This window comes from Sipha flava, unplaced genomic scaffold (genome assembly GCF_003268045.1).
Source record: "Sipha flava isolate LNK unplaced genomic scaffold, YSA_version1 111_pilon_pilon, whole genome shotgun sequence".
In the NCBI taxonomy this organism is placed as follows: Eukaryota; Metazoa; Arthropoda; class Insecta; order Hemiptera; family Aphididae; genus Sipha; species Sipha flava.
Window position 1 is genome coordinate 849,087 of NW_020271729.1, and position 144,179 is coordinate 993,265.

Here is a 144,179-nt window from a genome sequence, read left to right on the forward strand (position 1 = left end):
TTTTTACAATTGACGCAAGTATTCTATTTTGCAAATTGTGTGAATGTAAAGTTAATAGTGACAAAAAGTTTAACGTTACTCAACACTTATAAACGAAGAAACAATTACACACAAACGATGATGATTCAAAACAGGTTAGGTACACAAAACAAGACGTACATATAAGTTTTTTGAAATTGTTAACAGAAGATGGTAATTTTAGTTTTTTTATTAATGTATTACTTCATAAAATAATATAATGGATTTAATAAAATTTTGACTTACATTTTTTTTTTTTTTTTTGTCATATTATAGCGGATATTTTAGTATTTTCGGTGCTATTAAATCCTAACCCTGGTTATAAGTATTGTCTTTGCACATAGGTGAACCAAGAGTTTTACATTTGAGTGTGCCCTGTCATTTTTTTAAGTTATTTTATTTAAATATAAAGGCGAGGTTATAAACAAGTTCAAATTATTATTGATCATAAAGTTAACGATAATAATATAATTTTACCTAGTGTCTGTGAGTTGCTTGATTCACATCTCGTTGAATGAAGTCAGAAATATCAAAATTATTATTTTGTTAATCGTCATTATCAGCGTTGTGTCTTTTTCCAAGAAAATCTAATTTTTAACTAAAAATAGTTAACTACCATCACTATTAAACCACTATTAGAACGAGATTTTAATGTCGATGACAGTAATATTGAATATAATTTAACAATAATAATAAGCAAGTACGTGTAGACCGTGTAATATTTAAATTCTAAAAATAAAGGCTTTGTTAATTATGTAAAATAACGATTGATAAAAAATACTTGTAATTATTATTTCAGACTTATTCTGAACACTTGCAGTATGACTTACAAAAAACTAAAATTTAATTAATGTGTATATATATTCTTAATTGTTATAATTCAATTTTTGTATTCACATTATTTACATTAGGGTGCCAAGGTACACCCGGCACATCCCGTATATCCACCTATGTCCTTGCATATTGCTGGCCCATCAGTTGTTCAGTTATTAATGCCTTCTAATTGCAAGGTTTGAACAACTAAATTAACAAACGATTGGCCAGTTGAAATAGTAATTAAATTCAAAATGTAAGAATGCAATGTACTCGTATATTTTAAATTAATAATAATAATAATAATAATATTTTTCATTATAATGAGTGTATCGGCCCACCGAGAAAGTCTCAGTATCCTGGTGGGGTTATCGGCTCCTGAATCGTATTATTATTGATTTTTAACGGTGCATCCGAATTGCATGCCAAAAAAATAAACATAAATTGGAATGTCCAAATGACATTTCGTGTACCCCAAAATTTATTTATCATGCACTTATATATACAACTAAAACTATATTTATTACTTTAATTATTTTTTAAAAACGGATGAATAGAAACTGATTAGTTTATAGTTAAAAATATTTTTATATCCTAGTAAACATTTTAACAAATTGGAAAAGGTGACATTGTGAATATTAACATTAAATAAAACGATTGTAGTAAAGGGTAATCAAGTGAATGTATTTTACATTTTTACTTGGCATTTTAAAATGTAAAATGTTTACTAAGATATAAAAAATATTTCAACCTAGAAACTAATCAGTTGTAACAACCATATCATATAGATTTTAAGTCAAAATAAAGTTTAAGTTGTGCACATTAGACTTAAACATAGACAATAAACTTAGGGGCATACGACATGTAATTCGAACATTTTTTTTTACATGCAATTCGGATGCAGCCATTTATAAAAAATATGACAGAAGTGAAAAAATAAACATTGTTTTTAACAATTAAAACGAATTTAGTATTAAAAACTACGCCACACATACGCTGGAAACTGTGTTGTAAACAATGTGAAAAGCAGGCTAACGTAGGAGCAGTACTGCATGCCCTATCCAGTTACTCAATTTAGGCTTGTCAGTTCAAACCAGTAGATTATAAAAACCTGTGCTTGCGCTACGCTGTGTGCGGCGCGCCGTCTGCGTCGCAATTTGCGCCCGATCTAAAAGTGGTATTTGGATTATATAAGTATGAAAATGTACAATCTAACCCTCCTTCAAAAAGTAACCTACATATATTATAAACTAAATTACCCAAACTTAAATTATAGCAATCAAAAAATGCTCATTAAAAATTAATATTATACACCTGTAATTATAAAAAAAGCTTTTAATTTCAAACAATTTTAAATACGCGTTATATTATATTTTCAGGAATAATATGTATTGAATGAAGTATGTATCTTTTTAATTTTTTAAATATGTTTTTTGTAAAAAAATTTTGAAATAAAATATGTTCTTTAATATTTTAATTAAAAGTTTTACATTTTAATATAAGAAATTTCTAAGTTACATGTTACATTAGGCACCTAATTAATTACTATAATAATTACTACTATTTATCTTATATGAGATGATTTATGTTTATATTAATTATGTGTATTTTACTTTATGCGTTGACCTTCGTTGGGAATGGAATTTTGAATACATTAATACTTTTATTTTTTATTAGATATACAAATAATAAAATAAACATATTTCATACCAAAATACTAAGAATAAGATAATGATTGACAATTACGTAAAATTACAAACATTTTTAAAAGTTGGAATCGTTAAAAAAAAATGCTAAGGAAAAGAAAAAAATAGTTGCAAAATATATAATTTATTAATTATTTATTTGATTGACCTTCTAGCAGAATAGTTTTTTTTTATACAAAAACAATGGCCGACGATTCATCAATATATTTAAATATTATTACAATCAGTATGATGAATATACAAATAAAATGACTATTCATGCAAAGAACAACTAATACAAGGTTCAAAATATGATTCACATTGACCAAAATCCTCCTCTGCAGTGGCATAATTGTGGAGAACATCAAGAGAGAACTTGGTCTTTGGCATCTTATTGAAGATAAGAACTAGAAGATACATATAATTTCACACATAGATGATAATAAGTAGTTAGTAGTTAGATAACCAATAAATAATATCTCCAGATTTTAAAAATTCATAACTAATTTAATTTAAAATCATTTTAATATAAATTGAAATTACAAAACCAGTAACGTATTTACAGGACTCCTCTCTAACCTTCTTTCCTTGAACTGAAATAAAAATTTACAATATACCAAAAATAAAGTAATAATATTTATACACTTTTGTAGGACTTCATTGTTTTCAGAAAAAAATGAGAATACGCCACTGGACAAAGCATATACATTGACTATTTTTTAATGACAAAACTAAGACTAACATCCTGTTCTTAACACTTTTTTTATCACTCAGGCAGTTTCAGTAACAGGGTATTACCTAAAATTGTTACATACAGTTGTTATTGACCTCTACTTAGATTTCATCGTTATTAAGAAATCAAACTGCTTTTTGAATAAATCATTTGTAAGATAAAAAAAAAAATGAAAGGTAAGAGTTGCTTGGAGCTAAATTTAGACTGAATGATGAAAATAACTGTACAATGTTTCAACCAAAATAATTGCTGCGGTCGACACATAAACAATGAAGGCATATTAAAAAAAAAAATAATGAAAATAATAGGGGCTGGAACCGAACCCAAAAGAATCGGTTTTGGAACCCAAGAACCCTTAAAATATTGAGAACCGGGATCGAACCGGAACCGAATTTTTACATACTGAAAGAACCATAATCAAACCGGAACCCTCATTATAAAATGAAAAATGTCGAATTTAACAAACATTATTAATTATATTTTTATTGTTAAAATTTCAAAGCACAAATAAATTTCTGAGATATAATTTTTTAAAAATTTTATTATTAATATTATGTGCTGACATACGGATGACTAAAAACTTAACCGGTTAATACTCCAATTTTACCAATACGAGGGCTATTTCAGTGGTGAATAAGGCAACATGTCCTATTATGTATAGTTAAAACTTAATTTACCTAATTTATACATATTACTGTTCTTCAATATGTACAAACTGTTTTTGGCCAAATAAATTATTATTATTATTTATCAGTGTATTTTTTAACTAAGCGATACAAATGTCGCCCAGTGATTATATTCTGTCGATAGTATTTTGAAAGATTGGGCGAAATTATGCGAAGCGAACGTGAAATATCATCATATACATATATCGCACTATCATCATACTGTGGTATTATACGTTGAGTGCTTTGAGTTTTAACATTTTTTTGTTGCTCAGTGAAAATCTCTTAAAAAATTTACTGTTATTTATTATTATAGATATAAATTTGAATCACAACATAAGTTCAAAAATGAAATTTTATTTTGTATATTTTTTCATATTATTAAATACTATTTTTATTATATAATTTATATAAATAAATATATATATATATATAATATAAAATAGTTGAATAGTGACATTTGGAGAAATTTATTTTCATATATTTTATGTTATATTGCCTAGTTTAATGCCATAATACCGCTAACATGATAAATAATATGTAATTTTTAAGTATCTCAAAAAATGTTACGGAATAAATTTAAAAAAATTTTATTTAGAACTTTATAACACCGGAACTCGAACCCGAACCTTTTAATAAAATAATTGAGAACCGGAACCGGAACCGTAAAAACTAAAAAAAGGTAAAATAATAATTAAAATAATCCCTTGAAAATAATAACGACTAATATTGAAAAACGGCATGGCGTAGAACATTAAGCAAATTTAAGGTAAAGGCAAAATAAAAAAAAAGACAGCAAATTGAGTCAATAATTCGCATAAGAATAAAATAATGATAATAATTATTATGACAGTCGTTCGTAAATATAAATTTTATCATAATCAACATAAAAGCACGTTGTCAACTATAAGCAAGAGTGTTGGTGTCGTAATATTTAGTAACAGAAGAAGAAACCAGTTTTAGTCTTAAGAATAGTCGCGATCATATTCAAATTTTTGGCTGTAAGCTACATTAATGTCACGTTCTGCGAGACAAAGGTTGATTAACCTTTTAATTATGATTACGATTAATAACATCAAAATTAATTGCGGCACTAGATCTTTTTATAGGAGGAGGACGAACTTCATACATATATTCACATTTATGTATTTTCCTAGTGTGATATAAATAATAAATAACAAAAATTAGGGAGTGTCTGCCCTATTAGCCCCCCTTGAGAACGGATCTGATCAAAACTATATTTATTTTGGTAGCATAAATAACATGACCATCAAAAATATTTTTTCGTAGTTAATTTTTTAAATTTATTACTTATTTATCAAAAATAAATGTTACCGATAATTCAATAATTTTTGGTCATTAGTTTATTGTTATAAAATAATATAATTTAATATTTTAATCGTTTAACTATTAAGGTTATTATTTACAGTACTTAAAAAATATCTTCATTTATAAGCGGTATTAGAGGAGGGGAAGGCACGAGGAAACAGTTGCCATCCCAGAAAAAATATTTAGAGGGCAAACTTATAATTTTTCCCCTCTCTTAATTTAAATATTTAAACAATTTTTAATTTTTATAAAATATTTATGTTAAAATTATGTTTGTACAATTAATTATAAATTAAAGTATAATTACAATTATATAATAATTTATTCCCTATGTTAAGTCAGATCAATACTATCAATATTACTATTAATTAATATAAACTAATGTACATTGATTAAATAAACTATATAGTATTAATGCTTTAATCAATACTTTTAAAACATAACATATTACATTGATATTAATTTATGTATTTATCGCCTTATCGGTTATCATACACACATACACATAGTAAGTAAAAATGTGTAATATATAATTAAGTTGAATGTGAGAAGATTTTAAAATCGGTCAGTAAATTGTGATTAATCCCCCCCCCTCTGAAAATAAGATCCAAGTGCCGCCTATGTCTTCAACTCAAAAAAATAGTTATGATTATACAAAAACATAATAGAAATTTAACTTGTTTTGTCTTTAGTTTTTAATAGTACTTTCTAGTAATCAGACTGTTGTGGCATTGAATTATTGATTTTTTATATTATTTTAAGAAACATGTGATTATAGTTAAGTTAATTAAAAAAAAAATTCACACATAAAAAATTTCTATTCTAAAAATAGAGTATGGTCAGTATAATATTATTTATTTAATTAAAAAATATTCCCCGTTATAAGCCAACTATAAATTATTAATGATAGCTACTTATTTAACTCTTGAAGCTAAAATAAAGTGATAAATAAAGGTTATCATTTATTTCGGTAATTTTTTTGTTTTAATCGATTATAATTTATGTTAAATTGAGATTAAAATGAATTGTAAATATATTACGTAACATTCTAACATGAGAATTTATAATTATTCCTCTCTTAAAAGAATTTCCGAAAACATGTTTCCAGATGTGAACGAGTAGTGGAGGTAAAATAAACTGTTCGCGTTGCCATCAAAACTCATAGACACAACGCGGAGGTACGTCCTACTATTAACATCTCATATTGATATCAACCGGCGTTCGTTAACCTCTTAATGTTTTATTATAGCTTATTAAGAATAGTGCGGTAAAAGTTTTAAATTCGTGCAAATAGTGTATTTGTATACGTGTATGTTTTTCTATTTGGTTTGAATCGATTTTTTTTAATTCGGTTGTATGGCTTTTGGAAGAAAAAACGAAGAATCTATTGGATTATTAAAAGGATCTTCCATCAAACAAGATGAGAAAACTAAATCTCACACAAAATACGGGTAATTTATTACTAATTGAAACGAATTTGACTCATACGTTATAAATAATACATATCGAATACTAAATTTAGTCGCCGTATAAGCTAAAGAATGATTAAATGATTAAATTAATTTTTCTGTGTTTTAATCAATTAATGAATTGAGAATATAAGAAAACAACAATTTATATATTTTATATATTTAAGTACGTATTTAGTGCCTATGCTTTAGTAAAGTTGCTGAATATTTTTAATTTTTTTCAAAATTAAAATCCGTCAAACCTTTAAGCTCCACCGTTTTGTCTAGCTTGTTTTAGATTGTCATTATTTGTAAGGTATGCAGCCCTCTTAATAGTATTGTTAATACTATTATTTTTGTATGTAAATACGTTGTTTCAATATTTTCAATGGGTACTTCATTTGCCTGAATGAACGACATTACAGGCATTTAAAAGAGGCGGTATTTTTTAATAAACTATGAAATAATACAGAATTCGATAAATTTCAAATCTAAAAAATATTTATTTCACAATTTAACTCAAACACATTTTCCATCGATTCGTTTAAGAATACAAACCCCTAATTATTTTCTAGTTATTTTTAGTAGATATATAATAATCAGTGGCATCTTTAGAATTTAATTTTCAGAGGAGGGATATATTTACTTAACAAACCCATTTGTAATGATTTATATCCTCATATTTACACATCACAACAGTTATAATATCGGGATATATTTTTATTTATATTCTTAATTACCATTTAGGTAATTTTTTTATTTATTTAAATTAATTAGTTATTGCAAAAATTATGCCTCAAAAAACTGGTCGTGATTGGAGAAATACGAAACGCAATGCTCTCCTTCACAATTCATACACAACTGAAATCATGCCCCTGTAAATAATAATTGATTTCATATTCTCAGAATACTCAAAATAACAGTTTAGATTTTTCTGCTGTGTCTTTTTGAATTCAAAGGTAGGTACACAAACAAACATTTTCTTTGGAGAAAAGAAAAATACAATTTTAAAATGCGGTTGACTCTATATAGTGCCATGGTATTTTGTTTTGTATTCAAATTTGATCTTTTTTTTCCACTTTAACCGAGATACATGGAAGGATTTGTTTAGTAAAATGTGATCTATTTTCTAACATATGTTAGAAAATAAAATAATAATAATAAAATTAAAATCGCTATAACACTAACGTAATTTTATCTATTCTTGAATCGTTTATTTAAAGAGATTAATTTATAAATAGATAAAAATTTCAAAAGTATGAATAAAAATATATAAAATAGTCCGGATGAGTTTTCACTGATGTTCATGGTGTGTGTTTGAAAAATAAATATATTATTTTGTTAATATAATTATGATTAGAGAATTTTATTTAAAAATTCTTAATATTTTCAAATGTCATCCTCATCTACACAATTTATGAATAGATAAGAAGTATTCTAAATTATTATTAGTCTAAATTCCAATTAAAATTAACTTAACTTACTGATTAATGATTATATAATAGTTAAGCATTTATAAGCTCATAATTCTACTTTATAAAATTAAGCAGATTTATAATTTGGAGTGTATATTTACATAAAAAAATATTTTTGGTTTCTGTTATTGGATATTATATTTCAAGTTGAATATTTTATAAGATCCGTTTTAGAAATTAATAAAAATAGACGGTGGGGTTTTAGAATTTAATATTTCTGCTTAACTGTCCCTTATAACTGATGATTTAAATAATATGTATTAAAATGTAATGTGGAAACGGGTTAGTTATAATTATAATTACTAACAAAGCTTCATTTCAAAAATGTAGAATGTATAATGTAATTAAGTACATACTCGTAATTCAGTTGCTTCTAATTTTCATCTTGATATTTGTTGTGTTTATAAATGAGGTTATTTTTAAAATCATTTATTGCGATAAAAATTATGTAATAAATGTTTGATCATGGAATTATGGAAGATAGCTTACATAACCTTTTAAAGTTATAAGATGATTTCTATATTTTTCATAGTGATTAGATAAATATAACAACTAAATTTTACATTTAATATCAACAATTAACAAATACATACATCAGTTATTACTGTAACTAGTGTTATCTTACATCATCGTTTAGAATTAAAACATTAAAACTGTAATTTTAAAATTTAATTATTTATAGTACTCATTATTAATTGTTGAAAAATTGTTAAAATTTTGGAAAGTTTTAAATACTTTTAACTACATATAATGAGATTGTTAGAAAAATTTAGATTTTAACCTTGAATTTACAAATAAAGTTTTTTTTTAATTTAACAAGTCTGGAGTAGGTACATTGTATTTTTTCACTTATGTCATACCATCGATCAGCGACCGATTATACTTAAATTGTAAATGTTACAATTTATGTATAATAAATATAAATGTACTAATTCAGTACTTTCCCAAGACCTTTTTATAGGGGAAAGGGTGAACTTTATGCATGTATTCACATTTATGTATTTTCTTAGTGTGTTATAAATAATAAATAACAAACAATTTGAAGAAAAAAAGGTCATGGGGCACAACTTCCCTATTTGCTCCTTCTTGTGGACGCCCCTGCCCTAATGCCTAACCTAAAAAATATATGGGACTATTCTCCACCATCTTGGTTTCTAAATTTACTTGTAATATGATGAAAATAATATTATACTATCTACGTATTAGATATGTAAATATTTGGCAATTTTTAAGTAATCATTATAATAAGTATCTGAATTTTAAATTAAAACCATTGTGCGAGTACAATAAAATATACATAAAATTTACTTTCTATAAAAGTGTCCATAGTTGAAAAAAATAGCACCACTCTTGAAAAGTTCACTCAACTGCACCAAAATTGAACCTTCTGTTCGCCAATGCCATCAATTAAATATAGCAATAATATATTAATATAGTAATATAATAATATATTTAAGGTATTTTTATTTTTAATGTTTTCAGCATTGTATTTAAACATTCATATTTAAATTTGTTTCAGAACTGTACGAAAAAATGAAGTCAAAAAATCTTCCATTGGTAGTCTGGTAATTTTTTAATATTTAAAATATGTACTTTCCATTGTATCTGCTACAATTATTAACCAATTTACATTAAACGAAAAAAAAAAATTACTAACCAAAAAAAAAGTACATTTCAACAACAATAATTATACATTCTGTATTGTAGTTTAAGTAGTACACAATGCTAAAAAAAGGTTCTTAAAATTATTATAAATATTAATGTATAGTGATCAGTAAGAAACATTTTATTTTAAGAAATCTAGGTTGGTGCTAATGGCGATACCAGCGGACATGAAATTCAAATATTTTTAAAATACCATTGCCAATATACAAGGCCGGATTAAGAGGGGGGGGGGTTTAGCCGGGGTGGTAGCTCCGGGGCCCAAATAATTTTAAGCCGATACATGTATTTTTATCTTACTAAAATTAGTAGTTTTATGGACACACATTTTACATACCTATTAATTTTATAATGCAATTGACAATTTGTGAAATAATTAAAAAAAATGTATTGCTCTGCGAGCGTAGCGAGCGACTTTGTAAAGCATGTTTTGTCAAAAGAGCCCATATAAAATTTCAGCCCTGGGACCTAATAGGTGTTTAATCCGGCCTTGCCAATATAGGTTACAGCCATACATTTTCACAGAACTTAAAGATAGTTTGTTACATAAAAATATGATAGATTAAAACATTGCTTTATTTCAAATAAACGTTACTTCTACATTTGTTTGAAATCAAACATCTTATTTTAAATAAATATGTGTATGAAGTATTTTCAAACTTGTCCGTACGCCACCCACTGTATCCACTGTTTTTTACCTAACTCTAACCATCACGATCAGCATCTTTAAATATATCCACCAATCCGACAGAGTAGACGAAGAACAGGTTTTACTAAAATGGTTTAGACGTACAGAGTGGTTCTCTCAACAGTTAAGTGGTTACTGAAGAAAATTTTCAACGAAGATCTTCTTTCTTTTATTGCGTAAACTTTGAATTTTTCAATGGTTAGCCTGTAGACATTTTTTCTCAAAACTTACATGAATAATTTTAAAAAACATTGTGTTCAGAGAAGAGTAATTTATTAAAATAGTGAATTTTATTTATATCTCTTTTGGCTCTTATAGTCTTATTCCAATTCTGAATACTTATTATAAATAATTAAATTGGTAATAAAACAATTTGCAAATATTCGATATACGAGATACTGAATGATAGATAGATATGATAGATACTGGATGTGTATTAAAACAGTTTAAAAAACAAATAGGTACATAATTATAATTATAATTATAATTTAAAATTACACAAATAACTAACAAGTCTCTCAGGGAATGATTAGTTATGAAAATTATATCAGAATCCTCGTTGGTTCAATTACGGTTACAAATAATAATAAATAGTATAAAAAATAAATTTTAGATTATATTATTATATTATAAATAATATAATTAAATTAGTGTTTGTATTTTTTCTGAATCGCTCTGTACAGTATACACTAGGAATACATGCAGACATATGATTATATAACTACGACCGCAACGGATATTTCAAAATTAATGTGTTTTCCTTGACCTCCCTTATTATAGTCGCAACGTCTTAAGAACGGGCCACACTATTGGCTGCTACTCGCCAGTTTTACTAGCAAACAGCAGCTGATAATGCGGTCACATGGTTTCTTGCTATTCAATAGCTTGGTATTCTACATTCAGCAAACATGTAGTCTGTGGTTCCATGTAAAAAATAACTAGTTAAACGATTGTCAAGGAAGATAAATATATCTATAATACTAATATATTTATATTTATTTTATAGCTAACTAGCTATATTTTCTTTTATTAGTATGTATATTATTAGAGTTTAGGACTTATTGCACACAAATTGTGTGAATGAAATATGCTTGTACATATGCACTTAAAATAACTGAAATATAAGCAAAAATAATCAAATTAATGTTTTTATAATAGAAATTATTTTATTTATTTTATTTTTTTATTGTAAAATTATTAAATTTTTTTACTTAGAAAATTTTTGGCAATAATAACTTTTTAAGTCAAAAACCATAATATTACTCTGTATAATCCATTTCATTTCATTCATTGTCTTCTCCTACAATTAAAAAAAGGTTTAGAAATATAAAAATGTAAAAAAATGACATGTTTATCTATAAAGTTGGATTAGACATTTTTTTTTTAAATTACCTATCAAATTTAAATGCACGGCATTAATTGGTCAACATATTTGTATTAATTAAAAACCAATGTTCCACATTTTCTGATGTTATTGGCACATATTTAAAATATACCAAGTCATTTAATTTTAAATCTTCAGGTAATCCTTGGAAACTTTCTTGGACTCCAAACAAAATTTTGGAAATTCTAACCCTTCTTTTTCTCCAACAGTTTCAATTTTTGTTTTTACCGTTTTTCCTTGTACGCCATAACGGCGTCAACAAAAGTTTTGAAATTTTTTAATGCCTATACTAGTTTTTAAGAAAAATTATTAATTTATTATTGAAAAATATTAATAAAAATTATATAATATTATAATATTATATATATATATTATAATTATAATAGTTATTTTATATTATGTTAAACCGCTGAGTTTTTTCGTCTGTGGGCGTTTAACATATTAAGGGTAAAACCATATTACTATTATTTAGCACTCGGACCTATGCATTTTTATTTTCGTTACATTGACATCAAATTGTGTTCGTTGCATTTCTTATATATCTCTGTGTGTATTATAATTTATAACCATCAGATTATTAAATTTGATATTAATAGTTTCAAATAATTTATTTACACACTACCAAGCAATTGTTTTTGTTATCTCTCTCTCTCTCTCTCTCTCTCTTTCTCGTCTCGTGGTCATAGTTGTCGTCGTTGCCGAGTTCGATTCACGAATCACGATTGACTGAAAAATAAACGTGCCCAATATTTTATTTTCAATCAATATGAGTGAAAAGTGCATACAAATGCATATATAGAAATAAATGAGTTGTTTGGGTTTATTTTTATATGAAGAAGGAATGGACGATAACATTTTACGAGAAAAATCAAAGCAATTAGTAAATATTTATAGTGTTTATAACGGAAACTTGAGAATGAGATTATACAATGAATAATAATGAAGTATTTTTCAGGAGATTAAAAATTATGTATGCACTGTTTTCTTCAATATTAACAGTATCGAAGTTAATCAATTCATTGCCTATTGTGGAAATAGCTTTAAAACTTTTTATATTTATACCATGTTTAAACTCTAGCGGAGAGAGATCCTTCTCAGTTTTAAAAAGAGTCAAAAACTACCAGAAACATAATTATCTAATGAAAATATATCATAGTTATCTCTTATATCTATAGTAAATATTTTCCTTAAAAGTATAGGTTGGAATGATATTATTAAAGAGTTTGCTGCACAGATAGCTAAAAAATAGTTGTAAATAATTTATATTGAAAAAATTTGTATTAAAATATTTATATTTAGTAACTACTAAAGTCTGTAAATTTAAAAACTACCGGTGTTACTATATGTTTATAAATATAAATTAATTAAACAATCTTAACAATGTTATTACTTGTTGTATACATAGTTATATATATACATGTACTATACATATATATACATATATATTTTGATTTGTGAAGGAGGTTGAAGGGTGAAATTTTAAAATCTGCCTCCATGCGGCAAATTTGTTAATCCGGCACTGTTTACAATAAATCCTTGCAATATTTTTATGTTTCCTTATAATTTCCTTACATTAAGAACACTATTTTATACAATTTTAAAAAGGCCTATGAAGGGGGGATCTGACTACAGATATAAATTATGAATACCCGGCCTTACCGTGGTTTAAATTGTTAAATTTATTAGCTGTTTGAGTATTGTTGTTTTTTTATGTTTTAAAAAAATCTGGCCGAGAAATAACGTTTGAGATTTTTAACACCTATAACCTTAAAAATTTAGGAAAATGAGTTACTGATTATGTACGCTTTACCCATGTGCAATTTTTTTAGTGTTAACCTATAAACTTAAAAGATATATAATAAAAAAATAATAATTTATGACAACAATTTTATTATAAAACCTGTATTTACTGTTGGTGCAAAAATAACTAAACCTATGGGTGTACTGACTCTGGAGCAGTCACATAAAATTGTCCATGTGAAAAATAATCTTATATAATAATCTCTTATATCGATCCCTGCAATTTTCAATCTTTGACCTTGAATTTTATTTATTATCATACCAAAACATACTTTGATAAAATACTGCATTCTCTTGAATTGGAATGGGTAATTTGATGATACCATTAATATTTAAGGAATAAAACGGATTCATATTTTGCAAACCCAGTTATAATATCAGCTTCCATTAGATTTTTTTAAAAACTAGTAGTACATAAACGTACTCTTATACATTATTTTGGTGAGCTAAGATTTCTTAGAATAATTACAGGAGTACTAATTTTGAATGTTAATAAATGTGGTGGAAATTCAGAAAAGTTGAGCGAATTGAGAAATTCAACTGGATAATTAACTGCATCATCTATTACAGTGCCTACTGAATTCACTGATCTGTATTTCATATTTTTTGCTTGGAAAGAGTCCAATAGTATTTTGTTTATTTACCTAACCTGCTGTATTATTTTTTTATGTCAAAATGGCCCTCTCGCATAACCAGTCAATTAATATTTCTTTAAGATATTCGATGCCAAGATATATTTTTTCTGTAAGTTCTTTTAAAGTTTATACAACTCTACTTAATCCTGTCGGTATAGTAATTTTTTCTTCACATTGTGGATATTATCCATCTCTTTTTTTTAAGAGTAGCTCAGAAAACTGCTCAGCAATCCTATTTCCTTTTAAATGTACTCACATATTTTTGGTTAAAGAAAAAAATTTCTATTTGAGGCTACAAATATGAAGACTTGATGCATACTGCAATTTTATTAACTTGAATTCTTCTAAGTACGACTGATAGAATTTGTTGAAAGTTTCAAACTAACAGTACTGTGATTCCTCCCATAAATAAATTTGAATTCTTCAGATCCTTCAGACAGTTGTATAAAGCCTCAAATAATTTCTTGCATATAAAAAATTATTTGAGGTTTTATACATCTTATAAGACATTGGACTTTTATCCAAAACAATGATCTTGCATTTTTTCAGAACTTTCGCCATATTAGATTGTTTATTAATATTTTACGTTGGAGTATCGATGGTAGATATTAAGATTGAGTAGTAACTTGAAAGTAGAATGAACTTCTGCATATAAAAGTGTAGCAGCAAATCCTGATGATGCAAGTGCAATTGCAAATTATTAATTTTTATATAATTATTAAGTGATTTCCATCTAGATTCAAAACAAAGTTGACAACTGACTGCTATTATTATTAATAAAAATTTATTTTTGTCGATTTCAACCCCTTAAATTCTAAATTTTGAAAAATCCTTTCTTAGTGCACGGTGAAATTATAATATTAATGTATACTAAAAATGTCAAGTCGGTAACTAATAGATTCTTAATTTAAAGCAGTGGTGGAGCGTATACGCGAGTACACGGTATATAACGACTTCTCCGTTTTTTAGTTGATGCAAATACTTATTGAATAATTTGTGATACGCAGGACAAGCAGGTTAGGCAGGTTTACGGGTATACTAGCTATAATAAAAACTTTAGTGCTTTAAACTATATTAACAAATTTTGACATTTTATATATACAAAAATCAAAAATACCAAACATATTTTGTAGCTATCATTTTTATTAGGAATGGTTATTATTTTTACATTTTACTATTTTTAATTTTATTGCAGAAAAATATAGTGTAAAAAGCCGTTACACTGCCAACAATAATGACGCTACAATAGTTTTAAATTGCATTTTATTTATTTAAAATAATTTGGATCTTTATGTTGTTAGTTAATATTAATCATTATGATCGAAAAAATGGGGAATGAGTAGAAATCAGGGGCGGCTCCAGGGGGAGGGGGCTAAGGACCGCCCCACAAGTCTGTACCATATTTATAAAAAAATATATATTGTTAACAAAAAATGCATATTATAATATGGACTATTATACGACACGCACAAGTATGTAGATAAAGCCATAGGCGTGCGCAGACTTTGTCCTTAGGGGGCCAAAGATTCTTGTACTAAAGACTACTAGTATAATTAAATATTTACATTTTATAAATTATTTATTTAATTCAATATGCAAATATAAAAATAAATACTATTTATACTTACACAATTTATGTCTAAGAAATCCTTAGTTACATATTATTATACTATTTACAACTCCATCCTTCTGTCCACGGGAATAAGGTTTTTGAATGCATCAATTACATCTTTAATTTTTATATTATATGCAAGTTCTGATTAGTCTGATTAATAACTAATAACTTTATTACATTTATTCACAGATATCAATTTTATACTATAAGATTAAAACTGGCTTTACTTTATTCATGTAAAAATGTTCGCTATAATATAGATATACATTTATTAAAGAAAAAGTCAGAGTTCGCAAGGGGGGCCGTGTCCACCCGGCCACCACGTGTGCACGTCTATGAATAAAGCCATAAAGGTATGACGGTGTAATACACCTATACACCGAGTGTATACGATGTACCTACTATCTATAATATGAAGAACTAATAAGGCTATAAATAAACTATATCTATTAATATAAAATATACTATGGTATGATACTATGATATTATTATTTTATAATCGAAACATGAATTGCGTAGTACACATTTCTGTACGGAATAAATTGTTGAATTCTTTTTGTTATAAGATTTTGTAAAATTATAACTTGCCTAACTAGGGGGGGGGGCTAACCAAGGCTCTGGAGCCGCTCCTGGTAGACATTTACTCCATTCACCCTTTTTACATATAATTAACATACACTCAAGACTTTTGTTAGGACTACATTATTGATTTTAAATATATTTCAATTTTAAAGTACCTATTTTAGAAATAATGAGTAGCATATCTTGCTTTATTTTTATTAATTCATTATATAAAATTAATTGACTTCGTACTTATTATAACTAAAATATCTCTAGTATTTTTAATATGATGTTTTCAAAATCATAGAATAGAGTTTTTAATTTTAATTTATATATACACATAAGTATATATTGATATACAATATACAATGTAATGTTAAATATTAAATTATTTTTACTGTTGAATAAAAATTAAAATAGAAAAGAAAACTATACATGTAAATTTCTGTATTTCACCAAAGAATATCTCTAATATTAACTATTAATGATAATAATTTGAAATTTTCTAGTTTCGATATGCAAGCAAAGGTGATGTGGCACTTATGTGCATTGGTATTATATGCTCTGCTCTACATGGATCAAGTTTTCCAGTGTTGGCATTGGTATTTGGTCAAATGACCAATACTTTCATCAAACAAGCATCAGTAAGTATATTAATTCAGTGTAGTAAAAATTAAATAATGAATAATTTAATAGTATAATTAGTATATTATTATGGTTGTACATTTTATTTTACCTACTTATATACAACTAAACAGTTATATTTGTGTTACTTCAGCGTTTAAGGATGTAAGGGTGTAAAAATATTATATAAATTCTACTTTTCTTGTACAAAAAAACCAATATCTTCCTTATTATATGTCTATCTATGATGTCTAATATATTATAACAAATTTCAAAAAATTTGACAATTTAATTCATATTTATTATTTTTATTAATACTTACAGGTTTCTTCAAGCGGGTCATCAACTTTAGTGTCTTCTACTTATAATATTCCCGAATTATTAACTCAGAATGACTCACAGGTTAATATTCCACTAACAACTGTTGGGGACGCATCAGACCTCGTTCATAGTAATCCATTTAATTCGCCATCTAGTTATGTAGACATTCTAAGCTCAACTAATGCAATAACTCAATCACCTTTAAACGGTGAAAGTTCTACTCTTGGAGCATTTTTTATGTCAGAAATGGAAAGACTTAGCACAGTTAAATCTATTACAGGATTAAATTTTGAGTAGGTCATGAAGGAAAATCTGATTAAATATGTATTTAAATTGTTTTATAATTATAGACATACAACAATGAGTCTTAATAAAACAAGTGGATCTTCCAGCGATAGTGCATTAAGCCCTGAAGAATTTTATGATTACATGACAACATTTTCATTATATTACTTATACATTGGATTAGGAGTATTAGTTGCTGCATTCATTCAAGTACAGTTTTTAAAGTATAGTTGAAATCTCAGATGAAGCTAGTTATTTTGTTTTCAGACTTTGTGTTGGGAAATTGCTTGTGAAAGACAAGTTCACCGGTTGCGAAAAATCTTCTATCGCCAAATACTTAGACAAGAAATTAGTTGGTATGACTTAAGTGATGATGGAGATTTAACAACAAAACTATCAGAGTATGAATTTATTTAAAAATGTATATTAATTAATATATTACTAAGAAAATATCTACTATGTATTTTACTTCATTAGTGACTTGGAAAGAGTTCGTGAGGGAATCGGTAGTAAATTTAGTATGGTTACACAATACTCGAGTACTTTTTTTACTGGTCTTATAATTGGATTTTGTGTCAATTGGAGATTGACTTTAATTATAATTTGTGTTGCACCATTTTTAATTGCTGTTTCTGGAGCCCTCGCTATAGTAAAGTATTATGTTAAAAATCATTTGTAGTAATTAATCTTGTTTTATTTTAGATTTCATCAGGTACAGCAGCTAGAGAACAAGCTAAATATGCTTTAGCCGGAGCCATAGCTGAAGAAGTTTTATCAAATATTCGGACAATAGCAGCATTTGGAGGAGAACTTAGGGAATCTAAAAGGTAATTTGTTTAAATTGGTAAAAACTTATATTATTCTTACAAAATGTAACTATAAACTAATTTTTTAGATATGAGCTAGCTATTGAAGAAGGTCGAAAATTAGCCATGAAAAAATACTTTATATTTGCAATATTATTGGGTTCTGTATTTGTAATAATGTATACAGCATATGGCATAGCATTCTGGTATGGTTCAAACTTAATTGTTGAAGGAATTTCAACACCTGGAAGCATATTTACAGTAAATTCTTATTATAATTATGAAAAAACATTTGTTATTATTTTAATTGATGTACATAGGTTTTCTTCAGTGTAATGGCTGGAGCATTTTCTGTGGGCAATGCTTTGCCATTTATAAACTCAGTAAGCATAGCTATTGGTGCTGCATCAACTATATTCAATATAATCGATAGCAAACCTAATATCGATCCTTATTCGTCTAAAGGTAAAAAGATTAATAAAATTCAAGGAAAAGTTGAATTTAAAGATGTAAGCTTTACTTATCCAACAAGAAATACTGTATCTGTAAGTAATATATACAATTATTTAAGAAATAATAATAATTAATAAATAATTAACTAAAATTCATTTATAATAAAGGTTTTGAATAAATTATCATTAACAATAGAACCTGGCCAAACTATTGCATTGGTTGGTTCGAGTGGAGGTGGTAAAAGTACAGTTGGAAGTTTGTTATTACGTTTTTATGATCCCACAGAAGGCCAAGTCAGTACAACTTAATGAATTTATTTTAAAACTTAAGTACATAATCATTTTATACTATAGGTTTTACTAGATGACATCGATTTAAAATCGTTAAATCTACATTGGCTTCGTACAAATATTGGAATTGTATCTCAAGAACCAGTTTTATTTGGTGTTTCCATTGCTGATAACATTCGTTATGGCCAATCAGATTGTACTAGACAAGATATTATAGCTGCTGCAATGACAGCGAATGCACATAGTTTTATCATTAAATTACCTAAGGTTAATAAGTGTTATTATCTTATATAATATTATCTTATTTCTGTACTAACTTTTAAAAATGTATAGGGATATGATACATTAGTAGGTGACAAGGGTTCACAACTTTCTGGTGGTCAAAAACAAAGAATTGCCATTGCAAGAGCTTTGGTCAAAGATCCAAAATTATTGTTGTTGGATGAAGCTACTTCAGCATTAGATGCACAAAGTGAAGGGATTGTACAAGAAGCTTTAGAGAAAGCACAAAAAGATAGAAGCACTATTATAATTGCTCATAGATTATCCACAATAAGAAATGTTGATGTTATTTATGTTTTACAAGTATTCTATATACATTTTTTATATTATTATATCCATACAGGCTATTTTATTATGAACATAATTATATAGAATGGAAGTGTCGTGGAATCTGGAACTCATGATATTTTGATGGAGAAAAATGGTATATATTCAAATTTAGTAAATGCACAAATGAAACAAGAATATGATCAAGAAAATAAAGAAGACTGTGATTTAGAATCTGATGACGAATTGGAAAATTTTGAATTAGATGGTAAAAATATAAATATAAAATCTACTACGCCGTCACCAGCAAGACAAAATAAAAAACGACAAATCAGTTTAAAAGTATAGTAATATATTTTAATCATGCCTCATACCTTCATTATTTTTAATATTTTTTTTTTTTTTTAATTTTTTGTTAGAGTCCAGAACTTGAACCTCATTATGAAGATGATAATGTTGAAACTGACGAAAATACTGAGTAAGTAATAAATAATGAATGTAGTATATAGTATAATGTAGTAATAATGTAATGGTAGTTTCCATTAATTTTATAATGTATGTATCAGGTGTGGCTTTGGTTCTTTGCCTGGGGGAAGGCAATATTTTTTGGTAGGTATATGCAGGGATGTATTTTAGGGCGGGAGAGGGGTACCACCACACATTTTTTTGTATTTAAGAAGATGTAGCATTTTTTTGTAACCATCCATTTTCATTCGTCAATCAAAACATTTTAATATTTTAAGATTTTGTATAGTGATCACAAGGCAATTTTTATTTTCATGATAATATTATCATAAGTTGACCGTGTAAAATCCATAGATAATTAATATTATCTTTCTTGAAAAATTGTACAAAACGTGTGTAGAGGTGGTAATAAAACTTTACCTGGGGCGTCAAAACTCTAAATACGTCTCTGGGTATATGTATTTATACTATAATAAAATTAGTCAGCATTATACAAATAAATATTACATGCACACATATACAATATATATATAAATTTTACATAATTCATCAATGAAAATATTGAACATATAAATATTAAGATGTCTTGAGGGGACATGGCCCCATTTTCCCACCCCTATAAAATACCACTAAATGTCTATTAAATAATTTACAACACCTATAATGATATATCATATTACTATTATAATTTCATATATAGATATAGGTTTATCAACTCAAGTTAAATTATTTTTTGTTAGAGTCCAAACTGAAACTGACAAAGAAACAGAAACAAAACCAAAAAATATATCAGTTATAGAAAAATGTATTGAACCCGAAAAGTTATTCTCAGATAGTTTTATCACTGAAGATACTGATGGCCGTAAAGTGAATGTTACTAGAAAAATATCTTCACGTAAAATGAAACGAATTACCTACTCAGATCTAGTAATTTTTATTGTTGAGGAAAATTAATTATTATAATTTATTATTTTTAAAATGGTTTTTTTATTTATAGGATAGTACAGATAGTGAGCTAGATAAATCATCTGGTTATCTTCCAAGCAGAGGAAGTATTTTAATAAGACAAATTAGTCAACCTGACGATTATTCTCAGTTAGTTTGTATTATTCACAGTTTTTAAGTTAATATAATTATTAACTATAGCATTTTATTGTGTTAGATGGGAGACGTCCGACCTAGATAACCTAATAGATTATAATCAACCTGCAGATTTTGCTATGTCTTCTAGAAAAGGTTATCAGTATATTAAGGGACAAAAAGTAAGACATATAACATTATAAAATATCACAGTCTTAAAACTTATAAGTTGAAAGTAATAAAATCTTATAACTATCTTGATAAAATAAATATTTACTATTATTTTAGAATGAATTTGATGAGATTGGAATGAAAGAATTACTTAAATTTAATAGCAAAGAATGGCCATGGTTAGTAATTGGTTTTACTGGTTGTGCTCTAACTGGTGCTATTATGCCAGTGTTTGCTGTTTTTTATGGCCAAGTGTTTGCTGTAAGTTCACCAAAATAAAACTAAAATAACATATGATTTTATCTTTTATGTTTAGACTTTCACTCTCAAAGGAGATGCATTATTACAAGAAGCATCTTTTTGGTCTAAAATGTTTGTTGTATTGGCTTTGCTATCAGGATTAGCATGGTGGATGCAAGTAAGTCAAGTTAACTAAGTTCCGAAAATTTCAATTTATTAATATATTTACTTTTAGACTATTGGACTAACTACTGCAAGTGAAAAACTTATTATGCGCATGAGAGTACAAGCATTTGAAAATATATTGCGACAACCAGTATATTGGTTTGATTTGAAAAGTTCATCGCCTGGTAATCTTATCACTAGATTAGCTAGAGATGCTCCACTAGTAAAATCTGTAAGTATAATTTTAAATAAAACCAATAAAATTATAAAAAAATCTTATTTTAGTATGATTTTTATTCTAGGCTGCTGGCTTAAGAGCTGGCCAAGTGATATCAGCCCTTGTAACATTGTCGGCTGCATTAGTAATTGCATTTGCTTTTGGTTGGAAATTAGCTATAGTTTTAGTTTTTGGCGTTCCAATCATTGCCGGAGCTGCTTATAAACAGTTGATGCTTGTACGAAAAAGTCAAAAACGAGATTCTGAATGTATGGATGAAGCTGGTCGGGTTAGTAAATCAACTGTTAAATACATAATATATTATAAATATATTAATAGATTCAATAATTCTTGTCAATTCTTGTCTGGTAGTATTTAATTAATATTCTTATGAAGGATTACTTTTTCAAATTTTAAATATAAATATTTTCTAGATTGCATCTGAAACTGTTTCAAGTATAAAAACAGTTCAAGGCTTAGCACAAGAACTTATGTTTGTGGCTTTGTATGAAAATAGTTTAGAAGAGCCATTTGTAACTGCTAAAAAACAAGCAGTTTCATATTCAGTTATGTATGCTGTTTCCCAGGCAGTTATATATGGTATGTATTCAGTTGCTTTTAGATATGGAGCATATTTAGTGGAAATTGGAGAGATGACAGCCACAGATATATATAGGTAAGCCAAATTATATTTTGTTATTCAATTACATTGTTAAAATTAATTTGTTTAGAGTATTCTTTGCTTTGGCCTTTTGTGCTGCATCGGTTGGTCAGTCATCAGCTTATCTTCAAGATTATGCCAGAGCTAAAAATGCAACAATTCTTATTTTTCAACTTATTTGGAAAAAATCAGAAATAGATCCTTTATCAATTTCTGGATCAAAACCTGTAAAGCTATATTTACATTATAATATAACATGCTATATTCATTAAAGAATGTAAAATTATAGGAAATAAAAGGAAAAGTGCATTTCAAAGATGTAAGGTTCAAATATCCATCTCGACCTAATGCACGTGTTCTACGAGGTCTCAGTTTTACAGTTGAGCCAGGAAAAACATTAGCAATAGTTGGCGAATCTGGATGTGGTAAAAGCACTGTTGTATCTTTGCTTGAACGTTTCTATGACCCATCTAAAGGAGTAATTGTAGGTTTTTGCAATATTGTATTTATTAATTTAATACAAATTAAATCAGTAAAAGTATCATAGAAAAATATTTAAAATTTAATTTATTTTTAGGAAGTAGACGATCATGATATACGTGCGATGAATTTATGTCATTTAAGGAAAAATATTGGAATCGTTACTCAAGAGCCAATACTGTTTAACTGTTCCATAAAAGATAACATATTATATGGCGTAGGTGATAGAGAAGTCACCATGGATGAAATTATTGATGTTGCTAAAAAAGCAAATATTCATAATTTTATAACATCAACTCTTGCTCAAGTAAACAATAATAATTAAGTCAAGGCTTTGCACCCGAATAATTTTTTCGGGTTTCAGGTTTCGGGTGTAGAATATATTCGGGTGTTCAAACATCGCAATACAACATTTAAACAAACGTTTGGGTGTTAATAACCGTTATTATTCGGGTTATTATTAGTTAATACGGGTGTTAAGTAGTCATGGAAAAATATTATTTTTCATTGGTGAAGGGCAGTGGGGAGGCTGAGCCCCCCTCCACTAATGAAATATTTATATTTTTTTACCTGCCTATGTAATAAAATATCAATTTGTTATACAACTGTGCAACAGTTTTTTAGACCAAACTCTCATTATGTTAATTTCAAGCAATGGTGAAACTACGATTTATTTTCGGGGAAGAGGGGGTTATTTTATATGTGTATGAAGCTTATAAATTATAATATCTATTAAAATTAAAAATACTAACACTATGTCCTACTCCTAGTTAGTGCGGGCATATAGTAAGCGACAAAAAACAAACTATTTTGTATTCTGCATTTGTGTTTGTGGAATAGGCGGAAATCGGGAGGAAGGTATTGAGGGGACTAAGCCCCCCAGAAATATAAAGTACAAGTCTTAGCCCCCTAGCTCTAAAAAATTTTAAGTGACTAAAAATACAATAATTATTATAATTGTAAAATGCATTTTTAATAACCGAATTAAAAAAAATATTCTGTGATAAAAATAAAATCCTATTCGTAAGATTTTACAAACTTCTTGTCATGACTTGGAACGATCGCAATTAATGTAATATTAATAATACGTAATAATACCCGTATAGGTTGTTTAATTTAATTAATTTAATTTAATTTAATTTCTGTTTAGAATACCTACTCCAAAAATGTTTAAGATAAGGCACCTAATTGTTTTTTGTTTAAATTGTTGATTAAAAATGTCAAATTATCAAAGTTCGTAAATTGACTTGTTGAAATAAATAATTGCGCACAGTGGTCTCTATAGGTGTAATAAGCAAATAATGCTCAGTCCCCCCCCCCCCACAAATTTCACCAAATTTTCGCTTTAGGTTTGTGGTGCGTGCACATGCTAAAAATGCACTAGCTAGAACATAGCGTAATACAAAAATAATAATAATTTGTACTTATGAATGTTACGCTGAAATTATTACACCAAAAAAATTGACAATTCACGCCATAAACATAAACGATGTACTAAACGCCATACACTGAACAAATACGAATAACCCGAACAACAATTTAGGTAATCATATGCTAGGTATCAATTATATTTCAGACTTACAGTATTGCAATAAATAACGTCTCTGTGATTCATAGAAGACCCTATTACCTATTAAATTATAATAATACGAAGTATCCGCTTGAGATAATTTTAAAAATAGTATCCCAGTTGCTTACACTTGAACATTCAACATACCATACCATTCATGCACACCTGTCAATATGATATATTGCTATTGTCTTTATTTAGATAAATTTAGATTAACAATTTCATATATTATTTGTGAAATTATTCCTGTGAATAATAACTAATTACAAAATTGAAATAACCACAAAAAATACATACAAAATGATATGTTACATAAAGATTGTAAAATAAAAAATTATTCGGGTTTCGGGTTAAAACCAATATTTTATTCGGGTTTTGGTTAATTCGGATATTTAAAAAAAAAAAAATCATTCGTGTTATATGGGTTTTGGGTATTTGATTTTTTAAGGGTTTTTAGGGGTGTTACGGGTTCGGGTTAATTTGGGCGCAAAGCCCTGAATTAAGTATTTTAAAACAACACGTTTCAACAGCATCAATAATAATTTTCAGAGGTATGATACGCTGGCTGGAGATCGCGGTAGTCAACTATCTGGTGGACAAAAACAACGAATAGCTATTGCACGTGCATTAATAAGAAATCCCAAAATCCTCTTATTAGATGAAGCTACATCAGCTTTAGACACTGAAAGTGAAACAGTAGGTTAAATTTCATTTGAATTAGGTTCATTAATTTAAATTATGTTAATTGTATAATAAAGGTTGTGCAAGAAGCATTGGATGCAGCTCGTAAAGGTCGTACATGCATTGTCATTGCCCATCGACTTTCTACAATACAGTCAGCTGATTCTATAGCTGTAGTTCATAATGGTAAAATTGTTGAACAAGGTAATCACGAAGAACTGAAGTCCTTAAAAGGATATTATTATGAATTAATCAAACGTCAAGAAGAATCATCTGAATAACCTTTGCCCCAAGCATAATTTATAAAAAATTAAACAAATAAATTAAGATGATCTGGTAATTATATAGTTGAATTATTTTGTTCAAGTTGATTTAATCGTGGTAAATGAAGAATTTATTTTACTCTGTTTTATAAATTGTAATTTTTAATGCATAAAAATATTTTTGAATTTAATATTAATACATTTTTTTTTTTGCTTTTTGATTTATAAATTATACTAAAGTATAATAATTGAATACATTTATTAAAATATTAAATTGTCTAATTAAAAATTCTATAAATGTAGGTACTTATATATTTACTTTCGCAGTGATTCACTATAAATTATTGTCATATTTTTTCTATCTACTAAATGTAAATATAATTTAATATAGCCATTATAACTCGATACAGCATAATGAATATATATTACATAGATAGTATAAATAAGGACTGAAATATAGTTTATATAACATTTTATCAGTAAAGATAATTTATTTAATAAATAAACTAATAATTTAAGTAATTTATTGAAAATATTTAATTATAAATAAAATCAATTATAAGTACATTATTTTACTAACTTGTGATTTTCAATGTATTTATATTTTTTATTTGTTCTAAAAATGTATTAAGAAAATATTAAATATCAAGTGTATTTTAAATTACTCAACTGTGTTCAATTTTATAATTTTCAATAAGTGTTTATTGTAATTATATTTTAACAAAATATATTACTGTTTTAAATTATTTTACCAAAGAAATAACCTTAAGTTTTATAAATTTGAAGTTTGATTTTAAAAATTGAGCTAATTTATTTTAATTTGAAACTTTTGGCATTAGCAATAGTATAAAAAAATTATTAATCTATTATAATTGATAATTAAGTTAATTTAGTGTTGGAAAATATCTATATGAAGCCAATTGTAAATTTACTATATTATTTAATAATTATTAAATTATCATTTGGTGGGTACAAACATTTAGAGAAAATATTACTGCTTTCTACCTCTGTTGATGTTATGAAACGACCTACGTCCTATAAAGCAGAAAAAGCGCCCTGTAAACTCATAATGTTAAAATAAAATAAAAATTTAAAAAGTTTTTTATAGTATCCGAACAATTCATAGAATTATATAATTCAAACATCTTCAAATCAGCAACAATCAAACATTTGATCTATGAACACAATAATCAATGAACTATAAATATATAGTTGTTTGATTATATTTATTGTGGCTAAATACTTCAATAAAAGTGAATAATACGAGTATACGTTTCATAATGATAAAAATGTTATGCATTTTGACATTTTGGCGTATTTTTTCTCTTATAAAAATTAGATTACTACATAATCCGAATTATTTTAACATTAATCAATAGCGGTTAATGTTAAATATTGTACATTGAAATGTATGTAAAATTGTTGTTAACATTCTGTATGCATTCTTGTAAAGCACTCGAATAAAAAGTATTTGAATAAAAGTATTCAAATACTTTTAAAGTAAGCAAATACACATTTTAAATAGTTTTGAAAAAATACTTAGACATAATAAATTAAATATTTTATAAGTATATCTGTATTTAAAATCAAATACTAATTTCAGGGGCGTCCACACGGTGCGGCATGTATTTCCTGATTTGTTTTAAAGCTATAATAATAATAATATATTATTCATAAATACTATAGAGTTGTGTCATTTTTGATGGGCAACGAAATACACGAGATCAGCAGGTGATCTATATTTTTGAATCTTAAAAAACATAAAATTAAAGATTTTTGAAAAATCATTATTGATCTTTGTATTTTTAAAAACAAAGAATCTTCAGTATCGACATTTTGATAGAATAAAAATTGTGTCTTCTGGAGATTACTACAAAAATCAGTTTTATCTCAATGAAAAAAGTTTGTTCTGTTACCTAATTACTTAAAAAATAATTTAAATACCTACTTAAAAAATAAGTACTGATGCCGCGTGGCTTTGCCGAAAATACGTCCACATACATGCGGCATAGGCGAGGGCACAAGCCACGTGGCTTTCCTTTGATGTAGACCGCCTACTAGGCCGATCAGAAATTATACCGCGCGGCATCAAAAAAACCACGGAAAATGTATTCATGTATTCACACTCATGCCACGCAACAAAAGCTGCTCCGTCTGAACGCGACTTTCAAATTCTTTTTATATAAATGTTATTTCAATTCTATCACATTAAAATAATAAATTAATTTACCAATTATACATTTATTTTATATTAATAAGATTTATCAACCATTTGTTTGTGCTGTATAAGTAAAATCAATATTTATATAAGGCATTATATACAGTTTATAAATTTAACGAAATTTGTTAATTTATATTTAATATAAAACGACTTTAAAAAAATTTAGATAACTTGGACTTTAAACCATCCATACATTTTAACAATTTTATCAATTTTAATATTTTTACTAATTATTGAATAATTACACTTGAATTTGTATTTAGCTTAAAAGGCTTAATCAGCGGCGGACGCAGGGAGGGGTTTGGGGGTTCAACCCACCCTCCACGAAATTAATAGATGATTAATTTCAAACGTAGTTATCCTACCTTATGTACCTTAAAAAAATGAATTGTTTAAAATACGATTAAAATATGCTAGAAAAAAAATGTTTTGTTAAGAAAAGTGAATTTGTAATAATTTGTAATTTTCCAAACGTTCTAAAAGGTACTTAAAACTCAAATTTTTGAAATTCCACGATGGCAATACTTCGTAAAAATAATTCGTGTTTGTAAGTCGTTTATTATCAGTAAGTAAAAATAAGTAAATATACGTAATCGATATAATATTATTTAAAATTTTACATTATGATTGACAGGTTTCCCTAAATTTTGTATTGTATGGTTATGTGATAACGATCGACAATCGTCAATTTATAGTTAATAGTCAATAATTCCAAATAACGGTAATCAGGTCCGTATTTAAAGGGAGCACGGGTAGGCACATGTCCGAGTGCGTCAAGTCTCAGGGGCAGCAAAATATTTTAGCAATATTAATTTTAAAAATGATGTATTTAATGAAAAAATAAATAAAACAATGAAAAAAAGAAAATAGTATGTTTTATAATGTTATAATTTGTTTAATTTGTTAATTAAAAAAAGTATTAAATGATTTTCATTTATAAGTTCTAGGTATTTTGATATTAAAGAATCTCGATTATGGACGAAATAATGTGTTATATTATTATTATTATTATTTTTTTTTTTTTGGAGGGCTAATAAAATAATATGTCCGGGGCGCCAAATTTTTAAATACGGGCCTGACGGTAATTATTCTTATTTTTTCAAAACCCCCCGAAATTTTTTTCTGCCTCCACCCCTTGGCTTAATCTATTATATCATTTACCTGAAAAATAAATGATTTAATATAAAAATTCTTCAATAGGCGTAGGATAAACGTTTGATGAGTATAGAAATATATCGTCAAAAATTAGAACATAAATATTTACATATTTTGACTTTTTTACTATATAAAAATCCATTCCCTAATAACGTAATAATGTTAAAGATTGTATTAAATTAAATGTATTATAATTGCTAGAAAAATTATTCAAAACCAAAATTTGAAAATTATTAATTATTATTTAATAATTATCAATAATAATCTATTTAGACTTTACAAAGTGAAACACTGATCCACCTCCGTCAACATCGTCGATTCAGTCCAATTTTGAAATGACTGCCCCATCGCCACCTCAAGAAAATCCAAAGAAATTTAGTACACCAAACAGAACCAATGCTACCAAAAAAAGACCTATTACGGACCACTATTTAGATGAAGCTCAAAAAAAAAATGAATGAAAGTTTTGATACTTTGAACTATGTGTTAAAGGTAAAGAAGGTAGATGAAGATGAGTGCGATGTATATGCAAAACTGTTAGCAAAAAAGTTAAGAAAATATCCGGGAAGAATGCGAGACCAAATCATGTACAAAATCGACGGCTTTGAATTGAAAAAGCTATCCATACTATTTCTGTAAAATTAAAAATAATTACGATCAACTTTTTTTCAATTCTGAACGAAATTGTTGTGGGTGAGTTGCTTAATTATATTTTTCTTTTCTTCTCCATAATTTTTTTCTATTTTAACAAGTTAAAAAATTAACAATATTAAAACAAGTATTTACAGTGTTCTATTATGATGAATTGATATCATCCACCATCTCCTCTGACCACGACGGCGTCTATTTTCAATGTTTTTTCTTTTTAAAATACTCCCATAATTATTTAAACTTAGCAGACAGAGAGCCGAGGCAGCAATTATTTCAGTATCCTTCATCTCTCAATATCGCTAGTAAATGAAAGTAAAAAGGTCGTTCTTATACGCACGATTAGTTTGTTGTTTTTTAGTTAATGATATAATGCTGATAATGCAAAGGCTGTAACCGATTAAGCAGAATATAAACACACAATCACATGTGTTGTCGGTTAACCTGCTGCTCGCACTGCTCGATTTACCGCTTTTGACGGGAACGACGGGCAGCGTTAATGCGAGGAGCAAGGTTAGCGCGATTGACGTGCTTACATACTCGTGCTGCTGAGCACGTGAAAGTGACTTTCATGCTCACTTCCCTGTTCACTGCCACAAAAGTGAGCTGAATGTAAACGAGACTTTAGAAATAATCGCAATAATTATCTCTCACAATTTTCGCATCAATACTTTTAGTTCGAATAGGAGTTCCCTTCAATGGAGTTAACAAATTTTCAGTTATTTCATCACCAACTCGAAGTTTGCATATTTCCAAATTTTCTTCTATAAGTACACTTTTCGAACAATAAAGATGTTTATTGGTTTTAGTTAAGAAATTATGTAAATATCAGCAGGCTAACGTGATTTTTGTCGCTTTTTCTGGTCCGAGATTTATAGGTTTTTGAAATACTCTAAATCGACTGGCTAGGATTCCGAAGGCGTTTTCTACCACACGGCGGGCTCGCGAAAGGCGGTAATTAAAAATATGACGCTTATTATTAGTTAAATCATATTGACTGGTTTCATCAAGTTAGTCTGCAATGAAAATGCTTCATTGCCGATATATACATTAGGGTATTTTTCAACAGTATTTGCTAAACACGACGGTGGTGGAATATTTAATGTTTGATTTTGAAATTTTTCCTAAAATTTGGTATAATACAGTATTCCTCCATCCGAAATTCTGCCATTTGCCCCAACGTCAACCATTATAAATTCATATTTTGCATTAACTATTGCCATTAATATTATACTAAAAGTACCTTTATAATTATAATACATAGAACCAGAATTTGGAGGTTTTTTAATGTTAATGTGTTTACCACCTATAGATCCAATACAGTTTTCAAAATTCCATTTATTTCCAAATTTATTTGCTATAGTTTTCTATTGTTCGATAGTTTGCGGTAGCTGAAATATATGATTGTAAATATAAATACAATTTCATATTTTAAAAACTTTTTTTAAAAACAATTGAAATGTAGAACATAAATAATTAATTGCACTATTTTATTTGACACATATTTGTTTAATTTTTGAATATTATTTTATTTAGAGAGCTGATAGTAATTTTAGTGAAGCAGTTGAGACACTCAATAATTCATCTTTCCTTCCACCTAAATCAAAAAAACCTAAATCTTCATCAAGTATAGTGCAGCAAAATGAATTACTATCCCTGATATGTAATTATTTATCTAAAGAAAATCATGTACAAGATAATGATTTAGACTTGGCGAAAGTGTGGGCCAGTAAACTGAAAACATTGAATTCACATCAAAGAATATTTGCAGAAAAAGCTGTAAATGATATTTTATTTGAAGCTCAACTTGGAACATTAAACAGAAATTCTGTTCAAATTAACTCACAAACTAAATTTGAAAATTACAGTTATCCATTGTCATCATCAACAAGTTTTAGTCGTTCATCAACACCACAAACATTGAATAGTTTGATATCGGAACAATTTATAACTACATCGGAAGAAAATAAACTATTAAAAACAGTTTACACACGTATTTTACATGTTTTAATGAAGACAACTATCAATAATAATAATATATCCATATATGCTAAAATATTATAAAACTTAAAATAATGATATTGTAAATATTATCAAAAGTGTTGTTTGTATAATTACAATTATTATTTATCATAAGTATCGTATAGATTATTTTATTTAGGTACCTGAATGCGATCCTTGAGAACAGTAACTATAGCTTCACAGGTTTCCATCACGATTTGACTTATGGTAATTTGAGCAATGACTGTAGAATATTTTAAGTCTTCAAACGTTCACCCAGTTGCAAGATACCTTAAAATTAGAGCAAGCCTTTCATTTAGAGAAATACTTTCTCTCATATTAGTATCGATTTTAATAATCAATGGTTTTACCATACTTAATAGTTTATTATAGATATTAATATTCATTTGAAAATAATTATTATAGTCATTTAGGTTTGAAAGCTGGACTTCTTTTAAAATGTTTAAATGATTATATTTTTTACGTTTAGCAATCCATTATTTTACCCATCTCTTTCTATTCGTAATTCGTTTATTGGAAATAGAAAACGCTAAAATAATTGCTATGCACGCTTTACGTTTTTCGTCCATTTAAATTTTTTAAATAAATAAAGACGAATTTACAAAAAAAAATAAAGGATTTTACAAACTTTGACAACCGACACTTTAATAACTGTTCACTAGTTAAATGACAAACAGAGTATTGATATTAATCCGTACTGACGGTTTGAGGACTATACTATCAATAACGTAAATACTCTCAGTAAAACTGCCCGTGTGAGAGCCGCTTTATAGATATGGTACACCAAAATGATTTTTTCATCAGTCATCAGTATTGTTTTTTCATACTGACAGTACATCAGTACTTACCTCACACGATCAATAATACTGTCAGTATCTGAAATACTGTCAGTATTACTGATCGTATGAGGCCCGCTGAACGTGAATATAACTAGAAATTTCTAAAATTCTCGAATTTTCTTGGATAATAAGCTCAAGGGGGGGGGGCGGTATTTACCCTATTACCCACCCCTTGGATCCACCACTGCTCGGAAAATTTTTACAGATCTAACCGGCGTATATCGAAAGCCGAACGGCGGACCCGGCAGATGCACGCGCGAAAGACAACATGAAAATTAATTTCCATCCGAGTTGATAATATTATCTACTGACACTAACGGTGTCAACGTGACGGACCAAAGAAATATGTCTCAGAAAAATGAGATAACTTGGATAAATGATACGCAACGGAGTTTTGTAACTGCTTCAGTGATAACTACTGTAGATCAGAACATTTGAAACATAATTAAAAATTGAATGTATGTAACTATTGACTACCGACAACAGTTACCAGCGTATTTAATTTCAATATTTCAGCAGCGTATGTATGAAGGTGAACAGATCGCCCATATATTTTTCGATGATTAAATAAATCCGCAGTCTCACCGTAATATTATACATACTTTTAATATAAATTCTAACGTTACATATTTATATGTAATATTTCGAAATTTAGTCAAAGGTTGTAAAACGGTAACTATTAATTTATTTGATATTATATTTGATATTCACCAGCTACAACAAAAAATGTCAATGATTATTATTATATTAAGATATTATTATTGAAATTGTTCGCTGCAACTGGTGAAAATCAAAAATCATAATTATTATTTTAAAACTTTTGGTTAAATTTCGAATACGAAAAAATATGTTAAATATTATTAGTCAAATTTCGAAAGTAAATATTTAAATCCAGAACTATTTATAGTTTAATTATTCTAAAACATTATTCCGTGACTAAAAATAAATTCAAACGTTTATAACTTATTCGTAATGATATTTTTATAATTTCTAAAGTTTTGATTGAAAATTATGCGAGGTGTTTTAATTTTCTGTATAAATTATACTCCTCAATTCTCCGACCATTTTTCAAAAATTGTTTTACTGTTAAACCATTTGTCTGGTATTATATATATATATGTTTATTTATATTAATATATATTTATTATATTTATTTTATTATTTATTATATTTTTATTTTTATTTAATTTATATTTTATATTCATAAACGCAATTAAAGTTTTGAGAAAACATTTTTAGATTTATATTTTAATAAGTTGTAAATCAATGATTGTTTACCGTTTTACAATCAATAAATGGTAAATTCGTTAGGGTCGCCGCGTCCACGTAGGACATAGTGTTGTAATAAAATAATATAACCCACTACCACTGGTATATTACATTCACCCTTAACAACGAAAAGTCACAACAAATATTTTTATCAATGTAAATAAGTGATTGAAGTAAAATAAATTAGCGTATTGTAATAGTGAGTTAATTTATAATACATGTATTGGACTTGCATTTAAAAAACTATGTCATACAGAGATTTATTTAGTAAGTAATTTCAGCATCCAGATTCTAATAAAAATTACAATAGGTCTAATAGTAACTATTATTATAGTTATAATTAATAATCACAATGCTTATCTAGAAATTATTAATATCTATAACACATTTTTTAGAGTTCACTGAATCCATGAGATCATTGGGGTTCCATCAACAAATATCTATGGATAGTTTCCATAGCCCAAATTTCGCTTTAGTGTCTGAAGTTTTACTTTGGTTAGCTTTACGTTTCGAACCAGATATTAATTTACCACATGAAATTGAAACTTCTGAACAAAGAGTATACTTTATTCGTTCAATAGTGGAATTTTTTGTAAGTAATTCCAAGCCAAACTTAATACCAACATTTTATAATATTTTTTTTTAATAGGTTCTTAAAACTAACATTAAATTAAATGTAAAAAAAATATATCAAGCTGATCGAAATGCAGTTGGCGAATTATTAAAAATAACAGATTTACTTAATGATGCATTAAACGCCAAAATAGCATATGAAAATGAAAGTGTTTCCAAATTAGATATTAACTTAACTTATAAAGTATTTTGTAATACATATGTAAGTATATAGAAGTTTATTACTCATCAGTCTTATTATTCTAGGCAAACGAACTAAAAACGACCAGAGAATTAGCATCAAAAATTACTCAAAAAGGTGCTACTTTATTTCGTTCTCTAGAAGAAGAATCAGAACTACGACCAATCAGAGATAATCGAGTAAATGGTGCTTTAGACATAAATGAAGTTGAACAAAGCCTTAAAACATTAATCGAGAAAACAAAAAGAGAAACAAGCCATATAAAAGATTTGATAAAAAATGTATCAGCGACCGAAGCAAATCTTGACGCAAAAATTGCAAAAAGAAGAGAAGATTTAGAAAGAAATTCAAAGAGACTTAATACATTAAAACAAGTTAGGTAAATACTTTGGAAATGTATGCAAATATTTTTATTACAGTGAATTAAGATTAAACATAATCTGAACTTTATTCAATGTAATTTTACCATGGTGTTTATTTGTTTCTGTCCGTGTATACCAATAATTTAAAGTAAAGTTAGGAAATTAATTCTATTGGGTACTTTGAGGAGATAATTTTATGAATTTATCAATAGTTTTCTGTATTGAAAAGAATTTATAAAAAAATCTTAAATTCAACTAAGATTTGGACCTTCACAGATTTTGATGATATTCACTATTTTTTTTTATGTACTCGATTTTGATCAGAGAGATTGTTTTGATCATCTTGATAGGAAATTATAGTTAGTTGGTATTTTGAAAAAAACTATTGAACAAATTTCCCAATAATTACGAAAAAATATAAAAAACAATAAAATTTAAGATGAATTTTCGTTTTCACTGAAATTCAAAAAATAATCAAAGAGAATTGAAGTTTTTACAAATGTTTGTTTGTTTTTTTTTATCACCATTCGCTATAGATAATATTATTTTTAAAAGATTTTTTTGAAACCGTTTAAACATATATGAAAATTAAGGTTTCTTAGTATATTTTCAAAAAGATCAAAAAAATAATTTTGGTTTGATAAAATTTTGGTCTTGAAAATATTATAAAGTTTCTAATACATTAAATGTTTAACTTACCATAGAAAAAAATTGGTTCTTGTAGTATATTAATCATTTTTAGAAATATTAACTGATCCACCTAACATCTTTTATTCAGTATCGTTATTTTGATAGCAATGGTATATTGTTTTTAAGTTCAAAAAACCAATACTATATCAATACCATTCACCCATTTCTGTAACAACCCTGTATATGGAATTTCACTTTTTGTAATTTTCTATTCCATAAGTATTGACAATAAAGGTTATAATATTTTATTCACAATTTAAAATCAATTATATTGATTAAACACAAATATTTTGTTTTCAGGCCAGCATTCTTAGAGGAATTTGAGGATCTTGAATCTGAACTCAGAAATTTATACCAAGAGTATATTACAAGGCAAAGATGCATTAGTTATTTAGAACATCAACAGGAACAGGTTGCTCAAGCAGAACTAATGCATATGCAAGAACAACAAGTAATTTATTTTTATTGGTAAGATACTAAAATATAACTGATATTTTTTTCCAAATAAGGAGATGACAAAGAAAATAATTGAGAATAATAAACAAGATGATGATTTAAAACTATTGGAAGGAGTTAATAACGAATCATTTAATAATCAATTTTTGGAAAATACGCCAGATATAAGTATTAAAGGAAGAGGTAAATTAGACAGTTATTCAGTATTATATTAAGTAGGGTTAGGAATATTATAGAATCATTATAAAATATATATATTTAAAATTAAATATTTTTTTTTTTTTTTACTTTTTAGTAAGTAGTGCAGCTACAAGTAGAAATCGAAGCATGTTTGACCATTTAACAGACAGTGAAACAGATTCTGATTTAATGTTGGATGATGAAGATTCAAATATAATGGCATCTGATGGAGAACTATCAACTTCAAAAGCTGAAAAACTAGGAAGCATTCATAGTGATAGTGATAATTGATAAAATACATTTTTATACACAAAATAATATATTTTATTATTTTAAAATTTAAAATATGAGTTAGATATATTTATATTTTTTTCACAATTTGTACAACATCTTCATCATTCAATTCATGATCTTTACCAACTTTTTGTGGCATATGTTTGACAGATGATCCCCAAACTAAAGCACTACACAAAAATATATTCATATGTGTTAAAATAATATAATAGTGAAATGAAAAATAACTTTTAATACTTACTATTTAAATTCTTTAGCAATGGTCCGATGAAGCTTATTACAAAAGTCTTCAATACTTTTCCTTTCATTATGCAAAACAATTGGTGAACCATAGTCTGGTAATTGTCCTTTAGGCTTAGTATAACTATTAAAATATTTGTTAAAAATTACTGATAATTTTTAAGATAAATATTTCTGTAGAAAGTTTACAATTCGTAACATTGATAATTTTATAATACTAAATTTGAAAATATTATTAAGTTGTAATCAAATAATTAGGATTATATTATTTATTTTTTTTTGTAATATTATTGATTGAAAGTTGTGCACTACTTACATTCGAACTAATTTCAAGTATTCCCACATTTTTTCTAATAAGTCATCAAAATTCCATTTATGATGAGCACTTATAGGTACTGTATGTGGTATTTTGTAAATTATATCCAATTCTTCTATACTTATTTGATCTAGAACAAACAAAAATAAAATTATACATTAGGTTACATTAATAATATTAAATCAAATAAAATAAATGATAAATCAAATTATTATTAATTCTTAGTTAAAAAATAAATTAACTTTAAATATATATAGGATAAAAATATATATAAACCCTGTATATACTATATATACTAACCAATTTTGTTCAATATGTAAATACAAGGTAAATAAATACGATTTCCTTCTACTACATCAATAAGATCATCAGAATTGGCATCATATCTAAGAGTGATATCAGCATTATGAATTCGATACTCTGATAATATGGTTTTAACAGTATCTAAATCTAATTCACTTTGTGGAACCTGAAAACAGAAGTACAATATATTTATGTAAAAAATATATAACAATATAAAAAAATAGTTATAAATTATAACCATAGTCTGTAGATTAATTCCACCCTTATCCTTACGGCGAAACACAATATTTGGTGGAGATTTGTTTAATCTTAATCCGAATCCTTCTAATTCATGTTCGATTAACTTTTTGTGTTTTAATGGTTTAAGAACATCCAAGACAATAAAAATTAACGAACATGTACGAGCAACAGCAATTACTTGACGTCCACGACCTTTACCATCCTTGGCGCCTTCAATAATACCGGGTAAATCCAAAAGCTATATTTAATGTAATATATTTAAAATTAATAATTATAAAATAATAATAATAATAATAAAATACATTATAAAAATAGATTTAAATTTTAAAGTAAAATAAATTAAAAAATTATTAAATTACTTGGATTTTTGCTCCTTTATACTTAATACATCCAGGAACGGTAGTTAAAGTTGTAAACTCATAAGCAGCAACTTCTGAATAAACACCAGCCAAATTACTTAATAGCGTCGATTTACCAACAGAAGGAAAACCTAAAAAAAAAAAAAAAACCAGTGATCAAACCTAAATATGTAGTAAAATAGTTGATCATCTTACCGACAAAACCAATTCTAGCATCTCCTGTTTTGGCCACATCAAAACCTTCTCCAGTACCACCACCACCACCTTTTGGCGTGATAAGTTCTCGTCGAAGTTTAGCAATACGAGCTTTTAGCAAACCCAAATGTCCAGCTGTTGCTTTGTTCTTCTGCGTTCTAGCCATCTACAGAAAAATATACTTAATTTTATAACAATTTATTTAATCAATTTAATCGCACTTACTTCGGCCTCGATGGCCGAAATTCTTTCAAGTATAGTAGACATATTTCAAAATTATTTCAACTTTAAAAGAAAAAAGTTCTCAAAATCCAGAGAAACGTCGTTTTAAATCAGGATTTGGACTTTTAGCATTTATTGACGGTAGTACCCAACTATGGAAACATAATATTTTTCCCGAGTTCGTACCATAACCTTAATACAACACACATATTACATGGCACAGTAACACAATTGCTGGTTAAAGTGGTTAAACAGTGAACTTGATGAAATTCAATATATTTTTTTTCAAATTCAACGATAATTTAAAATTAACGACAGCACGGACGGTATTGAATCGGTATTTAATTTGTTCGTTCTAATTCCATATTGTTCGACTTGCGTACGGAATAATTTTCAATTTCCGTATTCATCTTACCCGTTTGGTTATGGTTTATTATGTTAATAACAATGGAAATGAAAATGATATAAGCCAAAATAAAATACCTATTGATCTTACTTATCATCTATATGTACCTATCACAATAACAAACTGGTAAATAGTTAATTATAAAAAATCAGACTTACAAATTTATTCTAGTTGCGACAAACAGTCTACTACTTTGCTACCACCATCTTAAACGAGTAGATTTCGTCAATTTTACGCTGTTCGCACTCACGTTGCATTGATTTTTATTCAGTTTCTTTTATATCGTCTTACCTGTTCAGCAGTGCTATTTCGTGAATATTGTTTGAAAACTACAAAATGGTATTGGATTAAATAATTCGTTAAGTTAGTATAACATGAGAAATTATAAAACAGAACATTTTATTTGTTTACAGTCGCACACAATATTGTTGATTCAACCAGGTAACAAACCAGAAACAAGAACATATTCCGATTACGAATCTGTTAATGATTGCATGGAAGGTATTTAATATTTGTATGCTGTTATTATAATTTTTTCATGCATTTATGTTAATGTTATATTGTTTCAGGTGTTTGTAAAATTTATGAGGAACATCTGAAGAAATTAAATCCTAAGTCCGTGTCTATAACATATGACATAACTCAATTGTTTGAGTTCATTGACCATTTAGCTGATCTTTCATGTCTTGTGTATGTAGACAAACTTAAAAAGTATGACTTTATATGCTTTTATTTATAAAATTATAAATTCTGTTTAGATATCAAAAAAGTACAATGACATATGCTCCTTATAACAAAGATTGGATAAAAGAAAAAATATATGTCTTATTAAGATGTCAAGCAAATCAACGTCAATAAAGCTATGAATTGAACGAACATTTTTTTAATAATTATTATGAGGCTGTTTTTTTATTCATATATAATAATTTTGAGTAGTTATAAAATATGTTACATTATAGATATCTACTACAAATCAATTGTAAGTTGACTTCAAGTCATTGATGACATACATTTTAATTATAATTTAATGTCTTAAAGATATCTTTTATCATGAAAAGTTTCATTTCATTACACAGTTATAAATTTAAAAATGTAGTTAAATTATATTATTTGTGACCATTTGTAATTAACAACTTGATTTAATGTAATTATTATGGAGTTGTGAATTTTTTTGTGTACCTAAGTTTCTATTATACAGGAGTTCAATCAATTATACCAAATATTTCATATTATAATAAAACAGGAGAATTATACAAAATAAAAGTAGGTGTTATTAAAATTTATATTTTGTCTTTGCTACCTTCATATTTGATATAGTATTTTTACTTCTGCATCTTAAAACTTAAAATCATAATATTATCTTGAGTATATAATTTTCATAAAACAGTTGTATGTATTAAAATTCTGATCTGAGTATATATTATAAAAATACAAAATTCTTAAGTATTACTAAAAAAATACTGTATTTTTTCTTATTAAATTTTACTGTAGTATTTTAATCAAGGCAAAAATGTAACGAGTAATGTGTAATTGGTTTAGTTTGGAAAAATTAATATGGTCATGGTATGTTCCTACATTTATTTAAATATTCAAAATAAAGGTGAACCATGTGTTTTATGTCTAATTGCAAAATATATTTTTATTCTTTTTTAAATAAAAATTGTGTGATTTGTATAACAATGTCAATAATTATTTTACAATGCTGTATCATTATAAAAATAAAACGTAGGAAAACTTGCATAGAAATGTAATTTTTAAATATCTGATACAACAAATTAAATAAATTTTTTAGTAGAAGTCTTTAAACTCTGATAGTCTATGTAATTGCATGATCATTGTGTACAAAAATTGAATTGTAGATCTAATTACATAAAATATGATTTTTATAATTATATTGTATAAAGTGTATGTATATCTATTTGTACCAAATTACCCAATACTTAATTACTGACCTTATATATTTAAATGTTTTTTTTATTATTATTTTTGGTATATTTATCACATAATGTGATTGCTTACATAACAGATTAAATAATAGAATATTTATTTAGTTAAATATTTAAGTAAAAGATAATATAAGTTATAAAGTATACAATCAAATTGTATATGAATTTTTGTTCTCATTTGCATGACTAAAATATAATTATTTATTATGCTATTGAAAATTATTCAGGTAAAAGACTTAAGTTAACAACAGATTTTGTATGTGATACAATTTTACTTTCATCATTTACTAAAATAAAATATGAAACTATTATTTATTAATAAATATTGAAAAAATTATCATAATATTTATTTTAAATAATACATTTTTAGATATTGGACCCAATAAATCGATCCAAAAAAAATACAGTGTATTTGTTGATTGTAAATTGTCATACGAGTAATTAAAATTGTTCCATTGAGCTCTTCTGACTCAGCTGGATGTCTAATACCCTAACATTTTGAATGGAGAAATTTTTTCCATGAGTCATTGGTCAAGTGTTTTTTATATGTTTTATGTCAGGGGTGGATTCAAGGGGGCAAGTGTCACCTTCATTGGAAAAAAATTAAGTATATTTCTTCTTTAGCTTTTATAGGCCATTAAGGCCCATCACTGCTCCACATAGCCTCCTCTATTTCTCTCTATCATTTACTAATTCTTCCGGATTCGGTATCAACCCAAGTATTTTGAAATTCTGGTTTTACTTGTATAACCATCTTTTCTTCGGTCTGAAGTATATTTAAAAAAACTAAATAATAGATAAGAAAAATAAATGTTAACAGTTTTAGTACAATGTTGTTTTATTATTTTTGGGATGTCTAAACCCCCCTCATAAAGACTCCCTACGTAAGCTTATGTTCAACTATATTATGTAATTTCTTCTATAAAGTGCCCTAACCGTAAGTTGATACTGGATCCGCCCTTGCTCTATGTTGCATCCTGGTCCTAAATTCAGTTTTTTTAAGTATTCTCTTCACAAAGGAATAAGAATATTATTCTATTATATTATATTCCTATTACTCTATGATTCTCATTACAATATTCAATTAGGTATTAGTGTTGATAATTGATAGGTACAATTTAAATGATATTACTATTTATTATTATCAACTTGTAGATAATAATAATCTATTATTCTTTATAAGCTTACCTAAATTATTTGTATTTTATGTTATATGTACCTATGTGTTTCATCAACGTTATATGAACAATAAAAGTAAGTGATATAAGTCATTATAATTAATTTAAAATATAACTAAAATAAAGTATTCTTTTTTATATTAATAATAATAATTAAGAAATAACTAAAATAAATTACTTCTTTTCTTTTGATTTTTAAATTTACATAAATGTGCCTTCTCTACATTTTAATATACATTTTCAAATGTAATTTTAATCTTGTTTATTATTGTAAATAATATTTTTTCATTATCTATATCAAATATCCTACGAATGTTCGGGACAACATATTGTGGATTAAAGTTTATCCTGACCTAAGGCTGTTCGATTGTCATAAAATATAATCGATTATCCAAATATTAAATAATCGAAAAATTCGATTAATCGAAGATTTTCATCAAGAAGTGCTCGATTGTTCAATAGTCAAGGATTAATCGATTAAAAAAAAATATAGATAAAGGTTTAACGGTTTAAATGGTTTAAGTATAGCTCTATTGTATTTCCTGCCAGGTGCCCAGGTTTAAGGTTTTTGGTTAACTCATTTAAGAAAAATGCAAAAATTTATCCTTAGATTAACATTTAATCAGTGCTCGACTTGGCAAAATTAAAGAAAGGGACTCTATTTACTTTAAAGAAAAGAACGTCCCCAAAACTGGCTGAGTGTTATGATTATAGCGTAATAATAGTAGGGGGACGCTAAAATTTCTGAAAATTAGTTGGGGTACTCCGTCCCCCTTCAAGTTGAGCACTGCATTTAATATACTTTTGAAATACTAAGAACTAATAAGTGTAAAGAGTATTCTGTTTGATGATTAGAATGATGATGGATAACAATTTGTCACTGTGTGTGCTGTCCGAGGGCAGTGCAAACTGGTCACTTGTCCAGGCCCCAGGACTTCACGTATATTTAATAATTGATACCTATAGGCAGGGGCAGACCCACAGGAATTTAAATGTGGAGCTAAGAATATGACTAACTAAGGATCTGTAGTGACGTACATTTTAAGATCTAAAGTGGTGCCAAAAACTGAAATTGTAATCTTGTGTAGATAGGTTAACAATTTTGATAAAATAGCTTTAATTTTTAGTTATGACTTATGTTACTATTATAGGTGTGGTATTTAAGTAATAAAAATCACTCACAATTTAATTTAATTAAAATAGACACTATATTATATAAATATGTATGTACAAATATCGATGAGCATTACAATTGCGGAGGAATTGCCGAATATATCGCGAAGTGTAATGAACGGTGTATCGCGCATTGTACTCACGGACTGACTGAATGAGTGGCTGACCAGCCGGTATATATATATCGGCGTCGATTGTCTAGAACATTCTCGAAATTACCTTAACGAAATAATTATCGCATATTCTAGAACATGGGATTTCCCTTATCCACTGACAATATTGTAAACAACTTGGACGATTCGTGGTGCGTTGTTCACGTCACCACATAGAAAATGTATTTAAAATTTTAAAGACTAAAACTAGTAAAACTCACAGCGCTTGTATTAAAATTAAAATAAATCCTTACCTATCTATTTAGCAAATATAATAGTTAGTTATAGACTTATAGTTAGTAAGTTATTATATAATAACTGCTAATAAATTCCAGACTATCTTGATTAATATTTTTGCTTTAATTAATATAAATGTCCCCCCCCAAAAAAAAAAACGTTAAGATCCATGTCTATATTAATTTATATCCCTACCTACAAGCGTAACTATTGTCTCTTTGCACCAGATAACTAAATGTTAACTTAAGCAGTTTAGCCTTTAGGTAATAAAATTAATAATATTGTTTTTTTTATTTATTGCATTTCGATGTATCGATCAATCGATGTTTCGATTAATCGGTGATGAATACTTTTAAAATTAATAATAGATTAATCGATGCTGCAGTCGATTAATCAAAACAATCGAACAGCCCTATCCTGACCATATGATAAAGAAAATAATCTTCCTAAACTCTATGCGCATATTGTTCAATTTATCACTCAGTAAATTCTTTCTTTTTTCTAATGAATTTCTTCGTAATCGCACCAACAAATGTATACAATGAACAGGGACGTAAGTATAGATTATTAATGGAGCGTGTTTTGACTTTTAATTATTAGTAATAAACTGACATGAAAAAAAAAATAATACAAATATAGGTATATTAATAAAATACTTTTAATATTATTTTTAATAATTAAATATTATACAAGTAAATTTAATCGTTGCCTAAGCTGTATTAGTTTGTAAAGTATCAGCAATTACATATCTATAAATATTTAGAAGAACTAGTCCAGTAAGTCGCTTTTAACCAATGGTGTTTTGTAAATATGTCTTTGAGCTCTTTAATGTAGAAAAGAGATGTTTCTCACTTGCAGTAGACACAAAAAGAGTGAGCAAACATTTTCATCACCATCACACACTGTTTTCCCGAAAAAAAAAATGAAAAGAGAGTTTTTTAAATTTCTACAACTTATAATTTCTTAAATACACTTATTTGTGATTTGGGACTTTTAAAATTGTTAGATATTACAAAAGTTTAGTAAAACTAATGTTAATATCTGTTTTATTAAAAATGTAGGTTTCTAAAAAATAATAATAATAATTTAATATTGTTGTTGATATTCGAATTTCAATTTGGGAATCTCTTTTGTTCTTTGATTAGTATTACAGTTGCAGGATTTTTACCTTCTTACATTGGGTGCAGTGGCGGATTAATCCACTGGAACACCGGGGAAGTTCCCGGTGAGCCGGTAGTCGTATTATAACACTAGGCCGATGTACTTTGATTAAAAATTATTTTATAAAAATAATGTTTTAAAATGTAAGATTGTGATAAAAATCTAGTATATCTGTATAAATATGATGTAAGCGATTCTACGAGCATTTAATCCATGAATACAGGAGACTTTTATGGAAAATTATTATTATTGGATGGTGGGCCGGTTATACGGTAATTACCCGGCCGAAGTTTTTAGCCAATCCGCCGCTGATTTGATGTCATGGATTTTTTAATTTTTTTTTCATTCAAGGAGAATTGCGTTATCATCATGCGTAACCGAAACTACTAAGGTTTATAGATAATAGAATGGACTATGACTATGATGGTCTAAATAAGTAAAATAGTATAATTTTTATGCCACCACGAGCCGTGTTTACTTCTAGCGACGTCACTGATAGGGAAACGAAGGGAGAAGAGATTTATTTAGTATACACGACAATGTTTTTAAGGAGCAGCCGCTCTATCAATATTTTGGGGGTAGGTGATTAATAATTAGGTGGGTATTCTTTTGCTTTCATGAAGAATAAAATTGTTATTTTATAATCGTCAAACATCAATAGACTAGGTACATATTATCTAAATTTCACTACATAGAATAGTATAATAATATATAGGTACTGTATAATACGTAGTAGTATAGTACGTACTACGTAATACGTTTAGTATGTTGTTTATACACTTATACGTTACCTGAATCGCTAAATGCAGAAAGGGCACATGTCCAATATTTTACAAAAATCACTTTATTGCATAATCCAATTTAATATTGATAAATACATGATTTTGTGCAGACAAGGCACATATCCTATTAAATAGATCCCCGTTAAAAATAATTTAAAATTTCGTTAATTGCAGAAAAGGCACATGTCCTGGACATGTAACCTTTTTGCATCAAAATTATACTTTAGTAATATTATCAGGCCTAAACTTCGTGAAATTACTTTATTGTATGACATGAAATATTGTTCTATTTATAAATTTAATTTTTTATAATTGTTTATCAGTAAATAAAGATTATAATGGGAAAACGTTGCTTTACCTAATTATAAAATAAAATGATTATCAGTGAATAAAATAAATATTGTACTGGTACGATCTTGTACGATCATAACGTGTATAACTTTAAAATATGAGTTCAGGCGACGAATGTATTAGTCCTCTCAAAAGAAAAAAAGGTGTTTCTAACAGTGATAAATATAAAAGAAATATTATTAAGCAAGCAAAAATCGAAGGGAAAAAACATACAAACTGGATTGGAAAAATAGTTGCTACAAAGAATGATCCTTCATTAATACTTAAAGAATGGTAATTATATAATATTTAGTTTGTTTTATTCGTTATTAATAAGTAGTAGCTTTTATATTTTTACAATAATATTTTCGATTTAAAGTTGTTCAAAAAAATGTCTCAAAGACATTCAACAAGAAAAACTTGAAAATACTATGAAAATGTTTTATGAAATGCATTCTAAAAATGAACAAGACCTTCATCTTCAACGAACAATAGAAATAAAAGAAATTACAAGAAAACGAAAACGAATAGAAACAGAAGAAGGAAAAGAAAAACCGAAATCCAAAAGTGTTCAGTATTTTTTAATAGTAGATGGACAGCGTATTCAAGTATGTAAGAAAGCTTTCATTAACGTTTATAATATTTCTATTAAAAAAATTAGACGGCTGGTCGATTTGTTAGAAAATATTATTACCCCAGTTGATATGAGAAGCAAAAATATTAGTGCTAATACTATGCCATATGAGTATTGTCAAAAAATACATGAACATATACTGAGTTTTCCAACTAAAGATACTCATTACACAACACGATTGAAAAATTATTTGAACCCTAAATTAAATGTTAAAACTATGCACACAATGTTTTTAGAAAAGTATCCAGAATTAGAAGGGAAAATAAAATATCAATATTATTGGGAGTATTTTAAGAATAATTTTTCATTAAACTTTGGTGCTCCAGTCAAAGATGCTTGTTCAAAATGCGAAGAATTAAATACAAAAATAATGAGTAAAGATTTAAATGATGTTGCAAAAAGAGTTGCTGCTGCGGAATTACTAGTTCATAAACGTAGAAGCAAAAAATTTTATAATAATATTAAAAAAACAATAGAGATTTCTCAACAGAATAAAAAAGTGTTAGGTCTTTGCTTTGATTTTATGGCTGTAGTTGACTTACCTAAAATACCGGTGCAGGAAGTATATTATTATCGTCAATTATCTGTCAATACTTTTGGTATTCATAATTTAAATACGAATAATTTATTTTGTTATGTTTATCATGAGGCAACAGCAAGAAAAACGCCAAATGATGTATGCTCTTTTTTGGTTCACTATATTAATAATTTTGTTGATGATAATGTTGAGGAATTGCATTTGTTTTATGACAATTGTGCTGGGCAAAACAAAAACCATGCATTACTCAGAATGATTATGGCTCTAGTTGAAATTAAAAAATTAAAAAAAGTTCAGGTGTTTTTTCCACAAAGAGGATACTCGTTTTTGCCGTGTGATCGTGACTTTGCATTGATAAAAAAACAACTGAACAGAGTGGATCGTCTATACACTTTAGAAGACTGTATAGAACTTATTTTAAAATCATCAAGAAACCCAGAAAAATTTTCAGTGTTTCTAGTTGATAAAAGTATGATTTATGACTATCAAATGTGGTTTCCACAATCTTATAATAAAAATACTAACGCATTAGAATGTTTAAGCCGTAATAAAACATTGAAACAACGTCGTACAATAGAAAAATTTTTAATTTCTAAGTACCATTATTTTGAATGTGTATCGGAAAAATGTGGAATAATTGAGGCAAGTGAATTTATTGACGGAATAATATCAAACCATTTCAAATTGAGAAAAAACAATGCAATGCCCATACAACTCCCAAAAACACTAGTTTATACTTCAAGCTTACCAATTCTTGAAAGCAAAATGAAAGATTTGAAGCAACTAGCGAAATATATTCCGGAGCCAGCATTGCAATCATTTTGGAATTATATATTTTCGTTACAAACTAAGACTGTTACTAACCTCAAGCAAGGCAAAATAGAACATAAGATATTTATATAATTAAATTTCTAATTATTAAAAATATATCAAATATTTTTGACTCAATATTAGTATATAATCTACTGTATATTATTTAATCATGTCAATTTAACTTTTATGCATATTAAAGCTACTTATTTATAAGAAAACGGTTATTTTCGAAATATAAATGGTAATTTGAAGCATAAACGGCACATGTCCACAACCTTAAAGTCCTTCAGATACCTACAGTTAGATTATATTTCTTTAAGTGATTGTAGAAATATGTATACCATGTCTTTAACTATATTATTCTATAACATACAATTTGTAATTCAATTTTTTTCAAATATATTAAGTTTTTTGTGTTTCCTGAAAAAATGTAAAACTTGGACATGTGTCCTTTCTGCATTTAGCGATTCACCTATAATATATAATTACCAGGTGTTTAAAAATAAAGTTGTATTTAGCCAATAGTTTATTTTAATTGATGTTAAAAAATGATGGGACTTGATCAAATTACATACATCAGTAACATTAATCAAAACATTATTTCAATATGTTTTTTATAGTGACAATGCGACCGAAACGAGCGGTTTTGGTATATAGGAGTGTTTAAAAAACTGGTGGGTATGTGGTTTGTAAAAATCTTCGCTCCTTACGTAAAAGGAGTTCAACACGCCACTGCTCTATGCTATGATTCAACCATAAAATATAGTTTATTATATTCATTAATTTTCTGAGATGCAACCTTTGCAAACCTTGGAATCAGAGTTAGTTTACTTATCTATGGCATAGACTATATAAATCACACACACACACACAAATATATGTATATGTTCGTGGCATGAAGACTAGAGTTCTCTAGTCTAACTCTAGTCTTCATGGTTAGCAACAATGCGACAACATGGACACCCGCAGAAAATTTATCAGGTGGGGGCATAATGAAATCAAACACAAAAAAAAATACATTAAAAAAAGTTTATTTCTTGTAAATTACAAATTGTGTTGGAATTATATGAAATCCAACACAAAAAAGAACATTAAAAAATATATTCCTTACAACCTAAAAAATTAGTTAAATAAAAACTGAAGTCTTCGTGGTTGTTCTATTGCAAACCTTGTTATTAACTGTTCAATTAATTTCTCTTTTCTTGTATCAACTCTTTCACGATGGACACTTAACATACATAGGCCATTTAATCGGTCTTCACCCGACGTAGACCGAAGCCAAGTTTTAACCCTTCGTAAAGTGCTAAATGATCTTTCAGCTGCACAACTTGTAACTGGCAAAGACAGAAAAATTTCTAATGCAATTGTAATGCCAGGGAAAAATATTTTGCTGTGTTCTAGTAAATTTAGAATGAACATACTATACTTTGGCAGTCTTTTTTTTTTTGCCATAAACTATACCAACTTTCACTTTCAGCTAACAAATTTTCAATTTTATAAAAATTATAAATATTAGTTATGCTGTTAGTGTACTCTTGTTTTTTCATTTTTATAAATAATGCTGGATGAAGGTGTTGTAGTAAAAAAGCAACACTATTACTTTTTTAAAATCTTTCTTTAATACACTGAATTATAGAATCTAGATAAAGTAGAAAAATTGATACTCGATAATAGTCTTTGGGAGATTCATAAGAATAATTGTTTCTATGTGATTGTTTTCCAGTTATTCTGGGATAAGTAATAGTGATTTTAAAATCATCTGCTATAGATTTGGCATCAGTAAATTATAAATTAAAGATTTCATTTGCATTTGTTCTATTGTCTTCAAACATTTTTATCAATTCCTCTACATGTTCCCGAACTTTATAAAGCTCCATTGATACACCTTGCAAAATATTTGTAACCGGTTCTAAGATAGCGCTGTATTTTGCGATTATTTTCATAGTAATTATAAATGAAAAATTGAGGTTGAAGAGTATAGACATAGAGCACGTTGTCTTGTATTCGAATTTATAAGACCATTAATAGACAAAGATTGAAGACTTTGAATTACAGCAATAAAATTTTCAGAAAATAGCCTAATACTCTTATACTTTGAAGACCAGCGTGTTTCGCAAAAAAGTGGTATATTAGGTATAAGATTTCTTCGAAGAGTACTTTCGCGATAAAATTTTATAATTTCTTTTATTGTGCAAATAGTATTACAAATAATCATGATTTTTTTTAGATCGTTAATTACTAAATTTAATCGGTGACTAGCACAATGGAAATATAAAGCTTTATTATATCGGTCACGAATTAATTTAGCAATGCTGCGGCTACTTTTCCAGCCATCGTAGCACTACCGTCATAACCTTGTCCACAAAACTTACTTAAACTAAAGCCACTATCTTCCATAAATGATAACATTTTAGTAGTAACTGATTCTGCGTCTAATTTATCTAACGATAAAGAGCCAAGGAATTCTTCTCGAATCTTTGACTGTTTGTCTAAAAATCTAATTACAATTGTTAGCTGTTCAACACCAGAAATATCTGCTGATTCGTCAGCAATAATGGAAAACGCATTTGCGGCATTAGCTTCACATACTATTTCTTCTTTTAATATTTTTCCACACAATGTAATTAATTCATTTTGAGTTCTATGGAATAAATATTTAGCATTTCCCACATTAGTTAAAAAATGATCTTTCAATATCTCATCGCCAGATTCAATACGAAAATTCAAAAGATCATGAAAAATACCAGAATCTGATTTTTTCCCTCGTAAGTGAAGGTCGTGAGTTCCGCAAAACGAAATAGTTGATATAATAGGTTTTAATTTTAGCCTATTAGTTTCTATTTCTTTATGCAATCCAGAATTTACTTGTTCAATAACACTAATTTTTTTACAATTCATAATATCCATAAAATCTTTTGCTCTTGACATTGATTCAGTGTGCCAATTTGAAGACAAATGTATTTTAGAAGATGCATGTAAGAATTTTCATGCATCTTCTAAAATACAGTAAAAGGTTTTATTATAAATCCACCTTGTACACCTCTATGAATTGATGGCTTGAACAACACACATATTCTACAAAAAGCTCCTTTCACACCCTCAAGAGCTGAATATGTCAACCATGAACCATTTTCGTACAACCATTGATGTCTAAATGCTCGAGTTCTTCCTGATTTCAAATCACTTTTAAAGTCATAAGTAGTATTCGGTACCCAAGGATTACGTAAAAGTTCATGTAAACAATCGTCAATATTTTCGACGTTCAAATAATTTCCAATATCTTTTTCATAGGTTAAGATTATATGACTACGGTTATTTTTTGTATTCATGGTAACCGAAGCACTTTCAACTACACACAATTCCGATGACTCCATATTGACTGTACTATTATTTATTTCAATGAAGTAGAGCCAATAGAGGCTTCATTAAAAGAATCACAAAGCTATGTGTGCGTGGTGCGTCGATCGTCATAAGTGGTTTACACACTAGGCGATTAATATCAATTCACAGAATTGAAACGTATTTAATTCTGCGCGATTAATGTAATACGCATTATTTTGTAGGTACGCCTTATAATATATTGTTATTACGATCAACAACACCACACGGCATACACTAAAGTAAAAATATCGATTAAATGTTGATAAATCAAAATAAAAGTTAAAATATTCAACATTCTATTGAATTGCAGGGGGGGGGGCAAATGCCCCATCTTCCCCCCCCCCCTCCGGGTGCCAATGTGCGACAATTATGGCATTTTGTATAATGATTAGGAATTCCAAACATAACGGCAATCTATAAAATTATTTAAACGATCTAGGCATTATATGAAGTGCCAAACAATGTATAGGTAATATGTTGAATGCATTTCATATTCATATTCATAATGTATCGAAAAGTTATGATAGGTTCCTACTGATCGACAATTACAGCCGCACACTTTTTATTTGTAATTTTCACATTCCAGTCTTCCATAAAATGTAAAATATCGTGCATGGATAATCGAGTGCGTGATATGAAATATCATTTCAATACTGAGTTATTAAAACGATAATATGATATAAAAAACAGAGTAACCGATGAACCATATCATCAGTTATTGAAAGATGTTGCTAATGATTAATTGAAAATGAAAATAAAGAGCCACGTGATTACTGGTTACTTAAAAATATGTTTTGTTCGTTAACAATAATGATAGGTATTTATCCTCTTAAAATAAAAAATATCTCCTTTTGCAATAATAAAATACTTTGAATATTTACTTTGTCTCATCAACATCTTTTTTTTCTTTTTTAAGCATTTATTAGAATATATACAATGTGTGATAATATTTACAATAAGCATATGAGCGGTTAGATATTTTATAAGACATGAGGGTATGAAGAGAGAAGCTACCCAGCAGCACACTCAGACGCGAATATTTATAACATCTAAAATAAATAAAAGCAATTAAAATATCTATACTAACATAACATTTAAATTACTAATTTTTATGTGTGCATATATTTTGTAATAATTGATATTCTGTAATACTATTAGGTACATAAAACCAGTAGCGCACACAGGATTTTTTTTCGGGGGAGGTCAAGGTAAAAATATAACACATTTTACAATTAACAAAATTATGCAAATCCTTAATATATTTTGACTTAAATAATAGAATAATAGATAATAGAATAGACTATTCTATAATCAATGATACTAGGTATCCAATACTAGTTTTTTATATTTTAAACTTGTAAAATTTGTAAATTTTAACCTAGACATCGGAGAAAATTTCGTGGGGGTTTACAACCCCTTAACCCCCCCTGCGTGCGTCACTGCATAAAACTCATATTTATTATACATATTGCCGTTAATATACAATATATATGCTCATACCTACATACATAGGCGCCGACTTTTATATTTTAGCACGGGGGCAAATAAAATACTTATACTACTGTTCATGAATATTATTCCAATTCTTTTTATTGGGTTCAGATAAATGAAAATAAAAACAAAAATAAAAATTACATGAAAATACAATTTTTTTTCTAACTTAATTACAATAGGTACATTACATTTTATGATGAAAATATTATTGTTTAAAATTAGATTTATTTCAATTTAAAAGTATTTCTTCTTGTCATGCACTTATTTATGAACATATTTCCTATTTTGCTTAGGTCTAAAGATTCTGCTACTGTGTTATGACAATTTAGAAGTACCAGATCATTTAACTTGGTCTGCGTCATGGCACTTCTGGTATAAGTTTTTAACCTCCTCAACATAGAAAAGGATCGTTCAGTAGTACATGTAGTAATTGGTACTGTTAATATCAATTGTATGCATTTCCTGAGCTCTGAATGACTAAATACGATTTAATTTTAAAAATATTTAATATATCTGCGAATAATGAAACAATTAATCCTTGGCCTTTAATTATATCATGAAATATATCTCTGTGAAATTTTAGCTTATCAATATTTTTATCATCCCTGTAAAATGTACATATTATTTGGGGTGATATTTTTGGATCAATTAAAAACATTTCTATAAAATCTATATTTCAATAAAAACAATCTGCGAATAAAGCACGTATGTTTCGTATGGACAGCGACAGTAAAATGATCAACAACATAGTGTAATACTCACTACTCAGTATTCAATAATCATTACTGTATAAATGTAGAATAAGTCAATATAATTTAGAAGAAATGATAATACCATAGTACAGGTTATAAATAATTCCAACTAAAAATATTGTTATGAAGTATCAGTTTATGCGTGTGTATACCAGTGGCGTAGCTAGAATTTTCTGAAGAGGAGTGTTGATTATAATTATTAAATAGCCGTAACTAGACTACTCAATGCCCGTGTGCGAATCAAAACCTTGAGGCCCCTAATCATCAAACGTTTTTGAACATTTGACCTTTTGAGGCCTAATGATATACAGTTCGAGGCCCAGGTTCTGTGTGCAATGCACCCTCTGTACATCCGGTTTTTACAGCACTACCTGGCAATAATGTCAGTGCATGCTTATGCAAATGACCAAAACATTTTTATAAAAAATTCTTTAAATTAAAAACTTATTTATTTAAAAAATATTTATATTATTTGTTTCTTATGGTGTTGTAGCAGTGATTTTAGACCAGCGAAACATAATCAAAACTAACCATCCACGGTAAAAATGGCGTTTGATCACAAAATAGATTCTTGCCGGGTTGCATAAATATCATTCATTAAATAACTATAACAAATGATTAGCTAAAGGCATATTTTAAATAGGTTATTTATGATTTTATAAGCTCATTAAATTATGTAATGACAATAAATATATAACCATATATAATCTTATTTATAATGAAGGTGTATTGATATTTATTTATTTATTTATTATTATATAATTATATACACTTACTTATTTATATGTATAAATAATACTGGTTATTTGTTTATAATAGAAGTTTTAACAGCAGACTTCTTATCATAAACTTATTATTGTAAATTCGTATTGATAACATTTCAGTAATAAGAAATATTCAAAATTAGAATTGTATTATTTATTTTTTTTAGTGCTTCTATTTTTTTTTTTTTTTTTTGAACTTTGTATCTAATTAAGTTTAATTTAAATTGTTGTTAGTTTTACAGGTTAGGTTATTAACATTTTTTGGATTAAGAGTGATTGATTAAGAATTAAGTAAATAAATAAAAAACAAATGGCTCAAGTAAGAATAATCATTTAAAGAAATAGTAATTTATAAATTTTTATTGATTTAATTATATTGTACCATTGTACATTGCAGTTAGATAAAATTGTGACAGCTTTTCGTCTAACTACACAATTTCCAGCATTAATATCTGCTAGAATACTCAGTTGCTCAAGCAATAATATTAGTATTCAATCCGTTTGGAGTCAAAGAGTTTTAGAGCGGCTAACATCAACTAAATTTCGACAAACAACTGTGTCTGATTATAAAACTTTTACTATAGTTTCACCTCCATCTGACATTACAAACGAGTATGTATCAAATAATTAAAGACATCACAAAGCATAGACATATTATATTATATGTCTATGTCACAAAGTGTATAGATTACAAATATTAAAATTTAATAATTTACTTTTAGGGTGATAAGTTCTTACTCTAAATCATTAAAATATTTTTGCGTTGTCAGAGAAGTAAACTCTGTAAATGAAAAAAAACAATACTTAGAAGTGTGGGCTGATGGTGCACTAGTAAACAATTTTGACTTAAGTGCTTTAGATGTACATGGTAAAATTTATGATGATGGTTAGTAATGTTTTATTTGTATAATTGTATATTCTAATTCCTTATATTGATAAGTTTATTTTTTTTTTTTAAGCTGAATTTGCAACTTTACAATGGTCACCTGATGAGACTAAAATTATTTACATTGCTGAAAAAAAAATTCCTAAATCAGAACCATTTTATAAACAAAAACCAAAAAATTCTGCTGACAAAGATGGTGTGGATAATAATCCTGTGCCGGTATATTTTTTATTTACATAAATAACTATGAAATTAATTATTATACTAATGAGGAATTAATATGTAGGGGAAAGAATATGAATGGAGCCAAGATTGGGGTGAACAGTTAGTTGGAAAAATTACTCCGGTTTTAGTTATTTGTGATATAAAAGCTGATACTATTAATGTTCTTCCTAATATTCCAAATTATATTAATCCTGCATCAGTTATATGGAATCCTGATGGAAGTGGAGTTGTTGGAATTGGATATATAATTACACCACGGAAACTTGGTTTAATTTACTGTACTAACCGTCCTAGTCATATATTTTCTCTTACATTAGATGGTCAATACAGTAAGTATGTTTTATATTGTTATATATGAATTAATATACTGATATTGGGTTCAAATTATAATAACCATATGGTAGTACTTTTATAGATCTGTTAAATCACTTTCATTGTAGTTAATCATTTTTCTTTGTGCAATTGTTACTGACTGTTAAACAAATGATTGTACTTTATAAGTATTTTAATTATATTTTTAGATTCAATATAATACTAGTTAAATTCCAATACTTTTTCCATTTTATTTGTGGAGTAATTTCAATTTATGATTGGTATAATTGGTTTTGCAACCTGTGATAAATTACTATCACCTCGACAGTTATTCAAGGATTAGATAGTTTAATAGTAATTAAGATAATTATACCAGAGTATATAAAGTGACTATAATTTAGTAGTGCAAGTTAACAAGTAAACAATTTTGTAAGAATTATTCTTTTACTATAAAAAAAAATAATTTATTCTATTTTTGTATGTAGCACATAAATAAATTATATATATTTATAAACTAAATAATACATATACTTAGTGATAATTAACTAATGTATTAAGCAATACCAATAATTATACTGCTAAGAATTTAAAAATTATTGTTCCATTAATTTTAAAGTTTAAATATATATGTATATTATGTCTGCTATTTGTATAATTTATTGGTGATGTATAAATATGAAAATTTTTAATTTAGTACATTTATTGATCTAAGACTGATAATACTTATTACTTATTTGTAGTGGAATATTCAATAAATATTTTATTTTAATAGTTATTATTAAATTATTTATGTATAAAATTTAGTTTAATACAATTTTTTTTTCTTAATAGCTGTATTGAGTTCAAATTCAGAACAATTGTCTGTAAAATCTCCCAGGTTTAATATGAATGGCACAAAGCTTGTATGGTTAGAACATTTAGCTGGAGGACCACATCATTCATGTTTTAAATTAATGTCATGTAATTGGTACACTAAAGAGGTAGCTTTTTGTTTACATTTTACTTTTTAGTGATGTCACAGATTATATGAATTAATAAATAAATAAATAATAATAAAAAAATAAAATTATATTATATTTTATTAATATATATTATTTATTATATTTTCATAAAATAAATAATAATTATATATTCATATAATCTGTGATGATGTGTTTTGTTTTATAATTAATGTGATTTTATCTAGATTAGTACAGTAATTGATATAATTAAAGATTCCTTTAATCTCAAAGTCAACAATGATATAATGCCATTCTATGGCTTATATAATCAAAAATTAGAAATAAGATGTTGGTTGAATGATGATAAAACTCTTTTGTTGAGCACACCTCAAGGTGGTTCAATACATTCATTTGCTATTGATACTGGTAATGATTTTACTTCTTTAAAATATATTGTAATCTTAACATAATAATGAAATAATTTTGTAGAATCAAAACAAATCCATTATCTTCCAATTACAAAACCATTTCATGAAAGTGTTAGTGTAATAGATGTGTATGATGATAGTGTACTGTTTTATAAATCTTCTCTCAATAAACCTGGACAACTAATCACTGTCAAATTGCATTCTCTGAAAGGTGATTATGACTTTAATAATATTTCTATTTATGAAATATCTCCATCTCGTAGTCTTCCAAATAGTGAGAAATTTATTGTTGAACATGGCTGTACTTTATATGGTAAGATTTAAAAAGCTACATAAAAGTACATAGAAATCTATATAACATTTTCAATTTAATTTTTAGATAAACCCACTACAATTTTTTACGGCCCAAAAAATAACAAATGTCCCTTGATTGTATTACCTCATGGAGGACCACATTCATCATCTGTAGATTCATATGCAGGAATCATTGCTTTCTTTGTTCAGATTGGTAATGTGAATTTATAATAATTAATTATTAATTTCGAACCTATATAACATTTTATTTTATAATAATGATAAATTATTGCATCAAAATAATATACAAGTGTACAACCAGGGATGTGCAAGATACCTAAAAAAAAGTATTTAAATACAAGATACAAGATAATTTGATATTTTTAAAGATACTAGATACAAGATACAGGTAGTTGAGATACATATAAGATACATCACAAACACACAGTCTAAAATAAATGTTTAGCGTGATAAAATTAAGAAAACATTCTGCCGATAAACTGGATTTATGTAACTTATGATTATGAAATTTGCTCATAATAAAGATTTTATTTAACTTTATTATGAGCAAATATTGTATATATTATTAATTTATCAAGTGAATGCCTTTGACGTGAAAAACTTTAATCTAAATTATTAATGATTATAATGATTATTATTATATAACAATATACTCAGGGCTGGGCAGTATCTTAGAGACTAGTATTTAAGATATGTGAGATACAATTGTATCTTATATCTTGTATCGAGATACATTATTTTAATGTATCTGATATCATGGATTTAAATACTTTTTTAACTTGTATCTAGTATATTTTTATGATTAAAGATACTTGATATAATATATTGTTATGTAATAATAATTATTAATAATATAGATTAAAGTTTTTCACGTCGAAGGCATTCACTTGGTAAATGAATAATGTATACAATATTTGCTCATAATAAAGTTAAATATAATTTTTATTATGAGCAAATTTTGTGATCAAAAGTTACATAAATCCAGTTTATCAGCAGAATGTTTTCTTAATTTTATCGCGCTAAACATTTATTTTAGACTGTGTGATTGTGCGATGATCGGTTCATATTTTCTGTCTACGCAGTGTTTGTGTAGTGTTGTCCAATTTTAAGTATCTATTACTAAAAACATGGATAATAATGTAATTGTTAATATTCCAAAATCCTTAGATGGAACATTCTATACAATATTCAATTTTAATGAAATAATGAATGTGAATTGAAAATTGAAATTATTTATTATTAATTATATATATAATTATTTATTATTATTCATTGAAATTAGTATTTTTAAAAGGTAACTGAGAATTTATTTTAAAACATGGGATATAACATATAAAAAACTATTACTATAATACTACATATCATTTTTTTAAATTTAAACATTAATTAGTTAATAAATAAACAATGTAATTTATAAATATATTTATATTATTTTTTATTGTACCTAAAAAAATAATGAAAATGAATGAACAAATAAATAAATATTAATAAATGTATAAAGTATCTTGTATCTTATATGTATCTCAGCTACCTGTATCTTGTATCTAGTATCTTTAAAAATATTGAAGTATCTTGTACCTTGTATTTAAATACTTTTTTTTAGGTATCTTGCCCAGCCCTGAATATATTGTATCTAGTATCTTTAATCATAAAAAGATACTAGATACAAGATATAATTGTATCTCAGATATGTATCTTAAATACTAGTATTTACGATACTGCCCAGCCCTGTATACAACTTATATGTATATTGTAAGTTAGTAAGATTACCTTATCAAATATAATCAATGTTAGATTGTGAATGAGTTGTTAATTAAAGTGTTTTCTAAAGTGACATTTTATAGAGCTTGTTTTCTTTTAAAATGGAACATTAGTATAATATAGTATAGTATACCTACTATACTCATTAAAATTAACAATATAAGATGAATTAATATTAATTTTTATATTATTAAGGTATTAAGTTATTACTTGGACTAAAAAAAATTTTATATGTAAAATATTTTTTAAAATTGTAATTTTACCAAGTTTTTTTACTGTTTTTAATTTTATTAGGTTTTGCTGTATTACTCATCAATTTTAGAGGATCAACAGGACTAGGCAACAATTATCTTGAATCTTTACTTGGTAATATAGGTGATGCTGATGTCAAAGATATATACAATGCAATTCAATCTAACTCTTTGTGGTCTGATAGGAAATTAGTACTATTTGGTGGTTCACATGGTGGTTTTTTGGTTACACATCTAAGTGGACAGTATCCAGTAAGTATTCTTTATTGTACCAAGTACACTTACTTAGTAAATATTGGGAAAATCTGTTTGGTCTATGTATTAAAATTTACAAAGTCTGAGTATGTATGCATTTGATTTTTTAATAACAGTTTAAAGTTATATGCATATATCCAAAGTAAAAAATATAATATGAACATATATTAAGTTGATAGTGTATGTAACTAAGCGCACTGATCCTTAAGTACACAGATTTTATTAAAAAATACATGGATTTGTATACATATGCTAAGATGTTTTTAAGTACATGTGTAACAAAGGGCCAAGTAAATGTCACTTCCTTATAGAGTAAGATTGTTTAGTAAAACTAGTTATGTTTTAATAGTAATATACAATAATCGTTAACAATTTTTTCAGAGTATTGGTTTTTTGATAAATAATTGAAAAATTGGGGTTAAACTAGAATTCAAGATGTTAGTTTCCACAAAACACAAACCATTTCTTAAGCATTTGATGGTGCTAAAAGTTTGTAAACCGCTGACTTTCATGATACTTCTCATTTCCACCCTATTGATAAATATTTCTGGTTCCATGTGTGCTTTAGGAAATGAATAGAACACTGTTTTATTCTGCACATGGATGAAATTATAAAAAATTAAATATTTTATTTACTTATACCGAAATCAAATAAATAAAGATATATTTTTTTTATTTATGAGTTTATAAAATTATAATTAATATAATTAATTTTATTCTTGGTGCCTGAATAAATTCATATATCAAAGTAAAATGTTGTTCTACAAGCCAAAAATATTGCTGACTATTGGTCTTATTGTTTTATTTATTAGTTTTTAAAATGTATAAAAAATTTTTAGTCTTGCCTGTCTGTAAATAAATTATTTAATTAATGTTGTTTTATTGATTCATTCATTTTCAGTCTATATTTAAAGCAGTAACAGCATTGAATCCTGTGACTGATTTGCTTTCTATGTTTGGAACAACAGATATTACTGAATGGTATGTTATTTAAAGCACATAATTTATACATAGTTATGTTATTTTTGATTAAATTAGTAGAGTAACTAAAATAGTAGGTAAATAATCGAATTCTAATTTCTAATCGAAATCTGGTGGTTTAGATTTTAATATTGTTTTTTACTTTTGACTTCTCAAATTGGCAAGGTTCTCTATTTATCTTATCTTCTATTATATATATAATTTTTTAAAATTTTTATTTTGCAATTAATTTTTTGCAGGCCTGTAACTGAAGTAGGTTTTAATTATTCTGATTTGAATACCTTGGTCAATTCCAAAGATGTGATGATGAAACTAGCTGATTGTTCACCATGTAAATATGCCCATAAGGTTCAAGCTCCTACATTGTTATTGCTTGGTGAAAAAGATCTGCGTGTTCCTCCATCACAGGGTCTTTCTTATTACCATCTTCTTAAGAAGCATGGCGTCACGACCAAGTAAAATTAATTTACTGTGGTTGAATAAAAAAAACTGATGTACATTTTTATTTCAGAGTATTGATGTACAATGATTGTCATCCATTAAACACTGATGCTGCATATATGGATTCTGCAATAAATACTGCATTATGGTTTATCAAGTATACCAGCGAAGACTCAGAATAATGTTAAATCCTTTTTTTCTAGTGTTCAATTTTAGAATAATTTTTATTAAAAAAATCTTTCATTTATATTTCAAATCAAATTTTTTAATAATTTATATTTATACATAAATAAAGAGCTTTGAAAATTCTTAAAAATATATATTTTCAATTATGTATCAACTATATGTTTGTGTGTGTATGTTTTGTGATATACCTACTGTGGAGAATAATTAATTGACATTGTCTATGACAACTTGAACCCCAAATATAAAATATTATTTGTATTTGGATGTATTTCGCTAATAATTAAGTATTAAATACATTTAAATTTTAAATAATCATGGTTAAATTCTTTACACAAAATATGTATACTAAAATGAATTAATCAATTATCAAATGAGCAATAATATATATACACTTATTGGTAATACTTGGTTACAGTAATTGATGACAACGGTCACTTCAAATAAATAATTATTCAATTAATATAATAATAAGTCATGACGTAATTAAAGAAATAGTTAACCACCGACGGTGCATTCAAATAATTATAAATTTCAAATGAGCACATGAGTAAATGAAATCTGGCGAAAATATTGAACAAAATTAACAATTATGGTTGGGAAATTGGCTGCAAATTCGTTGCTGTTTACTATCTATCTGAGCATTTTCCCTTGCTGGGACCTATACACGATGCGTGCGACATGATCAAGGGCAACACGTTTTGTTCGAAACTCCCGACAAACAAGTGGGCCCACGGACCTCGAGCCCACACTGCTACGTCCTCGCCGCCGTGCGTTTCCAATGACATCGGCACTAGAGCCGGATAAAGTGCGAACTTTTCACCTGTGACGAAAAGATAACGTCAAAACTATTACTATCCAGAAAAATATTGGATCACTCATTCGATATCCGTGATTATTGACTTACCGTACTCCGACGGTTCTTTCTCGTACTTGTGTTCTTTGGCCGACGGTCCGTTAGCGTAACTTAAAATCGAATACGTTTCGCCACCACGATTTACGTGCCCGACAACGCGATCCTCTCTGGACGGATACCCGTTGATGGTCATTGTGTGCGAGTGGTCCGACGTGACGACAATTAGCGTGTTCTTCGGGTTCGTCATAGTGTCGGCCACATTTACGGCTCGAGAAAAAGCTATCGTCTCGCTCAGGGCCATGTGTGCCTGCAGTATACGGAAAAAACGGATGGGCATACACCGATAAATATTAACGGACGTGCACAAGCTATAATTATGTTGCAAGTGTTCGCAGGTCCAGGCGGACGGTGATTAAAAGGAACGTTCCTTCAAATTCCCAACGGTTACTGCCCCTTAATTGATTTTAATTACCTATTATATTGTCCTAAATATACATATATCTCAACTTGGTATACAATTGTATAAATTTTTAATGATGGTGCGTGTAATTTAAATAAATGATTAGTGATATATTTTATTATCTTACGTCACATAGAATCAGAACTTAAGTAATTATGGTTTGCGTTTGTCTTTCAACCCCTTTGGCTCTCTACAAGTTGAACAGTGGATCCATCGTAAAAGACGGCTGCACAATTCAGTCATATCGCAACTTGCATTTACTTACAGTGAAAACTATCGGAGAAGAAATCTCAAATGACCGAAGAAATAAATCGTTTTAGGTTTAATTTACTACAGGGCTTAGATTCTTCCGCTCAGGGGCAACAACATTTTGCTGCCCATATTGCCTGAAGCTGAAAATAAGTGTCTCCAACTATTCGTTAAAAAGCTGCTCGCAATTCGTTTTCCCCATTTTGGAACACTATTATACAATATTTGTAATTAATATCAAATCCAAAATAATAACTGGGTTATAATTATATAAATAAATTTATATAAAGTTGTCTTTTATAAGACTGATGATGGTGTCTTTAAATAATTTAACACCTTTCGGTCAAATGCCTCATTTCCATAAAAATCAAGATTAAACCAATGCCTATATCTCGAATAAAATACGCTTAAATGTACATACATTTTGTACGCTACTAAATAATATAAATTATTTTATAGTATACCATTTATTTTTTATATAATTTTATTTATTCAAAAACTATTTTCCATTGAGAATACAAAAAAATCGATTTGGAATTATTTAGAATCACTGTAAAAATATTGCCACCCCCTTAAGTATTTCAAATCCGAACCACCCCTTAAATACGTCCCTGGGTAGGTATGTCCAGGTCAGATGTTCGTAGCCTTTACATTCACAATATAACTATTGTAGGAGTACAGAATCGTGTACCTACATAATTTCCAACTAGAAGAAGTTTCCGTACCATATTGATCTTCCATCTGGACCCATATCACTGCATTATTATACATTCATTCACCATTATACGTGTGCTTACCAGATTCTGATGGTGCGCGTGATCGATCCGACCACCCTCAACGAACAACACGTATCCGTTCTCGTTCTTCTGCAACACTTCTATAGCGGCCACGGTCATTTCACTAAGAGAAGGCTCGTCCTTTTCTATTTCCTTGGTGCCTGTGTAGGACATATGACTCATGGAAAACAAACCTAAAATCGGTTTACGCACAAAACTTATTATTTATTTAATTTCTAAACGGGTCATACCCAAATTACGAGTACATATTATCATTATTATTATTGTTCAGTTTACATTACATGATATACGTTGATTTCGACGTTTGAAAATTCATGAAAAATTAATGAAATCATGTTTTGCAATATATGAGATATGTATACAACTTGTTCGGTGACGATTCAAAATCAATTGTAGTCTCTACCCAAATTTAGCCCTAATGTCTTCGTCTAATAATTTTTTTTGAGTAAAATACTATATTAATTAATTTATTTTGATCTTTAGTTTAAACGCTGTAGATATTTAAATACGAGTATAATCATATTCACCTGGTATTATTTGGGCTTTTAAAATCAACTTCTAAATTTTTCCATCACCACATAATATATACTATATACATATAATGTTATATTATTTATATATTAATTACTATGTACAAATTCACCTAAAAGTTTATCCACGTCTTTCAGATCCACATTTGATAATTCGGTTTTGTTCCTCACATAATCGTACTTTTGATGGGTTTTCATCATGTGAACCTTCCATTCAGCGATCAGATCCCGACCGTCCTCTCGATTGCCGTTCATTTTTTTCGGTAGGAACTCTTGTCGGCCTCCACCCAGGATTACCTGAAAACCGTAATCCATAATACACATCCGAAAACGCCGAAAGTCTCTTCCGACGACAAAACCGTTTTGTATTTATTGTACATCTAACTCAATCCCGGGCGATCGAGTCACCAGCTGTTGAGCAATATCCAAACAGTCACCCGGAGCGCTGCTTTCCCAACTTCTGTCAGCCGAATGAGCATAGCCGCCGGCCGGTGATGCGTGCGTTACTCTGTGGACGGTATCACATGAAGGTATGAATTTATGTGCAGGCTGTGGTAATAATATTATACTCATGAAATAAGATATATTATTTAATTGTGTTTTTTGCTTTGTAACTTCGACAAATAAGGAGAGACCGTCAATTTTATTTGAAATCCGTTTTTTGCCTCTCCAACCTTAACGAGTTAATTGAATAAGACCAACTATACTTGCAAAACCAGATTCTTGTAATTATTGTGTTGGATTACGGAGTGTATAATAACCGTAATATGTTGTAATGTTGCTACACCTTATATTAAACTAGAGACTTGTGTAGGTCAGTTATAAAAATGTTTTACCTTATTAATGGTCTGTTAATAGAAAATTATTATTGTTTTGAGTAATAATAGCAAGGGTAGTGCAATTAGTATGTAGTAAATATTATATTTTACGCTTTACCCGGTGGGTGGTCCTTTTGTTGGGTTGTAATCAAAAAACATCTATCTCACCTTTACTCAAAATACTACGAAACCGGTCTACATGATTGTACCTGTCTCGAGATGACAATAAAAATACTGTGCCTACATACGATTAATTATTTTAACTTTCAGCTTTCTTAGCATCAAAAACAAATTAAATTATGAAATTAAATATATACTCGTATGATAGAACTGTATTGTACAATTGTAAGGGGCGTGCCTAGACATATTTTCATGAGGGGGGAGGGTTCTTTATATTTTGACTATCACTTATTTCAAATGTATTTATTTTACAAATTTTAATGTCATTAATAAAATCACAGACGTATGGTACTCGTATTTAATTACTTATCTAAGTACAAAAGTGGTGAACAATTCTGAACTGACTGGTCTGTAATATGATTTCTATGTTAATCTCACATAAATATACATGTATATACTCGTATATACACACACACACATATATAATTGTATATTTACAGTTTTCTTCTCGTATACGTTTAGGATTTCAATTACACACAGACAGGTATTTATCAGATACACTGTATAGGTATTTACTGTCGGAAATTTACCTCGTGGTGGTGACGATGCCGGTAGATTTTCCAGCCATCTGAGCCCACCGTAATATTGAGTCTACTTGGTTTTTAGAATCCAAAGACGCCTTACAGTCATTCTTCTGAACGGCGCCAGTCACACCCAATGTTCCCGAGTTCGCCTTCACACCAGTCATGTAGGCAGTCGACGAACAAGCCGAATCGGCCACTTGTTTGTCCACGCAATATGTCTATATGGATAGAAAAAACATATGAAATTTATAAGTATGAAATATAATATATTAGTAGGGTATACATCGTCTCGGAAACGAAATATATCAGTACTATGTACCATTACGGTTGTACCCACCCTGACCAATCCGGTGTACGGAAAGTTTTCGAACGTTAGTGAAGTATTTCCGTCTGAAAACGGCTTGCCGGAAGTCTGTTCCATGTGTACTCTGGCCGCAGTCACTGTGGCTAAGGACATACCGTCGCCCAGGAAAAACACGACGTTCTTTGCCCGTCCAATGATTGGTTTTTCTAGCGTTTTGACCCGACGTCTTAGGTCGGACATGCCACGGTTCATCCAAAAGTTACCATCTATATTTGAATTTAGTTCGTTGATATATTAGGTTTTACGCAATTTCACTGTGAACTCAACAGTGTAATTGTGCGTGTGTGAATTTCAAAAATTACCGTACGATCGATGATTTGTTAATTGAATGTTTCTAAAGTGTACATTGTGATTTTATACGAAAAAAAAGTGCTCATTAAAGAACGTATACTAAATAATATTATTTGAAGACGTATATAATGTATGGTATGTATGTATGTAAGCTAGTTCAGCGATGTGCATTAAATTATTGGTCTGGCACCAGGGGCGGATCTAGGGGGGTTCAGGGGGTCAGCTGACCCACAGTTAATATTTGTTGACAAAATTGGCCTCTTGAAAATTTTTTTCTCTTTTTAGACCTTTATTTGGACTCTTGAACAGTTTACCCATCGGAGTTACTTGAAAAATGAATGCCATGTATATTCAAAATTTAAAATTTTTCAATTCATAATTTATATTTTAAATTATATCGGCTTAGTAGAAAGTTAGGTAAATCATATTTTATTCCGTATGGTTGTTGTGCTGATAAAATTAGATTATATTAATTAATCGTAAATATGTCATTATCGGTGGTATCGCTAATTCTAAAATGTAATATAAATATACTTATACACTTTTATGAGCATATTGTGTTTTTTTTTTACAAGGTATTCATTTCTAATTCAGTTTCATCCCTAATAAATGGCTTGACCCACAGTTCCCCGACTCTGGATCCGCCCCTGTCTGCACTCTTAATTCTATTTAATTATATTTATGTATTCATAATATTATGTAATACTACATACGTAGTATTATGCATCTCCAGATAACTGTGTACGAGGAAGAATAGATTAATGAAATACATGTTAATACACATGGGATTTTATTGCGGATAGTTATTATATAGGTGCTATATTGAATACGTTTACCGTAAAAATCTCGGAACGGATCATCGGGACGTATTCGCACTTACCGTATTCTCTTGATCGCTGATTTAGAGGTCGTCCCTTGTCCGCGAAATAATTGTCTGGAAAATCAAATAGAACCAATTGATGTGAAACGTCCATCAATGTTGCAGTCGCAGTAGGTAGTTAAGTTTGTGTCGTAATCGCATGCCAATCGACATGTAACGATTGACCCCTAATGCAGTCATGGGTGCAAAATCATGGACGATGTAGGACCGTATCAAGAAATGCAAATGACTGAGAGATTCCGATTCTGATGACCTTGCATGCAGTCGAAATGTGATAATCAAACAGAGAATGAAATTATTGGAAACCCATTGATCACTGAGTTTGTCTCGAGTGCAAGGAACTCAGATCAATTAACACAGTTACTTAAATTTGTGCATGAATAAGAATTATAAATCCATATGTGTGCTCTAGCGTTTTCTTTAAAAATAAAAAATGTATTTTACCTTATCAAAATATTATGTATTTATAATATAAGTACTAAACTGATATTTTTTTCATTGGTCGATTGATAACTTATGTAACTATTAGTTCTTATTTTACTTATTAAATCACCAAACAAATTTACGAGCATGTGTGTACAACTGTCAATCGTAAATGTACACCATTGCCGCTCCTAGCCTCAGTGGTAACTTTATTTCGCCACCTTTGTAAACTATTTATTATTTATGAGTAATACGTATTTTTCTTAAAGTATTTATCAAGCCAACCTATTACTTTTTTTTCCTTAAATTAATTAAAGGCATCTAAACTGATACTGAATAATAATGTAAATAATAATATAAACTGTTAAAATTGTATAGATGTATATCAATACAATATATTTAGTAAATGAAAATCTATCACAATGATTTAGAATAAATATGTTCACACACACGTAAAAAAGTTACAACATTAATTGATGGATAAATAAATAAAATTTTACAAAAAAAAAACGCATTATGTAAAAAATACATAAATATAATTTATAATAAATTATTTCTTCTTGAGTTCTTACACATATTGTATTATCAGTTATAATATAAATTGAATTCGTTGAATACATTTAGCCAATATTGATTTATAAAATAATTTTGTGGAATATAAAAATGTTTGATTTTTACCATAATAAATTAAAAAATTTTAAAATAGAATCTTAAAACAAAATCGTCACTTCTTGAAAATGTCTACCTTTGGCAACTGCTTATTTTATCTGATGAATAACTGACAGTTATTTTTTTGATTATATAAATAAAGAATTACTAGCAAAATTTAGGAAAAAAAATTTTAACTTTTTATAAATTATATTTATTCTTTTCATACTTTTGCAGTAAAAAAAATTATAATTTGAATAAGAATAATAAAGATTATTTACATGTTTTGCTGACATAATTTAATGAAATGTATAGGGTTATTACGTTTTATATTATTACATTGGATGTGGTATACATTATAAGATTAATTGTAGATCGGTATATTTTGATTTTTTGGCTCAAACCTGATCACAAACAACTTGGTTTTTTGTGATTTACATTTTGAAGCATTGTTTTGTCCATGTTTTGGCATCTTTTGAATATAATAAGAGATCATAAATATATTTCGTTAATATTTAGTATCATTGGGTATATGAAATACCCATTATGCATTATATGTGAATCAGTATATTATATAATAATGTTTAACATATTCACTGAGTTTATGTACCATAGTCACGAATGTATAGATAATTTAAATGTCAACTGGGCTATTGGGTTTCATATTGAACATATTATCACGTCTTATTTGAATACTTAAATATTTATCTATGCATTATTTAACAAGATCCATTTCTTACAATGATATTGTCGTTTTTCGAGGAATACGTATAAACACAACTTGGGATTTATATATGATACTTGGTTAGAAATTTAAACTTTTTACATTTAAAGTAATTTTTATTAATATTTATTATCAATGTACCAAAAATGTAATTAAAAGTAATATACATAATTTTTAAAATTTTAGTGGTTTAAAAAAAAATTAATAATTTCTAAATAAAAATGCCCTGAAGGACAATAAAACAATGAAATAGATACTGAGTATAGTGTACTATTATTACACTATTTAATATAAATTAAAGTATAACATATTGTAGTTAATATTTAAATATACTTTTAATTTTTTGGTATTATATTATTGATTTTTCAATTGTTTATACATTTTGTGTAAATATCACATTTCAAGTCTGCTCATTCTTCTTTCGTTTATTTCATAGTTTCATTTATTTTTTGTAATAATTAAAATATTTTAAACCCTACATTTAAGTTAGATAAACCTCACATCATTATAATAATAAATATTCTATCGTCAAACAAAATCAATAATTAATACAAATTGTGAAGAAATCGGAATTTGTATCATCATTTGCATCAAATGTGGGCTATTCTTATTTTATTATATACCATTATAATTCAAAAACTTTGTTGAAATAAATCAATATAACAATATTACTAAGCATCAACTGATAATGGTGCCTGAATTGGATATAAATTATGTCATGTTTATAAAATTATAAAAATTATTCTTTGAGATATTAATGAATAAAGCAGTGTTGTCGTTCTAACCATAATTTTTGCTAGTCTTAATAATCTAAAAATACGTTTTAAAAATACGTACCAATGGAAGGTTTGGACTTAAAATGAGATTTTGATGCAGCTATAGTGTTTTTGATACAAAACAGAAATATTATTAACATGAGGTAAGAAACCATGTTGACGTCTCTAATGTAGAGACTTCCTAATGAGAGTTTCTCGTAACTAATCCGTCTGGCGTGTCCGGCGTAAACCAAATGACTGAAAAACAGCAGTTACGTACCGGTGTATACGTTGTCACAATATCTAAAAACACTTTATGGGTGACTGTTAACGTATAATTGAAGGATTTAAGTAAAATTAGATACAAGGATCATTGGTATGATTATTGATTATTCGACGGTGGTTTGATTAGTATAATAGTAAATTAATTAATCATAATAATAGTCATTAATTTTAATAATCACATTACAGATATATTACGTTGCTAGGTTAATATATTGGTTTATTAACTTTTATGCAAACCACATATTTTCTGTGTGTACACGTTTTACGGTGGTGAATTTCGTGAATGTAATTTCAAATATAACTGTATAATTTAAAGAGTTCGTAATGCATTAAAAATATGCAGTTCATATTCATTATTGAAGTTTTTCAGCGAAGGAAAAAATTTATAATTAATTTTGTGACGTTTGATTTTTTTTTGCCCCGTTGGTAATATTTATAATATTTGGAAATTTTTTAAATCATGTAAAAGGTAAATTGAAATATTTCAATATATTTTATAAGAAAAAGTACCATTTTTATTATATATTAAGTAGTAATTCGCTTATTAGTAAATTAATTAATATTGAAATTAATTACGTTAGTTTAGATTTGTTGTAGACTTATTTGTATCTTAGTTTATAAGTATTTTAACCAAAAGTTATAACAATAAACAAAAGACAAAAACCATTTAGAGTCTTAAGTTATTTGTGACAACACTAATAGTTCATCTCTATGTGTATCCTCTAATTATACGAAAAAATAATCCACTTTATAAATTACTATTTGAATCGGCTAACAATTTTTATAAATTATTACTGTACGGCATTACTTGTGAAAATAATTGTGAGTTGAAATACCTTCCAAATTTCAAGGTTTTCTGTAGAACATAATATTATTTATCCAATAAAAAAAATTTATGCTGATTTTTATCTTTTATATTCAGACTACAATTTTTCATTGTTTATGATAGTTAAGTAAAATAATTTAAATTAAATTAGCAATACATTTAATACATTTTTATTGCTTCGTCTATGCTAATAGTGCGTGGAATTCACAATTTATTGGTAATAGTGCATGTGTGTTAATTGATGTAACAGTTTAAGAATGATTGTTGACATTTATTAAATACTTTGAACATTAAAATTTTGTTTTTATCGAAGAATTTCTTAATAGACTAGATTCTTTTGTTAGATGCAAATATGAAAATGACTAAATTGTTATTTATACTAATTGCGATTTTAGTGCATGGTTTATTGCGTGTTTTTAAGTGCTAAAAGCTCCAAATCTTGTTTATTATTATTGTTATTATATTAATTATATATTAACGTAAAAAATCAGTTGTTACTTATTTTGACTCATTTATGGAGGGATCAAGATAAAATCTAAAAATTGATACTTAAGTATTTTTATAGACGTTTGGCTATAAAAATCTAATTCAAAAAATATAATGTAAAAACCTATTCATTCTTATTCATCTTCATAGGAGAGGATTGCGAGAAATAATTTCTTACCATCTCTAATAGTGTATAAATGAGATACAATTCCTACATAATAAAACATAAATACTACCAAAATTTTAAGCTACTAGGTCCAGCGGTTTGATCTGAGCATTGATGAGTGAAAATATTAAAATCTTTATTTATACATATAAATTAAGGATTAAATTAAATTAGGATTCAAATTATTACAGAGTAAAACTAAAACTAAAGAGCAAAAATCTGTAGATATGAATCAATAATTAAGATTGTGGATTATTTTTCATGATAATCATTAATTAGCCAACAAATTATGGAACATAACAAAATAAATAAGTAATGCGAATTAATTATTTATTATATAGGTACATAAGAAATAATAATAAAAAATATATTTAAATAGCTTATTTTTATCAAACATATAGGCTCATCAATTTCTATCACTTTCACAAATGTCAATTTTCGAACTTTTATCTTCCTCCGTAGGCTACGTATACCACCATTGTTATACCATTTCCTGTTTTTATTACTTTTTCATTTTTTTTCTTCCAAAGCAGAATTGTTCACGTTTTCTCTGTATTTACCCATCTTGGTCTTCGAATTGTCTTTAATGCTATAGTTTTGTAGTAATTATTAGTAAAACAATAAATATTTAATAATTTAACTAAAGAAATTAAAATAAACTATGACGATGTTAGTGATGTAAGTAAAACTTCAAACACTTAATATTTTTTATATTTTATTGTACTGTATTATTTTACTCGATCTGTGATTTTTTTTCATCAAAAATTTTGGTAGTTTTTTTTTATCAGCGAAAACAGTAAAATGAAAATAGGTTTGTATAATGTAATTCATTACTATTGATATATCAATATTATTTACATAGAAGTGTGCGCGTGGGATGTGCTTGGATAATTGTAGACATATAATAGGAACGGTAAGAACTTTGATAAGTTTTTTTAATTTAAATAGGCTAAGTATATCAGTCAACAAAATAATATCTTATAATGTCTTACAAATCAAGTAAGTTCATACCACTACTGATGTTAATTAGTTTTAATACCATTGTTTAAACCTTTAATTTCTATATAGTAATTATTAATGATGTTCTATCGTGAGTATCAAAGACATGTTGATTATTTAACAGTAAAATTGTCATCATAATGTTTACTTTTGCTTCTTCTAACCGATGGATTATTAATATCCAGTAACCAATATTATATACAATTGTTTAAAGCGACGTTCATTCTTATTATTATGTATTAATTATTAATTATATTTTTCTTCTTCTCCCTCACCTTATTCCCAACTATTTGGGGACTTTTTAATTATGTTTTTATTATTATTTTTATTATGGGCTGGAGATTTATGGTTCATAACGAAATAAGACACCAATTTTCGTTACTGAACACGAATTCACTAAAATGTAATATCTTCAAAATGGACGCCATTAAGAAAATCTTTCTTTTTAGCCCTGAGCCCTAAGATGGTGATACGGCCTACATAGATTTTCTAATGCTTATGATGATGAAATACTACTAGCCATCTAATACGTGTGATCTTTGACTTCGACCTGTTACCACATGTTGATGTAGTAAATCTCCAATCAATCCAGCCGTATCAGAGGTCATATTACGATTCAATGATAATATTAACATTATTCTCGTTTTATAATCGAAAATAAAAATTTTAATCCAAATATGGTCATAAATAAAGATCGGATATAATTGCATTAAAAAGATACCAAAATTTCAATGAAAATGTATCGAAATTGCAGTATAAATATGTTAAAATTGCAACAAAAAATAAAATTAAAATTACATAATAGAATCATATCAAACATACAATCATTAATTACTTACATAAATATAAATATATAATTTTTCTGAATTAAAATTTATAATTATATATATCTCTAAATTATGTTCTTGAAAATTGTATCATCTATTACTTAAAACATGTTTATGTAATGAAAAAAGACGTTGAGCACTTGTTATCGGTGCATATTTAAAATAATTTAAAACATTTGGTGTTTTATCTAAATTAACATTTTGATTTCCTGTCATAAATTAATAGTTTTATATCCTAATTTTTTTTCTAAGACATATTTTAATATATCTTTAACTATTTTCCCATTGGGACCGGGAATATTTATCAAAATATTTTTAATTTTACTAAATATGTTTACACTATTAAGTAATTGGCTATTTTGATTCTTCTAAAATTGTGGATGTCCAAATAAATATTATTTTAAAAATTTGAAACTACATTTAACTACATGTAACAATTTACGTCATAGTTATATTTTAATTGTAAAATTGCTTTAGAAATAATAATTTGTATATTTTATCACGTGAAGTATACAAAAATTGCAATAATTGCCAAACCGTTGAAAATTGTAAAAAATTGCATTATTAAATTAAATAGAAAGAATATAGTTAATTCGATTCTTATATATATTTGATCACATTTGATTTACCTGGTATTAATAAAAAGTTGCAGTATCCATGAAACTCGGTCTTTAGTTATAAGTTATAATTATTGAATTATTTGTCATAAAAATCGTTGTCGTCACGCAATTGTTGTTATATTGAATAAAGACTCTCAATTTATTAATACTATATATGGTAAAATATGAATATAGATTTTAATACATATTTCGTGGACATTTTTAGAGATTTAAATTGTTTTTTTAACTAAGATGTGGCTTATAGGTATACTGGAATAGTCCAGTTAGCCTGGGCCACAATAATAGCTTTGATTTTTAACTAGTACAATTAAACAAAATTAATATTGTAGCCTCAATTATAAATCAGTTAAAGCATATGTAATTTCTAACTTTTTGATATTATTATTAATAAAATTAAAAATTAAAATACATAGTAAATATTAGGTTAAAAGTTAATAAAAGTACTAATAAATAATAAACTCAACCTACTATAATGAGATGTGTAATGAAAGAAAAACAATTATTTTAAAATACTTTTAATCTATTCAAATAAAATTAATATTTATATCTTACAATTTTATTTAAAAAAATTGTCATATTTTTCTAATTTCCTCTAATTTTTCATGTAGCAAATGAAAACAAGTGACGCTGGGTTTGATTGGGTTGTACATTTTTCATACTCCTACAGCTTGTATTGAATAAGGTACATTGTTGAAAACCTAGCAATGTTGTTGTATATTATAGTGTCATTTAATGACAATAAATTTAAAGTAATTTATTTGTTTTGTTCATTTATGGGTGATAAGACAAATTATACAACTGTTTTAATTTTAAAAAAAATAGGAGGCTGATATTTTTTATATATTTTTAATATTTTTAAATTTTTTATAATAATAAGTAATTTTTATGATTTTATTGAAAACTTCATTCGACCATTTTTTATTTTTTATACAAAATCTCTTAGTAAATATATCAACCTAAACCGCAATAACTCAATAAAATATTAGAGAATTATCAATTTATCATTTAATTTTACTAAAAATTATAATTGTAAGATCTGTTAAAAAAATTCTGAAAAAGTATGAATTAACCATTATATCTATCATTCATATGAATGGCATTATTTTTTTAATTTTAATTGTTTAAAATTTTTGACTAATTCTCAACTAACAATCATAATTTCAATTAAAATCAGTGGGTCAATACAATTTTACTTTTGGATTTATATTATAATAATGCACAAATATTTGATTTAATAACATAGTTTTATTACCTAAGTATTAAGTAATTACCATATATTTCACATAATCGAATAACACAAAATTAAAATAAATTAATTTTTAAATAATATGTTAGCCCAATAATATAAAATCGAATGGAAGACACTGTGATAATTGCTGTCAAGGCACTTAAAAAATAACTTAAAAATAAAATGATTTATAATACACGATACAAAATTATGACAGTACACAGTTTAACAAAAACAATTACATAATGTATACAACTTAAAAATGGTTTTTTATTTTAAACATCAGGCTATTTTGTTACATTGTAAACTATTTGATTTATAGAGAAGAAAAATCAAAATAAATAATATATACAACTGCTAATCAAAACATTTATAAATGAAGATGGTTATAAATACATAAAAAAAAATAAAAATAAATAAAAATATTACTATTATATGCATTTATCAAATATGATTAACCACTCAAACTGTTCACATTTGTTGCACTAACGCCCGGCAATTTGATTTGATTAAGAAATTAAATCAACAAAATAATTGCACGAACCCTGTTATTTATTTAATGACCAAGTGGATACTGTTATTCAATTTAATATAAACAAAAACATTTAAACCATTTAAGTAAATTGTTTAGATAATAATGTAAAAACAAAAATATATATTTACTGTCTTATAAAATAGTTATATGTACAGCAAACCAGCCCTACCCAATTGGAATTTTACCCAAACAATTTGCTGGTGTGATGTACTTAATAGTTATGAGCTACCAGCCTTTTTCTTATAAAAAAAATATAAACACAATAAAAGTCTAATTTAAAATGTATGGCACTAAGAAGTATTGTAAAATCAATAATTATTGATAAATTATAAAAAAGTGCATACAATATTTCAAGACAAATATAAAAATACTTAATTAATGAGAATCTCCTGATAAATAGAAAAAAAAATTATAATTTTATGATTATTACCATGGTCGCCAAGGTTGTTCTAGATCAGACTGTTCATCATTTCTTCTATGTTTGGTAACCAATGCCAAAGGCAATTCTGATTGACTGTACGTATCTGTACTATCACAGCTACCCATTGAATAGCATGATAATGGTCTATCTGGTAAAGGTGACTCAGAACCAGAAGAATCAGATTGTGTGGATGGTGGTGTAGGCACAATCATAGAAAGAGGTGGTGGAGGAGGTGATGTTTCAGTAGGTCTAGTTGGTAAAACAAGAGCAATGTCACCATTTGGCAGTCTAGTTGGAACTAATTGAACCCCACAAGCTGAACTGGTAGATCCTAATAGAATTGCATTCTGGTTGGAGTCCAAATGCAATTGGAGATTAGATGTCTCTGGAGGTGTTGATGGACTTTTTGGGTTGCTGATAACATTTTCTTTATTGAAGTATGTTCCCAGATGCTGCATAAGACGTTTACGGACATTGGGTTCAAGCCCAGGAAATCTGCTAACTTCATTTGTACACTCCGTAAATCCAGCTTTGAATTTGTTGGCTACAGTCGAATCTGTAGCTGCTGATAGAGCTACATTATGCCTTTGCATAGATTCTAAGTGTTTTACAGTCATTTCCAAAATATCTGCTTTTTCTAGTTTTGAATGTCTTGCTGGCTAAATAATTGATAACCTTATTAATTAATAATATTCAAATATTTTAAATTAATTATAATAAGATATACTCACATCTTTTTTAGTTGCGTCTAAGATCAAAGTTTTCAACTCATTCAGACAATTATTTATTCTGGCCCTTCTCTTTTTCTCCATTATTGGTTTATTACTCTAAAAAAATTAAAAATAAATATAATGATAATATGCTTAATAAACTGTTTTTTTAAATTAATTGATGACTATACTAAAGTAAGTACTACATTTTAAAACAGTTATAATTATTTTAAGATAATTTAATTATTCAATAGAATCCCTGGATTGAATATATAATTCATTGACTTAAACTAGAAACTATGATCGTTTACTTGTAATTAATTAAAAAAAAAAAATGTTTGTATTCTAAATATTTAAAAGTAATTTATAATTTTAACCGTCATCTGTTTTAAATACGTCGCGCCAACATGTGACCACTACATTAACATTTATGTATAATAAATTGCCTATATCTTATGCTCAATACCTAATTACTATATTTTTAGTTTTGTATCATAAATTAGGTCTTATATGCCAACGTGTTTCATAGTTTATATTTAGTAAAATATGGAATTGTCTATTATTATTATCGAAAGTCAAACAATTTAATTTTCATAAATCTTATAATTCAATTTGGACAGTGATTTTGTGATTTTAAGTTTTGAAGAGATACTGCCATATTTTTAACTTGATCATTATAGATATTAAAATATTTGATACATTTTAAAACATAAAAACTTTTTTGATATTGTTTAGTCTCAAAATGCGAGTAAGTACAAATTATATCGATATGTACATCAAAATTATAAAATTTTATTTACATAAATTTTCATAAATTTTGATACTTTATATTTATTAGTTATAACATAATATGTGACTGAATGTTTTTACAAATATATGTTGAACCGTTTTTTAGCGGTATAAAACATACATATTATGATTTTTTTGATTAACTTGAAATAATAGGATAATTTACAATTGAAGTTTCTATCTGTAATAATTATATGTAATTATTTATAAGCAGTATAACTAAAACGTTTAAAAAAATTTTTTAATTAATAAAAAAAATTGTTTTAAGGGATGATCAATTATTTACGGATATGCATAATTTATGCTTGTCTGGTCACGGAAAATAATGAGTAGAAAAATTAATTTCAAATTTATGTGACCGACATCACAAATGGAAAATAATTAATATCGTTTCGAAAACCAACACGATTTTAATATTGGTATTCACTATTGGTAGGGTTCCAAAAATCGAATATCGAAATCGTTACGCACAAGTCAGGCCGACACAAAATTCGTAACCTAGTTTGGTTACACATATCAATACGTTATATGATTTAGTTCGGTGCGACTTACCCTTCGGTTGTTCTCGTTGATTTTCTTCTGGGTGCACGGGTCGGTGGCTAGCGGTGAGCCCTGGGACAGTGGGTCGTCGGCCGTCACTCCGGAAGTCATGATCGCGGTTAACGCGATGCGCGTCCGGTGACTGACGGGTAATATAAATGGAAAACGGTAAACCCGGTGCGACGGTTGACGGTGCGCAGACGGACATTCGCGCGAACGTCGATGTCGGATCGGTGTGCGCGCGCGGGAGACGGTATCAACGACAGACCACCGGGTGTTCCGCGGCGCGTGGTAATGTGCCGAGCGGCAGACGCGAGTGTGCGAGTGTTGTCGCGTGCGTGAGTACGTACGTGCGTGCGCGTGAGCAAGCGATGCGGTCACTTGGCGCTTCCGTGCCGAAAAAGAACGAAATGATCAAATGAAGGCGGACAAGGCGGACGAGCGCGCGCGCGCAGGCACGCGCGCACGCGGGCCACAGGGCGGCCACACGCACAGGTGTTGTAGCGGAACAACAGTCGGCCGCCGCCGTGCTCTCAGCGGTGGTGGGGGGACTTGTTGCTCGTGGCCGTTTCACGATTTTCGTCGTCTTCCCACCGCAACCGCGTGCCGCCGATTCGTACCGCACCACCCAACCTGTCTACTGGCGCCGCCACCACCGCCGAGATGCTGTACGTATTTATTTATTTGTTTACTCGTGCCCGACTTGGTGGAACGGTGCTGCCGAAGTAAGGGTGAGTTCCGCATATTCCCATAATTCTCATAGTTCCCTTTGTGCCCATCGATTCGGCTCTGTAGCGAACGGAAATAGTGTGAACTTTTAGACTTCAAACCCTACGAACGACGAATACCCATCGCACATATATTCCGTACACCAGCATACAGTTGCGATTAAATATTTCCTCTGACAAGCCTACAAAATAATATTTAAATCCTCAAAAAGAGTAAAAATGTTGATTTTCACTAACATACGCCACAAGTATTCATGAACATCTTTGAAATGTATTAAAATCTTTGATCATTATAAGAAAAATTTTTCAGGTAGTTTAAAAAAGTGTAAATAAAAAAACCGTAATACGTTACGTGTGATTTACGTTCAATCCTAATAAACGGTATACTTAAAAAATACGTACACATATGTTCATAAGCGTGGGCAGACTTGTATTTCAGGCGATGTCTACAATTATTGTTGGGCCCTATCTTAACACAACATATAGTTATATTCAAGAAATTATAATGTATAAATAATGAAATAAATACAACTTTAATTTTGTATTTAATATTTTTGTATATCAGTCCCAATGAATATATTTTCCTTGAGTCTTTTACATTTTTCTTAGACACTTAAAATTATTTTTGATTTGTACTTTTGTAGTCAATTGCAGCTGTTATATTATCATCAGAAGTTTTTGCACGAACATTTAGAAAATTTTACACTACTTTTTCTATTAAGAAACATAATTTATTTTTTACTAAATATCTTAGAATAAATTTCATTTAATTTGAGAAACATCAGTTAAAATAGGGGCCCCTTACTCTTAGACTTAAATCGTAGGGCCCCATTTACAATATTTCAAAGAGTGCCCGAACACACTCGGAACCTTCCGTGTGAACGCTTATGCAATGTGTTTAACATGCATAAATATGAAGTTCAAAATGTTTAATCACTTGTAGGCGGAATCCGTACTCACGTTCTTATTCATTTACGTTTTTAATCGATATCATTAATATAGATACAATAACTATATGTAGGTTCTATATGTTATTGTATATTATTGTTGATCAATTATATTGAAGTTGTAAAATAGTTTAACGATTGTTACATCATTATTAGTTTACACAATAATATATTTGCTGAATTTACACTACATTCTCTCTAGGGCATATATCACTATTGTAAAGCAAACGACCAATACCGAATATGTAAGAGATGATGGTTCTTCATGAGTACTGGTAGTCATATCCATTGCCCGTAAGTTGTAAATAAACACATATAATAAATATTAATAACCAAACTAAATCAATCTACATTTATTTGTAATATTAAAGTTCCAAAACCGGAAACTCTTCTAAGTTACGGTTAAATATATTGAAAAGGACCAAAAAACCTTTTCTAAATATCACATATGTCATCCCCAACCACGTTACAATTGTATATAGGTCCTAATGAAAAATTTAAAATGTTTATTATTGATATTGGCAATATGTGTGACAGTGCTACGCGACGCGTGGATACACGGTGAAACGAAAAGCAAACATTCCGCGGGTGGACTCATTTGAGATGTCGTTGTTTGCTTAGGATTTCCGTTTTTACGGCGACGTGTCTAAACATCACACGCGGGATCCTAGTCTTGTTTGTATTCATTATACGTGCAGTACATGGCCGTTTTTCTGGACATCAGTGGCGACGGACAGAATAATACGTGATGTGTGTGCGAGTTGTATACATAAAATATATACTGTACCGCGTATAAAAAGAGGGTTGTTCAAACATACCTGCTACGTTATACAAATTTCCATACCGTCCTGAACACGCCCCTTCCCGTTGTTGTTATTATTTTTAATACTTCCTGCGTATGCGTTTATTCATTTTATTTTGTTCGTATAAACCTAGCGTGTTTATAAGCACCAAAAATTAACTGACAAATCGATTGACGTACTCGGTTCAAACGACGATCGAGTTATGTTTTCAGTGCGGAGTAGTCAAGATATTTAAAAGAAAAAAACGGGGAATTAAAATTTTACCTTACTTAATGATATGTTATGGTTATGGTTTATAAAAACATTCTTTTCAAAAACTTTCTTTGATAAAAATACAATATTTACAATTTGTAACATATATTGTATAATAAACAAATGGGTGACTTTTATTTTTTTTAATATTAAATAATATTTTATTTTTTATATGTCAATATTTAAATCAACAAGATTTTTTTGTATAGTTTTGAACGTTCTTTTTCGTGGGTTCTATCACTGTAAATATTTTTCATCATAGTCAGCAAATCTGCTTATTGCAAACCATGCTCTAGCTAGTAAATGTTCATGAAAGTATGCTTTTGTTATCCGAGATGGAATAATTCAAAATTATTAATAGTTACTTATAAAATGATAAACATTGTTGAGTTTGAATTAAACATTTTTATGTAGGTAGTGGTATTGATTTATCTACATAAAAAAAAAAATTCACATTAGGTTGCAAATTTTATATAAGATAATACTTTGTATTGCGATTATGATAAAAGGATAATTCTCGCTTAAACCGATGATTCCATGAAAGTTATAAATGAAAATAATATTTTAATTCTGTCACGGTATGCTTTTGCATATTATGGTTACTGTCGTTCGATAAACGCTGAGCACAGTGACTACTGATTATTCACAATAATAACGAGATACGGACCAATTATTTATTTAATGAGTTAGACTATTGGAATTTTATTATTGTAAGCCTTGGTTTTTAAATAGTCAAAACGAATAAATAATAAAATACTTTTTGTTTTAAGATATAAAATTGTATGATATATGTTTTTGTCTAATTTTCAGTTTATAATATTATAATTTAAATCACATATGAAATAACACACAACACAACACAAAATGTCAAATACTATAAAATAATACTTTAAAAATCTTAATATTTAATAAATAACAATTCATAGCAGAGATTATAAGCTGAAAAATCCTCAGGCGATCTAAATCAACCTAATAAGCATCTACCTAAATGCATTTGTTTATCTGGTAATTATAATTTAAATTATATTATATACTTTAATAAAATACAAAGACAAATATTCGTTATAATTTGAAATTATTAAAAGTTTTTATATGATATTGAAATGTTTATAATTTGTACTTACGGTAACCATTACAATTATAATGCATAAGCTATTTTATATTTTATATAGTATTTATGTTAAATGACCAAGTACCTTAAGATCGGTGAATGGATGCATGTAACTTGATATTGTTTAAACAATTTTATAAATGAAAAATATAAAATTCCCATGAATTTGTAAACATATTCCGGGAAAATTATTCATTAAATCTGAGCAGGTACGATTTGACGTAAAATTATGTAAAATGACCACGGCAATCCTTTGCGCGATCAAAATCTGATTAAAATAAGTATAATATTTTATATTTTATGAACACAACTACAATAGTATACACCCACTAATTAAAATAACATATTATACTTATAAAAGTATGTAATTTTTTACTCTGCGTTATTTATGTGTGCAACGTGTACAACAGTTAGACGATACATATTTAGTGATAGAAAAAACCAGACTGTATGCATACATAGCGTAACACATGTATGACTAACAAATGAGGGCATTTTTTTAGACTTAAAATCATTTAAATTGATAACCGTGTTCAGATAGGCATGTATGATGAATCATCACCGATGTACGTGCATTAACATTATAACGCGACTTAATTTTGTAACTTTTTTTTTTTTGTACATTTTTAACTTTAACTGAGGGATAGAATCTCTATATAGCTAAGCCAAATTGGTAAACCAAATATTTGAAATATACATCTAGTTTTGATAATTTTCGGAAAACCACATATGCCTTCTATGCGACACACGTGCACAACGCTACGTCGTAGTTCAAATCATACACATGCACACACGCGCATATACGCTTATTACTTGCGGGTTCGTCTTAACGTGTGTAACATTGTGCGTTTCAGTCGCGCGCATGGACCGGGCCGTCGTCCCAGGTGACGACGGACACGATGCACGCGAGTGGTGGACGACGGTTCTCGAGGTGCAGCATCTGTGCGCAGAGTCACCCGCACCGTCGCGTCACCACTGACGCTGCCACGGTCGCGTGTTCCATAGGAATCGGTCGGGTGCGCAAGCCTCTGTGCGGCCACTGACTGCATGTGAAATACACGCGGTGCGGTGCGCGGCAGTCGTGCGTGCAAGGAGAAGGAAAAAAAAAGAAAATCGAAAAAGGAAAGAAAAAAAAAGGCGGTTTCTTAACGAGCCCACGAGTTACTAATATTGCATGTAGGACGACGGTACTAACCCGGAGCCGTCGAACCGTTTTAGACACCACTGACGCGGTGGCGACCGATGTGGGCGTCCGCGAACAAAAGGATGAGGAACAGTCTCGTCACCGGGCTACCTAAACGCGTGAGCGCGCGCTCGCGTACACCCTATTGAGCCGTCGCCGCCGCTGCACGTGTGGACGTGTATTTTATTTTTCTTTATACGTATAATACACACTCTCACAATGTATAATGACGACGACGATGATAATAATAATATAATACAATATAAAATTTATATAATACCTGCCGGCGGCGATAATGTATCGCGGCCCGCGGATCCGAGGGTAGCAATCCATTATGTTTCGGTCCGGGCTTTTAAAAACGTACCCCCACAGAAATAATAATAAATAAATAAATAGATAAATAAGAATACGATGAAATTATATTATTAAACCGTGCAGGTCGCGATCACATTGTGCTCGAGCGCGCGCGCGCGCGCGCGGTGTGTACAAAATATTTTGCGGATAACCTCGGCCGGCACAATGGGGTTTGGTTACGTCTCCGGTTACTCCTTGTGCGCGCAAGGCGGTCGGCTATTATGCGCGTCCGCCCGAGTGTGAAACCGTCGGCACCGGTGTGCGTCCGAACGCGACGTGTTAATCCCATATTCCGTCCCGTGCAAGGGAATCGCAGGAAACCCTTAAGCGCGGGTATGGTTGGGGACGGGAGACATTTGTTCGCCCTCGTAGATGCGATAAAGTGACGGCCGGCCGAAACGCGCACAGGGCACCGTGGCCGTTCCAAGAACCGTTTGCGCCCGGGCGTTGGTTCGCACACAAATCGCAACACCGTCGTCGCTCCGAACATGCGTTGCTCGGCGGAATCGTCGTCGCAACACCCGTCGAGGTGTCCCCGCCTGCTGTGCACGACACCGATGTTCGCCACGATCGCGTCGTACGTGGTGCCTCGTTCCGATACGCGTGCATCTTGTGCTGTTCGGTCTTCCGCGCGCGAAACCGTTTACTACACGCGTATTCCGGTCCACGGAATGTGTACGGCCGCACGATCTTCTCGTAAATCATAACCAAACCGGTACCGTTACGGTGCGTAGTTACGTATTCCGGAGCGGTAGCTCAATTAAAAAAAAATAAAAAATATGTTAACCATTATTTCGTGTAACAATTTTTGACGTCGTTCGACGCGGATGAATATACACGATATTAGATTTTTTTTTATAAGTTATACTGGTAGGTTAAGGCCCGAACGATTTAATTTCCATCCGTTTATTTCCAAAATGTTTTCGTACAACCATATTACTATTTTAACGAAACTCATTGAAATTATCTCATCGGTTTATGCAAGAAAAACAATCACGACTTACGCGGATTTAATGTTACACGCGCGTCAATCATATTTGCATTAAATTTAAATGAACCGATTCGTTTTATTTTTATTTTTTATACACACTCGTATATATTTATAGTACATTATTATGTAGAAAAGTTATTGCGAATTACATTTGGCACAATAGTTTAATCATACGCATTAATTTAGTGTATTAATACTTGAAATAGTTACACAATCGAGATAGATTTGTTGAGCATTGTATTTTCGGTTTAAAGCTATTACAAACTTAGAAACATATCAACATATTCTATGTTTTAGATAGTTGTAGACGTTAGAGTAGTTAGTAATCGTTTGCTAGTTTTAATTGTGATACTGATTATGCATAGAAATTAGAATATAATGTTGTTATGTTGTGTGTAGATAATAAATAAATAGTACATGAGTACAATAGTACAGGGCTTCAACATTAAAACTTATTCAACGCTTTTATCTATAAATCAAGTTTTTATTAAATCCAAATGAAATAGTATAAAACACGAAATCAAAACGACTGAGTAAAATATATTATATTTATGAATCTATACATAAAATGCTGGTCCATAATATGTGCAACTGTACTTGTATTTCTCATTATTTTTTTCCATTGTAAAAGTGTGGGTCCATAGATCGTTTTTGTTCTACACGAACGAATCATCGTTGACCGACCAATTTTTTGCGGCTTTGGAGCGTCCGAAGACGGTCAACGTCTCTGTTGTTTCTTTTTGTCTCACTATAAAAAAAGGCGTAACTGTTACGGACGCGTTAACGATCGCATGGAAAAGGTAGGCTTCTGATAATGACTACGATAATCATTACCGACAACAACAACGAGAGAACAACGAGAGTATACAACAGTGACGTATAATCATGGGCCAATTTTTCCGGTCCTCTTTTATTTTATGATTATATATTTATATTTATTTTTTTCTCTCTAACCATGCGTTGTTACGAAGGTGCCGAATGTACACACCGCGTACGGGTCGGCCGAGATTGTTAGCCAGGTGTAAAGACGGCCCATTAACTCGTTGCACCTTGCTCGCTTGCCCGTTTTGCCGAGGCAACGCCTACTTTATACGCACGGGGTGATAGAATTTCGTACTCGCTGGCCTCCAGCCAAACGTAATGCCACGTGTGCGTGTGGATGTATTTTTAATCAAAAAACGCACGGTCGGAACGTTTTTAAAGAAGGTATAAAAAACAAAAAAAAAAAAACAAAATTAAAATCATTTGTTCTTCGGGCTATGTAAACACCTTAAGTGTGGAGATTCGGTTTTGCCGTGAACGTTGCGTTCCGCGCGACTTATAATAATTATAACCTGCAGATTAATTTATGGTTTCATATTTTCGCACCTGAACTAGTTATTTTACAGTTTCCCGTGTGGAATAACTTATGCGTCTAACGGGGCCCGTAGTTTATGAGTCATCAACTCGTCAAATTCACGAAAATATATTCTCCTTATGTTCGCATCAGACGATTATAGATTTTATCCGTCAATTTTAATTCTCTAAATGCATTAATAATTTATATACGATGATGGTAACCCCTCAGGACTTGGGATATGTACAATAAAGTTCTCGAGGTGAAATAGCATAATAAATGTGATGTCAACAGGTTCTTTCCTGTTTTTTTTCTTCGTTTGAATCAATTTATTGAACGACCAAGTGTGTACTCATTAACTCATTGTACATTTAAAATTGTTTGTGCACTCTAGGCGTATTAGCTGTCCATGTACGGGTTAGTATCCAACTTTTCAAAGTTGTAAATTACTATAACTGTGTGTGTTTTTTTCCATTTAAGGTAAATGTTCGTAATAATTGGTACATATTTCAACTGGTTGTTATAAATACCATTATTATAATTTTATAATTCTCTTGTTTCTTAATATTCTATGACAACAGTTTGTGTAATTTGACTAACTAAATAATAAACAATAACAAAGTTATGGTTATTAAGTCAAATAAATAATTAATACACTTATATGTTATTAGAAAAATATAATAATTTTTTTATTCATACTTATTACAATAGCTCAATCTGTTTTATCTGCGTATTAATTTATGTTTTCACCACATCCATAATCATGTATATTATTGTTGTGCATTTGTATACTGTCAACAAATTTCTTTATCGCCCCGACTGCAACAATCTTAAAATTGATTGGAATCTTTCGAACGTGTTAAAAACAAGTTATGCCATTTTCAAATAGATACCGAATCATATATAATATTTCAAAACGCCACTTCAAACATTTTCACCTGCCTGAATGGGTTCTTTTAAGTTATTAACTCAGTTTTTAGGGTTATACAAGGTTTACAGCTCCAGCAGCGATTCTAATTACACTATATAACAGCAACGGTACTGGGTTTGGCGTTTTGTTTATAGGTGTATCGGCTGCTGAAATGACAGGCTATTCATGTGCATTGTGTATGTGTACAACATACATATAATATACATACTAGTCGGTATTATTCCTTTTTTGCACCAGGTAAAAACACACCTTTTACATCTTCTGTACCCGCCTAACAAATAGCGGGGCGTTTATCCAATAACCACTGTAGCAGAAACCGAATATTCAGCGTACGGGGGGAGTTTTATCAACCCGAGACCGAGCAACAAAAATACACTGTAGGATCATTTTTTATGATCCGAATAATACATCAATGTCTAGTTCAATATTGATACCGTTGTATTAAAATATTAAAAGGCAGCTGTAAAATATAAATTTTCAAAAACCTCACAATATTCCGCTTCGTTAAATTGTTTATGAATTATTTTCTACATTAGTTTTTTTATTCTATAAATGATTGTAATATATTTATTCCATATTAGGTTATGGAATGTATTGTATTGATATAACTTTATTTTAATATAAACATATATACTACACAGTAATAATTCGACAATTTCTTTTACACGTTACTCGTACTACAGTTGCCTTTTTGACCGAATAATTGTTGTTTCACTGTAAACAATTATTGGATAATTGTTCTGGATTGTTAGTAACATATTCTATGAAATATAAACATAATTTCATATGGAATAGTATCATATTTGACATAATGCAAAGATAACCCATGGTGCATAAGACCATAACCAAAACATAGACATAAATGATTCGTTGAATTTGAAAATAAGAATGATAGATCAATGAGTGAATAATTTATGTTTGTTATTTATATGAGTTTTAATAACCTATATAAAACGATAGTTAATGATCAGCAGAGCTGTGCATTTCATAAATTGCCATTTTTTTTTTGTACTCGACAGAGAAATGTATTTTAAATAAATTATTTAGTGAATTTGCGATTTACATTTAATAAATATACAATAAATGGTTGAGCATGGATAAACTTTTGTAATAAAATTGGAAAAATATGTGCTTTAAAAATTAAAACAGTAAAACATGGAATTCTTTTAAAATAGGTAATAATAACAAATAGTTATAATTAAGTAATAAATTAATTTAAATTATACGAGTAGATAATAATATTGACTAATATGAATGTATTAATCGATTATTTATAAAATTGATGTAAATATTTGTATATAAAAAGATAAGATAAATAATTTTCATCTAAATTAGTTACATATTCTAAAAACGTAATATGAGAAGTAAATCAATATTCAAACCGACCATACATCCTTGTTTTAAGGTCTGGTTCGAGGGTGCCAAGGGTAAAGACCGAAGCAGCATATTGAAATATGGCAAACAGGTGTCGTTAGGGTGTAAGCAAAACATAAACCAACCATAATCACAAGGGTAAAATCACACATTTACGCAATTCTAAAAACAAGTGACCCATTATAAGTTTGGAACAGGAAATGTTATTTTCAGCTTATGAATAATTATCTTTATATTACGCAGGCATATTGGTTTAAAATACAGTTCAAGTACAGATTTCAGTTTAAGTGATTACAATAAGATATATTATATAAAGTCATAAAGATAATTTATTCTATATATTTAATGTTTAATGATTGTTTATAAAAAGCATTTAAGTATATAAATTTAGAAATTGTTTGTTCTTAAGTTTGACAGGCAGTGACGGAGACCCCTCCAATCTTATATCAATGTTTTTCATAAATTCTCTTTAATACTTAAATTAATATTAAACTGAATTAATAAAATTAATTTATTCAATCATTAATATAAAGATAATAATAATAATAATAATAATAATATGGCACATCTTTGATGCTATTGGTAATTCATCGACTTGCTTTTTTCATGCATTAATCCAAATTTTAATAAATATGATGCTAACATCAAATTTGAGTTTTAGCCACTCTCTCCGCATGTAAAGTACTGCTAGATTTCTTGAACCCCTCCATTCCCTGGTCTTCCAACGTAATACTTAAATGCTCCTTTATTATAATGTGATAATATTTCTGATGTCGAGCTAGTAAAATAATACCTTGTACGCTTGTTGATACCTTTTATATATTTTGTAGGCACTATTTTGTATACGATTTTGGTGTTACTATTATTCTACGATGAGTTCTAAACAAACATTGTACATTCAAAATGAGTTCCAATTAGTATTTTGTTGTTGCGCACATATACAGACAATAACAGGTTATCCGAGGATACCGTACGTGAGGATGATAAAAGGGTTGAACCTCCACCAATAATATGCATACACACACATTACAAGTATAAGCCGACGAGTCCTCTTGATCGTTGTCGGTGCGGCAACGTACTTATGCACAGGACGTAGATAATAACTAATAAGTATTATACACCGCGTGTGTGTAGGTATCGATAGAACATGATTAGCGAGGCTACTACATAGTTATCATGGTGCTGGTGATGTCTTTAAGATTCGGGCAAGAGAATTGTAATCAGGTGTTAAGGGCGAGTCGGATCCGCCCTCGGGGTTGCATCGCACGTCCTCGTCGATTATTACGAATAATAACAATAATAATAACAATATGACGATGGTATACCTATAGGTATATAAACATAGAGTAATTATGATACGTGCGTATAAGACGGCGGCGATTAGACAGGAAGTAAAAAAAAAAAAAGTAGACGAGTCGCGAGGTGTGTACGTGAGTTATGAGTTTATGACTATTATGAGTAGCATGTCTAGAAATTTTTTTCGAAGCAATTCGATCGGTTACATACAGGCACGTACTGGACCCATTTTCCCTACCGGGAAACTGGTTATAATTAGGGCCCACTTACTATACATACTAATAGAAATGGGTCACATGTGTAAATATATAATATTAAAAGAATTATTTTAATTTAAGCGAACTTGAATAAATTTTAAATTAAGAATTAAAAATAAATTTTAAAACCTCGTATAAATTATAAAATATGAATATTATGTTCTTAAAAATAGTTCAATACAAGTAAAATAATTGACAAACAGTTCAGTAAAATGTTTAAAAACTAAACTTTCAACATTCTTAACATTTCTGTACTTTATTTTTCACATAAAGTCAATTAATTGAGCCGGTGATATTGTTGACCAACAATTCCAATTCATAGTTAATCAAAAACAATAATTGCAAATTATCTTGTGTTAAACAACTTATAACAATATTGTAGAAGGTTGTAGCCACCGGAGTCCTGGATACGCGACCGAAGTTTATTGTTGTATTGTATGCATATATTACTATGTAGTACATAGTGAGTGAGTGTTATAATATACACGGCAATATAGTACGTATAATATGTAATAAAAATTATAATACAGACACCTCTTGTTGATCGCATACGTTATAATGTAATAATGTGGATATTATAATATTATCTGTGTTCTGATATCGGTAATCGTATATTATACGCGGAAATAGATCTAAAGGTACAGAAAAACCCGTTTATTCTTCTTATTTTTTGTTTCTTACGCCAAAAGAGGAGAACACAAAAGATATGGGGAAAAAAAGAAAAATCTTCGGGTGTCCTTTTGCTGCTGCTGCAACAGTCGATCATTAAACGCACGCGGCTGAGCCGATGGCTCCGATGGAATTCGGGTGTACCAGATTTCAGTCTCAGATAGTATTGTCATTTCAGGCTATTCGGTCTGGGTTTTGGAGATAGAGAAGAGAGAGACAGAGAGAGTGTGTGAGAGAGAGAGAGAGTGAGAGAGAAAGAGAGAGAGAGGGAGAGAGAAATAAGAAAAAACCATCGTAAGGATAATGTGCGTGCGTACGCCGCAACCGCTTCTGCCCGCCACCGCCACCGCTGAGCCGGGATTGCACCTGCCACCTGCCACTATGCCGAGGCGGTGTGCCTATAAGGTTTTCTTTAAAAACTCGTTTTCTTTTGATTTTGTGTGCACATGGAATTATAATGCTTGTACATATTATTTTACATTATAAAACAACTATACGACAACGGTCAATTTTTCAGCCACGTATATAATAATCATTACTAACCGTAACTCGCTTTTACATATACTATCCAAGTACATGGTGTTCAGAAATTATATACAATTTTTATGTAGCACACGAATAGAAAAATTCTCAGATTCCCTAAATACATAGTACATTTATATCTCTAATAATTATGTTGTTATAATAATTAAACTATTCCAAAATCAACGTACCTCAATATTTTTAGAATGCACAACTCGACAAAGTCGATATTTTTTCTTTATGTAAATTTTTGGAATATCCGTTATTTTTATTAGTACCATTTGAATAACACCTATATCTGAATCGTTAAAAATAACATGGAATTATTATTTGTTGGTCATTATAAGTTTGCTATAAATATAATTATAAAACAAAGTAAAAAAAAAAAAATTTCTTTTTACATTTTCTTATTTCTAATTTCATTTGACTTATTCCTAATTATGATCGTGCGAAACATACCTAACATCATAAATGTACTGTAAAGTTAACTTTAATTATCACTCTATGAATTGACTTGATAAAAAATTTGTTTTAATTATATACAGTTCAATGTACATACTTCTTTTTTTGAGTATGGACAGTATGGTAAAAAAAAAATAATACAGCTTATTAAATAATATTTAATGTAGACTGAATTTGACAAACAATATGTAGTTTTAATTTTAATTTATGTAAAATAAAAAGACAAAATGGTGGCTAAGGTGCTTTCATTGAACATAGGATAAAATACATGACTCCTTGCATTAGTTTTTTTTTAATACGCTCCTGAAAATGATATGCGGCGTCCAAATTGTTTTATTTAAATTTGCGTCTACTGTTGTCTACTGTTACAGGAAAGTGAGTAAGCTGATACTATCTGGGTATTTCGGTTCAATAAGCAATATGTGTATGTATGACTTATCGATAAATACGCAATGAATTATGTGATATAAAAGAGAGAAGTAGGTTATATTGTAAAAGTATACACAAATGACTCAAAATGTATTACTATATAATTGTGTTTAAACGTAGAAATATATCTTTATATATCTTAATCAATAAGTAAGTTGATTATTACAATTTGTACGTCGTGGTTGATAAGTTTAATAAAATATATGAAATGTGGGTAGAATCTTGGCTAAATACGAGTACAAGATAAATTATGAATTATTTTTACCAGGGAATAATAAATATACATGTATTATGTGTTTATAGAGTACAATTTGAAGAATCCAATTTATAAGGAAGAGATGGTTATAAAAAAATATATTTAAGATTAAGTAAGCGTCTTGGATACGTCATAACGTAATACGTATATGATATACATTGTAGGAATAGTATTATTCTTTTTGACAGACTTTGTAGTATATTCTACTATAATACCAACACTAGCATTAAGGAATACTATAATGATTAGCAATAGTGTGATACTGCTATTATGTATAAATACTTACTCGAGTGAAAAAAATTGGATTAATATGCCAAGTTAGTTATCAAATACACAAATTAATTAAAATAAATCTTCTTGAATTAATAAATTCTGCAGAGTATTTAAATTTCATCTAATATTTTTTTTTTAATTTTTTTTTATAATATAATATAATACCGTTTTTTATTTTATTATTGTTTATTTTTCAACAAAAAGTGCGAAAAATACTTACTATTTTTAAAATAGTATCTGCATAAAATGATAATATTTTACACTAAACACTAATGTTCGAAGGTTTTATTTAACATTCTGGAAATAGTTCCTTAATTGTTCTAATCATTTGGGTCTTTACTTGTTGATTCCATACAAAATCGTCATAAGGCCAATCTTTATGACATTTTTTACACCTTTTAATTAGTTTAACCTCATCATCAATATTCTGGAAATCTGTTACAGAATTTAAATTGTCGGTAACATCAGTTTCGCGTTCAAATTGTTATTTTTTATGTTGTTTTTTTGATAAATATCAGTTGCACTGTTCGTATTTTTGTCTTCGTTAACATTTTCTTTCGTTGACTTGACGTCCTTGAATTCCAGAGATTTGGTAGACATAACATTAAAACGATGACTATGGTTCATAACAACAGAGCTGACCTTCCTTAATTCATATGTTTTGGGTACCAACATATTTCTGACGTCAACACTTGAGTATACTCAAGGAGGTGCTATTCCCATCAGGTAAGAGGGATATCGGTACTTGTAAATGTTTGGCTAGCTATAACTATTGTCTAATCTATACATTTTTTGAATTTGTCAATATATACCACTCAATACACGAATTTTCACAATTTCGAACTATTATTCGTTTGTTTGTGTTTAATGTTGCTAGGTATATAGTTAAATAATATGTAATTTTATGAGAAATAATTGATTAATAAGTTATTTTATAAATAGTGTACGTATACATTTACGGTAAATCGTTTATTTTAATTATACTCGTGGATGTATAAATTTACTAAAAAATATCCATTTGTTGTTTCAGAAAATAATAAACAACGAGAGAAAACTTGCAAAGAAACGAAACATGAAATTATGTGGACCGTAATTGTCTTGTATTTTATTTAATATATAGACGCGGTCCAATTCAAATAAATAACATGGACGGAAATCACAAAATCAAATTTAAGTTACATCCCTTATTTATTGTTATAGTACAAAGAGCTACACCGCCTTGCGTACCGGAAGGCAACTAACCTCTAAGGTAATTGTAAGTTAATAATACGGTTTAGATATTGGATACTGGTTTGAAATTGTACATTAAAAGAGAGAAAAATAATTTTTTTGTCGAACAACAGCAGAAAACAATTCGATGAACTCCACTAAGAGTTTAAGAACAAAAAAATCAACAGAAGTGTTACGGGAGGTTTTGGTAATATATGAGTGCTGTAATTTACGTTTTAACATCAGTTTCTAGCAAACATAATTAACGAGAAACGAACGGGTTCTTAGCATCTTAACGCGTCAATAATGCCCGGGTTTTGATTTAACGAATTTCGTTAGGTTGAGTTCAACGCATAAGCCACTCTTGATCAGTCGCCCTTCAAATTTTAAACGATCTGAGGGTTTTTTACGGTGTCGGTATTTTGAAAGTATTAAATGTACACGGTTGGCCATGGGTAGGTTATGCTTTTAACTTTTTTCCCCCCCAAAAAATTCCCAGATATTTCGAATGACTCATCCGACCCACGACTTTTTGCGTCGCGTATGCGCTGTGTACAGTTATGCCCCGGGTGGTCATAGAGCATAGGCATTACCGTCGCAACACTCCCTTGTGCTCAGACAACGAGAGAAGGAAAACTCATCACGCACAAACACGTACCCTGCACATAACAATACCATAACGCGATCCGGACTGGACTGATTTTTTTTACTTGTGCATAAATAAACTCCACCCAGTGGCGTAGCCAAGATTTTCAAATGGGAGGGGTTAATCACTTTTTTGGATAAGTAAGGTAAGAGAGAATGTGAGAATTCACCCTTAACCCCCTCCACCATCTACCACCAAGTTCTCCACTTTGACAGCATCCTCTTAGGCGAATTTCTGGCAAATTCAGTAATAATATCACTTTCATAGAATTGCTCTTTATTTATATTAGCCATAGCTAACCCATTCAGTGGTACCCATTCTAGCGTTAAGCAAGTATGTATTTCTTTATTACTTAATTACCGTTCAACTACAAAATTAGCAATATCATTTTTGCATACAGCCTAAGCAAAAATTAAAATACAAGAAAATCAAGATCTTATAATATAGATATAAGTGCAATAAGAATATAATCATTAACCATGGCACATATTTTTTAATTTCTTACCTTTTCATTTTCACTTTGAATTTCATCGTCTTGTGATACTTCTGCTTCGTTTAAAATTATATTAGTTTTGACAGCATTATCTGGTGCATTATCAACTTGATTTAACGATAATGTTTTGATTAAAATATTGTTTTCAACTGTACATGGTTTTTATAATATTAAAAATGGTGAATAGATTTTGTCTTTTTTCTGCCATTGTAAAAGCATCAAATAATAAATAATTTTTTTTTCAAGTTTTTAAAAACACAATTGTATCTACTCATTACAACTTAATAGTCAGTAGGTAAGTAAAGGCATAGATTAAACATACACACATGTTTAATCTATGGTAAAGGTTATCATAAAATCTATTATCTAGTGATGTTATCCTTATCAAATCAAAGCGACGATTAATAATATTGATTAAAGCCGGGTTTCCAATACACCGTGCACCTTAGATCATACAATGGATGGAGTCATACAAATAATTTGTGAAGCCAACATAACAGTAGGACCGTAGTGATATACGCATGCGCGTGGCATCTTATCATTAATTTTTGGCGCAAATATTAATTAATTGATTATTGAACAAGATAACGATTAACTATAAATTATAAGTGTTTGTTAAGTTTCTAATTGCATTATTATAATAATATAATTAATTATATTGTATTTGCTACGTCAAAATGATGATCAATAACAATATTTCGTAAATTAAGAATTAGTGATGCCTAAATTCAATTTTAAGCCGAAAAACAGATTGACATTTGATAAGCATGTGCGTATGCGCAGATTTCACCGGTCCTATAGTTATGTTGACTTCAACTCATTTTATAGGTGTGATATGCGATGATTCTATCCATTGTATATGATCTAAGCCGTGCACCGTGTCTCGTGTATTAGTATAGACATTTTGATTGGCTGAACCACGTGGTTGATAGCAGGTATTAATTGGTTTTTTATCATGGTATGCCGTGTATACCACGTAAGGGTCCCATACACCGAACGATCTATCGTCTAACTTGTCGTCAAGCATTGTTTGACAGACCAAATCGTCACGTGTATGGACGTTTTTGTAAGTTTGCCTGATCGTCGGTCGTAAGTTTTGACGTATGAACCGGACGACCAACTGAACGATGACAGACGCGGTTTGTGCGGGTATGTAACTGTCTGACAAAGTGAACTACACAACATTGTTATCACTATTATTATCATTGATTATTACACATTGATTAACACTAAATTTTAATTTTTATTCCGAAATTCGAATTTCTTTTGTGTTTGACGTTATATTTTAAGTTATATTTTTAGTAATCTGTAATATCTACGCCAAAGACAAACACCTGTTATTCGTTAATCGTTAAAATTTAGTTAATACCAAAGGTTTAAAATACTTAAATAAAAATAGTAGTATACTAGTTTAGTACATAGATACACTATACATCTAATCACGACTCATGGGGGGGGGGCTATAGCACCCTTAGCCCCCCTTGGCTACGCCACTGACTCCACCGCGGCATACATATCGCCGTTCGCACGCATGCACATGCCTATACACATACTGTATTGTACACATTAGTGCTCTGCATGGTCCGGTCTAGTACAGTCCTAACATACAAAAACTATTGAATCGTCGGTATGGTCCGGTTTAATAATTTTTAGGAATAGTTCGGTCCAGTCCCCAGAACAAATGCATTATTTTCAGTCCGGTCCGGTTTAAAAAAAAAAAAAAAAAAAAAAAAAAAAATGAAAATCAGACCGGACCGGTCTCAGTCCGATCGCAATCATGGAACTTAAAATCTAAATACAGATATTGATATGTAAACAAATAAAATGAAAAAAAAAACCTACAAAATTAGGTATATATTTATTTTTAAAATCGGGTAGTCCGATCCAGTATAATACTAAACGCATCATATGGTACTGCCTGGGCTAATATAGACTGAACCTTATGGACCGGTCCATAAACGGTCCAAAATGTTTTAAGATCGGACCGACAGTCTGGTCCACAGTCTATTTGATTAAATGTTATATAATTTCTAGTCCGGTCCGGTCTAAAAATAATATGAAGCCGTCGGTTCGGTTCAATTTTGGTGTTTGATTAACGTTTAAATGTGGTCCGGTCCGTCTTCGGTCTCCTGAAAAAATTTGAAGTTCGGTCTGGTCCTTAAAATAAAGGACCGTGCAGAGCATTAGCACATATACATTGCATAGGTAATACGTATTATTTGCGGTACACGCCATACCTTTATGGTGGTGTTCAACAACGGGAAGAAGATTGGATTCATGTAGACGGACGCGCACACACGTGCATATAATGTCGGTTATAATATTTTGTGTAGTGGGCATGCGTATGCGTGCGGAGAGCCGGTCCGGTTCGGGTGGTGAACATCTCGTGGTGGAAGATCGGTCGACGGCGTCGTCAGTCGTAGGCGGACGCGGGGGGCATATAATATGACAGCGCGCGTACACCTGCCGGGCGCGTCTTGACTTTCGGATCTGCTCGCGGCCCCCCGTGGTCTTCCCTGCCGCGCGCACGCCGTCCTCACTCGTTCCTCCGACCGTCGATCACCGTCATCCCGAAGACGGCCGGACCGGAGCGCACGCGCCGCGTGCTTCCATTTTCCTTGTCACGTACGCTCTCACGCGCAGAAACGAACGCGAGCGGTAGCACGCATCAACCGTCGCCGAAGTCGTTGGGGATTTTTTTTTTTTTTTCAACGATTGTGTAAACACGGGAACAGCTTGATTTCACCGTCTCCGATAAGAATAATACGCCGGCGCGCGTCACCACAAGACCACATCATGCCGAATAGATTATAATTTTGTTGTACCTTTTTCTTTCCCCCGTCATTAGAATGTCGAAGAAAAATCACATTTACCACCGTCGCACGTGAAAACCCGTCGTCGATAGTGTTCGGTATTACCGACGCGGGTGGTTAAATATTTTTAATAACAGGGGTGATGTTTAAGTATATACTGTATCGTTCGTTCATGATTCACTTCTACCGATATAGTTTTTATTATTATAATTTCACATTCATATTGTTCTCAATTTTTTTTTTTAAGCTGATTCAGATGACATTAAATTAACATATTTCAAATGTTTCGTTCCACGATTTCGTGTCAAAATATTTACTTTAACTAATACTCAGTCGTTAATTCATTATATTCAATTCATTTTTTGTAAGAAACTATTATTTATTCATACATTAAACCCCCTCTTTTTTTCAAATTTAAATGTATTTTACTGCTCATAAATAAACGACAGAGTACTAACAGTGTAGTGGTAACTGTGGTGAAATTACTTAAATACATTATAATGTGAAAACGTATTATCTTGTATGAATAGAGCCATTTAACTGAACAAACAGGAGCGTATCATTAATCGCTTCCGTTGCCCATCAATTATACTTAACCTATTATTTTTCATAAATTAGTTGGGATGTATGAAAGTAAAAGAATTTATGTTCGAATAAAATAAGTGCTAAGCTATAAATGTTGATTAAAATTTGTGTATACCACAAAGTAAAGAAAATTAAATCGTATAGTTTATATCGATTCATCAATTTATTCCTGGGGCTGATTTTACATGTGAAGATAAAAATGAAATAAAACTAAACTATCATTTTCTAAATATTCTTGTTGTAGGACAAGCATATGTAATTTTCAGTAAAAATTGACAGATTTTAATAACAATATTGAAATCAATATACATTTGAACTATTACTTCGTGGTAGATATAATGTATAATAAAATATTGGAAAATTATATATATACATAAATAGAGAAAAAATGCTATAAATTATACATTTATACATGTTTTTTTATATAGAAAACAAATCAACTTGTGTAAAGTTTATATTATAATCATATTTTAAAAATTGCTCATTTATGTATGTATTGTGTGTATTGAATATATAATGGCATCAATGGTAGTTGATAAGTCCTTATTTACCAATCAAATTATTCCTAAATTATTTAAAATGTTTAATTATAATGATTTCCATGTTAGAACAATGTCATGTATTCATGGAACTATCGACATTACTAAACTATTCAGCCATTAAAGAATAGTTTTATTAAAACTTGATTCAATGGCACAAACATAATTCTTTCCCGTGTAGGTGTTAAGTAAATTGTAGAACACGTGACAGTAATATGTGCTTTACGTTTATGCATTCGAGAAAAACTAAATAATTTAGTAGAAAGAAATATGTATGAGAACATTACAAAATTTAAAATAATAATAAACTAGATGAATTTTACAAAAATATGATCTGAGGAAGGGGATGGTTCAGATATCCAAGTAACTTCATTTTTGGTTTTGTCACCACGTTAATGGGCTAAATTAAACGTCTTATAATTATCATTACACTCAATTTTGGAAAATAAGTTTTCAAGATCACTATTGTATTGTTACTATATACTAAATTCAAATAACATTAAATTAACATTTTATGATTTTTTAAATTATATATGTTTTTAATTATAGGTTTAAATCGTTTTACAACAAATTATAGTTGAATAGCGATAAACCGATACACAGTATACGTAATACTCATAATTATCATCAATCAAACATAATGTATACTTAAGGGTAGGTGTATTTTTCATAAAACTGTCAGTAGTCGGTAGGGTTGCATTTGCACCGTATACGTATATTTTTTTAGCCGTAAGCGATTTCGAATTTATTATCTCTTTAAGGGATTTTTTCCCCTTCGATACAACTACTATTATCCATATAAATTGTATAATTAAAAATAATATTATTTTCGAGTGTGTTTGGTTATTACATACGATATATTCTCTTAATATTATAGTACAGATGCATTTGTGAGGTCAGTGAGAAATAACGCGTTACTTACAGTGGAAGTTAGACGCTATTTTATTCAAACAGATGTCAATACACAAATAAAATATATTTCCTAAGTTGATAATATTCTATTATTTCTCAGTTTATAAATTAGTAACAGTTAACTGACAACGGACATACATGATTTTTCGAGGTAAAAAACAATAGTTATCGACAGTTTCTACGTTACGATAATATTATCAGATTAGATATAATGACAGATGCATTAAATAGGCTGCATCCGAACTGGGTCTCGAATTTAAAACTACTACACTAGTTGGGTCCCGAATTATTTTAGGTACTACATTAGTTCCTGAATATTTTTTGGTTAATACTAACATTTAATTATTTAAATTAAATAATTAAACTAACACTTTTCTCGCCATTTTAATAGATTTAGGACTGTCTATAATTAATTTAGATTACAGGTATGGTTAAAAATGTTTTTTATAGTTTTTTTTTTGTTTTTTAGTTTCTTTTCCATTAAAATATAATTTATTCGAATTGTGTTGACAAAAATTATAAAAATGTTAAAATCATTATACAATATAAATAAAAATTAATGGAAAAGAAACTAAAAAACAAAAAACAAAACTAAAAAAACATTTTTAACCATACCCGTGGTCTAAATATACTATAAACAGTCCTAAGTCTGTTAAAATGAGAAGGAAAATGTTAGTATAATACAGTATTTATCAAAAAATATTCAGGAACTAGTGTAGTACTTATACAAATCCGAGACCCAACTAGTGTAGTACCTAAAATAATTTGAGACCCAATTCGGATGCAGCCCGTCTGATATACGTACAACATAGCAAATTTGCGTTCAATGATTCAAACGTAGTGAAGTTAGCTTTAATATGAGTATGTTAAAAATAACAATTAAAAAAAAACACCATAACTCACTAAAAAATTTAAAAATCGGAAAAAATCGACCAACAAAACACAGATAATGGTTTTCCCTTATAGTTTGATTATAGGTCAGTTTACACACATGCGACAACACATGCGAGTGTGACGTCCTCTTAACATTAATTTATGATACTGTTATTAAAAAAAAAAAAAAATAATAATAATTTAAAAATAATTTTAGAAGTTAGGTTATAAAATAATAATAATGAAAATAATATGTAGTGTTCTATAATAATTATATCTTAAGTTTTATATAGTGCGTTACAATGTAACCTAGTCTTATTTTTACTAATATTATTTTATTACTATATTATAAAATATTAAATAATGTTAATTTTGATTTAAAAATGAACAATGTATCTAAATAAAAAAATAAAATAAAAAAATTATGTACAGATACACAGATTTTTATAACTTTTTTTTATTTGGATATTTTGTCCTATATATTGATTATTTTATCCGTTGAATATTTCAACCTTGGATATTTTGTCCCGATACCACTCTTTGTAATTCATGGATTAATCATTAATCATAGACCTTTTACTTAAAAAAGGTAAAAGGTCTATGGGATTAATATTGTACCTAAGTTGACTATTTTATATTCTATACTTATATTTTTTTTTTTGGTATATGATATTATCTAGATATATAACTATTTAACATTAGACTCTACAAAATACAATGTATTATGTTAATATAATCCAATAGTGTAACGTCTGATAAGTATACTGTGTCACTTTAGGCAACATGTTCGACAGGCAGTTAGATAGGCAGGCATTAAATTGTTATCACATCACTATTATGCTTATACTGCAATTATTAGTCCCAACTTAATAAAATAAAATTTATGATTTATGAAGTTATGAATGATTAAAGTAATCTATGAAAATAAAATATTAAGGAGGCTAGAAACGGTACAAGTAATCACGTAAAACAGGCCAAATATTTATAATTAAGTATTACGAAAATGAATGTCTTGCTAAAATGTATAAAATACTAAAATTTTTGTTTTTAAATTGTTGATATTTTATTGAAGAGTTTCAATAAATAAAAACCTCTCGTTCATTTCCTAGCTAACACAATGAATAATTAATATCAATTTTAAAAATTACAATTCGTTGAATTCAAGTCCTACAATTTTGTCTAGATTTTTGGCATTTTTGTTGGCCCATTTTATTGTCCAAAGGCTTCTTGGAACCGATTTCCGATTTCTCACGATTAATCGTAAGAATTCTTACGTTTTCCTTTGGAGTTCTCAGTTAGTTCTTTATCACCCACTACGTCTTTTATTTATCGATTAATTTACTCGAAAAATGGTCTACATTTGCCTTCTATGATTTTTTTTAAACTATTCTACTCCATTAATTATATCGCGGAAGTGCATGCAATATACACGAATAAATCTCAATACCGAGGGAATAGATTGGTTTTTTATTGTTCAAGACTTCGGAAAATGTATCTTCTTTGGCTGTTTCAAAGACATTATCGTAAATTATGTATTTCGTATAGCTTATTCTAAGTGTCTACCTATTGCAAAAGCTTTGAATGAAAAACTAGTCATTGAGTTTCTTTCCTGCTTCCATTTGTATGGAATAATACTTAAAAACCAATAGCTTCATAATATAATACCTATACATAATACACTATATATTATTTCTATATGCGTGTATGTATATTATGTCTATATGTCATATTATGCCACTTTTACGTCAGTTGATTTTCATTGTACTCGTTTGAAACAATCGTAGACATAATGAAATAGGTTAATGGTTAGTCAACCGTTTATTTCCCCGTGCCCGTTTCGGTCACCTCTTCGTCTACGTCAATTTGCACATAAAATACTTTTTAGAGCATTACACGTATAGTGGTATATTAATTGTACTTATAACGTGTTTTCGGCCATATCAAACGGAAACGGAATGTCATCGTCCGTCGAATAAAAAAATGTTTTGGTATTTTTTACACGGATATACGTCGCTTAATTCGCGGTGTGAAAAAAAAAAAAACCATCATGAAAAAATAATACCGTCGTCCCGCGTCACCGTAATAATAATAATATACGCATTACGCATGGCGGACGTGCATGCGACGCACGCGTATATGTATTATACATATTATAATACAGCGAACGTAACGTGGGCACCGGGTCTGCGGCGGCGGTGATTGCCACTCGCGTACGTGTGTCGAGAAGCTCCGGTTCGGTTTCCCACGGCCTCAACCGCCGCCGCCGTCGTGTAATGCGGCGGCCGATGGCTGGTCACGCGCACCCATCAGAACCTGTGCCGCGGTGGCGACGGCGGCGGCGTTCCACTTGATTCCGCCCGTCCGCTCTCTTTTACCGCTTCCTCGACGTCGTCGTCGTCCTAGTCGCCGTACCTCGCGCGCTTATGCACACCGTGATCACGCGTCCAGCGCACGTCACGCGCACGCCTCCGTACGACTTTTCTCGTACGAAATAATAATAATATTAATAATAATGAACAGCCACCCGCCCGGCGGCGTTGAACGAGAAGACGTACCGCCGCCGACTACGTTCATGCGCGTGCGCGTGGTGTACACTCGGGGACGGGGACGGGGGTTGATATCGGTTCACGGAGAAGACGAAAGAAATAAAAAAAAAAAACCCGGAGACGCCGAAGTCATTTGGGGACGTGCATGCTTGTCCCAAGACGGTTTTTGACCCGGGGCAGCACGTACTTACGTGATCTAAATATCTTGCTGGCGGAGGCGGGGATCGATTTCTTTGTATAGTAATAAAAAATGTCAATAATCTTCAGCGTTTAGTCGCATCGTTCGACCTGGACACGTGATCGACTTGTAGCAATTTACCACTTGCTTTTGCTCATTTAGTTATTGAACCGGGATACTCCAAAATTTAATTAGATATTTTTTGTCGCGATGGTAAAATATAAAAAAATACAATTATACGTGTTTCATTGACTATACTGTTTCCAATGGATTCGTAATTATTCGATATCCGTAGTAATTTGGTCAGGATCAGGAAGAAAAAAAATATTATTTAACGAGTAGGTAGAGTAGCATACCAACAAAATACGAAAAAAATTTCATAATTTTTGCATAAATTATATTACGAATATTTAGATATTGTAACTTTCTTTTTTTTAAACCTAAACATTTCGTATGATAATAAAAGTAAACTTTTGTGGACATTTTATTACGTATTTTTGGAATTTTATAAATGCAATATTGTTATAATGCTGTGTCATATTTAAGATTTTATTGTCCGATGGAAATTACTAATATTTCTTTTTTTTCAAATGTAGAGTTAGTCCCCATATAATTGAACTTAAAATTATATTATATATCATGCAGATTTATTGTAATACATAACAACTCAGTTTCCTCAAATAAAACACATGTCCATTGTCTATACATCATTATTTATTCCTGATATAATATTATTAATTTTTTCTCTGAAAAGTTATGATTAAGGAAAATCATTTTTGTTACATCTCTTTCAACATATAGTCTTAATAAATCCATTAATAAAATCGATAGTAAATATTTATAGTAGTAGTTTTTACTAGGGATGGGCCGATACCACTTTTTACGAATACCCGATATACCGATATAAAACCTATACCCGATCTTATAATCACAAGTAAAAACTAAGTTGATTTTTATTATATTACATAAAAAAATTAACTTTTTTGGCAAAACCATTAACCGATACTAAAACTAATCCGATACCACAAACCGATAAAACCGATACCCGATATTATAATCACAAGTAAAAACGATTTTTAATATATTACATAAAAAAATCAACGTTTTTGGCAAAACCATGAACCGATACTAAAATTAATCCGATACCACAAACCGATAAAACCGATACCCGATATTATAATCACAAGTAGTTTTTGCGATATCGGTTCAAATATCGGTTTTGAAATTAAACTGATACTGATATTTCCGATACCATCAATATCGGCCGATACCAAGTATCGATTCTAGGATCGGCCCACCCCTAATTTTAATACGTACCAAAATATCAGGTACACTTTTGAGAGCGATAATTTTTAAAACCAAAGAATAAGGTATTCCTCACTCTTTATAACATCTATTCGTTTACGTAGTATTTTTGTAATATTGTGTAAATATGTATAATATTATAATATTATATTTAAATATGATTACATCTAAAAAATTAATTTTTACGATTTTTTATAACGCAATAAATTAAATATAATTAAGGTATATAGGCATAGGTGGAACTAGACATTTTTAAGACAGGGAAAATGTTAAAATTACACCCTATCATAAACCAAGAATCAAATACCCTTCCTAACAATTTTTTTCCAATAACTAGCATACAACCATATTTAAAGAGTTTTAAAAATATTATCAGTAACATAGTTAAAAATATTAAACTAGTAGTCAATAATTATTGATTTTTAATTGCTTACAATTCTTAAATAATTACTTATTGCATTTAAAGTAAGTAATATTTTGATATTATTTTCTGCCTATAATTTTATTACTTATATATTAATTTATTTTGATTTAAATTCTCACATACAGTTTTTATATATAATCAAACAATGTAATACAAATTTTAGTAGAATATTATACGGATATAGTTAAATCTAATGTCTATAGTTTATTGGTAAAATCTCGAGTGACGTATTTATTGACGCGAGAACTTGACATTATACTTGAAGGTGAATTATTCATAAATTGACGACTCCTTGCAGTTGGAAGATTGCCTAAACAGATTAATTATAAATAATAATAGACGTGCCAACAAATTGATACATTGCTCTGTCTGGCGGCTTAGGTTTTGAAATGTTCGAACACTTTATAATGCATTGATTGGCCTAATAATAGGATATGTTCCATCATAATTTAACGTGTATTGCTAAATATTTGAATAGACTGCCAGACTGAATTACAATTTTGACAATTTATCATAAAAAAAATATTTGTATTATTTAACATGTACAATCGTGAAATTATTAAAGAATGTTTATTATTATTAAGTAAACACTTGACATTTTAATTTGATATTAAGTGTATCATATTTAGAATTATTTAGTTTATTTCATTATAAAAGAAAATCTTTATTCGCCCTTTCATAAACCAAATAATCAGTGTTAAAGTTAAAATATAATAATAAACCGAGCTTTTCTTTAAGTTTTTTTTTTATAATATTTATATTATTTTATAATTGCTTTTAAATGTATAAATTATAATAATTATATACAATATTATCTTAAACGAAGATGATTAAGGGGAGACGAATGGACATTAACTAACAAAACTCTATAATTAATGTATTTTTATTTACCATAAGTTTTAACTGTAGATATACATTATATCTATTATAAATATATTCATATATGACATCGGATAAAAAACCATACAATATACTTTGAATTAGTATTAGAAATTTGGAATATTTTAACAAAAATGTCTAAATTATGGGAGCATATTCTAAAATCTTGTTTGCGAACGCTGTATTTAGTTGTGATTAGGCAACTGCATATTTTTAACCATTAATTATATTTTAAGCGGTCTACTATAAAACATACTGTTATAACAGTTTGTAAAAGATACGTTTCTTGGTCTTTTATTTTCACTTGATTTATTAGTATGTTACATAATATATATTTTGGAATTTAAAGTTTGGTTAAAATATGCCACATGTATTAAATACTTTTCTTTGTCATTAAAAGATTTGAAAGATTACTGAAGATTTCTTAAAATTTACAATATTTTCCATCCTCATTTAGAACCAAGAAAAGTGAAAATACTCAAGGCGTAAATTTTTTTTTCGCGTTTGCAGTGGATAGAACACGTATTAAAAAGTAAAAATTCAAACTACGGGAATACTATATTCAATAAATCCAACAGGTATATTTATATTTATAATATGAGTACAGATTATTTTAAATGCTGACAGTTTCAAGGTTTATATTTTTATTTTTCTTTCTTTTAAGAATAATAGTAGTCAATTCAGCTGTGAGTAATTTTCAAAAATTGAAAACGTTTAAATGACAAAGCAAGAACTATTTAGGTATTATAGTTCTTTAACCTGTCTACAAATAATTTTTTCTTTCCGGTTTTAATTTTAAGTAATCTTGCAACAATTCATTGATTTTAAATTGATGCAGTTTATATTTTATATTGTATTGAGTATTTATCATTTTTAGTGTTCACGGTACATACTATATAAAGGGTTTTACAAGTAATGTTTAATAGTATAGATGTGTAATTTCTGCATTCACGCCCATTACAAGTATATTTAGGATAACTAACCTTTTTTCTATTAATAACTAAATTTAAAAAAATATTGTGAGCATATCAAAATATACATTTCATTTTATCGTTCAATTTTATAAAAATAATTTATTTAAAACTATTAATATATTTATATTATTTGTTAAAATTTTACTATCTAAGCCAGGGGTCGGCAACCTTTTGAACCACATGGGTCATATTTTTTTTTCAAATGTTTATCAAGGGCTACATTAAAAAAAAAATTTTACTTATGGTATATACTAATAATTGTATTGCTATTATATTTGATTATTTTATGTAGAAATATGAGTGTAAAAATACGAATGTAACTGGAAAAATTTTAATTTTTTGACAAATTAAATATAATAGCTTAGATTTTAAGCTACTGGCTATTACTTATAAAAATCATAATATAAGTCATAAAATCATACTAACAAAAATATTGCTTATTTGCATTATTAATCTTTATAGATTGTTTTCGGTTCGAACGTTTTCTACTGCATATTATTCATACTGTGCACTAAATCGTATAAAATATATACTATATAAAATGTAACAAATAATTGTATATCGACTAGCAATGATTTTATTCATTGATTCATCAAAAAGTAAAGCAAAACGATACGTATAATGCATAATACACAAAATGTACATGGCAATCGAATTATTATTCACAATGCACGTGGAACTAATAAGTTCATTGTGTATATATTTATATGTATATAGTAGTTTTGCTAATTTTGCCAAACAACATCATTATTATCATGACGTTTGACAAGAATAATGATAACAATTAAGCGAAAATAATAATTAACACGTGGTGTATCGATCATGCCCGCTCGTGTGGTCAATAGATTTTTTATGTTGTTGGTATTTAATTACTTTGTACAGGATGATTTGATTTTTCATACATCATGTCATTACATAGGTGATGGATTTTAAGTTAAATACACTGAAATATATGAACTATTTCAACGGCTTAATTTATTTTAGTTATGAATAGGGTCCGGATTTCAATGCAAAGTGCATATTTTTTTGGTTGGTCATACACAATGCTCTCTAAGAACATAATTCGTTTCATGTAATGAGGGTTTCAAAACTACAAATTTTATTTTTGCATTTTTTTTTGCATATTTCGAGGTTTTTTCATTATTAGAGTATTTTTAGTAATATTGAGTTATTTTGTTGGTTTTTAATGCATATTTGTTCGAAATACTAAACAAATTTAACCTATTCAAGATAAAATCAAAAGAAATAATCTTCTTGATATTTGAGTAGGTTTATCCACACACATTGTCAATCTTTATTTTTCAATTCAGTTATTATCTTATTTTAATTTATTATAGACTATGGAACGTCACTAGTATTTGGTCAAATAACAAATAATCAGTCAGTTAGTATTACATCGCAGACGTTTCTCGGATTACGTGTGAATATGATTTTAATGTATTAAATTGTGTGTTAAATAATGCCCAAAATAAAAAAAAATATGTCATTTTTAAGGTAATTTTTGTGGTAAATGCATTTTTTAAGAAAATTTTTGGCTATTTTTTAGAGCATATTTGTATGATTTTAAGTGTATTTAAATCCGGGCCATAGTTATGAACGTTTGCTTGACATGTCGAATTTGCACTGGAAGAGTAACTTAATCATAAAGTGGATCTAAAAAAAATTGCTACTCGTGCTACGTTTGAATGAGCTGCGTTAATTACATAATTTCTACTCATAAAAGGACGAAAATCGATGACATGATTATTATGCATGTCTACATGAATTAGCGATTAGAATTTCTGAATTTCCGATAAAGTCATAATCTCAAGACTACGGGCGACTTTTAAATGCTATTCAAACCATATACGTTCACACTATTTTAACGATCGGCCAAATCCCCAAGTCTGGCACCCATTCTAACTTGTATTTGATTATTTATTTTAACCTACACAACCAACAATATACATTAATTAATACGATTCGTAGATATTATTTTTTCTTCTGCATAAAAGTCATGTTATTAATTAGGTGTTTATCGTTTTTGCTGTCTATAGAGCATATAATTGCGGTATAATTAATATTAGTTGTTTTATTCGTTTTGAACAAAACAAGTCGTCGTCATGTATTTAATACAAATATAATTCGAAAGTCTAAATTTGAGAATGACGTGTAGTTTTGTAAATTAACAGATACTTGAAAACGGGATGGATGGTGACAGCCTGCTCGCGGCCCACCCTGCATACACAACGAAACAGTTTATTACTTTTCATTTTGCATCAATGTCATTACTGTAGTTTTGCACGGATCTTTGACTGTTGCGGTTTACCAAGTTTTCTATTGTAAATACATGCCTAATACGTGCGACCCGGAAAACAGCCCCTATCAGAGCTACACGACGCGAGATTTCGAACTCATTTTACGTGTGTATCAACTCAACGTTGAGTGAATCTCTAGAGCGAAAACAGAGTATTTATCCAAACCAGCCGTGCCACACGAATATATAAATACTCGAAAACACGCTGTTAGATCATCATTCGCTATGATTCAACATCACAATGGCGTGAAGCATTTAATCGGCGTACACGAATGCAGGGTGTACACACACACACACACACACACACACACATATATATGTATAAATAGGTTCCGTATTGTTATGCGCAAGTGCGTTTACACGTACGAATATATTATATGAGACGAGTATGTACGCGGCGTGCGCGCGCGCGTGTAAGAAGTGAGCGCGCACGCCGCGGGCGGTATGTATTTGGAGTTTTTTTTCGTCCAAGACACGCCGCCGCGGCCGCCGCACACGGACTCTTGGTAACCAAGTCACGACTGGTCGAGTCACACGACGCGTGTGCGCGTGTGCGTGTGTGCTCGCGCGTGGGTAGAGGTAACACACGACGTGCGCTCGGGCTCTGGGGCGCGCGCGCCCGGTCCGTCGGCCACGATGAAATAATAATAATAATAATAATATAAACCGGTCGTACGCCCTCGCAGCGGCGCGCACGAGAAACGGATTCCAAGTCTACCGGGTAGGATCCCACGGTGCGCGTGTGCGCGTGCGAGAGTGAGTTGTGTAAAAATGTAAGTACCCATGTGCGTGCGAGTGTGTCTGTCTACGTGTCGAACATAAATCCATAATATACTCGCGTATGTACGTCGCGGTAGAGACGTGAGTGTGATAAGTAAAAAATGGGTAAAAATAAATTTGGTACGTTTTCGTTTATTTCGATAGGAAAACGTTAGCACATTTTCCTCGATTGACTGTCGATTTCATTACTCGTAAGTGGCAAGGGATAATGTCAATATCATAACGTTGTAATGATACGACGTATTAATTTCGTCGAATCGAATTTTCTACCAACCGCACATGGTTCGCTAAATACTGGCGGTTCAATCCATCAAAACGTGGTACGATCATTTTACAGCTAAAACCCGTACCTCTGTACGCAACGAACAGATGCGTACGTGCGTTTTGATGTTTAGTGTAATCCGACTGAATGTAAAAGAAAAAAAAAAGTCGGGAGAGCATTATCCCCGGATTTTGGGGGCTATGATCTCGTCCGGTGTTAAAACAACTGTGCGCGAACAAGAGTACGCTGCACCGTGCGCGAGTGTGGGTAATCGTGTGCGCGTCATTATATTATGGTCGTAGCGCGCGCCAAAGACGAGACGACCGGTCGTTAAGGATGGAGAGAAAAAAATAAGAATTCATAACCGGCCTCCGCACACGCGCGCGCGCACACACACGGATAATGCCGCGCGATAATAACATTACGTATGCGCCGTGTGCCGCCGCCGCCGCCGCCGCCACCGCTGCACTGCCTAGAGCGAAACGAGCTCGCGCGCACGTCGGACGACGTAAAAAGAAAAATTGCCGCGCGCGCGCGAGCCGGTCGGCGTGTGTACAATAATAATATATTCTTTATGCAAGTATATAATATATATTATATATTTACGTACATGGATGCACGCGCCCGGCGACGACGACGACGACAACCGGTTTGGTCAAACGAAACAAATAAAAATAAAAGAGTAAAAAAAGAGTTCTTAGCCACCGCTTTTTTAGAGTGCGGCGGACCGGCGACGGGTAGGAGAACCGGGTGCCGTCGAAAGAGTCCAAGGGCGCCACCGCGTTATTTGTGCGCGGCTACCTTGCACACACGTACACACGTACGCTCACGCACGCGCACGAGATGTCCGTTTGATGTACCAACTCCAAATCCGTTGTAGGCCATTCTCACGGCGCGTGCTGCTGTACATACTTATATTACGTACTCGCGCGATATGATTTTATTTCTTTCGCACGCAAAAGCGTATGTAAAAATGATTTATAAGGGGGTTGATGTGTTTAGGTAACAATTATTTTATTATTACCTATATATTTAATAAATGGCAATGGGGGGTTGAACCCCAAAACCCTTCTTACATACGTTACTGCACACAAACACGCATTGCCTCCGACGATTATTCGCAATTATGACGTGCGATTACACGCGCATAAATCGGCGCATCAGGCAACTGTGTATACGCGTTATGTACTATTATCATCATGAAGCGCACGCCCGTGACTGGAAACTGTTATAAATATGTAATACGACCGGGGGTCGTATTTCGATAAAAAATACACCTCAACATTTTTGTTTTCAATTTGATCACCATGTTTTGCGTCCAGAGATAATGAACAATACATTCGATGATTTTCGAATTTTCGAAACATCAAGTTACCATGTACCCATAATCAATCGTTCATAAATATTTAAACCGAAGAAGAGTATATTAAGAGAAATATCTGCCCTTGTGGCTGATCACCATCTCGTAAATATGCCACTGTATACTACTATAATTAATACATATACTATGGATTTTTCAAACTGCATTATCTAACAAAAAATGCCTATAGGCAACTCATTTGTAGTCATAATATTTATTGTACTTGAGTTATGTATACATATATATATTGATTGATTAAAAAATAGTATCATTTCAATTTTCTAATCCGCACAATCAAATGGTTTTCTGATGCATAAAACCGTATTACATGCAATTTTGTACGTTAAGATGTGGAGTTGTTATTTCGATTTGGTATTATCGCCAGTGGCGAAGCGTCATAGGAGACAATGAGACAATGCCTACCCACTTTTAATACGGATACATAATTTGGTTTTGTTAATTTTATTTATTTTTATATAATATATACTTCAATATTTATCATAGTTTTACTTTTGTGCCTAACCGTATTAGTATTCTTAAAATAGATTAGTTGCGGACCGTGTACGCGAGCTGTCGTCCGTTGTGGCGAGTGATTAATTCTATACACATCCAAATACAGATAAAAAAATTAATATTATAAGACGGACGCGTTACAGCGTCTCGTTTTTCAAGGCATAGTGTGCAGAGGGAATAGGTTATTGAGTGGGGATTACCATTGCGTTATGAGACATGTCTCGCATTCGTATTTATTATTTCATATTAATATACATTATTGTAATCGTCATTGTTTTACGCGTTGATGCGTTATCGTTCAACGCAATTTTGTTATCGTAGTTATTGGTTGGTTTTTATTTTACGATTTATTTATTTCTAGAGTGATATTCGTATCTAAATATTAAAATATTGTACTATTGTCATTCGCCACTATGCCTGATGATTTAATTAATGAAATGTTGAATGATGGAATAGTAAACTACTTATACGAAAAAATATATGAAATAAAAAATAAAAGACCGTATCCCTTTTATCATAAATACATATAAAATTATAAACGAGGGAGGGGGGGTGTAACATATTATTTTAATGTTTCCCCAACTTAAATACTCGTACTTCACCACTGATTATCACGTATTAATTATTTAAGTAGTAAACAGTCACCTTACATAATCAATATTATTATAAATTTATTTTCAATTTTATTTCTTTGAAACTCATTAAATTAAATTTATTATCACCTACCTTTTTATGTTGGCATAAAGATAGGTGTGGATGTTTTATAGATAGTAAAAATTAACATTTTAAGAGCTATAAAAACCATCTCGCATTGGTTTTAATAAGAATATTTTAAATACATCTAAATTTTAAACTTGAAAATATCTCTACATATTATGTGTACTCTTATATTTAAAAATAGTTAAATGTTTTTATACTATTATTTGTAAACAGTATAAACAGATATTTTCATTGTATCCTTTCGTAAGATTTTCAAATAAGTATAGCAATTTTATAATCAGTGGCGTAACTGGGAAAAAACCTAGGTGGGACAATATAATATATTTATTATTACCAAAATCCTGACACCCCTCCCCCTCACCAGTTAAAACATATTTTTATTGTATGTATTTTATACACTATATCTAATTGTTTGATTTTACATAAGTCTATTAACTCATTTTATGGTTTAGATAAACATAAATTATAGGTAGCATGTATTAGGTACCAATATTGTTAAATAATATTCATAAGAGTTTATTAATAAAAGATGCTATTTATACTGTCGGATTATCTGGGGGGGGGGAGCAAAATTATACCTTTATCTCTCAAAAAATGGTCAGAGAGGGCACTTGCCCTTCCTTTCCCTCCAAAAATTACGCCACTGTTTATAATTCTCTAAATTATTTAGTAGTTTTTGGTTAGTGTTAGGTAGTGATATAAGTAATATTACACACTCAACATAAATTCAATATTTTCTTACATACCATCTGTAAAATTTTTCATAATTCTATGCATGTAATTATTGAAATACATTATTGTACTGAGTACAAGTCTTGTAATTCGTAGTTTATTTATAATTTTTTTTTCTCTTTTCGTGTTTCCAATAAAATTTTGATTAAAATTGTAAATAAATAAAATCAAATTGTAAATTATACTAGTAATAATCTAAAACCAATTGAAAATATAATAGGAAATATTTTTAAAACAGTGAAGTTTAAATAACATATTATGTTTTTATTAAGGTTCACAATTATTTAGGTAACAAATTGACTGAAGACAAAAATATTTTCATTCAACATACATGATTAAATAGCCTGATACTCAAATATACAAGGCAAAATTAGTCGGTTACTAAAATAAAAATAAAAAATTTGTTAAATAACATATTAGTGCAATAAATAGCATTTAATTGTTGTGGTTTCTAAAATGACCTTTCACACTTATTACACGTTAATCCTTCAAGTAAATTCATAATTTTTGAAACAGTTGTCCTTATCTAAATCAATTTTATAACAAGGCTGGTAACGTAAATAATCATACATGCATTCATTGGACATCGTATGCGTGTTACAAATAAAGTTTGTAAACTTGTTAAAAGCCCGCACAAGTTCACGTTACATTTTCTACTTATGACTGATGCTTATTTGTATATAATGAGGCAGTGAGTTTTTTTTAAATATTTATGATTTTTTAACTTATCAGGAATTAAATCTAAAAAAATTATATTAGTTTAGCTTATTTGTAACGAATAGAATCTTAATCATGAGTATATTAGTATTATTATTATGCGATATAAATTTGCTAACATGTTAAATGTATTGTAATACATTAAATATGTATGGTTTAAAATTGTGACATATTTTAAATTTTTTACAAAATCAATAATTCTTTTAAATCAAATCAAATCAAATCAAACCGTATAAATCAATTGACATGGTGTGTAATGTACAGTATACTATTTTTATATTTTTAAATTATTTGAGCCCTTCTGACCTATCACCTTATGTTAGAAGTTGACATTCTTATAATGCTGTTAAGAAACTTGAGCTCTCCCAACAAATTCTATGGCACAAGGCTACCAATAAAAGAGTTGCTGGACAATTTAATCGTGGCGACTATTCTCACGGGACTAGCAGTGGGCAACTTGTTTTTATTTTGTGCATATCTATGATTCCGACGGATTAGCCAATATCGTTCAAAAGGCAATAGTTTCCAGTCAAAGTTTAATTTTCTCTAGTAATAAAGAAATTCTAGAGTCAAATATTTTCTCTTATGGGTATTAACTAAAGAAGGAAGTATTTTTCCCATGGGTAGTTACATGTTGGCTTATGTCGAATTAGAACTCCAAAAAACCAATACATTTTGCTACCAGACAATAGCACAACAACAGTCATAGTATAGAAAAAAGTCTTAAATAATTAACATACTCACCTATTACATACTACTATTCAATAAGTTGTAAAATTAACATGATATAAAAAAATATGTAAATAAACAAATAGTTTTTATACAATGCTTAGTCTGGAGTATTATTATTAATAATAATATTTAATATTAATAATCCAAGCTAAACATTTATTTATTTATATATTACGAGTAATTTGCGAGTACTAACTATTTATTAATTTATTATGAAATAAATCCTAAACACTCAATACTAAGAACCACACAAAATAATTTCTTTACAAGTAAAAATTTTGAAAATATTGACGTCCAGTGAAGTGCACATGGATCAGCTAGTTATATATATGTACTAAACAACAAAATTGTTGAAATACAAGAATAAATACCTAACATATATCTAAGTAAGTCGTAATATATTTTTTTGGACATGATTTATAAATTGAGATTGGTGACAATCAACAAGGAAGAACTGATTATAAAGTCGTTCTAGTTACTTTGATTAACATAATTATTGTTATTATTTTTTGTTTGAACAAACATTTCTATGGACAGAATGTATGAAGAAAACGTCTTGTTACTGCAATATATGAGATAATATTTTTTTCACTGCTCTTTACTAACTCTGCTTATGAAATTCTCGCCAATCAGAGGAAGTTGGTACAAAAACACTGTGTCTAATTAAAAGAAACACAGATGCGTGCAAAAAATGCACTAAAAATAAATCAAGAAAAAAATCTGCACGAAACAGTGTTTGGATTGGGGGAGGGTGTTTTTTATGTGTGTGGCCCGTAGTCACGACGACTCGTCACCGCAACCGGTTCTTGGACGAACCAAACGTGGCTGATGTTATTGCTTTGCCGGGCCTATATAAAAATAATAAAAACCAAAATAAAAATAAAACGTTCACGTTTATTCTTGGTGAGACCACTGTCAAAAAAGGGAAAAAATATGAAATGAAATAAAAAGCCGAAATAAAAAATATTGGTCTTAAAATATCGTTTAACGACCGACGGCGACGGACGAAAAAAAACACTCAACGTCCATTTATACATATTTCGCTGTTAAATTTTTTTTTTTTTAATAATATAATCATATTTTACGACTTATTAAAAAAAAATCTCAAACACCGAAACGACACCCGGCGACACGATAGAATAATTGGTAATTTTTTTTGTTTCGTTCCAATACATCTATACGGATTTTTTTTAAACTCCTATTTCCCCTTCTCCACCGAATTTTCCTTCCGTCATAAAAAAACGCTTTTATAACTGCCTTTCACCATGTGTCGAACACGGCGGCGGCACGGGATTCGGTTGTTAAACTTTTATTAGCTAGACTCTAAGACACTCCCGAAATTTTTATTTCCATCCACCTTACTCCGCCTTCTGCGATGAACCGACACACGAACAACACATCACGATTTCATTACATCTTTCTTCCTCTTATAAAGAAACATTACTCTGTTTTTTTTTTGTTTCATTTCGTCATGTTTAAACGTAATGTTCAATACGAACATAATACGAAAGCACGTGCGGCCGTGCGGGGATTAATATATTATTTTTTTACCATTGAGCTGAAAGTTGTATTCGTATAATCCTAGAATGATGCTGTTCAGGATGGTGGAGCACGAAAAAAATTATATTTAATCAGCCGACGTTTTAAATGCCTAAAAAATAAAATCAATTTTTCTTAATTTATGTTGATGAATGAAATGTTTTTTACATTATTTTTTTTAACACTTCTGCTATGTCGAAATAAAAATAAAAATAAAATAATTTTTAACTAGTAAAATCTCAGAAAATTTTTATTACGTATATTTTTAATTTTATTTTTTTTATAATACAGCGTCTGATAAAAATAATACATCTACATAATGTATATTCAAACAGGAAATCAATTAAATTCTGTATTCTTTTAACTAATGAGTGATGGTCGTTTATTGTGTAAGATGCAAGTGAAAGGATGTTTGTTATCAGATTTATGTGTGCGTTACAAATTTATTAAATGGTTCATGTTTTTTTTTTTTTTTTAAAGTTTGAAATGATAATATTTTAAACTCGTCCCAAATTAAAAATTAGTCTTTTAGTATATTCGAGTACAAAATATATTAAAATCTTCAACATTTTAAACGTCCCTTAAAGTTATATGATATACTCGTAAAGTAAATGTACAATTTAAATAACTATAGAACGTTAGTTCATTTTTTATGGTAGTCAAAATACTTAATTGAAAATGAAAAAAAGGAAATTTAATAATATATATTTATAGTTATATAATTGCATTATTTAAAAAATAATTTTTTTGTATAACTTTGTTCTGATATTTTGGTTAAAATGTTAATAAATTTAAAAAATATGTTTATATAAAGAAATTATGCATGTATAAGAACGTAGAAACATAAAGTGTCTAAAAGACATAAAAGATGAATCATTGCAGTGTTTTATAGTTTTTTTGTCTGCGTGCTGGCTGTATGGCAAAACGGAAAACTTAGGCGAAGCCCTTGTATTATAGTTATACTGTTGTTAGAGTCAACTCAAGGTTATCAGTGTTATTACACATGTTTTGGCAATTTTAATATTTTATTCTTACTACCTATCTATAGCTATTGATTTAGACCTTCTGATCACAGGAATGAGTGCGTAAATTCTACATTTATATTTGTATGGAAATATACAGATGTGTTAACATATATATTGTGAAAATGTGTCAATTGACGAAAAATAAAGTTAGTAATGTATAATATATATTATATTTTGTAATATCAAGTCATGGGAAATATATCAAGAATTCAAGTGTATTATTTGTAAACTGTGTTTTGATATAAAGGTTATTAATTATATCTTCCTATCCAAAAAAATATTTTACAAAATTAAGTTTGTAAATTGCAAGTTGCATATTGCATATGTAGTTTGTCTGAATTTATATGGTTATTTTTAGAGTGACTATTATTTGAGTATCTGACTGCTATGATGCGACAAGTTATTTCATCATATTCCAGATGATGCATATTTGTGGTGTTTGTACTGATTTCCAAGAAAAGGCAACTTAAAGTTTTCAAAAAACATAGTTCGTCACACGAACATAGTTAAGGGATTAATTTGTTAAAAACTTTAGAGTTATAATTTTAATGTTATATTAATAATGGAAATCCAGTGTGGTCTAACATTTTTCACATTTTTTTTCCCGTGAAATAATAAACAAATAATATAGTTTCAAAACATTTTTGCCGGACCTGGACTCAGTAATGATAACCTGATTCAATAATTTTACTTAAAAATGATACTATGAACGACTGAAATTTGAAAAGGTGTTTCTTACCAGTCATTCGAGAAAGAAACCACATCGGGTATACTCCTACTATTTTTTCAATTGAAGATGCATGGTATAGTGCTTTATTTATGTTTAATTTTTACAAATTTTCAAAAAGTTAACGTTTTTATAAAAATAAACCATTTAAAAAATATGTATGAATACCTACGTATTAGTTTTTTTATACATCGGAAAATGATAAATAATGATAATCAATGACTGATTTTATATCTTTAGACAAAATACATACATACATACATACTTATTTATTTATTTATTAATTTAAACAGGTGGAACCCAATTATAATTTTTTATAATTAAATACAATTTTGTGGACTTAAATCTATTAAAAAGAAATACAGTAAATAGTATATGTATATATATAAATAATAATATTAAAAACTATAAAAACAATATAAAAATATAATTTAGACAATAATAATATAGGTAGCAGAAATAATTTATAGATACGCAATATGGTTACAAAAACAATCAAAAGAAGGAAAATTAAATAGATCTATCTGGACGTCATTAGTTATTTTCATTAATATATTAATAGGCGAACAAAGTGCGTAATTAGTTCTTTGAAATGGAATGTAAAAAGTATTTGCAGATCTAGTTCGAAAATGAGGAACATTAAAATTTAAGCAGCTGAGTAATTCGGGATAATTTAAAAAACCATTTACTATTTTATATGGAAATTTCAAATTAATGATTTTTCTCTTTACAGCTAGACTGGTCATATTTAATTGGTTTAATAACGGTGTATATTGTGAGTGTAATTTACGTGGTATATTACATTTGTAAGAGATAAAACGAAGAAAACGATTTTGAATAGCTTCTAAGCTTTGTATATGAACAACACTAGAGAGTGACCATACGACCGAGTTGTATTCCAAAGAAGAACGCACTAGAGAAAAATACAGAATTTTTAATGCATCGGAATTAGAAAAATCTTTACAAGTTCTATTAATAAAATCTAATGTAGTAGATTTTTTTTTTTGTTATGTTTAAATAATATTTATTGAAAGAAAAAGTTGAGTTAAATGTAACCCACAAATTGTAAATTTCAAAAACGCGTTGAAGTACAATATTATTTATGGTATAATCATTAATAATTGGAGAGCGAGATCTAGTAAACGACATTACTTTGCACTTATCAATATTTAACGGTAATTTGTTTGAATTACACCAAGTAGATAGTGTATTTAGATCATTTTGAAGGAGAGCTAAATCAGAATGTGATTTAATTAAACGAAAGATTTTCATATCATCGGAAAAAAGTAATTTATTAGAATTGGGAAAATGTAAATCATTTATGAATAATAAAAATAACAATGGCGCTAGGTGAGATCCTTGAGGAACGTCTTATGGAATGCTGAAAGGAGCAGAGTGAAAATTTTTTAATTTGACAATTAGCATTCTATCGGTTAAGTAGGAAGTCAACCAAGACAAAAAAGGTTCACGAATATTGATAAAATACAGCTTAATTGAGATAATATTGTGATTTATTTTGTCAAACACCTTAGCAAAATCTGTAAAAATTACATCTACTTGATAACCGGAAGTAAAAGCATCTAGTACATATTTTTGAAAAATTAAGAGTAGTCGTTGTTGACTTTAAAAAAAACTATGTTGGTCATTACTAAGTAGCGAAGTAAGTATAGGATATATTTTTTCATAAATAATGGATTCAAATAGTTTTGGAATAATTGAAATAATAGAAATAGGCCGACCGTTGATTATATTAGTTAAATCTCTTCCTTTATTGATAGGCTTAACAAAACTAATTTTTCAATTAGATGGAAAACAACCACTAGAGAGGGATAAGTTATATAAACGTAATAAAGGAATAGCTAAAACGAATTTACAGTTAATAAAGAAACAGTTGGAAATCATGTCAGGACCAGGACTCGTTTTATTAGTGATATTTTCTAATTTATTTAAGACGTCTGTATTGCTTAAAGTATATAAGTTGAGATTTACTTCAATTTAATTATGATTGGTGGATGGCTGATGAGTATTTAAGGTAAAAGAAACTTGATTTTCATAGACGCTGAAAAAGTAATGAGCAAAGCAATCCACAATATCCTTACCTCCAATAAATAAATCATTATCATACATCATAGTGTTCGGAAGGGCCGAACACATTTTTTTATGATTAAAGAATTTCCAAAATAATTTAGGATTTGTTTTAATAGAATTTTGAATGTTAAAAATATTATAATCGATTTTGGATTGAGATTTGCACTTAGCACATAATAGAGAAAATTTATTGTAATGAATTTGCGAAGTAGTCTTTTTGAACAACATGTGAGCAATTTTTTTCTTATAAATTAAATCTTTCAATATTGGGCTGAACCATATTGGATACTTTTATTAAAAAATGTTTTTTTGGTACATTGAGTATCTATAATCTCAAAAATAATATCATAAAATACATGAACCACATCATTAATTTGCAAATTATGAAATACGCGATCCCAATTAGTAGAAGCTAATGAAGATCTAATAATATTATAATCACAGTTTAAATAATCATATATAGTTTCATTAAAATCCAAAGGTTTAATATTAAAATTAATTTTAAATTTAATTAGTAAAGCAGGGTGATACAAATAATCTATAGGAACCAGCGCATACTGTTCAAATTCTCCTTCAACATTTAACGCATTTCATAAAATTAAGTCTAGAATAGAATTTTTATTATTTTTTATTGTATTAAATTGTTTTAGATTAAGAAAAGAAAAATTAGCTAATGCATCCTATTCGATGTTACCATATTTATGAGGAACAACTACATCACTAGTTAATGTCCATACTATATATCATATATTGAAGTTATGGTATAAACTTTTAAAGTGAGTATAAAGAGTTATGGTTGGTTATAATATGGTATGTTCAATTTTTAATTAGGTAGGGCAGCAAAATTTTTATATGTCATCAGAGAACCTCTTTTATTTTTTATCTAAGTGAAGCACTGATAATAAATGTTTCCGATTTTCAAAAGGTGGTTGGTTAGTGAGTAAACTATAATAACACAAATCACATAAAGTGTAATGTTTTAATATAAAATTACATATTATATAATTTGCGGTAATAATAAAATAGATTATGAATTTTAAATTCGTTTACAGAACATTAAATATCGATCATTTTATCTCCTAATAACTATTAGGTATAATTAACTATCATCTATAAAATGATTAAATAGATAAAAATACGTAGTACAAATTCATGTTATTATGCACAAATTATTTGTGCGTATAAATTTTTAATACGTGTGGGTTAGAAGGGAAGGAGGAAAGTGCAATAAGAATGGTTGCATCTGAAAACCGCACACTTTTGATTTTGACCAGAAAGAGGTCGACAAACAAAAACCTCAAACTTTATCGGTCGTTGTATAAAAAAATTACCCTAAACTTATAGTGGTAAAAACCGCGCATTATTCTTAGTATTAACTAACTGATAAGATAAGATTATAAAATATATTGTAATAATCATGCCAGCACGTTATAAATACTTCAGTCACCACTCGTTTTTACTTTATAGGTCTTTTCTATAGTATATACATATAAAGTATATTTTATATGTATACATACATATTTATATATATATATATATATAGTATATAGTACCTATATTTTTTTACATTTTAGAATACTCGTGTATGCATTTCTTTGTTTGAATACATTTTTATATTTTTGATATTTTAAAATACTCATATATGCATTTTTTTTGTTTGAATAAATTATAAGTTATTAAGTAGGTATACTTAACCTAGGTAAGTGTAACCATTTTGTGGTCGAAAACAAAAGTGTGCGGTTTTATCCTACCAAAAATATGTGATTTTGTTCTGTATTTTATCAAAAGTGTGGGGTTTTAGGAGTTAACGAGAATAATAACACCACAGCCTCTCGGATAAAAAATGAATATTTTTCGGCAAACGAGTTCCGTGAAAATTCAATAAATGGTTGTGCAAATTCATACAAATTACGTATTCATTAAATACATATATATATATATATAATTATAAAAAATAAATATAATAAAATATATAATATATATAATATAATATATAATAAATAACATTCGTGTAATTCAGTAGCAAAATATTTTTAGGGGAATTTACAATAATTTAGGGGGGTTTACATGTGCCCGGCACCCTCACTTTTGAATTTTGAAACGAAACCAAGAGCCTTTTTTGGTGCATCATTTATTTTGATTTTTGCTGTAAGTCTCGACATTTGTGCTGTAAACTTTTCGAGATACAAAAGTTTTTCTTATTGGATGTTGGGGAATTTGTTGATAATTATAAATTTCGAAAGTTCGTATAACCACTTCCCAAGCACTCCTAAAAAAACATTTTATCTCGAATAGTTTAAAAGTACAAATATTAAGACTTTCAGCACATATCAGCATAAATGATGCACAAAAAAAGGCTCTTAGTTTCGTTTCAAAATTCAAAAGTGGAGGTGGCAGGGAAATGTTTTTCGGCGGCGATCCGTAGGCCGAGCGGTATATTATATTTGATTTAAGAGTTGAAACCGCAACTGCAACCACTTGGTCCGGATCATCACCAAGTATACTTATTGATATCCGCGTACACGTCGCGTTTGATCTTGAACAGGTGCTCAAAACGTTTCTTATTGAATGAATGCTTCCCCAACTCGTACACACGCCTATCCATCTCAAACTGATACTTTACCTGCAGTTCGTGGATACGCGTCACACGTATCGGTGCATATTTTAATTTATAACAAATTTTTATTTATAATAATAAGTTAATATTAATTTGATTTGTTAATATAACGCAGTGCAGGTCTACTTACGTAAGTCGGAAGCGACAGATAAGGCGTTGTCTCTACGGTAAAAAACACGTTCACCGTTAATTGTGGAATCGGATACTCCGGTGTAGGCATCGAAAACTCTACCTGCAACGTGTAATAACTCTCAAAAGTAGCAATACATAATTTGATTTATTATAATTATTTTATATAAAACTGTAATTATAGAAATAATTTCTTCACTTTCAAAACATTAGTCTGTACCTTGTTCTTGTACGACAGTATCTAGCATACGTAATGGATTAAATTAGGAATAAGAGTTTTATTATTTTCAATATGCTCTCTGTTTAATGATCACGATAAAATAAAAACGTTAAATTTTTTGTGAGATAATCGATAATTCACTAACATAAAGTTTATTTTTCATTGAGCATCTTGCCCGTCCAAATAAATAATATCAAATATATAAAAAGTTTTAATGCAGCACTGACCCTATTTTTAACTATCAATTAAAATATTAATAACCTAAATTACTACAAATTTAATTACTTGTATTTTAACAAATTATTGTAAGTGATAGAATTTTTACGGCTTTTTCATTTTTTTAAGAATAGATTTTTAAGATACGGGGTATAAGAGCTGATGAAGTAAAGTCGTGCCTTAAATCTTCATATTTATGGCCACATATTCAGAAAGTTGCACTTCATAATAGTATGAATGTTCATTTGAAAGGTGACACATCGCTGAGATTTTTGCTGAGATGTTACTCAAAATAAGAGACAAAAATGTCTCTACTTTAGAAAAAGAGATCATTATTCCTTCAATTATGGGTATAGTTGTTTGTTTTTTATCAAAACTAATTTCTAGAGTATACCCTGATATAATTAACATCAAGAAAAAACCCACCTAATGGTTGTGTAAGCAAGCAAACATAACTCCAAAGATATTTAATACAATTTTTATTTCAACATTTTTCCGATTAGAGTTGTATCTTAAGGCGCGTTCTCATGAGTCAAGTTTAGTTGACCGATTAGAGTTGATTAACAAAAATTGAATAAAGTTGAATCAGTTTTTGTTCACACATTTCAATAGAACATGTTTCAATTTTATTTTGAACTCAGTTGAAAAGCCGTGGTCGACACGTAGTTGACACCAACTGTCATGCTTATGATAAAGTTCTAAGAATTTTAGCACCTCGTTTTCAGACCATTTGAAGCTTATTTTTAAAATTAAAAATATTTAATACGATAAAAATTAAAAAAAAAAGCACAATTGACAAAATAAAACATAAAATTCACGTGTGACTGCCCACTGGTTGAAAACAAACTGAAGTTCAACTTGAATCAACTGTAGTGTAGGTTGTTCTCACGTATCAAGATGGGTTTCAACTTGAAAGAAATTGAAAAACAACTCATTACTTGAACGATAAAGTTTGACCGGATCAAACTTTTTTTGATCAACTAATTAGTTGTTTTTAAATTTTATTGAAACAAAGGTTCTCACTACAGATTTTATTCAATTTTTGTTGATCAACTATAATCGGTCAACTAATCTTGACTCATGAGAACGTGCCATTACAATTTGTCTTCAAAATACTAAAATATGGTAATATTTGCTAAATATTACCTATCGGGGCACTTGCCCCCCCTGGAATAATGTTATTTCCACAGAAATATTTTTTAATTTTTTAATTGTAATAATAATACCTACCTAACTGTAATGTTTTTATTCATAATTTTAATAATGACGAAGTATAATAATTTACTATAAATAAAATGTATAAAAAAATTTTCATTTATTTTTTAAATTAATTTTGCTCCCCCTAGAAAAATGTCTGGGGACGCCCATAAATAGTAATTATTTTTATTTTATTTATAAATATCTGATAGTATGTATTTTATTCATATTTATAATATACTCGTACATGATATAAATTAATAACAGTTCATTTTAGTCATTTAGCTCTTCAGTGTTGTGTTTAGCATATGAACTGTGAATTAGAGTGCAGTATTTGTACAAAAATTTAATTTTGATTTCTTTTTTGAGACATTATTTTGTAATAGAAATATAATTTTATTAAATATCTTAATAATTTATTAACTTTATTATTAAAATTGGCTGGAAGAAAACATTTCATTTGTCGAAGCTAATATAATCTTTTTACAACATTCCGTTATAATTTTTTTTTTTATGACAAAGAAAATCTTAAGAACATTTTTTTATCCAATTTTCATGTCTTAAATATTAAATCAATTTTTATGCATTTTCAACTATAAAAATGTACGACTAATATTTTATGAGATAAAATCGAATTTTTGTAATATTTCTAGGTGACTATAAGTTGCGTTCCAATGTACCTTTTTTATGTAAACTGAGTCCCGAGTAATTTTGGGTATACTAAATTGCATCCCGTACATTTTTTGTACATATGTACATTGCATCCCGGGTATTTTTATATTAAAATTTATATTAACAATTTACAACCAATATTCTCCTCCCTATTAAAAATATTGCTGTATGTATTAACACTTTTTTATTTAAAATTAATAAACAATAATAATAAAAAAACAATTTTTATACGTCATATTATATTAATTATTAATAATGCAATTAACGTATACCTGACAGAAACACGGTTCACAACTTACGTATGTATCTGAGAAATACCGGTCGCAACTTATGTATGTTGTTATGGGGACCTTTTATAATAAAATATGTAATATGCAATATATGAGCTAATATTATGAATATATAATATGTACTATATATTCCTTGGCGTGCGAAATACTATTAAAAGCTTTTAACTGTATATCAATACTTTGTTTTCTTTGATGTATTAGAAATTGTTGTTGCATCAAATGATGTTTGGAATGATATTAGTATATATCTGAATGGCCGTGTTAGCAAAAATGCAATACATTTGTTCGTGCATAGTGATCGTCATTGTGTGAAAAAAGCTTTAGGATTACAAGAAGAGTATGTACAAGACATTTGTCAGATTTCTTCAAATAATACTCAGGCGAATATTGCTAACGAACAGAGTATATATAAATAGTTTATATAATATTATTTGTAATATACAAGTATATTATAAATACAAGTGAAATACATACTATCGGATATTTCTTTAGAAAATAAAAATAATTACTATTTTTATCCCACGTCATTATTATCTAACAAATATATGAATATAATTATTCACAAAATAAATTTTTGTAAAACATGTATTTTTACTGGTGGGAAGGGTTGGAATAACGTTATTCCAGCCCCTCCCGCTAAAAACGAATTTTTCTCGGTAAACGAGCTTCGTACAAATTCTGAAAATAGTCGTACAAATTCATACAAATTAAGTACTAATTATGAGCATGAAAAAAATCACACATTTCTGGATGGGGGGGGGGCAGGGTAATGGATGTTGAATTACGTCCTAAGTGATCAAAGATAACCAGAAATCTGACATGAGGTAGTTACGAGTACATGAAAGCCTGAGATTTTCGTTTGGTTGGTTGATCGCTTATTCTCGCTCTTGGCTAGTATAGAGTCTAAAATAATAAAATAAGTTTACCTTGTATTTGTGACAAGTAGAACTACAAGTTATCATTGTGCCAGTCTTTTCAATAGTGAACAAAAATCTTTGATCCAAATCCCAATTCTGTTTTATGTATTCAGAAATATTCACCAAGGCGTCTTGGTCATTGAGCCATTTCGATTCGGACGTTAATGAACTATTAGAATCTGATATGGGTGGTCGTTTGTCCCTGCATATTTTTATGTACTTTCTATTTGTCACTTTATATTCATGTTCATGATCACTTTTTGTTGCATTTAATCTAAAATCAATTTCACAGTAGATGACTTTAAGATTTACTGTACATTGCTTTAAATAAAAATTTAACTGTTTTTAATTGTTTTTGACTGTTTGGCTTATGTCAAGTTAGGTTCCATCACGATTTATTATTATGTAAATTAATATGGGTTTTGAATAATGAGTTTTAATTATTAATAGAAAATTAGTGAATAGAGAAGGATATAATTTAGGCGAAAGATTGTTTTAAATTAATTTGTTCAATTATTTTAAGCTGTAATCATATATTGAAAGTAGTTAAACTTATTTTGATTAACATATTTTATCAATTTTTATATCTTAATTTTGTTCCACAATTACATTGTTTTGTAATAAATCATTTGGTTTATAATAATAATAATAATAACAATTAAGTATTGTTTTTACTTATAAGTTTTCAAAGCACATTCGAACAATTTTTCAGATTCAGCAATAACTTTTTTTACCAGATTTTTAGCTGTTTTATTTAAAAAGTAAATAAAGTTTTCATCCAATCCATGAGGTTCTTTGTATTCATTACACGTTTCATTATGTTGTTCATAGACATGAAAGAATACATTAGATGCTTTTTCATTTGATAGAGGTTTGTCATTTTTCCATAATATAATTACATCGCTAGAATTAGTTGAGATAAATGGTGTTTTATATAAATCCATTAATTTATTGAATATATTTAATATATCAACAATTAAATTTAAAAAAATAATGAATAAACATTAATTTTTTATTTTTTAAATACTAAATTATTAAAAAAAAAAAAAAACAAATTGATTAAGTAACCAAGCAATTGTTATCAATATATCATTTAAAATTTCCCTAAATACGTATTTAAACTAAAATAATTACTATGGAATAGGTACAAATTATAAATTTTAAATTTTTTATTAATAGCGTTGCTATAATATCACCAATTACAACGGTTTTCAAACATTTAGTTTTCTAGTATTACCTAAAAATGTTCAAGATTTTTACGTACTGCGATACAGTTGATAAAAAATCCCTTTGAAATACGTTAATGGGTAGTTGATAACAATGAAAAAATATATACTATGCAGATTTTTAATTTAAAAAACATTTAATTCATTATACTCTATCCTACAGTATGGGCGCTACATTTTTATTAGTCCCAAACGTCAAATATCCTAGATCCGGCACCGCTCTATTAAAAACGTGAATAAATTAAATGATTTTATTTTTATTACAGCTCAACTGAATTTTTGTCAAATTGATGAAAAAAAGTATAAAATCATTGATTGTTTCAAATAGTTCGAAAAATAAATTAACTAGATCCATATACTAACGTTCATCTTTTAGGATTTACATTATTTATTTTTTACTATATATTATTTTATAAAGTTTATTGTTTGAAAAAAAAAATTACTGTGAACATATAAAGAATTAGAAAATGTGAAAATATGTATTGGTAAAATTCATTGTTTACTTTTTTTTTTGAACGTGAAAAATATTAAATTTTTTAATGAATATATGTAACATATTTTAAAATCTATCAATATTTTATATTTTTATTTTTTTTATATATATATATAATTTGTGTTATAAATTAATATTTTGATTCGGTTGACAATATTTGTCGTAATTCATTATTAAAATTATTTATAGTTCTAATAATTTTAATTATAGTAATAAGTATTGACCAAAAAAAATGTTTACTAAGCATTGGTATTTTAAGAATTTAAGATAAAATATTTATTTTATCTTATTTTTTCCAGACATTATCCCACGTAAACATTGTCACAAAACCTTGACTGTTTTCGATTTTATTTAAATTGTTATTTGTAATATTTTTTCTGCTAACAAAATATTATTTTAATCGAATAATTCTATTGTACTTTAGTGCGATAAAAATATTAATACGATTATACCAGTTAAATTATCGATGACGTTGCTAATGTTAAGTAGGCATTTTATTTATTTATTTATTTATTTGTTTTTTTTTTTTTAACATAACAGTTAGCCGTACTGTTTGTTATTTTACTTCATTAGCGTTTTGTTTTTGTCGGCCCAATTTTCTTGAATCGTATAGAATATTTTCAAGACTCAACATTAAGATGATGACTACTGTTCATAACATAATTGAGCTGACTGGTGTACAGTTGAGTTTTGGTACTTACAGAAAATGCGAATTTACGTTAGTAAGGCTTTTGAATATACCTGTTTCGGCCATGAATTTAATAGTCTTTCATTTTCCTAGATACTCCTTCGAATTGTTTTTACTTGATAATATGTATATATAATATGAATTAGTGCTCTTGATTTGATGTGGGTAATACTCATGTACCCAGAAACCCGGATACTCGGGTACCCGAATATCCGGGTAATACCCGATTTTGTGGGTAGTCAACGTTTTCGGGTAGTGGGTACCATTACCTAAAATTTTCGGGTACCCGGTGGTTTTTGATATTCGTAAACGGTTAAGCTAAGTCTTAACTGCTAAGAGGTAATCAGTATTATATTATACATTACACAATTATTCGAATAAAAAATATTAAAATATATCCTCTTTTAAATTAACAAAATTACGTTTTAAAAATAAAATCTTTAGTATTTTATGTGAGTGTTATTAATAATATTATATTTCAATAATTAGTTTATTCAAGTATAATGTCGAATAACATGTTAAAAACTATTATAAAGCCTATATTTAAATTTTGCAGACAACGTATATAGTGGCCTTATTCGTTACCTATTATATGTATAGCTACGCATATAATAATAAGTAATCACAATCAGTGGCGTACATACGGGGAGGAAGGAGGCGTTCAAATCCATCCCCAGAGCCAAAAAATAAAAGAAAATTGTGATATTATTGATGACGTGTAATATATTCATAGTTTCATTGTTACGCTTTGAACTATACAACTATACAAAAATTATAATAATTGAATAATTTTATTGATAGGTGTTTGAAAAGTTTTTTTTAACTATGCTGTTTTTATATTCCTATAGTTACTAATTTACTGTAATATAAAAGTAAACAGAAAATTGTTATAAAAAGTTGTATAAAATAATATTTATTTATAACAGTTATTTATCTGTGCAACGAAAAAAAAAGATAACAAAATTTATTATGTTTTAGAAAAAACATGTATTTACATACAAATCCCAGCTCTAGTAATGAATAAACAAACCATAACGGGTACCCGAAATTTTGTAAATCGGGTAATACCTATAAAACCTAGGTACCCTAGTATCAAGAGCACTAATTATAATACATTGTCTACAGAAGAATATTTTTTAATGCTGTGTAGTGGTTACAAATCACACGCTGTAAAACAATTATTTTAATATAAACAAAAATGTATACAAACTACTAGTCTTAGAAATTTTATTACTAATAAAGATTTAAACATTATACATTACATAGGTACTTTTATTTAATCAACACAATATTTTATCCATACTGAAAAATATACAGAATTTCAAAACAGTAACCATCTTGCTATATATTCACAAAATGCACAAATATGGAAATTTCAGGGGCTTCAAATTGATACTTTTGAGTTTAAGTTAGTTTACAACATTTTATTAGGTGTTGCAAGTAAAACTTCTCGGTGGGAGGCGGCGCAATGAAGTTACTGAGTTTCGCCACCACCGTGCGTTACAATAAAGCTGCATTGTTATAAAATCACATGAAGTAACTGATTTTTTTGGTATAAAGTAGATTCAGTATTAGTGAAATTAAATAAAAATTTAAAAAATATTCAAAATTGAATTTAAATGTGAATAATTTTAAAACCAAAATCATTATAATTTACCTACATACAAAATCAATTTTCTTTTTTTTATCATTCATATTTTAGATTTTGAGTGAAACGAAGAGTATATTTGCGTTTTTCTTTTGTGTACCTACGTACATAATTTATACTAGAATGATTGCTCAGATCATAATAAAATAAAAAGTAAAATATAGGGTTCTAGTTATTATTATTAAGATTTTCATTGCATCAAAAAAAAAAAAAAAAATGTTGACATTATTTTGTAATAGATGTTCAGTTTTCTCTCAGACGATTAGTGTATTACTATGTAATTATTGACGGCATACTATATATTTACGATGGTATAAATTTATTTAAACTATTTTAATTTCTATTTCTATACAAAATAAAAATATATGCATTTCAACTTTTGTTAAAATTTACAATCCTCTCACACCACTACCTTCATACAAATCATAAAAATGTCCATATTCAGAAAATCGTCGGCGAAGTATACTCTCAACAAAACTGTTATGAACATTACTGAGTGAAATATATAATGCTAGTTGAATTATTCAGCTTCGCCTATGTGTAATTTTTGCTTTCTCTAAATTAAATTCATAAATGAACACACATTGTTGTGTTTCAAAATAGAAAAAAAATGTATTTTACTTAATTTGATCAATAGTAATAGTAATAGTAGCTGAATTACGAATAAAAATAATAATAATAATAATAATAATATTTAGAAATGATTTTAATGATTCTATACACAGAAAATAATTAAAAATGATTATTTATTAATAGTTATAATTATAATTTGTAAATTTCATTATGGTGTTAAAAATGGAGAATTCAATAAATCCATCAAAAAGCCAAGCAGTACTTTTTTCCCTACGTAAACCACAAATACCTCAACCAGTAAGATTCGACAACAAGCCAATATCATGGAATTCATCGGTAAAATATTTAGGTGTTATTCTAGATAAGAAATTTAGTGACGATATATATCGGCTAAACTTCAACAAGCTTACCAGCGCTTAGGTGTTCTCTTCCCAATAATAAATAGAAAATCAACTATTAATAAAATATGCCCACTTATTATATATAAGCAAGTACTGAGACCCTCAATCTTATACGCATGTCCTACATGGGGCAATTGCGCTAAAAGCCACTTAAATGAAATACAAATTTTCCAAAACAAAATACTTCACATAACAACAGATGCTCCCTGGTTTGTATGCAACCAAGCACTGCATAATGACTTGAAAATCCCCACTATTGACGAACACATAAACTACAGTTAGTAAGCAAACAAATTATTCTACTCACTTATGAACTCATATGGTGCAATGCATTATAACTTAAATGTAAGACATCTAAGTATTCGCCGTTTTTAGAGAGGAAGACCCTATGACCGCAGAGAGCGACATCCACCATCAGTCATTGCTTAATTGGATACATCATGCCAGATAAACACCTAAATTAAACTTATTACTTATTAATTTAATATCTTATTATTATATCGCAATTATTTTAAAGAAAAAAAGAAAAATTTGTAAAAAAAATTGTATGTTATCAATAGGCTAGATAGCTACTTAGCTAGGAATGCCTTAATCTAATAATAATATAAAAAAAAAAATTATAATTTGTATAATTTAATTTTATTTATAAATATTTACAAATTATTCTATACTCAGTTACACTATTCTAAAATGACTTAAGTCAAAACCTCTTCATTTACTACATTCAAGGTTTTATTTTGTTGTGCATAAACGTATAAATGGGTCAGATTTTCCAACTCTAAAAAATGCTACGTATAATTTATAATTATTTATTTATTAATAATTATAATTATCCATGTGAGAAACAGTTATTTTCCTTATTTACACCACAATAAATTAAAGTCTGACCTTGCGTTTGATTTATTGTCAATACAAAATTAACATTTATTGAAAATTGAATTCTCCTGAACTGGACTGAAAAATCATTGGGGTATAATGGTATTCTCAGTAAAAATATGTTTTTTCTTTTAGAACATCCGGTCAACATTTCAGTTTCAATTACATTTTTTATAAGAGAGGTGACTCGGAGCCTAGATCCATGATATCATACCAGATGGTGTTTGTGAATTTAAAAACTCTGTAAGAAAGTGTATCAATCTTTCATTATTAACAGCTGAATCGATATAAAAATAATCCATCACGATTATAACTGAAATGACAAATAAAATGCAATTGTAAATAATATACCACTAAATAATAAACCATTAAATTATTTAAATGACGCATCTCTAGCTTCCTGTTACTTTTAAATACAACCTCTCATTTTACTCTCCTGAGACAAAAAAAAAAAAAATTAAATATCGGATGATGTAGTTACATTCAGAAGGGTACTTGCAATAACTCTGTGGAACCAAATTGGAAAGATTTTAAAGAGTGTCGTCACAAAATTAGAACATAAAAAAGACCTGTTCTTTTATTTATATATATGGATAAAATAATAATGGTAATAACATTTTTATTTGCCCCTTCCCCCTGAACAAACTTCGGATCCGCCCCGAAGACCATTCACCCGTCTCAGTATCTGGTCCGATTTAAACGTTTTCCACTTTAAACCGTGTTACGTATATTTTATAGTTTAGAAAAAATAACGCTGGAACTTCAGTTGATAATTCCAATAGCTCAGCGTTCGCAGAAAGGACGGCTAAACATTTGGGGGGGGGGGGGGGGGGGGGGAGGGGGGGGCGAGCGGGGGGGGGGGGGGGGGAGAGGGCACTCCCGAGCACGAGAGAGAGAGTGTCGTGTTAAAATCACATGCAACTCCGTTTTAAGGATCATTTACCGTGTACGGTTAATGTCGCGGCGCGCGCGACGAGGACGAAAGCTGGCGCGGGCACGCGCGTGTCGAGTCGGGAGCAATGCAATCGTTTTGTTATTGTTGTTACACGTTCGACGTGACGGATTGGCGTGGGAACGAGCGTACCGGTCACGTGCCCCTCTGGCGCGCATCGGAACGGCCGCGCGTGACGGCCCGCGAGACGAACAGAAGAGCCGTACGTGCGAGGAGTGTGCACCCGCACATCGTTCCGTTTTCGGCCGACAGATAAAACGCGTCTTGCCGCGCGCGCGCTAACCGTCCATGCGGCGACTCCTTCGCTCGCCTCGTCGCGCTCCCCCGCACGCGGGTACACGTTACGCTACCGTCCGTCGTACGCGTCGCGTATTGTCTGTACCCGAACGCGATGCCGATTACGCGCGCGCGGCGGTGTACACGTACGTAACGTGCGCTTTACATTGTGTCCACAGTGCGTTGTCGGCGGTGTCCGTCACCCGTCCCGGCCCGCCACTGGTCGACGATCGCCGGTTCCCACGGTGTAAACGACCTTTGGGCGCGACGGATAAGGAAAACGACTTTCGTTCGGACGGATAAGGGGGGGGGGGAGAGGACAAGGTTTTATTAATTTTTTTTTTTTTATTTCACAAGTGTATCGAAAACATATTTTCACGGATACGCCCTTGTGGCCCCGTACAATTTATCTACGTCGCACGGGCGTCAGAAAATCGATGACCAACCCACCTGCCGCCGAGTGTGGGCACGATCTCGCAGTCTAGTGCGTTTTCGATTACTGCCCAGCCGAGTTCCGTTAACGGGATCATTTGCGACCCGTTACAGTGCGCCGGTACATCAGGGTTGACTGCAGTGACGCACACCTCATGGATCAAGGGTCATATTTGTAATTTACTAAATGTTATTTCAATTTTGAACGCGCGAAACTTGATCGGACCTAGGCTCTCGTGCCTTAAGTACCGTGTTCCACTACTTCAAGTTCCAAAGTTACCTTTATTTGAGTTGCTTTGCTAATGTTTATGGGTAACGGGTGGATAGTCGGTATTAATATAATACGTTCGACCCGTGTCGGTGAGAATGAGTCGGCGCCACTGGTTGACTGTTGCGCCGGGACTCGCGTTTCGGAACACTTGATCAGGTCTCGGGGATGAGAGATCGTCATCGAGAACTGGCGCGGAAAGCGCAACAGCCTAATTCACTCGGTCTCGATGTACCAATGGCAAAGTGTCGTTTTTCGAAAGACTCGACAAATCGGGACACAACAGACGTGTTTCATGTAAAATTCAAATACCAGTCACTGATCGTTACACATCGAATAGTAATTTGAAATTTGAATAATGGTTCCCATGATGTTACAAATATGCAATAAGAAGGGGTACCATTTTGGGTTTAAACTAGTTAATTTTGCTTTTAAACGGTTTTCTTTTTAGCGATTCATAGTTTTTAATCGATCTCAATACTTAATGTTAATTTTGCACTTAATTTATTATTTTCAGATGTAGTATCCCAATATTCATCAAGTATGTAACTGAATTATCATGTATATCGGACCGATCGAATTACTCGTACGCATGTACTCTTCAAATATAATAATAATAATAATAATAATAATGTCCAAATTAGTCAATAACTTCCGTTCAACTTTAATCGATCAAAAATAAATACCCGTGTACAGATTATCGAATACTTAATAGATTAAACTGTAGTATGAGTATACTACAGAATTATCCTTAAAATTGTTTTTGTCGATTTTGTGTTCGTATGTGTTTGTAAGTTTCCTCACCACCATAGTTTTAACTAACAATATTTTTACGTCAAAGACAATATTGTAGAATTTCCAAGAATGAAGTATTACACTTCACTTTTATTTTATTTTATTACAGTTAAATAATCCTAACTTTATACTTAACTAATGTTAAATAAATTGTACATTTAACTACTAGGTAATAATAATTAATTAAATTTAACTTAGCTTATCACAACCCTTAATTCTATAACCAAACTAATAATAGCTAATATTAAATTAAGTTAACTACTGCTAAATAATTCCAACTACAGTTAAATTCTACTAATTAAATATAATATCTTACGCTATATTATCTTATATTATTATATTATTATAGTCTTATATTATCTTAATTAATATCTTATGAATAAAATATCTTATGCTAAATTATTAGCTAATTATTTAATTAATTTAAATTAGTTTAACTTATTTCAACACAATGAATTCTAATATCAAATTACTACTAACTAATATTAACTACAGTTAACGTTTGCTATATTATTCTAACTAATTTTTAACTATAGTCAATTCTACTAAATAAATCGTACAATAAATTAATAGATAATAATAATGTATTTAATTTAACATAGTTGTTAAGTAATAAATAAAAATTGTTACTATACGATCTTGTCCAGGGCCAGCGAGAAAATGGAGCAAGAAAGGCAGAGTCTCAGGGCCCATCATTACAACTTTTTATTCTAAATTAATTTATAATCTCATTCTCCGTAGCATAAGATACAAATTTAAATATTTTTAGTGTATTAAAGTATGTACAAGTAGGTATTCACAAGTACTATGTACATTTTAGCCAACAAATGTAAGTTAAAGGGACCTGAAACCGATCAGCCCTGGAGCTTCCAAAAGTTCTCACCGGCTCTGACCTTAACACAATTCGATCATATTTTCTTCATCATAGTTAGTCCATCATTTTTTATCAAAATATCATAGGTTTGTAAACACTGCCTAAACGTTAAAATTCGTAAAAAAAAAAAAAAACCGAAAATGTATACAAATAATTCATTGATTTAAACACTTTGAAAACTTTATACATAACTAAAATTATGTAGTAGCATATGTAATGAAAAAATGTCATTATATTTTTTAATTAATTTCGTCTTGTTGATTTGCTTAATACAAAATCAGTTTTATTTTGGCCAGCATATTTTTACAATTCTTTTAAATGCCTATAAAATAGCATATACTATATACAATATCAATAATCGTAATTTCTTATGAACGTATGTTTGAATTATTGTTCAAAATATAAGTGACAAGAAGTACGAAAATACATAAAACTCTAAACGAAATGCAATACTTTGCGGTTACACGCTATATTTTATTACACATAACATCTCTATACTAAACAATTGGTCCATTGACATTATCAGATATCAAATACTTAATTTTCAATCTTTGAAAAGTCTAAATTTACATAATAGGTACTCTATATAATGTGGAAACTATGTAAACATTTGTATTAAGATAATAACCAATGTTGATGCTATAAACAATAATAAAAAATAATAATAACACACTTACTGCGTAGGTACACGGATTAAAAATGTACGTGATTGATATCAACACTACACCAACATGAGTCAAAAACTTAAAAATACTTAATAAATTATTGCTTTTGCTTGTCAAAACGAGATTAAGATCTTGGGATCCCCGCAGGTCTTATTCATATTTATATTGTTAAATTTCTCTTTCAATGCTACCTACTTCAATATAGTATTATAATATAATTCTAAAAATGTTATAAGATTTCAAATCAATTTAAAATTTTAATTGATAAACTATATCAGAGCTGATGTTTGTTGTATAATTCCTGACGAAATTATTAGAATCTTGGCCACGAAACTTTAGTTTAGAATATCTCTGGACAATTATTCTATAATAAACTCTCTGTTCGATCTCTACTAGGAAACTAATGTTGCGAAGCAACAAGACATGTCATTTGAAATCTAAGTATTGTATAAAACGTTAACCTCTAAATTAATTGACTATTTACTCTTAATAGCGATGAATATTTGAACCACTTGCAGCAGGGTTCACTTATATCACCGATGAAATTCTAAGCAAAGTGATATCTATTAAAATGCAGTGAAATTTATCTACGGCGGAATCTCATAGGCCTTCAAAAATTATCAGATTATCTATCCAGTATAATATTTATTCCATATTTTGCGACAAGACAAGATACCATTTCTATTATAGACAGGTTTTCGGCTTATTGAGGGTCCGTTTTTTAAAGGTTTCACTGCAGGCGTGTACACAAGGGAGTGTTTTAGGGGTTAAAAACATCTCAAAATGCAGGAAAATTATTAAATAGGTTTTTATTGAGTAAAAGTGATTTACAGATTATTGAAGTATAGAATATACAGTATGAAAATGTACAATCTAACAACAAAGTTTTTCCGAAAAAGTACACGACCGATTGGCCAAATATATTATATTTTATGGAAAGAAAAAAAATACTAAATTAAATTATTATAAAAAACGTATTTCGTATATTAATTGAAAAATAAAAAAATTAAAATACCTTATAAATATATAGTTTTTATGCTATATACTACTAACTACTAACCTTTTAAAAATGGAGCTATTGTTTTTAAATTTGTGTTGTTAGTCAGATTATTAGCTTATTAATTGGTTTAGAAAATTGAATAATGTATATCTAAATTACTATTTAGTAATATATTACTAGATATTCTTATATCCCAACACTTTGGTACCATTTTACCATTTACCTTCAAAAATTTTAAGTGTTAAAAATAACGATCAGTTGTTTTGAATTTGTTTACTTGTTCATTTCATTATTATCATAAATTTTAAAGGCGTTGGAATACATAATTGCAAATTCAGATAAAACTTTTCAGTATAATAATTGAATCGCCTATTACAGAAGAAACCTCTCAAGTCCAGAACTTAATACTTTTGAGAAACTAATAAAAAAAATATCTTAAGTGATGTCTCACAGCTGGATTTTGATCTAAACAAAATTGTCAAAGACACGTATTGGCCACGTAAACTAGACACACTGAGGGAGGTATCTGCATAAATTGATGCATCTACTATTATAGGAAAATGGAAAAAAAAAATATATTTCGAAATATTTGTCTTTTATAGGGTTTCCCTATTAAGCGATTAAATTATTTTATTTTCAGTCATTGATGCAGTGATATGCTTTTACTTATTATTGCCTACTTCATAATGTACCAATCATGTGTATTATATATGGAAAATGAAAACAAAATAATATACATTTAATATTTGAATATTTTAAAAACAATTAAAATGGAGAAATTAATTGAAATATATTTACACACAACAGACCTTAGAAATAATAATTTCCATTTTTATTTTGAATTGAAAAATAATTTTTGTTTTTGTAATAAATTTGCAATTCTAATTTTACTAATGAAAAACTGTTTTTAAAGAAGTTAAATAAATTTAATTAAATATGCAAAGATAATAACTGAAAACCTGCAAAATATTTGTTGTCACAGAAACAGCAGTTTTTCTTCTGTCATGGTATCATCACAGGCTATGATTCTTAGGATAGTATCTAAACTTAATTTGAGTTAAAAAATATTAATAACTTGCTTGGCTTTATAAAAGCAAAGCATATATTTTAATTTTCTAGTTCTTGTTCTGTCTTACAAGTAAATAACACTTACAATAATTTAGTATTAAAATTTAAATTAACAAATATATGGCAAAATAATAAAAATTAAAAAATAGCATTGTAAAGTTTTTAACCTTTTTTAAAAATATTTATTTAAATTTTAACTGAACATTTTTAATTAAATATCAAAATTTAATTATTTTGTTGAGTAAAGTTGTCATTTTCTTCTTCTATACCATTTAAAGAATCTTCATAGTCTAGACTTTTTTCTTCATCTTTGGCAAAGAACATTTTTCTTTTTGGTAAAGTATCCAAAAATGCATCTTTCCAGGAAACACCAGACACCACTTTTGATATTATTTCATAAACTGCAAACCATAAGCATTGTAATGCAAAATAATAAACACTATATATCTATTTATTATTGTATTTATTAAATTAAGTAACAGAAAAAACATTGTAAAAACAAAAATGTTGTTGAAACAATTAAAATGTATTAAATTAAATGAAGTTTGATTATTCTCTCTCAATAATTTGATAAACTCAAGTTATTAATATAAAAAAACATTATTTGTAAAAAAAATGTCACAAAATAAAATTAAAAATTATTTTTAAAATATAATTAAAGTTGGTAATTTAAAAAAAAATTTTAATTAAAACTATTTTTGAATAACTAAATTTATACTATGATTACAAAATCATTAAATCATATTAAAATGGAAAATTTTTTTCATAAAAATTTGTTTTTATATTTAAGATCAAAATTCAAACTATAAAACAAAAAATGTATTTAAATATTATATGAAGTATTTAAATTATAAAGTTCATAATTATACTAAGCAAAATTAAGTATAACATTTTAATGTATAAATAAATTAATAGCTTATAATATATATATATATATATATATATATAATATAAGCTTAACCTATAGTATTATTATTAATACTATAAATAAACTATTTGTTTATTTCTTTAGATATTAATTTACAACTGTTAACTACTTAATAATTTTTAATAAAAATATAATTTTGTATTATTTTATTATAGGTTAAATATCTATACTCTCAATAATAATTAGTGAATAAAATGTGGTTATATATATATATATCTTATTTATAAGATCAATAGACACAGGGTAAAATTCAATATCAAAACATTTTATTCAATTAATTACTTTTTAAATGTAAATACTTATGAACTATAATTTTAATATATTTTCATATCAAGCATGAATATAAAAAATTATCAAATATTAACATATAATTATCATTAGTTTATAACATAACATTTTAATTACCATGATTAATAGTTAAGATTTTTCTAGTTTTCATGTTGATATATTCATCTATGGGTAATTTTGCATGAGCAATGCCAAGATTTTCAGCTACTTTTAAACTGGCTCCCTTATAAAAATAAATGTATTAACTTTTTTTACATAAATTATTGAATGTAAAGCAAACATACTTTACAAGAATTGTGATCAACTAATCCTCCAATTATATACACTTTGCTTTCATCTATGTTGTCCAAAACATTTGTACTGTCACTTGTCAAATAAACTATTTCTTCTTTTTCAAATACTTTATCAAAAGATTTTACAATATAATTAATCTATAAGTAAAATACATTTTAACTTTTAATAAACATTATTATTGCACATTAAAAATTAAATATTTTATCATTTTACTTAGAATTTATAATGAATTATAGTATTTAAAATTATTTAAAAATATATAAGTTGAATATTAAATGATTATTACTATTATTGAAATATTCAGTTTTAATAGATTTAGGTATTTAAAATTAAGTTTTTTTTTATAGCAAAAAATTAAAAAACGATTTAACTTACATCCCAATACTCAGAACCATTATGTTTAGCCATAGTTTCTTTTATTTTACCTTCATAACTGCAAAAATATAATTGCAAAGGATTTTTCAGTCTACGATTTAAACCGTAACATCTTAGTATTTGATTGGAACACTTTATTAAATCCTTTAAACATAAATATTTCAAAAATATAAATTAAAATATGATATGCATAAGAATAAAAATAAGGGTAGTTGGAATTCTAAATACAGTGAAAATATATTAGAAAGATGTTAATTGTCAACTGTCAATTGTTTTTAAACTGAATCAGATATTACCAGATTCAATTATCAGAAATATATTTTATTTCCAACAAAATATTATACAATAGAAATAAAAATTTAAAATTTAATACCTTATCAGACATCATATCATCATAAGACAAATCCAATACAACACGTTGTTTACATGAACTTTCTGCCATTTTGGTTGTTTTCGCTTTTTGTATATTTACTCCAGCCTCTCTCATTTGGGCTTTCCATTTTTTTCTTTTTTCTTTCTTCTCTTTATTTACCTCCCTGGCATAAACAAAACAAATATATGATACAATTATTGTATTTACAGTAAAAAAAAACAACTATAGTCAATATTACTTTGCAATTTCATTTATCGTCACAAATAAATGGCTTAAATATTACACTCACTTCCGCAATGCTTTTTTCTCCAGCCACATTTGTTGTTTTTGGATTTTCTTGATTTGCCTTTTCGACATTTGATTTTCCTCAACATTATTGGCGGTGTCGTTGGTTTTACATTTTTTCTGCTCACCTTCATCGAATTCGTCTTGTTCTTCCGATTGCCGTTTTCCAGAACCATCCACCGGTATGGTCGGTAACGGTTTAGAAACCACATCATTGGTGAAATCATTGTTCAGATGTAAATCCACATTATCCGACACCGCGGTCATCTTGTCATCGCAGCTCCCGCGTGAAACCGGAATCGGAATCACAAAAACATTCAAATTGATAATACGAGAAAAACACATGTTTGTTATTATTACCAACAGCCGCCTCGTGGTGATAACTCGTTATCAATATCTGGTTGATGAGACTATCGCCGAATCGATAACTAACCAGCTGTTTAAATGAAATAAACTGATAACGCACTGTCTCGTGAATGCCCGATGGACTGAAAATACCATCATTCCCTGATTCATTTCTAACCAGATTTCAAAGTACCGTGTAAACTAACACAGGAAATCCTTAATCGACCGTGACCTATTAGAGAATACGTAAATATTGTGTAATCGTTTCACCGCTCCGCTGCGTCAACGGAACTCGACAATTACACATCACTTACACACATCATATGATCCCGGCTATCAATAATTTGTCGAAGTTCTGTGTCCGTCACCTTTCAACTGGTCTTATTCGCATGGCAGATTCTAGCATTGCACGTAAGTTGCGTTTACTACACATAACGTTTTTTTAAATCATACCGTTATCTAGAACTATAGTACTTCTATTCATCTGTTTTATTTTATTTTAAAAAATTTCTTAATTGCACCAATAACCCTATAAATATACAATAATCACTCAAATTTTTCACTAGTAGTGTTTGCAACGGTCATGTTTGCCAAATCAATATTGTCGTTTTTCTTTGCTAGGAAATTAAGTAACAAGACATTGAAGATGAGTTCTACATGCATTGACACTCTATCAGCAGAGGGCCGTCGGGAATTCTACAATTCATTTGACACTGTATTAACAGACTGTGACGGTGTGCTATGGCTGCTTAACAACACTTTACCAGGTGCAACAGAAGTCATGAATGGTTTCAAAGCAGACAACAAAAAAGTTTTCTTTGTTACCAACAACAGCACTAAATCACACGTACAGTTTTTGGAAAAGTTCCATTCCTTGGGCTTTCAAGCTTCGGCTAATGAAGTGGTTAGTACTAGTTTTTTGGCTGCCAAATATGTGAAAGCTAATCTTGATCCAGCCAAACGAGTTTATGTTATTGGATCTCCGGCTATTGCTTGTGAATTGGATGCATTAAATGTAAAACATTTTGGTGTTGGTGAGGATTATTTAAAAACTTCTGTTCCTACATTTGTTGAAAATATTAAGCTTGAACCTGATGTGGGTGCTGTATTAGTTGGATTTGATGAACACTTTAGTTACCCAAAATTGTTTCGAGCAGCTTCTTACCTCAAAGATCCAAGTGTTTTGTTTGTGGCAACTAATACTGATGAAAGTTTTCCAGTTGCTGGTACAAATTTAATCATGCCTGGTACTGGTAGTTTGGTATGCGCTGTAAAAACTTGTGCTGGACGAGATCCATTTGTGGTTGGCAAACCATCTAGCTACATATGCAATGTTTTAATGGAATCCAATAAGATTGATCCTTCAAGAACCATAATGATTGGTGACCGTTGCAACACTGATATTTTATTGGGTAAACGTTGTGGGTTTAAGACACTTTTAGTATTAACTGGTGTAAATACCCAAAAAAATATTGAAGAGTGGAGTAAGTCAGATGATCCTAAGTTGCAAGAATTAGTGCCTGATTTTTATGCTCAAGGTATTAATAGTTTGAAAGCAACATTTCCAGTGCCATTATAATATTAAAATTACAATTATCATTTATATTATTTACATTTAATTAAATTAATGTATTGTAGACAATTTCACTATGGAGTTTGTAATATATTCACTTTTTTTAGAAATATTAAAATGTATTTTAATGTCTTTCACATGTTAAACTTCTTTGCTGTATTATAGTTAGAGATTCAAGGTTGAACTATTTTATTAATTTATGCATATTTATGCTCTTTATAGTACAACTCAAACTTTATTTAGAAGCAATAATTGTTCTTGGAAGAAAAAGAACTTTATTTCACTAAATAGTTAAACAATTTTTCTATATAAAAGTCATATGTTGCTTATTCTAAAATTATTTTGTCAATTAAATATATTACATAAGAATTAATTAAATTACAAAATGTGAATGTAGGAATGGGTAAACTTGTTACATCAGAATAATTTTTTATAATTATTTATTATTCACTTTATCTATATGTTATATTATTGCATACTTTTTATTGTAACCAGCTAAACAATTAGTCAGTTTAACAATAGGTCATTTTTATATTTCAAAATTACATAATTTAAGTTAAATGTTGTTTTAATTATTTTATTATTTATTCACCTTTTTCTTGATTGGGTTTTCAGTGAAATATAAATTATTTATAATGTGCATTATTATTTATTATTTAATTATGATTCAACTTAAATTTTTTATATAATTAATATTATTTATCTTATCAGTTAATACACTCTTTTATATAACCTACTCATAATTATTAAATATGAAGAATAAAAATGAAACAAATTTTAAACTTTCTATATAGGTAATTTATACAATAGATATTCATTTTTAAAGACTAAATCTACTTACACATTTAAATTTGTTTAATTTGTATTAAATAATCT

The 144,179-nt window shown here is 28.7% G+C and overlaps 11 protein-coding genes across 13 annotated transcripts in view; 6 read left to right on the forward strand and 5 right to left on the reverse strand.

Annotated features, from left to right (window-relative positions):
- The first annotated feature begins 6,357 nt into the window (after nt 1-6,357).
- LOC112689011 (multidrug resistance protein 1-like) lies at nt 6,358-26,008 on the forward strand. Its single transcript, XM_025562502.1, has 28 exons — nt 6,358-6,694; nt 9,686-9,731; nt 17,021-17,155; nt 17,460-17,749; nt 17,807-17,951; nt 18,009-18,142; nt 18,219-18,390; nt 18,444-18,568; nt 18,637-18,808; nt 18,868-19,092; nt 19,168-19,293; nt 19,354-19,557; nt 19,624-19,875; nt 19,945-20,181; nt 20,259-20,317; nt 21,045-21,231; nt 21,302-21,399; nt 21,467-21,566; nt 21,673-21,816; nt 21,872-21,973; nt 22,031-22,192; nt 22,263-22,466; nt 22,612-22,853; nt 22,909-23,065; nt 23,128-23,322; nt 23,416-23,625; nt 25,438-25,584; nt 25,647-26,008. The coding sequence occupies exons 1-28, from the start codon at nt 6,600-6,602 to the stop codon at nt 25,848-25,850; spliced, it is 4,569 nt and encodes a 1,522-aa protein (XP_025418287.1). The 5' UTR covers nt 6,358-6,599; the 3' UTR covers nt 25,851-26,008.
- An 8,153-nt stretch (nt 26,009-34,161) lies between these two features.
- On the forward strand, nt 34,162-36,833 carry LOC112689316 (clusterin-associated protein 1). Of its 2 annotated transcripts, XM_025562966.1 has the most exons (7): nt 34,162-34,253; nt 34,382-34,578; nt 34,636-34,803; nt 34,866-35,179; nt 36,153-36,303; nt 36,362-36,491; nt 36,604-36,833. In XM_025562966.1, exons 1-7 carry the CDS (start codon nt 34,232-34,234, stop codon nt 36,777-36,779), a joined length of 1,158 nt encoding a protein of 385 aa, XP_025418751.1. In that variant the 5' UTR covers nt 34,162-34,231; the 3' UTR covers nt 36,780-36,833. The 2 variants fall into 2 exon arrangements, with proteins under 2 accessions (XP_025418751.1, XP_025418754.1); XM_025562969.1 differs by lacking the exon at nt 34,636-34,803.
- On the reverse strand, nt 36,820-38,815 carry LOC112689327 (GTP-binding protein 128up). Its single transcript, XM_025562982.1, has 8 exons — nt 38,661-38,815; nt 38,436-38,601; nt 38,241-38,371; nt 37,880-38,119; nt 37,639-37,807; nt 37,339-37,468; nt 37,024-37,146; nt 36,820-36,952 (listed from the first exon to the last, which is right to left on the reverse strand). Exons 1-8 carry the CDS (start codon nt 38,700-38,702, stop codon nt 36,850-36,852), a joined length of 1,104 nt encoding a protein of 367 aa, XP_025418767.1. The 5' UTR covers nt 38,703-38,815; the 3' UTR covers nt 36,820-36,849.
- Nucleotides 38,816-39,186: 371 nt separating this feature from the next.
- Nucleotides 39,187-40,346, forward strand: LOC112689333 (enhancer of rudimentary homolog). The gene is made up of 4 exons (XM_025562995.1): nt 39,187-39,402; nt 39,477-39,564; nt 39,633-39,753; nt 39,822-40,346. The coding sequence occupies exons 1-4, from the start codon at nt 39,400-39,402 to the stop codon at nt 39,919-39,921; spliced, it is 312 nt and encodes a 103-aa protein (XP_025418780.1). The 5' UTR covers nt 39,187-39,399; the 3' UTR covers nt 39,922-40,346.
- A 5,679-nt stretch (nt 40,347-46,025) lies between these two features.
- On the forward strand, nt 46,026-48,084 carry LOC112689050. The gene is given in 3 exon segments (XM_025562552.1): nt 46,026-46,316; nt 46,402-48,049; nt 48,052-48,084. Coding segments are annotated over 3 exon segments (1,857 nt in total). The 5' UTR covers nt 46,026-46,140.
- A 6,502-nt stretch (nt 48,085-54,586) lies between these two features.
- Nucleotides 54,587-61,447, forward strand: LOC112689041 (acylamino-acid-releasing enzyme-like). Its single transcript, XM_025562541.1, has 13 exons — nt 54,587-54,717; nt 54,796-55,010; nt 55,121-55,284; nt 55,358-55,503; nt 55,571-55,838; nt 56,653-56,801; nt 57,008-57,188; nt 57,252-57,503; nt 57,570-57,698; nt 59,561-59,769; nt 60,674-60,753; nt 60,993-61,208; nt 61,265-61,447. Exons 1-13 carry the CDS (start codon nt 54,709-54,711, stop codon nt 61,374-61,376), a joined length of 2,130 nt encoding a protein of 709 aa, XP_025418326.1. The 5' UTR covers nt 54,587-54,708; the 3' UTR covers nt 61,377-61,447.
- A 252-nt stretch (nt 61,448-61,699) lies between these two features.
- Nucleotides 61,700-70,122, reverse strand: LOC112689059 (membrane-bound alkaline phosphatase-like). The gene is made up of 9 exons (XM_025562563.1): nt 69,959-70,122; nt 67,327-67,380; nt 66,129-66,361; nt 65,798-66,009; nt 64,648-64,777; nt 64,383-64,566; nt 63,740-63,912; nt 62,285-62,540; nt 61,700-62,200 (listed from the first exon to the last, which is right to left on the reverse strand). The coding sequence occupies exons 1-9, from the start codon at nt 70,050-70,052 to the stop codon at nt 62,007-62,009; spliced, it is 1,530 nt and encodes a 509-aa protein (XP_025418348.1). The 5' UTR covers nt 70,053-70,122; the 3' UTR covers nt 61,700-62,006.
- A 6,078-nt stretch (nt 70,123-76,200) lies between these two features.
- Nucleotides 76,201-78,706, reverse strand: LOC112689003 (protein hairy). The gene is made up of 3 exons (XM_025562488.1): nt 78,321-78,706; nt 77,001-77,096; nt 76,201-76,928 (listed from the first exon to the last, which is right to left on the reverse strand). The coding sequence occupies exons 1-3, from the start codon at nt 78,417-78,419 to the stop codon at nt 76,275-76,277; spliced, it is 849 nt and encodes a 282-aa protein (XP_025418273.1). The 5' UTR covers nt 78,420-78,706; the 3' UTR covers nt 76,201-76,274.
- Nucleotides 78,707-122,798: 44,092 nt separating this feature from the next.
- On the reverse strand, nt 122,799-127,551 carry LOC112688928. Its single transcript, XM_025562362.1, is given in 4 exon segments — nt 122,799-122,972; nt 123,097-123,198; nt 126,617-126,881; nt 127,283-127,551. Coding segments are annotated over 4 exon segments (810 nt in total).
- Nucleotides 127,552-139,006: 11,455 nt separating this feature from the next.
- Nucleotides 139,007-141,725, reverse strand: LOC112689016 (tRNA methyltransferase 10 homolog A). Its single transcript, XM_025562511.1, has 6 exons — nt 141,390-141,725; nt 141,101-141,263; nt 140,728-140,871; nt 140,343-140,489; nt 140,176-140,281; nt 139,007-139,243 (listed from the first exon to the last, which is right to left on the reverse strand). The coding sequence occupies exons 1-6, from the start codon at nt 141,650-141,652 to the stop codon at nt 139,068-139,070; spliced, it is 999 nt and encodes a 332-aa protein (XP_025418296.1). The 5' UTR covers nt 141,653-141,725; the 3' UTR covers nt 139,007-139,067.
- Nucleotides 141,726-141,833: 108 nt separating this feature from the next.
- The window catches only part of LOC112689024 (pyridoxine-5'-phosphate oxidase), a 9,544-nt gene continuing 7,198 nt past the window's right edge, over nt 141,834-144,179 (forward strand). Inside the window, exons 1-2 of one of the 2 annotated variants that reach the window (XM_025562523.1) lie at nt 142,049-142,141; nt 142,352-143,440. In XM_025562523.1, the coding sequence (XP_025418308.1) occupies nt 142,377-143,309 (933 nt within the window). In that variant the 5' untranslated portion in view covers nt 142,049-142,141; nt 142,352-142,376 and the 3' untranslated portion in view covers nt 143,310-143,440. Of the gene's footprint in view, nt 142,142-142,351; nt 143,441-144,179 lie in introns of those variants that run through there. The other variant, XM_025562531.1, reaches the window with a different exon arrangement.

Bases quoted from the DNA above. Each gene is read 5' to 3' on its own strand.
- LOC112689011 (XM_025562502.1), top strand. From the start codon at position 6,600: ATGGCTTTTGGAAGAAAAAACGAAGAATCTATTGGATTATTAAAAGGA. The intron at 19,093-19,167 runs GTAAGTAATATA...TTTATAATAAAG, and splicing joins CAACAAGAAATACTGTATCT to GTTTTGAATAAATTATCATT. The intron at 21,232-21,301 runs GTAATTTTTATT...TTTTATTTATAG, and splicing joins GAATTACCTACTCAGATCTA to GATAGTACAGATAGTGAGCT.
- LOC112689316 (XM_025562966.1), top strand. From the start codon at position 34,232: ATGTCATACAGAGATTTATTTA. The intron at 34,254-34,381 runs GTAAGTAATTTC...CACATTTTTTAG, and splicing joins GTCATACAGAGATTTATTTA to AGTTCACTGAATCCATGAGA. The intron at 34,579-34,635 runs GTAAGTAATTCC...TTTTTTTAATAG, and splicing joins GTTCAATAGTGGAATTTTTT to GTTCTTAAAACTAACATTAA.
- LOC112689327 (XM_025562982.1), bottom strand. From the start codon at position 38,702: ATGTCTACTATACTTGAAAGAATTTCGGCCATCGAGGCCGAA. The intron at 38,602-38,660 runs GTAAGTGCGATT...ATTTTTCTGTAG, and splicing joins TTTCGGCCATCGAGGCCGAA to ATGGCTAGAACGCAGAAGAA. The intron at 37,808-37,879 runs GTTATAATTTAT...TTCTGTTTTCAG, and splicing joins GAATTAATCTACAGACTATG to GTTCCACAAAGTGAATTAGA.
- LOC112689333 (XM_025562995.1), top strand. The intron at 39,565-39,632 runs GTATTTAATATT...ATATTGTTTCAG, and splicing joins TGTTAATGATTGCATGGAAG to GTGTTTGTAAAATTTATGAG. The intron at 39,754-39,821 runs GTATGTAGACAA...AATTCTGTTTAG, and splicing joins GCTGATCTTTCATGTCTTGT to ATATCAAAAAAGTACAATGA.
- LOC112689041 (XM_025562541.1), top strand. The intron at 55,839-56,652 runs GTAAGTATGTTT...TTTTCTTAATAG, and splicing joins TACATTAGATGGTCAATACA to CTGTATTGAGTTCAAATTCA. The intron at 57,189-57,251 runs GTAATGATTTTA...ATAATTTTGTAG, and splicing joins TTCATTTGCTATTGATACTG to AATCAAAACAAATCCATTAT.
- LOC112689059 (XM_025562563.1), bottom strand. From the start codon at position 70,052: ATGGTTTCTTACCTCATGTTAATAATATTTCTGTTTTGTATCAAAAAC. The intron at 67,381-69,958 runs GTACGTATTTTT...TTGATTTTCCAG, and splicing joins TAAGTCCAAACCTTCCATTG to ACAATTATTTCGCGGACAAG. The intron at 62,201-62,284 runs GTAAGTCAATAA...TTTTCGTCACAG, and splicing joins GAAAGAACCGTCGGAGTACG to GTGAAAAGTTCGCACTTTAT.
- LOC112689003 (XM_025562488.1), bottom strand. From the start codon at position 78,419: ATGACTTCCGGAGTGACGGCCGACGACCCACTGTCCCAGGGCTCACCG. The intron at 77,097-78,320 runs GTAAGTCGCACC...TAATTTTTTTAG, and splicing joins TCAACGAGAACAACCGAAGG to AGTAATAAACCAATAATGGA. The intron at 76,929-77,000 runs GTGAGTATATCT...TCAATTATTTAG, and splicing joins TAGACGCAACTAAAAAAGAT to CCAGCAAGACATTCAAAACT.
- LOC112689016 (XM_025562511.1), bottom strand. From the start codon at position 141,652: ATGACCGCGGTGTCGGATAATGTGGATTTACATCTGAACAATGATTTC. The intron at 140,872-141,100 runs GTATTAAATTTT...TTATGTTTAAAG, and splicing joins ATGATATGATGTCTGATAAG to GATTTAATAAAGTGTTCCAA. The intron at 140,282-140,342 runs GTATGTTTGCTT...TATTTTTATAAG, and splicing joins TTGATCACAATTCTTGTAAA to GGAGCCAGTTTAAAAGTAGC.